This window comes from Loxodonta africana, chromosome 1 (genome assembly GCF_030014295.1).
Source record: "Loxodonta africana isolate mLoxAfr1 chromosome 1, mLoxAfr1.hap2, whole genome shotgun sequence".
Taxonomy (NCBI): Eukaryota; Metazoa; Chordata; class Mammalia; order Proboscidea; family Elephantidae; genus Loxodonta; species Loxodonta africana.
In genome coordinates this window covers 200,968,037-201,112,215 of record NC_087342.1, presented here as the reverse complement: position 1 = coordinate 201,112,215, position 144,179 = coordinate 200,968,037, and the positions used below count along the sequence as shown (strand labels likewise).

The 144,179-nt window shown below is 38.2% G+C and overlaps 1 protein-coding gene across 3 annotated transcripts; it reads right to left on the bottom strand.

Moving 5' to 3' along the window:
• Positions 1-56,610: 56,610 nt before the first annotated feature.
• On the bottom strand, positions 56,611-132,254 carry EYA4 (EYA transcriptional coactivator and phosphatase 4). Of its 3 annotated transcripts, none has more exons than XM_064291009.1 (15): positions 131,808-132,254; positions 126,683-126,749; positions 124,678-124,854; positions 124,399-124,526; positions 122,616-122,695; positions 107,187-107,370; positions 96,098-96,231; positions 94,626-94,709; positions 76,180-76,269; positions 70,673-70,731; positions 70,405-70,565; positions 67,157-67,271; positions 62,600-62,721; positions 60,319-60,419; positions 56,611-56,691 (listed from the first exon to the last, which is right to left on the bottom strand). In XM_064291009.1, the coding sequence occupies exons 1-15, from the start codon at positions 132,061-132,063 to the stop codon at positions 56,611-56,613; spliced, it is 1,839 nt and encodes a 612-aa protein (XP_064147079.1). In that variant the 5' UTR covers positions 132,064-132,254. The 3 variants fall into 3 exon arrangements, with proteins under 3 accessions (XP_064147079.1, XP_064147086.1, XP_064147093.1); XM_064291016.1 differs by having other exon boundaries at positions 124,399-124,521; positions 124,688-124,830; XM_064291023.1 differs by lacking the exon at positions 76,180-76,269 and having other exon boundaries at positions 124,399-124,521; positions 124,688-124,854.
• Between the last annotated feature and the right edge of the window lie 11,925 nt (positions 132,255-144,179).

The window sequence follows — 144,179 nt, the reverse complement described above, 5'->3', positions numbered from 1 at the left end:
TACATAAAAGTGTGGTCTCTACCATGATACCCCATTGTAATTAATTTTGAAACATCAGTTTTGACTAATTTAGCTGACAAGGTGTTGTATATTAATGTGAAACTCTCCAGGTATGATATTTCTGGCTTGGCTTCTGTATAATCTATGAATATACTGTTCTCAAATCCTAGATTTTTATAGAATTTAGCTGAACCTCTAATGATTTTGCTCATATTATTAATAACTACTTATCACTGATTACTTGAATTCAATAAATTATTTTCTGAGTTTTTAAAATGTCTTTAAATTACTTGAAATACTTTGGAGTTTGAGAAGGCTTTATTTACAGTTGGAATTCCTCCAACTACTTTCATATTTTGACCCAAATGTATTTTATACATTCCCTTAAATGTTATCATATGACAGGTCACAGCATAATTTCTGATTATTAAATGTAAATTCATAGAAAGTAAAGCACTGAGTTCTGAGAAAAAAGAAAATGATCTTAGCTTAGCTTTCAGAGAAGTTTCAAGGATATTAGGGCCCATACCTTACAGGGAAGAGTTTGCAAAAGATCTAGAACTGGAAAGAAAAAAAAGTAACTAATATTTTAGCTGTTATCCCAAAGCCACTTTTCTTTATCATTGTTAAAAAGGTATCAGGGGAAATTATACTGTCATTTACTGATTGGAAGTTGGCTTTGAAGTGTTTAATTTCTGTTACTTCTGACAAAGTTACATTTATGTGAAGCATATTTAAATCAGGGATGTGCTGGCTTTAGGGCAACACGGCCAGGTTTGGCTAGAGGGAAAGTGAGTTTACCTAGTCAATAGAAGTTGGTTTGAAACATGTGCTTCAAGATGGCAAGTTCCCCTGAGCCACGTACTATACACCATACACCCTGCAAGGACAGCAAGAGCTAAGGTTTTAGTTACTAAAGTTTTCACTCCCATTTCCCAGTGAAACGGCTGTAGGCTGATAGTCAAAGAATGATGAAATACCTGTAATGTTATAATGTTAATACTTAAAAGACTAATCACAGTTTTTGGAAGAGGTCATAATTTATACTAATTATATATATGGAAACCCTGGTGGAGTAGTGCTTAAGAGCTACGGCTGCTAACCAAAAGGTCAGCAGTTTCAATCCACCAGTTGCTCCTTGGAAACTCTATGGGGCAGTTCTGTTCTATTCTGTAGGGTCGCTATGAGTTGGAACCGATTAGACAGCAACAGGTTTTGGTATACATATACGTGTATATGGAAACCCTGGTGGCATGCTGGTTAAGTGCTACGGCTGCTAACCAAAGGGTCAGCAGTTCGAATCCTCCAGGCGCTCTTTGGAAACTCTATGGGGCAGTTCTACTCTGTCCTGTAGGGTCGCTATGAGTTGGAATCGACTCGAGGGCACTGGGTTTGGTTTTTGGTTTGGATACATGTATATATGCAAATATACATATATATCAATGGCAACTGTACACGCACATATATGTGTTGATTGCAAGTTATGGCGACCCCATGTGTGTCAGGGTAGATTTGTGTTTCGTAGGTTTTCAATGACTGATATTTCAGAAGTAGATCACCAGACTTTTCTTCCTCACCTCCACTGGGTGGATTTAAACTGTCAGTATTTTGGTTTAGTAATCAAGTACAAACCATTTGTACCACATGGGGACTCTCACTCTCTCTTTATGTGTGTGTATATATATGGTTTGTAGTTATACACATACACACAAACGTACATACATGTTCATCATACATATACATAGTCATGTTTTTATGCATGTAATGGAACATGGCAACATACCTGTTTCCTGTAATTTTTTCCCTGAGAACTAGTCTTTCTCCTGGATCTTTGTACCAACATCACATTTATCAAATCGGTAGCTGCAGAAATTCTGCAAAAGCTGCCTCAGTACAAAGCAAAATTAAATAGTTGCTCTTCATTCAGGATCTTGTAATTTGTACTTGCCCTCTTGTTTAAACTTGGAATAATCCTCAGCATTTATGCAGTTTGCACAAATTCTGTGTAAAATAAAATATTCGTACTGAAGTAAAATAAATTATACCCAAGCGTCTCCATTTATAACTTATTTTGTGGAATAATTCTTAGATGAATTGGTCAATTGAAATTTGGTACTCTGAAAACAAAGTGATTGAATTGTAGAGAGATTCTGAACCGTTAAAATCGATCGCCCTCTGGTGTTCCTCTGAAGTACTGCCAATGGGAAGACTTAAAACCTGAGCATTAAGGAAAAGAAGAAAGTTAAGGATCTGTGAAGTTTTCCCTTTTAACTGAATAAATTTTGATGGTAATTAGGTTACTTCTTGGAAAGTACTATGTGAGGCATTTTTGTGAACCCATCTAAGGGACTTCTTTATTCTTACTTTGCCTCTTAAGTTTCTTGAGTTTGTGTTACTGTTGTTTTTTCTCAGCCAGTTCTTTTTCCCTCAAAATTTTTGACCCTATCTCGTTTGGCCTCAAGAAGCAATAACTCTAACCAGTTAGTGAGTGAACAAATATTTACTAAGCTCCTCCAACATGCCAGGAACTGTGTGAAGCGCTAAAAGAAAGATGGAGGAGTTACTTTAAATTTTCTCATATGCTTTTGAATATTCTCTGACTATCCTGGTTTTGCTGATTATTTAGTGAAGCCTGATTTCACAGACACTAGCCTAAGGGTAAATATAAGGTCAGCTTCCTTCTGTTTTTAGGAAATCACATCCACACTCAAATTCTTCCCCCAAATTCCTGGGAGTCCTAAAGGGTGTGTCAAATGTACTGTAAACTAAGTTCTCTCTTGCTATTTCTATACAGGACCATCCCCAGAAGCCTCTGAAATGTATGAATCAAAAGTCACTTCAGGTAGGAACCATTCTCTTCAATTCCATGCGTGCTGCCCTCTGCCACACCATCGGACTGCTTTGAGTTCTTAGTAGTGAGATAGGGAAGAAACAGGGACTGAGTCCCTAGGCAAGAAGCCCTACAACACCTATAACTTGCAATTTACTTACAATACTATGTGCTTGGCTAATGATGCAAAAACCTCATCCTTGAATGTGTGATAAGGAAAGAACAAACAATGAGCTCCCTTGTAAGTTGTTTTTCAGAAGGACCTACCCGATCTGGGCCCTGAAGCATGTGAGGGCATCCACAAGGTGACCAATGGATGACTTCTGCCTGATGCAAGTACCCAAGACAGGAATTGAACCAGTACCACAGGAGGGACTGCGCAGCCATGACGCCCCATAATATGTCCTGCTACAAATCTTAGAAGTCTCCAGGACAGGAGCCATCTTAAAGCCATCTTAAAAATCTGCTGTATGCACAGTAGCTAACAAATCCCTGCCCAGATGGGCCACTTCCTGGAAAACTGCCTATAGCCATGAATAAACATAAAGCCCCTACAGCTCAAAAAACCTTTAAAAACTCATGCAAGTTCTTTGTTCTGGGAGATGGGGTAAGCATTGCCCAGGCCCTCCTTGTCTCTGCTTCCAAACCTCTTCAATAAAGCTTTGCTCAGTGTGGAAAATTCTCCGTGTGCCTTACCTGTTCATTTTTGACCATTGAAAGGCAAGAACCTCCTTCAATTAAAGGTGTAGAGGCACCAGCAACATTGGCACAGATGTAAGTCTACTGCTTTTAAATCTTATTTTATTTTTTATTTGCTCAGACATAGATACACAGATTAGCTGATCTTCCTTGGCAGAAACTAAGTCACGGGTAAAATGAGGCATCCATTCATAGGGACCTAAGAAATTTAAAAAAGAAGGTTGGAAAAGTCTGAAACATTGGGCACAGTTCAGAAAATGTTGGTTGGGGAGAATGATCAATGCCTGAACTTCGCAATAAGGCATAGTTGAAGTGGGTCACCCTAAGAGGCAATTACTAGAGGCAGTGTGCTATAATCCAGAATACAGGACTGGATTGTAAAATTCAAGTAGAGAAAAGCAAAAGGGGTTTGAGATCTGAAGCAAAGCAGGCTAAGCACTGAAGAGAACAGCTGCCTGAAGAAATGCCAAGTATGGGAAGAATTCATGGAGCCAATTTTTCAATTTTCTTGAGATGCAGTGGAGTATGAATACATTTTCATAATATTCTCTGAAGCCACTTCTTTTCATATCTGTACCATAGCACTTAACTTTTGGAGTTTTGTTAGTGGCTTTTCATACCTACTGATCCCATTTACATTAAAAAATAGGGCTCATTAAAAGCACAGACATGTCTTATTCATTTTGTATTCTTAGCACATAGCACAGTTTCTTATTACATAATAGCTGATTTATAAATATTTTCATGAATAAATGAATGAATTAGTAAATGATAGAGGTACATTCTTATATGGATTGTGGATAAACTGAGACCAGTTCAACCCATTTGTATTTGTGTAACCATGTGTCAGGGCCTTTAAAATTCTTTTCATATGGGATATTGGGAGCTTGAACAAATAAAAATAAGAAGCAAAAGCCAAATAACCATACAGTTGGTACATAAAATGGAGTTCAAAAGAGCCCATCTAAAATCTTATAAAATTTAAATCATACTATGTTTATTTTCTCCAAAAATCTTAAATGTGAAACATTTGGGAGGAAGTATATAGATTTTGTTATTAGCACTGAAATGATGACCTAGTTCTGATGGATCTTTTTTCAGGTATTAATGAGATAAGTTAAATAGAAAAATAATAGATCCCAACTTGTATCTTTTAGACGAAATTTTTTTTCTCGTCTTTATGATGAAAAAATCAATTGCCCTGAACTTTATCCCAGGACAGCTTTTTGACTGGGGGCAAGTAACCTTTCTACTTTAGCTTAACTGAGTGATGGCCTCTGATCTTGGTAAACCTGTTGACCCTGCTGACTCTATGGGTATGGCTATTTGAGAAAAAACAATTCTGTTTTTTTGAGTGGGCAATGTTTTACTTCAAAAATCATAGACCATTAGTTAATTGGCAATTTACTATGATTCTAAGTTGGTTTCCTTTTTGAAAAAAATTGTAATCCTGGGTTTCTGAGGCCAATGTTTTACATGTGGAATACAACAGATTTACATTCAGTTCCTCCCCAGTGATGGCTTTTATCTTCTTTGGAGAATATATGAGGAACTAACCAAGACTGCTCCTGTTATTGCTGTTCCAAAATGTCTGACTCTGTCGATAGAAACTGACTATGCATAAGATATAGGATGCAATACAGATTCTTGGTAACCTGGCTACTTGGTCATGGAAACCTTGATATTACCTCAGGAGTAATGATAGTAATGGTCAGGTGAAAAATCATCCTGAAAAATGAGATAACACTTTTCTGAAGTATAAAATGAACTGTATTTCCCCTACATTCTTTTTCTTAATTTTTTTTTACTATTTGTCCCATTTTTAAACATTATGTAATTCAGTAGATAATGAGGCTTGAGTACAATGACTAACTCTTTAAATTATTAATATCAATGAAAAATTGCAAACAGTTGGAGGTGGGGCCAAGATAGCAGAGTAGTCAAGACGCTTCCAGTGGTCCCTTTTACAACACAGACCTGAAAAAACAAGTGAATAGATTATATATATGACAAGTTAAGATCCCTGAATGTCAAAGGCAAAGTTAGGAAATCGGACAAAGCGGAAGGGGGAGGGAGAGATGGTTCAGAAGCAGTGAGGAGCTTCCAAACCTGACTCAGTGGGAATCGGCACCCCGCAGGCCCTATCCCCTGGCATGATGAGGCAGGGCTGGCAGTAGTGTTTGGGATGCATTTTCCACAGTAGGTGAAAGCGAATAGCACAGAATCTACTCATACATTCAGAATCAGTGAAGAACAGTGCTCCCAGCAAAAAATAAGTACTTGTGTCTAATTTACTGCATAAACCGAAAAGCACCCCTTTCAAAAGAACTCTCTCTCATTTATCTGATGCCTCCTCCCTCTGCTTCAGCCCCCAAGTTACCCTCAGTTGCAGTCACTTTCCCTGGGCCTGAGATAGGTTCTGCTGCATGTCCTGAGCCATTCTCCCAGCCTCAGATAAGGAACAAATTAACAAATGGGGAAAATATAATCTGCCAGCTCCCCTAAACTGGAAACTCAGGGCAGACGTGGCTCCTTTGCCTGGGCATAGGCACGAACAGCCCATGGACTTTGAATGCCTTTCTCCTCTGTGTGGACCTGTGTGGGCCCATTTCAGCAGCTTAGACCCTTCTTGGTACAGTGCAATGGTATGTGTGCATGAGGTTTGACTTCAACTGTTTCAGCTGTGTGGTGGAGAGGTGGGTTTTTATGTTTGACACTGCTCTGCCTATTAAGCAGGGTCCTCACCTACCCACATCAGGGCCCTGAGGACTGGTGGCTCCATCCACCACACCTAGCCACCAGCAAGAGTTGTCCGAGGATAAGTGGTGCTTCCCAATCCTTGCAGCTCATGGTGCTCATGGTCCAGATGCAGAGCCTGCCTACCTGTGCACTATAGGTGACAGGGATGTGCTTTCCTCACAGACACTCAGGAGACAGTTGTCAGCCCCCTGACTTGCTCAGAGCATGACCCCTGCTGCAGCTAGTTACCTGTGCCTGCACAAATCACCCCTGCTCCTCTAAGACTGTAGGTGATAGACTGCACCACCCACTTGGTGACCAACTACCTGGACACCTGAGGTGAATCCATACAAGAAAAGTGAGTGGACTCCTGAGCTCATATACCTGGTAACAGCTTTAGCCATATGGTGACAGGATGTTACAGCTTCAAAGGTGCCAATAACCAAACTAGTTCACTTGAGTAGCCTATTTGGGCATATCAAAACAAAACAAAGCAAGAAGCTAGGACACATTAAGCAAACATAAAATAGATTAATACAATAACTTATAGATGGCTCAGAGACAACAGTCAATATCAAATCACATCAAGAAGCAGACCATGATCACTTCAACAAGCTCCCAAAACAAACAATCAAGGAATCTTCTGGACAAAGAGATATTCCTGGAATTACCAGAAGTAGAATACAAAAGATTAATATTCTGAACCCTTCAAGAGATCAGGAAGGAGATCAGGCAAAATGCAGAACAAGCCAAGGAACACACAGATAAAGCAGTTGAGGAAATCAAGAAGATTATTCAAGAGCATAATAAAAATTTAATAGGTTGCAAGAATCCATAGAGAGACAGGAAACAGAAATTCAAATGTTTAACAATAAAATTTCAGAATTAGACAACTCAATAGGAAGTCAGAGGAGCAGAATTGAGGAGAGTGAAGTCAGAATTAGCAAGATTGAAGCTAAAACACTTGGCACCAATATATTCCAAGAAAAATCAGATAAAAGAATTAAAAAAAAAAAAAATGAAGAAACCCTAAGAATCATGTGGGACTCTATCAAGAGAAATAACCTACAAGTGATTGGAGTACCAGAAGAGGGAGGGAAAACAGAAAATACATAGAGAATTGTTAAAGATTTGTTGGCAGAAAACTTCCCTGATATTGTGAAAGATGCTCATCAAACCCCATACAAGGTAGATCCCAAAAGAAAGTCACCAAGACATATTATAATCAAACTTGCCAAAACTGAAGATAAAGAGAATTTTAAGAGCAGCTAGGGATAAATGGGAAACCCTGGTGGCATAATGGTTAAGAGCTACAGCTGCTAACCAAAGGGTCAGCAGTTTGGTTTTGTTTTAGGGATAAATGAAAATTCGCCTACAAAGGAGAGTCAATAAGAATAAGCTTGGACTACTTGGCAGAAACCATGCAGGCAAGAAGGCAATGGGATGGCATACATAAGGCCTTGAAGGAAAAAAAAAATTGCCAGCCAAGAATCACATATCCAGCAAAACTCCCTCTCGAATTAGGACATTTCTAGATAAACAGAAGTTTAGGGAATTTGCAAAAACTACAAGAAAACTAAAGGGAGTCTTCTGGTTAGAAAATCAATAACATCAGATAACAACCCAAGACTAGAACACAGGACAGAACAACCAGGTATCAGCCCAGATAGGGAAATCACAGAAATAAATCAAGACCAAAAAAAAAAAATTACGAACACTCATCAAAGTAGAGTGAACAATATAATAAACCCGAAAAACCAAATCTGTTGTAGTCTAGTCAATTCCAACTTATAGCGGACCTATAGGACAGAGTAGAACTGCCCTATAGGATTTCTAAAGAGCAGTTGGTGTATTTAAACTGCGGACCTTTCGGTTAGCAGCCAAGCTCTTAACCACTGCAACACCAGGGCTCCGAATAATACTGTAGAACCATTATATAACCATTGTTCAGATTCGACAATAATCTTTGCTTGCCTATTCACTTTTTTTCTTTCCTTTGTTTTCTTTGCTGCAATATTTAAAACTCTGCTATTGTTATTGGTTGTCATTGAGTCTGCTCTGACTCATGGAGGCTACGTTTACAACAAAATGAAATGTTGCCTGGTCCTGCACCATCTTCATGACCATTGGTATGCTGAAATCCATTTTTTTTTTAAATAACTTTTATTAAGCTTCAAGTGAACGTTTACAAATCCAATCAGTCTGTCACATATAAGTTTACATACATCTCACTCCCTACTCCCACTTGCTCTCCCCCTCTTGAGTCAGCCCTTTCAGTCTCTCCTTTCTTGACAATTTTGCTGGCTTCCCTCTCTCTCTATCCTCCCATCCCCCCTCCAGACAAGAGTTGCCAACACAATCTCGAGTGTCCACCTGATATCATTAGCTCACTCTTCATCAGCGTCTCTCTCCCACCCGCTAACCAGTCCCTTTCATTTCTGATGAGTTGTCTTCGGGGATGGTTCCTGTCCTGTGTCAACTGAAGCTCTGGGGAGCATGGCCGCCGGGATTCCTCCAGTCTCAGTCAGACCATTAAGTTTGGTCTTCTTATGAGAATTTGGGGTCTGTATCCCACTGATCTCCTGCTCCCTCAGGGGTCCTCTGCTGTGCTCCCTGTCAGGGCAGTCATCGATTGTGGCCAGGCACCAACTAGTTCTTCTGGTCTCAGAATGATGTAGGTCTCTGGTTCATGTGGCCCTTTCTGTCTCTTGGGCTCTTAGTTATCGTGTGGCCTTGGTGTTCTTCCTTTTCCTCTGCTCCAGGTGGGTTGAGACCAATTGCTGCATCTTAGATGGCCGCTTGTTAGCATTTAAGACCCCAGACGCCACATTTCAAAGTGGGATGCGGAATGATTTCATAATAGAATTATTTTGCCAATTGACTTAGAAGTCCCCGCAAACCGTGTTCCCCAGACCCCCGCACTTGCTCCGCTGACCTTTGAAGCATTCATTTTATCCCGGAAACTTCTTTGCTTTTGGTCCAGTCCAATTGAGCTGACTTTCCATGTATTGAGTGTTGTCTTTCCCTTCACCTAAAGCAGTTCTTATCTACTGATTAATCAATAAAAAACCCTCTCCCACCCTCCCTCCCTCCCCCCCTCGTAACCACAAAAGTATGTGTTCTTCTCAGGTTTACTATTTCTCACGATCTTATAATAGTGGTCTTGTACAATATTTGTCCTTTTGCCTCTGACTAATTTCGCTCAGCATAATGCCTTCCAGGTTCCTCCATGTTATGAAATGTTTCAGAGATTCGTCACTGTTCTTTATCGATGCGTAGTATTCCATTGTGTGGATATACCACAATTTATTTACCCATTCATCCGTAGATGGACACCTTGGTTGCTTCCAACTTTTTGCTATTGTAAACAGAGCTGCAATAAACATGGGTGTGCATATATCTGTTTGTATGAAGGCTCTTGTATCTCTAGGGTATATTCCTAGGAGTAGGATTTCTGAGTTGTATGGTAGTTCTATTTCTAACTGTTTAAGATAACGCCAGATGGATTTCCAAAGTGGTTGTACCATTTTACATTCCCACCAGCAGTGTATGAGAGTTCCAATCTCTCCGCAGCCTCTCCAACATTTATTATTTTGTGTTTTTTGGATTAATGCCAGCCTTGCTGGTGTGAGATGGAATCTCATCGTAGTTTTAATTTGCATTTCTCTAATGGCTAATGATCGAGAGCATTTTCTCATGTATCTGTTGGCTGCCTGAATATCTTCTTTAGTGAAATGTGTGTTCATATGCTTTGCCCACTTCTTGATTGGGTTGTTTGTCTTTTTGTGGTTGAGTTTTGACAGAATCATGTAGATTTTAGAGATCAGGCGCTGGTCGGAGATGTCATAGCTGAAAATTCTTTCCCAGTCTGTAGGTGGTCTTTTTACTCTTTTGGAGAAGTCTTTAGATGAGCATAGGTGTTTGATTTTTAGGAGCTCCCAGTTATCGGGTTTCTCTTCATCATTTTTGGTAATGTTTTGTATTCTGTTTATACCTTGTATTAGGGCTCCTAGGGTTGTCCCAATTTTTTCTTCCATGATCTTTATCGTTTTAGTCTTTATATTTAGGTCTTTGATCCACTTGGAGTTAGTTTTTGTGCATGGTGTGAGGTATGGGTCCTGTTTCATTTTTTTGCAAATGGATATCCAGTTATGCCAGCACCATTTGTTAAAAAGGCTATCTTTTCCCCAGTTAATTGACACTGGTCCTTTGTCAAATATCAGCTGCTCATACGTGGATGGATCTATGTCTGGGTTCTCAATTCTGTTCCATTGGTCTATGTGTCTGTTGTTGTACCAATACCAGGCTGTTTTGACTACTGTGGCTGTATAGTAGGTTCTGAAGTCAGGTAAGGTGAGGCCTCCCACTTTCTTCTTCTTTTTCAGTAGTGCTTTGCTTATCCGGGGCTTCTTTCCCTTCCATATGAAATTGGTGATTTGTTTCTCTATCCCCTTAAAATATGACATTGGAATTTGGATCGGAAGTGCGTTAAATGTATAGATGGCCTTTGGTAGAATAGACATTTTTACTATGTTAAGTCTTCCTATCCATGAGCAAGGTATGTTTTTCCACTTAAGTATGTCCTTTTGAATTTCTTGTAGTAGAGCTTTGTAGTTTTCTTTGTATAGGTCTTTTACATCCTTGGTAAGATTTATTCCTAAGTATCTTATCTTCTTGGGGGCTACTGTGAATGGTATTGATTTGGTGATTTCCTCTTCGGTGTTCTTTTTGTTGATGTAGAGGAATCCAAGTGATTTTTGTATGTTTATTTTATAACCTGAGACTCTTCCAAACTCTTCTATTAGTTTCAGTAGTTTTCTGGAGGATTCCTTAGGGTTTTCTGTGTATATAATCATGTCATCTGCAAATAGTAATAACTTTACTTCTTCCTTGCCAATCCGGATACCTTTTATTTCTTTGTCTAGCCTAATTGCCCTGGCTAGGACTTCTAGCACCATGTTGAATAAGAGCGGTGATAAAGGGCATCCTTGTCTGGTTCCCGTTCTCAAGGGAAATGCTTTCAGGTTCTCTCCATTTAGAGTGATATTGGCTGTTGGCTTTGCATAGATGCCCTTTATTATGTTGAGGAATTTACCTTCAATTCCTATTTTGGTAAGAGTTTTTATCATGAATGGGTGTTGGACTTTGTCAAATGCCTTTTCTGCATCAATTGGTAAGATCATGTGGTTTTTGTCTTTTGTTTTATTTATGTGATGGATTACATTAATGGTTTTTCTGATATTAAACCAGCCTTGCATACCTGGTGTAAATCCCACTTGATCAGGGTGAATTATTTTTTTGATGTGTTGTTGGATTCTATTGGCTAGAATTTTGTTGAGGATTTTTGCATCAATGTTCATGAGGGATATAGGTCTATAGTTTTCTTTTTTTGTAATGTCTTTACCTGGTTTTGGTATCAGGGAGATGGTGGCTTCATAGAATGAGTTGGGTAGTATTCCGTCATTTTCTATGCTTTGGAATACCTTTAGTAGTAGTGGTGTTAACTCTTCTCTGAAAGTTTGGTAGAACTCTGCAGTGAAGCCGTCCGGGCCAGGGCTTTTTTTTGTTGGGAGTTTTTTGATTACCGTTTCAATCTCTTTTTTTGTTATGGGTCTATTTAGTTGTTCTACTTCTGAATGTGTTAGTTTAGGTAGGTAGTGTTTTTCCAGGAATTCATTCATTTCTTCTAGGTTTTCAAATTTGTTAGAGTACAATTTTTCATAATAATCTGATATGATTCTTTTAATTTCATTTGGTTCTGTTGTGATGTGGTCCTTCTCATTTCTTATTCGGGTTATTTGTTTCCTTTCCTGTATTTCTTTAGTCAGTCTAGCCAATGGTTTATCAATTTTGTTAATTTTTTCAAAGAACCAGCTTTTGGCTTTGTTAATTCTTTCAATTGTTTTTCTGTTCTCTAATTCATTTAGTTCAGCTCTAATTTTTATTATTTGTTTTCTTCTGGTGCCTGATGGATTCTTTTGTTGCTCAGTTTCTATTTGTTCAAGTTATAGGGACAGTTCTCTGATTTTGGCTCTTTCTTCTTTTTGTATGTGTGCATTTATTGATATAAATTGGCCTCTGTGCACTGCTTTTGCTGTGTCCCAGAGGTTTTGATAGGAAGTATTTTCATTCTCGTTGCTTTCTATGAATTTCCTTATTCCCTTCTTGATGTCTTCTATAACCCAGTCTTTTTTCAGGAGGGTATTGTTCATTTTCCAAGTATTTGATTTCTTTTCCCTCGTTTTTCTGTTATTGATCTCTAGTTTTATTGCCTTGTGGTCTGAGAAGATGCTTTGTAATATTTCGATGTTTTGGACTCTGCAAAGGTTTGTTTTATGACCTAATATGTGGTCTATTCTAGAGAATGTTCCATGTGCGCTAGAAAAAAAAGTATATTTTGCAGCAGTTGGGTGGAGAGTTCTGTATAAGTCAATGAGGTCAAGTTGGTTGATTGTTGTAATTAGATCTTCCGTGTCTCTGTTGAGCTTCTTACTGGATGTCCTGTCCTTCTCCGAAAGTGGTGTGTTGAAGTCTCCTACTATAATTGTGGAGGTATCTATCTCGCTTTTCAATTCTGTTAAAATTTGATTTATGTATCTTGCAGCCCTGTCATTGGGTGCATAAATATTTAATATGGTTATGTCTTCCTGATCAATTGTCCCTTTTATCATTATATAGTGTCCTTCTTTATCCTTTGTGGTGGATTTAAGTCTAAAGTCTATTTTGTCAGAAATTAATATTGCTACTCCTCTTCTTTTTTGCTTATTGTTTGCTTGATATACTTTTTTCCATCCTTTGAGTTTTAGTTTGTTTGTGTCTCTAAGTCTAAGGTGTGTCTCTTGTAGGCAGCATATAGATGGATCGTGTTTCTTTATCCAGTCTGTGACTCTCTGTCTCTTTATTGGTGCATTTAGTCCATTTACATTCAGGGTAATTATAGATAAATAAGTTTTTAGTGCTGTCATTTTGATGCCTTTTTATGTGTGTTGTTGACAATTTCATTTTTCCACATACTTTTTTGTGCTGAGGCATTTTTCTTAGTAAATTGTGAGATCCTCATTTTCATAGTGCTTGACTTTATGTTAGTTGAGTCGTTACGTTTTTCTTGGTTTTTATCTTGAGTTATAGAGTTGTTATACCTTTTTGTGGTTACCTTATTATTTACCCCTATTTTTCTAAGTAAAAACCTAACTTGTATTGTTCTATATCGCTTTGTATCACTCTCCATATGGCAGTTCAATGCCTCCTGTATTTAGTCCCTCTTTTTGATTATTGTGATCTTTTACCTATTGACTTCCATGATTCCCTGTTATGTGTATTTATTTATTTTTTTAATTAATCTTAATTTGTTTGTTTTTGTGATTTCCCTATTTGAGTTGATATCAGGACGTTCTGTTTTGTGACCTTGTGTTGTGCTGATATCTGATATTATTGGTTCTGTGACCAAACAATATCCTTTAGTATTTCTTGTAGCTTTGGTTTGGTTTTTGCAAATTCTCTAAACTTGTGTTTGTCTGTAAATATCTTAATTTCGCCTTCATATTTCAGAGAGAGTTTTGTTGGATATATGATCCTTGGCTGGCAGTTTTTCTCCTTCAGTGTTCTGTATATGTCGTCCCATTCCCTTCTTGCCTGCATGGTTTCTGCTGAGTAGTCAGAACATATTCTTACTGATTCTCCCTTGAAGGAAACCTTTCTTTTCTCCCTGGCTGCTTTTAAAATTTTCTGTTTATCTTTGGTTTTGGTGAGTTTGATGATAATATGTCTAGGTGTTTTTCTTTTTGGATCGATCTTAAATGGGGTTCGATGAGCATCTTGGATAGATATCCTTTCGTCTTTCATGATGTCAGGGAAGTTTTGTGTCAGGAGTTCTTCAACTATTTTCTCTGTGTTTTCTGTCCCCCCTCCCTGTTCTGGGACTCCAATCATCCGCAGGTTGTCCTTCTTGATAGAGTCCCACATAATTCTTAGGGTTTCTTCATTTTTTTTAATTCTTTTGTCTGATTTTTTTTCAGCTATGTTGGTGTTGATTCCCTGGTCCTCCAGATGTCCCAGTCTGCATTCTAATTGCTCGAGTCTGCTCCTCTGTTGTGCATTGTCTAATTCTGTTATTTTATTGTTAATATTTTGGATTTCTACATGTTGTCTCTCTATGGATTCTTGCAACTTATTAATTTTTCCACTATGTTCTTGAATAATCTTTTTGAGTTCTTCAACAGTTTTATCAGTGTGTTCCTTGGCTTTTTCTGCAGTTATCCTAATTTCATTTGTGATATCATTAAGCATTCTGTAAATTAGTTTTTTATATTCTGTATCTGATAATTCCAAGATTGTATCTTCATTTGGGGAAGATTTTGATACTTTTGTTTGGGGGGTTGGAGAAGCTGTCATGGTCTGCTTCTTTAAGTGGTTTGATATGGATTGTTGTCTCCGAGCCATCACTGGGAAACTAGTTTTTCCAGAAAATCCGCTTAAAAAAAAAATGCAGTCAGATCCCTATCAGAGTTCTCCCTCTGGCTCAGGCTATTCAGATGTTAATGAAGCCGCCTGGGGAGGGTGGGGGAGGGAACAGAGAGATAGGAGAGTAGCACCTCAGAATATAGCCAGAGTTGCTTGTCTTGCTTGTAATGACTATTATATCTGAGATTCCCGCGGGCGCCTCACCTATGTGTGCTGGCTGTGTGGAGATTGCCCCCGGGGGGTCTGGCCCACTGGAGTCACGGTCAGATCCTCCGCTTCCAGCCCCACGCCCAGCGTCAAGTCTCCCCTACTGGGACGGTGCGCTCTCGACTCCAAAATCAGTTGCTGCCTCCCGGGGACTTCTCCTCCCTCCAGCTGCGTGGCCGTGCCGCCCCGAGAACCAGTTGAGCCTCCTTCCGGGGTTAGTTCAGATGGGTGGAGCAGGTCCCCGTGCTTGTGCCGTGACCGAGTGTCCCGGCTGGGACGCTGTTCTCCCCGCTCCAATACCAGTCGCTGCCTCCCGGGGACTTCTCCTACCGGCTGCGTCCCACGCCGCCCGCGCGACCCGGCTGGTCCCCTTCCCGGGGTTAGTTCAGGGGGGTGGAGCAACTCTCCGTGTTTATGGCATACCTGCGTCCAGTCCAAATCCCTGCGGGACGGTTCCCTGGCTCGGATGCTGCTCTTTCTGCTCCAAGACCAGTCACTGCCTCCCAGGGACTTCTCCTACCGGCTGCGTCCCACGCCGCCTGTGGAACCGGCTGGTCCCCCTCCCGGGCTTAGTTCAGGGGGGTGGAGCAGGTCTCTGTGCTTGTGCCGTACCTGACTGGTACGCTGGCTCCAGGCTCTGGAAACAATCGTTGCTTCCCCGTATTAGTTCGTTCTCCGTCTCTAAATCTGTGTTTGTTGTTCAGGGTTCGTAGATTGTTATGTATGTGATCGATTCACTTGTTTTTCCGTGTCTTTGTTGTAAGAGGGATCCGAGGTAGCATCTGCCTAGTCCGCCATCTTGGCTCCGCCTCTCGCTGAAATCCATTTTTGCAGCCACTGTGTATTTTCAGTGCCTTCCAACCTAGGGGGCTCATCTTCTAGCAGTATACTGGGTAATATTCTGTAGGGGTTTTATTGGCTAATTTTAGAAAGTATATCTCCAGGCCTTTCTTCTTACTATCTTAGTCTGGAAGCTCCACTGAAACCTGTCCACCATGGGTGACCCTGCTGGTATTCCAAATATAGGTGGCATAGCTTCCAGCATCAGAGCAACATCATGCCATTTCACCCCTACATATTTCATTGTTTGACTAAAAAAAAATTTTTTTGAAAGGTAGCCATATGCCATTATCATACCTAACAAAGTTAAAAATTTTGAATAATTCATATTTAGGGAATATATTAGCAATCAATAAACATAAAAATGTAATCAAGCAGAATCAAGTATAAAGAAGTTTGGATTTAACATGCCAAAAGGATCTAAAATTAACTCATTCATCAAGTACCACCATGCCATAAAACCTTAGAAAACCTCTAGAAGAATAATCCAGAGTTTCAATTAAAGTTCCAACAACAGAGATCAGGTTGTAATGCTTTGATAATAAGACCAACAATGAAATAAAATAAATATGATAAATGCAAAGATAAAATAAAAATCTCAGTCTAAATTAGAAATCTTTCCAACTATTTAACAAATGTTTTTTGGTGAGTAATCCAGATTAAAGACTGACGGCCTGGGGAAGGGTTGTAAAATTATTAAAAATGACTACTAATGCATATGTTTATCAAGCTCTGTCTGTAACCTGAATAGTGCTTCACGCACATGCACTATCATTTTCTAAATGTATGTAGGCCTATGGGAAAAAAATAAAATACGACCCCATTTAAAAGTGTCAACAAATTCATGAAGGTGATTTTTCATTATCTGTGTTCCTAACCAGTGGATATCATGTGGGAATTCAACTGCATTTGTACATCAAGTGTGTTTATTCTCAACAAACCAACAGCAAAATCATGTTATGACATAATCCAGGAAGTCGCTTATGAACTGAATATCATATGATGCCAAGAAACATTTAATAAATTTAAAAAGATTGAAATCATACAAAGTATTTTCTCTGACCACAAAGAAATGAAGCCAGGAATCAATAACAGAAAAAAAAAAAAAAGGTGCTTCCTTAGAAAGCTAGAAATACCATATGACCCAGCAATCCCACTTCTGGGAATATATCCTAGAGAAATAAGAACCATCATATGAATAGATATATGCACACTCATATTCATTTCAGCATTGTTCACAATAGCAAAAAGATGGAAACAACCTAGATGCCATCAACAGATAAATGGATAAACAAACTATGGTACATACACACAGTGGAGTACTATGCAATGATAAAGAAAAATGATGACTCTGTGAAGCATCTCATAACATGGAGGAATCTGGAAGGCATTATGCTGAGTGAAATAAGCCAATTGCAAAAGGACAAATATTGTGTGAGACCACTATTATAAAAACTCATGAACAGGTTCACACAAAAAAGAAACAATCTTTGATGGTTATGGGGGGGTTGGGGATGGAAAATCACTAAATAGGCAATAGATAAGGGGTAATTTTGGTGAAGGATAAGGCAATTCAGCTTAAAGTAAAAGTAAAAAAAAAAAAGGTGGGAAAGGATCTATAACTACCAAAAACTATTAAAAAAAAAATTCTTGCTCTTACAAGTCTAAGGTTTGGAAAAAAAAAAAAAACCCTGGAGAATACACAAATATATGGTAATTGAACAGCACACAATTAAACTACCAATGGGTCAAGGAAGAAATCACAAATTTCTTAGAGTCAAGTGAAAATGAAAGCAAAGCATATGAAAACTTATGGGATACAGTGAAGGCATTACTCAGAGGGAAACACAGCAATAAATGCCGACATAAAAAAAGAAGAAAGATCCTAAATTAACAGCCTAGCTCAACATTTTCGGGAACTAGAAAGAGAAGAGCAAACTAACCCTATACCTACCAGAAGAAAGGAAAAAATAAAGATCAGAGCAGAAATAAATAAAATTGAAAACACAAGAACAAAAGTGAGAATAAAATCAGAAGTTGATTCTTTGAGAAGATCAATAATATTGACAAACCTTTAGTTAAACTAACAACAAAAAGAAAAGATGCAAATAATCAAAATGAAAAAGGGGACATTACAACTGACCTATAGAAATAAAGAGAATTACGGCAGAATATTATGAACAACTGTATGGCAACAAACTAGATAACTTATATGAAATGGGCAAATTCTTAGAAGCACACAACCTACCCAAACTGACTCAAGAGGAAATAGAAAGTTTCAACAGACCCATAACAAGTGAAGAAATCAAATCAACGGTCAACCCTCTCCCCGCCGCCCCCCGCCCCCAACAACCACCACCAACAAAAAGCTATCTGGACCAGATAGTTTCACTGGAGTGTTCTACCAAACATTTAGAGAAGAACTGACACCAATACTGTTTGAACTCTTCCAAAAGATAGAGAAGGAAGGAATACTCCTTAATTTATTCTATGAAGTAAATATAACCCTGATACCCAAACCAGACAAAAACACCACAAGAAAACTACAGGCCAATATCTCATGAATATAGGTGTAAAAATCCTTGACAAAATGCTATCAAACAGAATCCAACAGCATATTAAAAGAGCCATACACCACAACTGAATGGAATTTATCCCAAGAACGCAGAGTTAGTTCGACATTAGAAAATCAATCAACGGAATGCACTACTTCCATAGAACAAAAGAAAAGAACCATATGATCATCTCTGTGGATGAAGAAAATGCATTTGATAAAATCCAATACCCTTTCTTGATGAAAGTCCTAAATAATACTGGAATAGAAGGGAAATTCCTCAATATGATTCAGGGCATATATGAAAAGCCAACAGTCAACATTGTACTTAAAGGGGAAAGACTGAGAGCTTTCTCCTTGAAATCAGGAACAACGGTGCTCACTCTCATCGTTTTTATTCAATATTGTATAAGATGTCCTAGCTAGAGGAATAAGACAAGGAAAATAAATAAAAGATGCTTAGGTAGGAAAAGAAGAAGTAAAATTATCTCTTTTTTTGGATGATATGATCCTGTATATAGAAAATTCTAAAGAGTCCACGAGAAAACTTCTAGAGCTAATAGAGGAATTTAAGGGTACAAGGTCAACAAAGAAAACTCAGTTGGGTTTCTATACACCAGCAATGAGAAATCTGAAAGGGAAATTAAGGAAACAATCCCATTTACAACACTGTCTAAGAGAATAAAATACCTAGGAATAAATCTAACCAGAGACATGAAGGACTTAAACAAGGAAAACTATAAAACACTGCTGAAAGAGATTAAAGAAGACTTAAATAAAATGGAAAGATGTTCCATTCATAGTTTGGGTAACTTAATATGGTTAAGATGGTAATACTACCCAAAGCGATCTATAGATCCAATGCAGTCCTGATCAAAATTCCAACAGCCTTCTTTAAAGAAATAGAAATACCAATCCCCAACTTTATATGGAATGGCAAGAGACCCTGGATAGCTTAAGCAATGTTGAAAGAGAAGAACAAAGTAGGAGGGCTCATGTTTCCTGATTTTAAAACATACAATAAAGCTACAGTAATACAAACAGCTTGATACTGGTATAACAATAGACACATAGATTAATGGAATACAATTGAGAGTCCAGAAATAAACCGACATATCTATGGTTAACTGTTTTTTGACAAGGGTGCTAAGTCTATTCTGTGGGGAAAGAAGAGTCTCTTCAATAAATGGTGCTGCAAAAACTGGATTTCCACATGCAGAAACAGGATCCATGCCTCACACCACACACAAAAACAAATTAAAAATGGAATAAGAACCTATATTCTTAGAAGAAGAAGGAGGGGCAACACTGTCAAGCCTAGACTTTAACAATGGATTATCTATTATAATTTTTAAAAAAGCACAAACAACAAAAGACAAAATAAATAAATGGAACCTCGTAAAAATAAAAAACTTCTGTTCATCAAAAGATTTTCTCAAAAGAGTGAAAAGACAAGCTACCAACTGGAGAATATCTTTGGAAACAATATATCCAACAAGAATCTAATAACCAAAAGACATGTAAAAGTTTGACAACTTAACAAAAAGACAAATAACCCAATCATAAAATGGGCAGAAGACTTGATGACATTTCATCAAAGAGAACATTCGAATGGCCACCGCACACATGAAAAGATGCTATTAGCCATCAGGAGAAGCAAATCAAAACCACAATGAGATACCATTTCACTTCCACTAAGATGGCTAAGATTTAAAAGCAAAAAAAAGGCAAATAAAAAATGTTTGTGAGGATGTGGCGAAATTGGAACTTTTATCCATTGCTGGTGGGAATGCAAAATGATACAGCCAGTTTGGAAAACAGTATGGCGATTCCTCAAAAAACTAAAAATAGAACTACCACATGACCCAGAAATTCCTCTCCTAGGTATATACCCAAAAGACTTGAAAGCAGAGACTCAAAAAGAGACTTGTACACCACTGTTCATTGCAGCACTATTCCCAAAAGTGAAAAGGTAGAAACAACCTAAATGCCCATCAACAGATGAATGGATAAGCAAAAAGTGATACATACATACAACGGACTACTACTCAACCTGAGGAGACATTAAGTCTCGATACATGCTACAACACAGATGGAGCCGGAAGACACTATGCTGAGCGAAATAAGCCAATCACAAAAGGACAAATATTGTATGACCTCGCATATATAAAAAGGCAAGAAAAGGCAAAAACACAGAAACCAAAGTTTATTAGTTGTTACCAGAAGCAGAGGGAGGGGGAAAAGGTAGGTTAATGGTGATGAACAAAACACATTGATTGGGAGTAGGGTTGTACAGCTGATTATTTTAATTGCTGTCAATAAGTTGTACACCTGTAAAAAGTTGGATTGGCAAAAGTTGTGGGACTTTTACAACAATGGCAAAATTAAAAAAACAAAAAGGAAGAGTAGCTGCTGAGGCTGCTTAACCTACAACCAAACATCTCATGGGATTTGGTTCCTTGATTTGGAGGTTAAGGGTCATAATTTCACAGGACAACTTAGTTAACTGGCCTAATAAAATGTTCAGTTCTTCTATCTTACCTCCTAGCTCCTTACGTCATGCCTAGAGTCTTAAAAGCTTGCAATCTGCCATCCAAGGCACAACAAATGGTTCCTATTCACCTGGAGCAACAGAGGAAGGAGAGTCAGCAATCGGAGGAGGATATAGAATGTGTGGCTAATTGCTTCCATGAACAACTGTTTCTTTTGCCATGAAACCAGAAGAACGGGATGGTGCTCAGCTGCCATTAGTGAACAATTTGACCAAAGATTCCATAGAAGAATCCTGATCAAAACGTGGAAAATGCAAAACAGAATTTTAAATTCTCATGGACTCTAGACTTCCTGGAGCCATGGGGGGTGAATGAATCCCTGAAACTATTGCCCTGAGATAATCTTTAAACCTTAAACCAAAAATATCCTCTGACATCATCTTAAAACTGAACAATGGTTTAGCTTAAATAGTATACAATGCCTGCCTTGAGCATTGTGCTCTTTCAAAAACTATCTATATGGGATCAAACTGACAATAGCAACTTGAAAGATTAGATAGGATCCTTAGGGGACAGTAAGTTTATGTTAATGAGGGAGCAGCAACTCAGAAAAGGAGGGTGAGAATGGTTGCACGACTCAAAAGAATCCAATTAATGTCACTGAATTGAACATATAGAAACTTGAACTGGCCTATGTTTTGCTGTCTATATTCTCAATAACAACAACGAAATAAATAAAATTTAGAGAAAAAAATAAAACATAAATTTCAAAGTTTGAAAACAAAAACAACAAAACAGAAAACCTTACGGGGCAGCTCTACTCTGTCACATGGAGTCACTGTTTCAGAAATTGACTGGATGGCTCCCAACGACAACAACCTGATAGGGCTATTTTGAGTATTAAATAAAGTAAGGCATGTTGGTACTTAACGCAATGCTTGACACTTGTTGTTAGGTGCTGTGGGTTTGGCTCTGACTCTAGCTACCTTATGTATAACAATAAAACGCTGCTGCTTGGCGCATACCAAGTCCTTAATGAAAGTTAACTATTGATGATGATGAGGATAGTGATAGACGAACCCCTTTTATGAACATACTGAGTTGAATCTTAAGAAAGTGCGTATTTGTAGGACAGTGGTACATAGAATTCTTTTCTGCATAAGGTGCTAATATACGCTTAACACGTTTTATAGACACTTCTGGGTTGGAGAAGTAAAATTTGTTTGAAAAAATATGCTCCTCTGTGAAAGCTCTGTGGATCATACTAATCATTCAACTACTAATAATTCAAGGAGCCCTGCCTGGTGGCGAAGTGGTTAAGTGCTTGGCTGCTAACCGAAAAGTCAATGGTTCAAACCCACCAGCTGCTCCTCAGGAAAAAGATGTGGCAGTCTGCTTTCATAAAGATATACAGCATTGGAAACCCTATAGGGGAGCTCTACTCTGCCCTACAGGGTCACTAGGATTTGGAATTGACTTGGTGGCAATAGATTTTTGGGTCTTAGTATTATATTTGTTTACTTTTTTTTAACTGCAAAACTGGAGTCTAGTATACACAGATCAGCCTTTTGTGGATAATTCGGAAAAAATAGGGGCTGGAGGGTTAAAATTTTAAAAAGCAAAAGTAAAATCAAAGGCAAAGGAGGAACAGAGATTAAAAAACAGAAGAAGGAACAGCAAAATAAACCAGCTCTTTCTTAGAATGACCATCTAGGAGCTTCGGAAGCAGCTAAAGGATTTAGCATAAAGTTTATCATAGGCTGAGCTAAGGCTACATACTTTATGTACTGGGGAGAAGAGTTGAGAAATGCCTATCGCCTATGCAGAATAATTTCAAGAAAGTTCACCCAACGCACATTCCTTCTGAAACATTCATATTGTTTGCATATCTTTAACCACAGCAGAATCTGAAGACATGTATCAATGGCTTCATGTCTTCGTAAAATTAAAAAAAAAAAATTGACTATTTCAATGGATACCCCTTGCTATTCAACAATCTGCATAAAAACAAATTAACCAAACCACAAAAAAAAAAAAAAATTGCCATTAAAACCTCAGGGGAAGAATAGCCTGAAAACTTTCTAGTAAGTAAAAGATGATAATCACATGCAATTAAATACTCTCTGTTACAGTAGTTCAATATGTGTAAAATGTAATTTGATAGGAGAGGATTTTAGGTTTGTTTTAAAGATTACAAACATATTTATAAGAGTTTTCACAAGTTCACTTATGATATCAGATATCCCTGGTTTTCTCCTAAAGTCTGAAATTTTAACTACAAATTGTCCTACCAAAGGTACTTTCAGCAGCTTAATCCTCTTGGTTGAACATTGTGCAAGTTAGCTCTTGTTAACAAACCCCCCCAAAACTCAATGGCTTTAAACAAAAACAATCAGTTAGCTCACAATTCTGCAGATTGGCAATTTGTGCTGGACACAGCTGGGCAATCCTTCTGGTCTGGGCCAGGCTTGGCTGGAATGATTGGAGCTCACTCCACATGGCCTCTTATTCTCCCACAGGCTAGCTTGGGCTTATTCACATCGCATCTTGGTTTCAAGAATATCAAGGTAGCAAACACCAGTCCACAAGTACTTTTTAACTTTCTGCTTGTGTAACATCTGCAACTGACCCACTGGCCAAAGTAAGTCATGAGGTCTGTCCAGATAAAAGGGATGGAGAAAAACTTTTGATGGTAGGAGCTACAAAGTTACTGTGGATCTAGGAAGGGGGTGATTTGGGGCCATTTTTTAAATCTACCACAGTGATGAACTACCACAGATCCACAGACTGCCTAATATGCCTACTATATGCTACATATGTTACTTTAATAAGCACATTTTAGAAATGAGAAACCGTTTCTCAACAACAAAATACTACTACTAATAAAAAACAAGTAAATAATAAACATACCCAAGATCACAAAGATGATAAATAATGACATGAAGAGTTGAACCCATTTCTATCTGACTTTGCAAGTCTTTCCATTAGGCTATACTGCTTCCCAGATACCCTGGAGGGTTAATGACATTGTTTTGGATTACTGAAATCCACAGGATGTAACAGTATGCAATGACTGAAATGCACGCCCAAGTATATTATGAATTGTAATCGCATGTCATTTGCAACTGTTTTCTCCAGTCTTAGATTAAATCCACATATGATTAATAACGATTTCCAATTGCAAAGTTTAATTCCATAGAATGAAACCTGATTAAAATTTGAAAAGTAATGATGGCTTAAATCTGTCCTAAAGCAAGAGGAGACTCTATACTAGCTAATATAGTACCGTAAATAATATTGCAATAATCAGAGCAATTATGGAACCAAAATAAACTTGAGTTTCCTAGTCCTCCAAAAAAAAAAGAGTGCGGGAGTCTGTGAGCCAATGTGTGAGAGAAAGCAAGAAACAGAGAAACCAAGGAGAAGGAGAGAGAAAAAGGCAAACAGAGAGAAGAACTCAGGGAAGAGAGAGGGGGCTACACATGCAATGAAAGGCGCTATTGTCTTCAGTTCCGTTAATTAAATTATTAGGAAGTAATTGTACTTCTCCTGACTTTGAAGGACAGCAATTTTTTTTTGACATCATAGGAACTCATTGGGTGTGTTTTGAATTTTGATACTATATACTTCAGGACATTTTTTGAAATATTTTGAGATAATTTTTGATCCACATGCAATTGTAAAAAAATAATACAGAAATATCCCATATACCCTTCACCGAGTTTTCCCGTCAGTAACTGCTTGTCAGGTCACCGTGAAGGGAAAGAACAACACAGAATCATTTTCGAAAAACGGCTGAAGCGCATCCCTTCTCGTCAGTTTCCTAAGTTCAAAAGCATGGTTCGCTACGTGAGTTATTTAATAGTTTTACTAAAAACATTGGTGATGACAAAAATGATAGGACTTAATACCACCGCAACTTCACACTTCTGGCCATCTGCTTTTCAGAATAAGTGAATCTTGAAGATAAATTAACATGTGGCATGTGAAAGAAAGGCAGTGAAATTGGGACGCTGCCCAGACCTTCAAAGACTAGCACTATCCATTCAGTTTGAAAGCAGTTCTCTTACATATGGGCAGATCCTTCGAGTTCCAGGCCAAGCTATTTCTTTACATAAACAATCTCCTGTAGTCCAATTCATCCCATGCTCTTCTGTGATCATCGGTCAGCTTCAGGCACAGCAGCCAGCATGCTTGATTGATTGCACCTCCGATCACACTCCTTTCGTATTTGGCTCGCGTGCCCCATTTATTCTTTCTGTGGGAGCTACAGGAACGGTTAGGATAAGCAATAAAATGTAATCCTTAAGAGAGTCACAGAAGTTGAGTACTTTGGTCAGCAAACTTTTATGCCAGTAACCAAGGGCATCCTTGGCATTTTTTAATAGATCAGTGGCCGGACCACCAGCATCAGCACCACCTGGGAACTTCTTAAAAATGCAAATTTTCCAGCCTGAGCCAGACCTACTGAGCCAGGAACCCTGAGGGTGGGACCCAACAGTCTGTGGCTTCCAGGTAATTCTGATTATGCCTGAAGTTTGCGGACTACTGCATTAGATCATCTCTGTGTAGGAGACAGAGACAAAATAAAACCTAATTCTCACATCCGATGTGAAAATAGTGACAGCAGGTGGCAGTGTTCAACTATTTCTGCCTTTTCTAGAAACCTGGAAACAACACAGCAAATTAAATCACCAAACCTGAGCATTCATCACTGGTTACTGGTCATGTAGTAAAAAATAAATTTCCTTACTATTTATGTTTCAAAAAAAGGAAAAAAATTTCACTTCTCTGAAAAATACAGACTGAAAATCTAAAAACAAAATATACATTTTTTGCCTTTTGAGAAATTGAACTTAGAGTTTTTTTTTTAATTGTATTAACTTGAAACATTGATAATAAAATGCTTTTACTGGAACCCTCTTAGGTATATTCACACAGACTCAAGGAGTTTACTTCTTTTCCCTACCCCCTGCCACCACGTACTTTTTTTTTTTTCTATGCTATAAAAAAAAAAAAATTTTTTTTTGTTTATACACCATGGGGAAACCCTGGTGGTGTAGTGGTTAAGTGCTACAGCTGCTAACCAAAGGGTCAGCAGTTCGAATCCGCCAGGCACTACTTGGAAACTCTATAGGGCAATTCCACTCTGTCCTATAGGGTCACTATGAGTCCGAATCGACTCGATGGCATTGGGTTTTGTGTTTATACACCATGACTCTTACCTGTCCAATCTACTTATGTGTCACTGGTTCCAACACTGAGCTTACAAATAGTTTATATTTTGCAAAGGGCTTATTGTGGTATAAGTCAGAGTTCTAATTACAAAAAGATGAATTTGCAAAAGAATCACCACTGTGTTACAAAGTCCCTTGGCATGTACATGATTTCACAGGAAGGGAATCAGCGTTTTCTAAACAAATGATTCCTTTTTCCACTGCTGGATACAACACCGGTTGCTCTCCACTCATCAGCAGTTTCAGGATTCAGCCCTGATCTATCTGGAGACTTCTAGAAGGTTGCCCTCCCAGTGACCCTTCGTAGATCACAGAGACTCAGCCCACAGCGCTGGGATTCTCAAATGAAAGATGAGCAGAAGACCCTACTGAGCCTGGCCATTCCCAGTCCCTTTCGTAACACTCAAGTACAGAGGGTGTTTGATTTTACCATTATCGTACCCTGAAAGGCTTTTCCTGGAAAATGGCCCCTTGAGTGACATGCATAATAGCAGCCAGTGCCTTCTCCGAGACAAGTGAACACTGCCAGTGACAGCAGTACTGTGAGGGCTGTTGCCACCTAGTGCTGAGACTTGGTTCTCTGATGTTCTTTTATCTATAGCATCAATTTGTCAGCAATCACGCGTTATCAAGGTAGCATTCCATGTACAGAGGCAGTGTTTGGTCTTCTCTGCTGGCACGTGAAGTATCTTTTCCTGATGCAATGCTACGTTCACTGTTGTGCCGCTGGGGGGAGGAATACATCAGGGCCTCTTCATATCATGAGCTTATCTTGTCTCTAGATCACGTTTCATTGTTACCCAAGCCAAGAATGCACGGGGTCTGACACATGGCCAAATGATGTGATTCTGAGCCAGAGATTGGGATTACTGAAGATAAAGGGGTCTGGCCACGGGGCATACTGTAAGAACACATGTGCTTATTCGATTGCATCCCATCTCTGCTGCTGCCGCCCTCCTGCCGAGACTGAATGCTACTAAGCACATACCTCCCCACAGCCCTCAAGTGAGTCACAAGTTTGCTTTCACTCCAAAAGCAAAACATAACAGTGAGCAAGGTCTAGGGCCGCTCAAGAGCTGCAGGCTGTCAGTTCGTTTGGGGACAGAGACGCCTTCTAGCTGATGCAGCACCCCAAATACCAAGTGGCACCTTCGTCATTCTCACAGGTGCAAGCTATTTCTTCCTGAATGAATCACAGATTCTCCTCCATGTTCTTTGTCCTACTCACTGTTGCTTACATCATAAACACACAGAGGCTGCAAAGCCTCACACTTGGTTCCAAACATCTAAAAGTAGCTTTTAGCCGAAGCATCGCCCTCCTTATATGGTAATAACCGAGCTCTGAACCACTCACAGCACAGGGCCCTATCTTTGAAAAGAACATGGAAGTCAAAGGCAGTATCAGTAGTCTGAGACCTAGAATAGATTTTTTACATACCTGATAAAGCTTTATTTAAGCAGGCATATGGTCAATCACTTTTCAAATGGAGGTGCATGTATGAGACCACAAGGAGGAACTCATGAGCCTTAGAAACACTTTGACACTCCTGACTGAAGCCCACTTCCGTCTTTGATCATCGTGTATAGTAAAAACGTCAGTCACTGTCGTTTTAAGCAACGCTCCTCCTGACCCTTTCCATCCTAAGTGAAAAATCAAGGAAGGCAGAAGTGGCCCTTCTGTAATTCTAACATCGCCGTTTGCAATGCTAAAGGACCCTAGGCATAAAGTGTAGTCTTTTAAAGTGTAGGGTGCAGGCTACGTGCGTCAAAATTATCAGGAGTACATGTGAAATGTTTATTCCCAGCCCCCATCATAGACCTGTTCAATCAAAATCACTGAGTTTGGGGGCCCAGGAATCTGCATTTGGACCAGGTTCTTGGATAACTTTTTTGAACACTAAATTTCGAGAACCATTTAGCCTGGGTTTTAAGAGACTACAGATTGCTAATAACAGTGGAATTCCCTGAAGGGTGTCATGGGATGGCAGGATGACAGGAGCTACTACAGTGGGCTACTTCAGTTAACCCTCATTCAGAATTATCCATACATGGCTGGTTGATCTTAATAGGTATATATCACCCACCAAGATACAAATCTCTCAGGGGCAGAAGTTTTTTAACTCCCTTTAAGTTTCCAGTAGTGACGGTGACATTACTAAGCATATAGTAAGTAAAACTAGACAGAAAAAAAAAAATTGGATTTACTGTATTGCATTTGAAGGAACATCCCACTGGTATTCAGTCGGCCTCCAGAATAAATCTTCTAATTCCACTGAAGCCTACAAGGACATGGCAAGGTTGATCAGAGGGCTTAGCTGGCTACTGGCAAAGTTCTGTTAAGAGGACACTCCTTAGGAACTAAAGTGCAGCCCAGAGTGACACAAAATAGGTCCAAGTGCTAGAACAGAGCCCAGCACATACGAGGTGTGCCATAATTGCTTTGGGCATGAAAATGAAAATTGTGATTCCATTGCTTCTCACATTTTGTTAACCCATAGCCTTCTCTACATGTCACATCCAATTCTTTTATTCTTACTACCTTACATATTTGTCCTAATGATCACAGCCTAACCAGGGTTTCCATTAATAAACAATAACCCCCCCCCAAAAAAAAATCAAACCTATTGCCGTCAAGTCGGTTCAATAAACAATACTTAATTTGAAAACATCCAGTGGTATTCATTAGAGAAAGGGTCACAGTAAATTCTAACGGACATTACTGAGGTTCCCAGAGAAAAAGCCTAGCTTGCTACCATTTAGACAACTTTCAAGCGTTAAATCCAATCTAGCATTAGATCTAAGCCGAAACTCTAAGGTGACTGCATAAGTTACAGAGAAAATTGAAAGGCCCAAGCTTCTCGGAAGGCTGCCCTGAGAAGTTTAACTATGTCTCCTTTCTGCTAATGGACATGGTCTCAAATATGGTGGCTGAAAAAGAACATTTCACATGGATTTTTAACACAAAGTGTTAATTACATTCAGTTCTAATGCCTCCCTCTTTGGAATGCAAACTCAGTGAAGACAGGAACTAAAAATATACTTAATACTCTTTGCAGGCACAAGTAGGTTACAGAGTTTATGCAACTTGCAGGCAGCTAATAAATACTTAAATACCAGGATGAATGACAGGCAGGACCCTGGCAGAAAAGGTATCCAGGAAAAAGTACTCATGTCAAGAGGGCAAAAGGGGGTTGCTGGATGGTAAGGAGGATGCCTGAGGGAGGCACCAGGGGAAAGTTTTTGCTCAAAAAAACATTGGAGCCAAACGCTTCCTTGCTCCCTAGGACCAGCCTGACTCTGGACACACTGTTCTTGAGGAAAAAGAGAGAGAGGGAAGGAGGGAGGGAGAGAGAGAGGCAGAAAGAGGAAGAAGAGGAAAAGGGAAGAAAAGGAAAAAAGTACCAAGTGGCAGCAAACAGATTTGAGGCAAAAGTATTTGCCCCCATTCGTCCAGCTTCTCAGCCTCCCTCCTGTGCCTGCTGCCAAGTGAATGACCCCTCCCCGTTGGGAAACAGGTGTCTCCTGCCAATTAGGATTTAAAAATCAACAGGGGCTTCTTGAGAGAATGATGACAAGTCTAATTGCGAGAAGCAGCTGTAGAGCCCTTGGCTACATTGGGGCGGGTTTTATTAATCCGCGTTTTGCTGGGTGCCTGGCACTGAGCTGGGGTCAGCTCCCCTGTCACAGGGTTGAAGCTGTAAAATGTAGGGCGAGTATTTAATGACCCGAGCTCAGCAGGAGGGATTAGGAAGCACCACGCTGATACAGATAGCTGGGCGTGTAAGAGTCAAGTGGAGACAAAGGCACCGTCAGCAAGCAACATCAGTTCAAAGGGTCACCACCACCAGAGAACATAACCAGTATGATTCAACAATGCTCTGGTTTATTAAATTTTCCCATTTTATGGGCTCCATCCCTTTTACAGGCTAATATATTGTCCTTGAGGATCTTACAAATGTGGTCTCAAAACGGTTAGTGATACTTGCTTTCGTAAACATGCTAATTTTAAAATACATAAACATTAGTTTGAAGAGACCAAAAAAGCGTGGCAGTATTGCACACTGTTGTTATTTTTGTTAGCTGCCATTGAGTCAGCCCCCAACTCGTGGAGATGCCATGCGCAACAGAACAAAATGTTGCCTGGTCAGTTGCGAATCGGACCTTTCTGATCCATAGGGTTTTCACTGGCTGCAGATTGCCAGGCCCTTCTTCCTAGTTCATCAGTGTGGAAGCTTTGTGGAAACCTGTTCGGTACCACGGCAACATGCAAGCCTTCACTGACAGAATGGTGGTAGCTGTGCAGGAAGGTCATTAACCAAGAATTGAACTCTGGTCTCCTGTGTGAAAGGCGAGAATTCCACCACTTAACCACGACTGTCCCCTTCAGGTATGGAATTGGCAAAGCAAACCAAGAAAAACAAATCGGTATATTTGAAATTTCTATGAAGACAGAGATTTTAAAAATAAAGGGAGCTTTTCTCCATCCTCTGTACTTCGGGAGCACATTCTTTATGCTTGCGCATCAGTGCTTCTTTGAGTACTCTTATTATTTGCTTATATACCTGGCTTGTTTGGTACTGGAGTGCAAATTTTTTGAGTGTCAGATGTGTTTTAACGACCTTTGTATCCTCATCTTCTCACACGGTACCTGACATATAGTAAGTGCTCAGTAAATGTTTCTTTAAACTCCCATTTCCCAGACCAGGGAGGTGGTTTTTGCCAAAGCCTTGCTAACAAATGCCAAGGCAAACATAATGTAATTATGAGGTTCTGCTGCCATCTAAGAAGTCATTCCTTTAAAATGCCAGTGAAGGCAGGAAAGTCCAAGAAACATTCCTCTGGAAACACATGCAAACATTCCTTCTGGAATGCCTTGGCATTCCCTCATAAGAATAGCTCAGTGAGAGTCCAGCAGAGAAGAAAACGAAACCAGAGACTAACATTTGCTCCTAGAAACTTAAAAAAAAACTTACAGGCCTTAATTTAGGCAGTGCTGAAAGGTAAGGGTCAAGTAGATTAACAAGAGAAGTTTTCAGTACGGAAATTCTGCAAGTCCTATAAATAGGTTAAGGTCTTTGGGAACTAGTACATAAACAAATGAAATCCCAATTAACCAACATTTTCTGGAACCATGATCTATATTACCTTTTAGTCAATAGAACCCAAAGAGGAACAACTTAAAGCTCCTCCCAGCAGGGGAGAACAACATTGTGCTATGAGCATTATTACTGAACTGAAATCCATGCTACACTAAAAAAAAAAACAAAACACTAGCTGAGCATAAATTAAGCATAGGGAGTAAGTGATGTTATAAGAGAGATTTCAGTATGAACACGATTTTACCAGCCTGAGATAGGACCATGGTTGTTTCGGAAGAGAAAAGGAGTTTTAGGAAGAGGAATTAGCATCAGCAGTTAAAGTACAAAGTGTTTAAGGAAGAGCAAATGAGATCTAGGAGTCCTTGCCTGGTGCAAACAGTAAGAATTCGGCTACTAAATAACAGGTTGGAGGTTCAAGTCCACCCAGAGGCACTTCAGGATAAAGACCTGGTGATCTACTTCTGAAAGGCCATAGCCACTGAAAACCCTATGGAGCACAGGACTACTCCAAAACATATGGGTTGTCCTGAGTCAGAACTGATTCAACAACAACTGGTGGTTTAAATGAGGTGCTCTGGTGGTTCAGTGGTTAAAGTTTTTGACTGCTGACCAAAAAGTGGATAGTTCAAAACCAACAGCAGCTCTGAAGGAAAAAGATGTGACAGTCTGCTTCCGTAGAGATTTACAGTCTTGGAAAACCCCTGGGGTCTCTATGACCCAGAAATGGCTTGACAGCAGTGGGTTTGGTTTTCGGTTTTTTATGTGAGACCCAGAGCTCAAATGGGATGAGGAAAGAAATGGACAAAATGGACAGAGGAGGGTGAATTCATTAGTGTTGGTCCCACATTTCCACAGTAAAGCATCTTCATCTGATGTCTCCAAGAGATCCTGGTGTCGTGCAAAATGACTTTTAAAGAGCGAAGAGATAAGATCTGCTCTGTATCACTCCAGTGACTCATGGGGGATGGATTAGAAGTGTGGGGAATGACTTAAGGTAACAAGTTTAGTACTATTCATCATCTAGGCAGAAAAAGTTTAGAATTTTTAAAGAGGTGAGGTGAGGGCAAAGATCTGAGAAGATTGCCAAGATGATATTGATAAACTTGGAAGAGAGGAGTAAGAGTCAATACCAAATTCAAGGTTAGTAGTTGGGGACCTGGGCGGATAGTTATAGCATAAACAAAGATAGGGAATGGAAGAGGAAGTGCTAGTTTGGGGCTTCAGATGAAAACCTAAATTTTGAAGAGATTAAGAGCAGAATTTCTAAGTGAATTTGTTAAAACCAGACAATTGGAGTTTACATAGCAATCTCAATCTGTACGTAAGAATGTTACCTAATTAGAATCATTCGACAAAATGGATCATTATGTAGAGAAGCAAGTCTCTTTTGCATAAATTGACAAAATAAAGATTCATCTTCTGTTTCTGACTAATGTGTATATAATGTAGAAGTAAGAGACTAACATACCTGACACCAAAAATACAAAGCTGAATTTATTGCTTACTTAAGTAAAGGGGGAGCCCTTGTGGTGCAGTGGTTAAGAGCTTGCCTGCTAACCAAAAGACTGGCAGTTCGAATCCACCAGCAGCTCTTTGGAAACTCTCTGGAGCTGTTCTACTCTGTCCGATAGGGTCACTATGAGTTGGAATCAACTTGCCAGTAACAGGTTTGGTTTATTTACTTATTTTTTCTAAGTAAAAGAGTGCTCTGCACAGTTGCATTGAGCAAACACAGATCTTACAAAGGGTTTTGGGAAAAACTTGTTTTCGGTTGTGTTGGTTAAAAAGGCAAGAAAGGGTTAACACAGTGTTGGAAGCCTGTTTTGTGTTGGTGTCAGAGGCAGGAGTGGGTTGATTTCAGCCTTAGAAGCATGTTCACTGGCGTGAGTACACCACCCAATGGTTGACTTTCTACATGTAAAGCTGCCGCTGATTGGCTGGCTGTCGTAATTATACTCACTGCAGCAAGTGGTCCCTGATGGATTAGCTAAATTTAAAATCAGCTCTGGGCTTTACTTATTATTATTGTTAGTTGTCACTGAGTTGGTTATGACTCATGGCGACCCCATGTGCGCAGAGTAGAACTGTTCCATAGGGTTTTCAAGGCTGGGACTTTTCAGAAGCAGATCACCGGGCCTGTCTTCTGCAGTGCCGCTAGGTGGGTTCAAACTGCCAATCTTTTGGCTAGTAGTCAGGTGTTCAACTGTTTGCACCACCCAGGGACTCCACACCATGGCCCTGAGACTGAAATTTATTAACTGTGTAATATAAAACAGGCTTTAGTTGCTTGTCTATACTGCTTAGCAAAGCTATAGATTTCTCAGTGTTTTCCTGGGAGTATGGGGAGATTTTTTTTCTTTAGTTATTCTCAATAGATACGAAATAAATGCCGTGAGGACCTTTTAGACCATGGAGGCTTCTTCCATTTCACCGCATTACTGCTATGAAAATCTAAAAAAAAAAAATCCAAAAACCAAAATTATCTCCAAATATGAATTAATAATAATAATGGAAAAATAATAAGCAATGAAAGATTTCTGATATTACCAAATGTTTTGATTTTGTGTGATCTGTGACAATGCTAAGTTTTATCTGAGCCCTGGGATCCTGGAAAATCCCCACCCTTTTATGCTCTGGAAAATGGTTTACTTCAATGAAAGAACCACTCTTCCCTGTAAGACTTAGATAAGACTTACAATGCCTTCCTCGTTTACCTATGCCAAGGCCAGACACAGACTCTCCAAATTCCCAGTCTTTGCCTCATAAACAATTCGCTGAGCTGCTTGTCCCTACTGATCAATGGAAACAAAATTTTAGTCCATCAAACTTTGGCTAAGCTTCTCTCCTTCCACCAGGCCCCTGAACTTTGGCCCACCCTCAGTTTGAGCCAGGGAACCAAATCAAACCTGTTGTTGTTGATGGTTCTGACTCCTAGCAATTCCATGTGTGGCTTAGTACAACCACTCTATAAGGTTTTCTTCGCTGTGATCTTTATGGAAAAAAATCACCAGGCCTTCATTCCAGGGTGCTACTGGGTGAGTTTGAACTGCCAACCTGTAGGTTAGTAGTCAAGAGCAAACTGTTTGCGCTACCTAGGCACTTCTGGGTGGGCATACAGCCTCTTCTTGAAAGTCCCTCTTGAGCATAGGCTGACTTCAGCATAAAACATTCTCTGATCTACTATCTAATCATGATTCTTTCATCTCACTTCTACACACCTAATTCTTTCTAACCTTGTTTAGTCCTTTACAAAAGGAAGACATTTTTTTGCCTACCCTTGAGACACTTGCTGATCCTACGGTCAAAGCGTTCTCCCTATTGCAATTGACCTCTCAACCTATTGCAATAGCCCCTTTCCCCCATTCCAATAATGCTTTTGAATAAAGACTCTCCTTATTAAGTCCCTCGTGCTACAAATGGTTAATGCTGCTAACCAAAAGGTTGGAAGTTGGAGTCTACCCAGAGGCACCTCGGAAGAAAGGACTGGTGATCTACTTCTGAAAAAAAAATCATTAAAAAACCCCATGGAGTACAATTCTACTCTGACAACGCACAGGGTCACCAGGAGTCAGAGTTGACTAGACAGCAACTTATTGGGTACTAAGTCCGAATTTGTTTTTTACTTGACCTTTAGGTTATCAGTTAATGAATTCATTTTTATTTGGCACATACCATGTCTTTTCATTTTGCTTTTTTTCATGGAGTTATGCATTTTCTTGCTCTATAGGGAAGATTTCAAATTCAGTACTGAAGTGAAAGAGTTAAAATTCAGAAAGAGTCCTTCCTGAACTTAGGGTCTATGTTGTGTGTGTGCTGTGGGTTGCCCTTTGTAAATTATTGGTTGTGCCTGTCAAACTGTTAGATACTTTGAATTCTAAGATAATTTTTGGTAAGACACCATTTGGTTCCCTTACAGCTGATGTCTGGCGCTGTATGTGCCTCAGCTGTGGCGCTGCTCCCGCCAGGCTGCCAGAACGCTTGCTAAGTGGATGTCTAAACACATATGTCTGAGTGCATATGCCTTCTCCAGGTCAACAGAAGGGCTGCGTTTTTTGGAATCCTCTACACTGTTTGTATTGGGATGTAAGGTTTGGAAGCCTTTTTAGTTTTTCTTTTAACACAGCTGGAAAGGGATCCCACCTCGAAAATGATTCAACTAGAAACAGCATTCCATTCCAGACACTATTCCACACAGTTCTTGTTATCGTGCTAATTGCAGGGCATTCTAGTTGTCTGTGCTCCTAACTGTATCCCTCCCCAGTTTCTAAATGTCCCTAGGGCACCAGGCCTCTGTCCTTTGCTGTTTTATTCCCAGTGCCTGATAGAGAGCTTGGTATGTAATAACAAACAAACAAACCAGTTGCCGTCAAGTCAATTCCAATTCATAGTGGGCCTATAGGGCAGACTAGAACTGCCCCGTAAGGTTTCCAGGGAGTGCCTGGTGGATTTGAACTGCCAACCCTGAGGTTAGCAGCCCAGCTCTTGACCACTGTGTCAGTAGGTGCTCAATAATTGTTTGTTGAATAAATGAATCAGGAAGTTTTCAATGTCAGAAGCCAACATATTTCTTAAATGGAAACAGAAGTAACATATTTCTTTTATCATACTTGTTTCCAAGTTCCAATCAATTATAAATACTTAGAATCCCCAAACAGGACAAAATATTGGAAGCAATCCTTTTCAACTCCTTATTTTACTTAGGGAGCCCTGATGGTACGGTGGTTAAGTGCTTGGCTGCTAACCAAAGGTCAGAAGCTTGACTCCATCAGCTGCTCCTTGGAAGCCCCATGGGACAATTTTACTCTGTCCTATGGGGTCACTATTAGTCAGAATAGACTTGATGGCAACCAGTTTTTTTTTTTTTTTTTTGGTATTTTACTTAGAAGAATTCCTGAAAAACAGTGTAGAATAATTTTTTGATGGTAAAATTAAGTTTTGGAAATAGGTCTCTTGATTCTAAAACTCCTGCTGTTTCTATTATTCCTTACTGATCTTCTTATATGTATTTTTTTTGCATCTTTCCAAAACAGTTTCTGAGCATAATTTTTGTACAAACTTAGTGAGACTGTTTAGTTTCCATATTTTCACTAAAATCAGATTTGGACGGTAACGTTCCTGTGATCAATTCTTTGCCAGTGCTAAAGCACTAAAACATTTTTCCTCTGATTGCCACGGGATATTTCAAGCTACTGCTTTCAGCTTCTTCCTTTGCACACATCAAACAAAAATGTCTCCAGAGAAAGAATTTTCTAATACCAAAGAAAAGTAAGGGAGAAATGATAAGTCATATAATTTAATGTAGATTTCAGGTTTAATTAAACATCCAAATATTCAGGAATCAGGGTCTCAATGTACTAAAAGGAAATCTCTTCTCTTTCCTTGACTTGTTAACAGTCTCCCACATTCAAACCATTCATTCCCTCCCTTCTCAGGCAGGAGAAAATATTCCAGTTCTTGACTTTAGAGGCATTCTTATTGAGGGGCAAAAAGAGAAGTTTCCTTGCATTGAGAAGCAAATATGAGCTTTTGGGTGGTGCAAATGGTTAATGGACTCACTGTTAACCAAAAGGTTGGAGATTCGAGTCCACCCAGAGGCACCTTGGAAGAAAGGCCTGGTGATCTAGTTCTGAAAAGCCAGTCGTTTAAAACCGTATAGAGCACAGTTCTGCTCTGACACACAAGGGGTTGCCATGAGCTGAAGATGGCTCAGTGGGAACTGGTTTTGGTTTAAGAAGCAAATAAGCTAGAATGTGTTGGGGTATATGGCTATATGGCTTTTAGAAGTTGTTTATGAATTGAATCACACTTTAAAGAAATTCAAGTGCTCCTGCTGCTCCAGAATACAAGATAAAATTTTTGTAAGTGAAAAATTTCGTAACTAAAGTCCAAATATAAAAGCATCCATAATGGCCCTCTCTCTGTCATAATCAGATACTTGGCCACTGATACGAATCCAAGTAATAGGCTCCTAGTCTCTTCTTTTTGGCTTAAAATGGAGCACCCATCTGATTGGAAAGCACAAGAAGACATCCTGTATTCCGTTGCCCTAAACAAACCAAATCACCAAACACTGGCAGTGGTACTTAGTTTTGGACACTAGAAGAAATTAAGGTGAGCTTAGTGAAAATCAGGAAGCTTGCCTGAAGGGTATGTAATGAACTGCACAGACATTTCAATATGTTTTCTCCAGCGATCTCAGTGTATTTACAGCAATCAGATGTCTGATATCTCTGGGCCAACTTCCTGGCAATGAAGGAGAAAGTGTTCATATACTTGGGTGTTTAGGTGGGGTCCAAATAAATCCTTTGAGAATGTTCTCCTACTTTTCAACTGCAGGAGGAGATTACATATTTGGAAAAGTGATGGATTAAAATAAAGAGGTTCTTAATGTTCCCGGGCAGGAGTAGTCTTTATTTTCCTTTAATTCCCTTGTGGCATGTGGAAATGACCAACTGTTGTTCTGTGAAGGAGGATGTGGCAAGCTCCTTTGTGATGACAACGTGCCCTTGCTCAGGTGTACTGTTTCTTTCAAGAAAACGGGACATTCCTTGGAAAAATAAAAAATGCTATCGTTTACTAAGGGTAGTCAATTCTGACTGAAGGTTTCAATATCTGAGAAATTAAAACAAAACAAAACAAAAACAAACAAACAAAAACAATGTCCAGGTCCCACCTCAAATCATTTAAAACAGAATTGATGAGAGTGAGGCTTCAGTATTTTTTAAAACCACTTTGATGGTTCTAATATCTAGTCAAGATTTTGAGCAATTTGTTTAAACCTTTAAAAGGAGTGTCCTACTGACTCATGCTCCTCAACATTTCCTGCCATAGAAATGATTTCTCCCACCTCACTTGTTCTACTGAAGTTGCTTTGTGTCAAGCCCTCTTAGCCTATGTCCTGGGCTATTGTGATAGTCTCCTAACCCCTCTCCCAGCCCCAGCTCCCACCACACATTCATTCTTCACACGGTCACCATTTTAGATCACACCTAAAATGAATCTGAATATGGCATTACCCAGCTGAAAACCCAGTGGCTTTTCAGTAAGTATTCAGTATGGGATTAATTTCAAATGCCTTCCTAATCTTTCTGGTGCCTTCCTTCCTGACCTCAGCTTCCATCGCTCACACCCTGCCTCTGCCACATGTGGCCATTCTCCTGTGACACAGAGTCAGGCTCGGCAGCTGCGGGGTGGCTGTCTCTGGTCTATCCAGACTCAAGTTGTCCAGAGAAGTCACTCAAACAAAGTGTGACAAGAATGGAGACTGAACTAGACACTTTGTAAGGGAGATGGATGAGTAGTTCATATTGCAGAAACCACAGCAAATTACTGAAAATCAACAACAGACAAAAGGCCATTGCCAGCAAGTCAATTCAGACTCATGTTGATCCCATGTGCTTCAAAATAGAAGTGCTTCACAGGGCTTTCTTGGCTGTAATCTTCTGGAAGCAGATTGCCAGGCCATTATTCCACAATTCCACTGGGTGGATTCAAACCTAGGTAGATTTAAACCACCAACATTTCGCTAAGGAGCAAATCATTTGTGTCACCCCTCACCACCTCCTGAAGGGTTTTCTTTTCTGACTTTTCCCTATACAATGACGAGCTTCCTTCTTCCTTCTGGATCTCCCCAAGGGCTTCAAAGTCCTCTGCCTTTTATTATGCAGATTGGCCTTTGCCCACTTTCCTGGTCCCAGATTTATTCCCCTACTTCTCATGGAATCCATTCAAACTAAATGTCCTCTCCCATTAAGCGGTCTTAGTCTCCTTGGGGTACAGCTTAGAAATAATTGTGGGTCTGTCACCAAGCAGTCTCATTAATAGATTTCTCCGAGACAAATTCAGTGTTTTCCCCAGGATAAGGTTGCCAGATAAAATGCAGGAAACTCAGCTAAATTTGAATTTCAGATAAACGACAAATAATGAAATATTTGGGACTTACTTATGCAAGATATTATTTGTACAGGCATACCTCGGAGATTTCGTGGGTTCAGTTCCAGACCACTGAAATAAATCGAATACTGCAATAAAGGGGGTCACATGAATTTTTTGGTTTCCCAGTGCACATAAGAGTTATGTTTATACTCTACTGTATTCTGTGTACAACAGCATATGTCTAAAAAAACAATGTACATACCTTAATTAAAATATACTTTATTACCAGAAAATGTTAACCATAATCTGAGCCTTCAGGGAGTCAATCTTTTTGCTGGTGAAGGCCCCTGACAGCTGCTGATTGCTCAGGATGGTGGTTGCTGAAAGTTGGGGTGGCTGTGGAAATTTCTTAAAATAAGACAACAATGAAATTCGGCACATCGATTGACTCTTCCTTTCATGAAAGATTTCTCTGTAGCACGCAATGCTGTTTGATAGAATTTTACACACAGTAGAACTTCTTTCAAAATTGGAGTCAGTCCTCTCAAATCCTACTGCTGTTTTTCAACTAGGTTTATGTAATATTCTAAATCCTTTGTTGTCATTTCCACAATGTTCATAGCATCTTCACCAGGAGTAGATTCCACCTCAAGAAACCACTTTCTTTGCTCATTCGTAAGAAGCAGCTCCTCATCCGTTCAAGTTTTATGATCAGATTGCAACAATTCAGTCACATCTTCAGGCTCCACTTCTAGTTCTCTTGCAATTTCCACCACACCTGCAGTGTCTTCTGAAACCTTGAACCCTTCTAAGTCATTCATGAGGGTTGGAATCAACTTCTTCCAAACTCCTGTTAATGCTGATATTTTGACCTCCTCCCATGAGTCATGAATGTTCTTATGGCATCTAGAATGGTGAATCCTTTCTGGAAGGTTTTCAATTGACTTTGCCCAGATCCATCAGAGGAATCACTATCTATGGTAGCAATAGCCTTACAAAATGTATTTCTTAAAATAATAAGACTCAAAAGTCAAAATCACTCCTTGATCCATGAGCTGCAGAATGGGTGTTGTGTTAGCAGGCGTGAGAACAACATTAATCTCCTTGTACATCGCCATGTAATCTCTTGGGTGACCAGGTGCATTGTCAAGGATCAGTAATATTTTGAAAGAAATCTTTTTTTTCTAAGCAGTAGGTCTCAATAGCAGACTTAAAATGCTCAGTAAACCATGTTATAAACAGATGTGCTGTCATCCAGGCTTTGTTGTTCCATTTATAGAGCACAGGCAGAGTAGATTTAGCATAATTCTTAAGGGCCCTAGGATTTTTGAAATAGTCTATGAGCACTGGATTCAACTTAAAGTCACCAACTGTATCAGCCCTGACAAAAGAATCAGCCTGTCTTTTGAAGCTTTAAAGCCAGGCATTCACTTCTCCTCTCTAGCTATGAAAATCTCAGATGGCATCTTCTTCCAATACAAGGCTGTTTCGTCTACATTGAAAATGTGTGGTTTAGAGTGGTCCCCTTCATCAGTTATCTTAGCCAGATCTGCTGGATCACTCGCTGCAGCTCCCACAGCAGCACTAGCCGCTTCACCTTGCACTTTTATGTTATGGAGACGGTTTCTTTCCTTAAACCTCATGAACCAACCTCTGCTAGTTTCAAACTTTTCTTCTGCAGCTTTCTTACCTCTCTCAGCCTTCATAGAATTGAAGAGAGTTAGGCTTTGCTCTGGATTAGGCTTTGGCTTAAGGGAATGTTGTGGCTGGTTTGAGCTTCTATCCAAATCACTAAAACTTTCTCCATATCAGCAGTAAGCCTGTTTTGCTTTCTTATCATTCTTGTGTTCACTGGAGTAATGTTTTCAATTTCCATCAAGAACTTCTCCTTTGCATTCATAACTTGGCTAACTGCTTGGTGCAAGAGGCTTAGCTTTTGGCCTATCTTGGCTTTTGACACACCTTCTTCAATAAGCTTAATCATTTTTAGCTTTTGATTTAAAGTGGGAGTGGTACAACTCTTCCTTTCACTTGAACACTTAGAGGTCATTGTAAGGTTATTAATTGGTCTAATTTCAATATTGTAGTGTCTCAGGGAATGGGGAGGCCCGAGGAGAAGGAGAGAGATGGAGGAACAGCTGGTTGGTGGAGCAATCAGAACACACGCAACATTTATTGACTAAGTTTGCCGTCTTATCCAGGTGCGGTTCGTGGTGCTCCAAAGTAATTTCGATAGTCCCATCAAAGGTCACTGATCACAGATCACCATTACAGAGATAATAATAATAATGAAAAAGTCTGAAACATTGTGTGAATTACCAAAATGTGACACAGAGACACAAAGTGAGCACATACTGTTGAAAAATGACACGGATGGACTTGCTTGATGAAGGGTTGCTGCAAACCTTTCATTTGTGAAAAGCGCAGTATCTGCGAAGCACAATAAAGCAAAGCGTGATAAAATGAGGCATGCCTATGATCTGAAATTCAAATTTAGATGAGTGTTCTGTATTTGGCAACCCACCAGGAGGTGTTCTGGGGAACAGGGTCACCCCTTCTCTTTCCTGCCCATGCTGCTGCTGCACCCTCAAGGGGACACTCCCTGGCTCACTGCCAAGAGTTGGTTGAGAGCTCACCTCTTCTCTCCCAGACAGCTAGACCCTTCCTCCTCTGTGCGAACACAGCACCCTTCTTTCTTCATACTTCTACCTAAGGTTAGAATTGTCTCCAGGCCTGCCTCCTCGCCCTCCCCTCCACTCCTGGGCAAGACTAGGAGCAATTTGATGTCAGAACTGAGTCTTACTAATCTTTGTAACTCTAACTCCTAGCAGGGCCTGGCACTGCTCAGTAAATGCTTGGGAAGTACTCAATAGCACTCAGGGAAGCCCCTGCCAACACAGTGATGGAGGGGAATTACCTTAGTTTTCAGTAATGAAAGCATTACCCTTTCTGGAAAGTTATCAATGTGCTGGAGTAACCTGTGGCAGCAAATGCCTGAGGACACTGTGCCTTGAAATACTGGGGCATACTATTATTTTGGGGTTTTTTTTTTCTACCTTATAAACAAACTTTTCATTCTTGGTGCTGATTTCCTTTAGAGGCACCTCCACAGAAGGAAAGCTTCTTAAATATTATCTAATTTACCCCCCACAACAACCCTAGGAAGAAAGCGCTATTATCATTCCTATTTTAGAGAAGGGAAGTTTAAGGCTCCAAGAGGTAAGTAACTACTGCAAGGTAATAAGAATCACTGCTAGAATTTGGAGCCCTGGCAGCAGAGTGGTAAAGCACTTGGCTGCTAACTGAAAAGTTGGCAGTTTGAATTCACCAGCTGCTCCACAGGAGGAAGATGTGGCAGCCTGATTCTGTAAAGATTACAGCCATGAGGAAAACCTATGGGGCAGCTCTACTCTGTCCAATAGGATCTCAGTGAGTTGGAGCCGAGTTGACGGTAACGGGATATCTTACTCTGAACTATGCTCTTTTTAACTGACTATGCTGATTCATTTCATTTATTAGTCTGTTCTCAAGCATCAATACCAGCTTCATTCAAGGAGAGGTAGCCACCACCAAGATGGTTCCCAATGATTCCCACTTTCTGGTATTCATACCGTTGTGTAGTCCCCTCCCACGTGGTACTAAGGTTGGTCTGTAGCATACACCAAATGGTATGTCATTTCTGAGATTAGGTATACAAACTACAGCTTCCATCTTAGGTACTCTCTCACTAGCCTGTTCTCTTTCTTCCTTTTGTTTTGCTCATCCTGAGGGAAGCAAGCTGCCATGTTGTGAGCAGTCCCATGGTGAGGTCCATGTAGCAAGGAACTGAAGGCTCCAGCCAGAAGACAGCATGGAACTGAGCCTTGTCAATAACCATTTAAATAAGCTGGGAACAAGATTCTCCAGCCCACTGAGCCTTGAGATGACTGTAGTCCCCATCTTTAGCTTGACTGCAATCTTGTGAGAGACTGTGCACCAGAACCACCCAACTAAGCAACTTCTGGGTTCTTGACCTTCAAACATTATGTGAGATAATAAATGCTGGGTGTTTTAAGCTGCTAAGTAACAAAGCAATAGATAAGTGACTCAAGTGGTTTGCAATCAGCTGCTAAGCTAAAGGTTGGTGGTTTGAACTCATCCAGTGGCTCCACTGAAGAAAGGCCTGACAAACTGCTTCTTTGAAGATTACAACCAAGAAAGGGCTATGGAGCAGTTCTACTCTGTGACACATGGGCTGCCATGATTCCAGGACGGCATAGCTGAGTAAAGGAAATGTTAGGTCTCCAAAATCACACCCTTTAGCCCACCGCCTGCTTCAGCTCCTCAGCTGATGATGGAGAAAGACCTTGTCTTAAGCTGGAGTGCTGGTGTCCAAGTCTTGCTTCTAGTGTATCAAACTGAAAGAGAAAATAGACTGATGACTCTTTTTTCACCATTTAGTAATTGGGGAGCAAACATTCCCTCTTAAGCCCTTGGCTCTTCCCAAGGCTCTGATGGGTGATTATTTATGGTTGGTTCTGAGTTATTATTGCATAAAATCCCTGCATGCAGTTTGCACAGTATTTATTGAGCAGCATTTAATGACGAATAGAGTGAGAAACACCAGGCAAAGTATAGGATAATAACAGTACATAAATTTTATTTTCATTTAGCATGAAAACACCTGATTTCCTTCAACATTGTAAACATGTCACATTATTAGGCAGTGGAGGGCTGATGAATTTAGATGTTTCTTTTGACATTATTTTGAATGGAAAATTGACTTAAATTCCACTTGCTTCCATTGTTACAGATCGTTTTGCTTTGATTACTTTTAATTAACTTTGGTGCACTTTAATTAATAAAAAAAATTTCAAGTTGAGAAAGCAACTGGGAGATTCATTTTTTCATTCTACTGAGAAACAGGAGGCAACCTCAGAATACTTTATGGCCACAGTTGGCAAATGCCTTGTGTTTTGTAGTTAATAAACATGACTAAAGCTAAGTGTTCAGAAGGAAATCATTAGGGCATTTCTTTTGGAACAAAACATGAAGAATGCACTCATTAATTATGTACAATTTTGTCATTATTTAAGGAAGGGAATTTCAACCTTGTAAGGCAACTTAGAGGGAGCCCTGGTGGTCCAGTGGTTAAGCGCTTTGCTGCTAACCAAAAGGTTGGCAGTTTGAATCCACCAGGCACTCCTTGGAATTCCTATGGGTTCTACTCTGCCCTATAGGGTCACTATGAGTTGGAATTAAATCGACAGTAACAGGTTTGGCTTGGTTGCAACTTATAGGGAGCCCTGGTGGTGCAATGGTTAAGCTCTAGGCTGCTAACCAAAAGGTCAGAGGTTTGAACCTACCAGCTGCTCCACAGGAGGAAAATGTAGTGGTCTGCTTCTGTAAAGATTTCAACCTTGGAAACCCTATGCGGCAGTTCTACTCTGTCCTACAGGGTCTGTATGAGTAGGAATTGACTCAATGACAACAGGTTTGGTTTTAGTTTTTTGGCAAGGCAACTTATTCCTAGACATGAGGTTAAAGAAGTCAGTCTCTTCAGGCTTGAATTACTGCCCTGTTTTTTTAAAAAAGACAAGTATATCAGCAACAGCCTTATTACTGCCAAGTTCATGTTTCGTTTTGTTAGCATGGTGTTTTCTAGCACTTAGGTTCTGTCAGTTGTTCCAGTAGAAACTTCTACTTTTAGAGTTCATCATTCAGCTGCAAAAAGAAAAGGAAGGAAGGAAGGAAGGAAGGAAGGAAGGAAGGAAGGAAGGAAGGAAGGAAGGAAGGAAGGAAGGAAGGAAGGAAGGGAGGGAGAAAGAGAGAGAGAAAGAGAGAGAGAGAGAAAGGAAGAAAGAGAGAGAGAGAAAGAAAAGAAAAGAAGAAAGAGAGAGAGACAAAGAGAGAGAGAGAGAGGGAAAGAGGGAAAAAGAGAGAGAGAGAAAGAGAGAGAGAGAGACAGAGAGAGAGAGAGAAAGAGAGAGAGAGAAAGAGAGAGAGAGAGAAAGAGAGAAAGGGAGAAAGAGAGAAAAGGAGAAAGAGAGAAAGAAAAAGAGAAAGAGAGAAAGAAAGAAAGAAAGAAAGAAAAAAAAGATATAAGAAAAGACAAAGAGAGAGGAGTTCTGGTCTGGAAGCCCTCAGCATGGTTGCCAGCATGGGTGTTTCAGCGTTACATGAGAAATGGGAAAAAAAGGAAAACCTATGCACTTCTAACAACCACACTGGTTCCAATTGTACAGAATGTTGAGGAGTTTATGTAACTGAGCAGAGTCCTTTTTAGTTAACACATTACATGCCTAGAGGTGGGACGGCAGTGAGTCAGTGTGATAGGCCAAATATTTTTCCAAGAAAGAAAAATTAAGCAGCTGTCATCCAACTGTCTGAATTCTTCTAAGCTGTACTTCAAAGGTGACTAGGTGATATGGTCATGGACTGTGGAGTGTAGGAATGTTGTTGATAGGTGCCATCGAGTCAGTTCTCACTCATAGCCACCCTACGTACAACAGCACCAAACACTGCCCTGTCCGGATGTTTGCATTGTTTCGTCTCATTTTGAATCATGCCACATCAGCAAATGACGACCCACATCATTAAGGTTGACTCTACTTTGAGGAGGCAGCTCTTGCTCAGTCGTATTTTGAGTGCCTTCCAACTTGAGAGGCTCACCTTTTAGCATTATATCAGACAATGTTCCGCTGCTATTCATAAGGTTCTAACTGGCCAACTTTTTAAGAAGTAGATCGCCATGTCCTTCTTTTAGGCTGTTTTAGTCTAGAAGTTCCACTGAAACCTGTCTACCATGGGTAACCCTACTGGTATTTGAAATACCAGTGGCATAGCTTCCAGCATCACAGCAACATTCAACCCACCACTGTATGATAAACTAACAGAGAAGTGTAGGAAGAAGAGAAAGAAAAGATGAGAGGTAGTGGATGAAGAACCTGGAAATTCCAATCCTGGGAATCTGTGCTCCAGAGATATGGACAAACTATAGAGTAACATAAAGTGCAGTGCCAGAAGTTATGCAGGGCACTGTGCTGTAGAGGAGGAAATATTTTCAAATAAAAATTTAAAGTATTATGAGATATCTTCCCCTTAAATAAGCAGTGCCGCCCTTCCATCTCCTCTGGCCCCTGATCCTTGGCCATTGTGTGTAAGTCAAACAGTAGAGCTTGAGGTGATCATAGACAAAAGTATGTATGCCACTTTATACACGTGACTGGTCGCCCCTAAGATTGAATAGAAGGCATGTTTTAGGCTGTTTGTTCCAGGATTCAACAGTTCTAGTTGGATATTCATACACACTTTCTTGACTACTAGTGACAGAAACCAAAATCAAGCAAGTTTTTTAAAAAAACAAACAAAACCAATCTTTTTTAGATTTATGAATCTGACAAATGCAAGTGTGATTATTAAGTAGAAGTTCTGGCTCCTGACATCCTGAAACTAAATACTCCAACAATATTATCAGGGCTCGGTTTCTGTCTGTTTTTCCCTATGTTGGCTTCATATTTAGGTTCCCTCTCAATGTGGTGGGCAAGATGGTCCTGACATTCTAGGTTGACATAGTTACTGGAGCTCATCATCCCAGGAAGACAGTGCACCTTGCACAAGAGCTTTGGAGGAAAGTCTTGGGGAGAGTTTGGAGAGGTTCAGCTTGGGTCTTGTGGCCACCCTTGGATGAAGAAATCATTGTGGCAAATACCATGGAGCGTGCTCATTGGTTAGCACTGATCCGTGTGCGCACTGAGATGATGGTTCTCTAAAAAGGGGATACTGAGTACACAGAAAAAGGCACATCCACTATAAGATTTCAGAAAGATATAAAGTGGGCCTCAACGTTTCTAAAAACTTTTGGGATTTACCCTTTAGGAATTTCCTTCTGAACATCTTCCATTCAAACACTCCTAAAATCATGCAGACCGTTCAATGTGACATCTTGATTTCTCTTCCCTATAGTAAGTAATTTCCAGAAACTTCCTAATTCGCTCTGCTCAGAAGCCTGTCCTGGGCCTTGTATTAAGTCAGGGAGCCTATAAATCCATTGTGCCAATAGGTCTGGGAACTTAGATGCATCCGTTGTGCTGACAGCATATGGATGTGAGTGGCACCCAGGAAACATGTTTTGAAAACGCCTGGAAAGGGGCATCTAGAAAATGTCCTATAACCTAAATTCAAATCAGTAGTTTTTATTTGGGTAGTTATCTTGGATCTTCATATAGGATGGAATGTATTCTTGATCTCCAAATCAAATCTTCAACTATGAGCCGTCTAGTCACTTGTCTGCAAAAGTAAGAGCTTTTTACTGCAGACAGGCCATTCTCACGTAGGCCTGGCTGTAAAGCAGGAGTTACTTGGATGATATTTATGTCTCTAAGGAAAGAAAAGAAATTGTGTTTAATTCCACTGCTCTTAATCTTACCCATTTTGATTATACTTTTCCTCAGGTCAGACTCCTCTGGAATAAATGGACAGATACAGTGCAATGAACATGACTTTGCAGTCCAGATGGAGTCCATCTGACAGAACTAAGATCCAACTCTATCTGTGCCACCCACAAAGTAGCATGACATTGGGAGGCCACTTAAACTATACAATGGAACTACTAATACTTACTCTCAGGGCTGTGATAGTTAAATGAGGCAACATATGCTAAGCTCCTGGCTCATTGTAAGTCTTCAGATGTTTGTTTCCTTCCTCTTCCTCTTTCCAGTATGCTCACTCTAGAGCTGGCTCCAAAGCTAGTGACTGTTTCCATTCTTCACCCAACTGAAATGTTACCTCCTGTCTCTGCCTAGCTGATACCGTTGAGGTTGGTTGATTAAAACAACAGCAGCAGCAGCAACAACAACAATAAAGCTTCATAGACATAGAAAACTAGCTGGTGTTAAGTAGATTCTGACTCTTGGTGACCCTATGCATGTTCAATGGCTGATTTTTTGGAAGATTGCCAGGCCTTTCTTCTGAGATGCCTCTGACTGGACTCGAACAGACAACTTTAGATTAGCAGCCACACGTGTTAAACTTGGCTCTACCCAGGGACTCCACAGACAAAGAAGTAGCATGAATAAATATTCTGTTTTTCAAGGCAGAAGAAAGGAACTGTTCCTTTTTTTCATAGGTAAAGCTAATTCTTGAGCCAAGCGTGCTAATCACATACATTGCCAAGAGTGGTCAGTTTGTGGCAGTAGGTTTTATTTAGGAATGCGGTGAGTGCTCAAAATTGGCAACGTGCACTTGCAATTTGTAAAATTCTAGAAGAAAGTTTAAAAAACGGTGCCTGTTATACCACTTTATTCAGAGCCCTCTCCAGTGTCTCCCTGGCCCACCTCCTGCTGTTCTCATAACTGATGTAGAAGTAATTCCATGAGCCAACCATGATGGTTTTACAGGTGTGTGTTTGGCACTAATTTTCCTTTCCATTCACGTACTAGATATTACTGCCACTGTCATGAAACAGTTTATTCCTCCATAATATATATTTTAATGAAAACCATATTTTTGGGGAATAAATCAATCTGTCTAAGACAAGTGATTAAATCATCTGTCATTCTGTTGTAGAGCTGTTTCTCTAACAGGTTTTCTTTCTCCGGCAAATAAATTAGAAATGTCATGTTTGTTTCCAAGTAGACAGAGCAGGCTATGACTTGTACAAAAGCCACTGACAAAAAGTTCAGAGAGGCATTTGAATTTCTTTAGGGTTGTAAATCCAGATATATTATTACTTTATCTTTACTGGAAATTGGGGTTAGGGGCTGGAGAAGCAGGGTGTTAAATCAACTGATGATCTCGAATAAGTTTCCATGGTGTTCACTGTACATATGCGTTCTAAGTTACTGACATCATTCCTAGCTTTTCAACCATGTTGCCTCCAGGTTTGGTGAGTAGAAAATACTTTGTAAATGACTGATGAGACTTTGTAACATTGTTTAGGGTTTTACTGACTGCAGCCAGAGTAAGTCAATTCTGACATGACAAGGTGTTTAACAAACCACCAGGAAGTTGCTGCAAATTCAACTTCCCACTGGACAACTCTGCTTTCAGATCCACCACCACCTCCAAATTAACCCTTCCAAAAACTGAACTCAGTACCTCTTCCCAACAACAAGCACCAGCATCAACAAGAAAAACAGCAACCCAAATCTTTGTGTGTGTGTTTCTAATCTCTGTGAACCGCGCTAACCAGTTGTCATTGAGTCGATTCTGACTCGTGGCCATCCTGTGTGCGTCAGAGTAGAACTGTGCTCCGTGGGGTTTTCAACGGCTGATTTTTTCAGAAGTAGATCGCCAAGCCTTGCTTCCCAGGTATTCTGAATGAACTCAAATTGTCATCCTTCTGGTTAGCAGTCGAGGGCATTAATTCTTTGTATCACCCAGGGACTCCTGTGAACTACACTAACCCAAAAATCAAACCCATTGCCGTCGAATCAATTTCAACTCCTAGCGACCCTATAGGACAGAGTTGAATTGTCTCATAAGGGTTCTAAGTCTGTAAATCTTTACAGAAGCAGACTGCCACAATCCTTCTCCAGAGGTGTGACGACTGAGCATTTAACCACTGTGCCACCAGGGCTCCTGTAATGGGAACTGCGCTACAAGCTCCCAAATTGCCCAAGCCAGAAACCTCGGGGTCAGACTGGTTTTGCCTGAGGGCATGAAGCAGTAGCAGCAACCACTGCGGAGCCCTGATTACTCTTAACACTTCCAATTTCTTTGAATTTGTACACCTCTCTCCATACTCATGGCCATCACCTAATTCAGGAATCTATCAATAACTCTCTCGGGGTTCCTGTGTCAGCCTCTTAGATCCCTCACTCTGTACCTTGTGGCCAGGGTAACCACCATAAAGTACAGAATAGAACATATAACTCCTCTGCTTATAAACTTTTCATTTGATACCCATTGATTCCAGGATAAAATCAAAACTTATTAATGTTGTATTAAAAACCCTGCTAGTGTTAACGTTTCTTCTCCAGTCTAATTTCTTACTATTCCCTCTCTCCACTCTGTATTCCAGAAACACTGCTTGCATACTGGACACTCTTCTTGCTCTGTCTGTATGCTTTCCATTTTGGCTAGATGCTTTCAACCTAATCCCCCTTTCCCTGGCCTTATCCATTTTTCCTTGGGGTTTCAACTTGGGGAAAATTTTTCCCCAGAATTCTTCCCCTTGAGGGACGGTTAGGTGCCTCTGTAAACTATTTGTCCTGCACCCTTTGCTTACCTCATTGTAACAGCCATCGCACTCTATGTTAAGAGTTATCCCCACTGAAGTGCAGTAAGTACCTTGAGGGCCATACTGGGGTGAGGTCAGGGTCAGCCCTACCCTGCTGTGGGGCTGTGGAGACTGAGCTACTTGATGGTGCACACACTCTCAATTCCGTGTATTTTCACTAGAGGTTTACCAGCGAACTAAACTGAGTATCATCCTAACAGCCTCTGCAACTACAAAGGGTAATACAATGCCTTTAAGTCTTAGAGACGATGTCCCTCCACATCCTAGACAAAGAGTATTTCATGTGGAATGAAGATAATCAGTTGGCTTTTCTACAGTTATCTGCTTTGTCAAAATTCCTTAGCATATTATGTTTGGACATTTTTCAACGTCTATGCTAACACCATCTTGAAAGTTCTCTGGAACAGAAAAAGGTCAAAGTGTAAGGGTTTCTCTTCCCACCTAAAGTGAAGACCTAGGCATCTTGAATGTTTCCCCTTGGTTCTCTGAGTGAGCTGCTTTGTTCACCTCAGAACATCCAGAGAACTGACTTTGAGACCCCTTTGAGCACTGACCTGTGCATGAGAATACATGTATCTTTATAGCATTGTATCCAACAACCGTGTTTTTTAAAAAATACAAAACCACACACAAATAACAAATAACGGCTATCTTTTGAAACCCTGGTGGCATGGTGGTTAAGAGCTATGGCTGCTAACCAAAAGGTCAGCAGTTCAAATCCACCACGCACTCCTTGGAAACTCTATGAGGCAGTTCTACTCTGTCCTTCAGGATTGCTATGAGTCAGAATCGACTTGATGGCAATGGGTTTTGGGTTTGCTAACTGAGGGAAATCATACACTTTTCTTTTTATTTCTGGGACTCAGAATCATAAACACAGTTTGCAGACAGATCTGATTTTTACATGATTTTTTATTGCTTAAGGAACTCAAAACAACTAAACCTCCTGATGCTGCCCACTTCGTTATAACAGAGAAAAACCACAGGTAAGGAAGCAATCACTGAGTTATGGGAAATGTGTTCTTTTCCAGCAGACCATTCTCATCTCTGTATTTTTCCAGATACATCTTCCACGTGGCCATCCTTGCTTTTTAGTTTCATAAATTATCAGGCCAGCAAACACTCCGGGTAAGTTGCAAAAAGTTACCGTGGTCCCATCCAAACTTACCTGTATGTTTTTTTCTTTTTTTAAAAAATCTAGCTCTACCATTTTAAATATCTTTACATGTAGACCATGATCATATAAGGGTCTTTCTTCCTACAGGCTGCATGTTCATTCAATAAATACTTTTTGAGCACTATTATGTGCTGGGCACTTTCCTAGATATTGTTTATAAAGATGTGAGCAAAACAAAATAAACAGCCCTGCCCTCACAGAGCTTATACTTCAGAGAGGGAGTCATAAAAAAAAAAAAAAAAAGGATAAATAAAAATATTTACCCTGTTGGATAATTACAAATCTAAGAGGAAGACCCTCAACAAGATGGACTGACACAGTGGCTGCAACAATGGGCTCAAGCATAACAATGATTGTGAGGATGGCACAGGGTAAGGCAGTGTTTGGTTCTGTTGTACACAGGGTCACAATGAGTTGGAACCACCTTGACGGCACCCAACAATGATGGCTAAAAAAATAAAGCAGGGAAGTGATAGGAGCGTTGGGAGAGTGTATGCAATTCTAGAGAGGGGTACATTCTCAATGAGAGGTGATTTTGAACTATGATCTCAAGAACCTGAGGGCAAAAGAGATCTTTGGGTATGGCCTTGTTGTTGTTAGGTGCCACTGAGTAGGGCCTGATCATAAGGACGCTGGTGTCTACTCTGAGTGACAACGGAGGCCAGCTACTGCAGGGCTCTGAGAAGAGGGTGGACATGCCCTGATTTATCACTCTGGCTACTGTGATGAGAATATACTGAAAAGGGTCAGGATCAAAGAAGAGAGACTAGGCTAGAGTCTAATATGGAAATGATGACGGTTGTGACTTGGGTAAGGAGTTCTTTGGTGGTGCAAATGGTTAAGTGCTTGCATACTGGTCAAAAGGTTGGTAGTTCAAACCCACCCAGAGATGCCTTGGAAGACAGGCCTGGCGATCAGCTTCTGAAAGGTCACAGCTTTGAAAACCCTATGGGGCAGTTCTACTCTGCACACATGGGGTCGCCATGAGATGAAATAGACTCAATGGCAACTAAGAACAACGTGACCTGGGTGGTAGTGCTGGGAGAGGTGAGAAGTGGTTGGGGTAGAAGGCTAGCTCAGTTTTGGACACGATGTGAGAGTTCCTCAGGGGTCTGAGTAGGTATATTGAATAGGTAAACAGGGTCTACTTGTCTGGAGCTCAGGGGACAGCTGTGGATGATACATACAGGTAAGCCTTTCTCTAAATCAATTTTCAATGGTGACTGGATATAAGGGAACAGAAAGGAAGCGCGCATATTCAATTTATTTTAAATCTATCCATTGTATTCCCTTAGGTCATAACTGATTCTTGTAAGGTATATATACGGTTCACCAGTGTGTTCTCACGTAATTCCATTTGAACCTCATTAATGAACGGTAACATTTTTAAAAACTGTGAATGAGTGGAGGTTGTCCTGAAATTTGCCTTTGGCTGCATATGAACAACAGATTTACAAATAAATCCATTTTTTTTCAGTTTTATATACCAGATAACAAAAGGCTGTTAAACCTTTTTCAGAAAAAACACTCCATCTTTTAGCCTCTTGGAAGTTATTTAGAAGCCAAACCCCATATTCACCTAAAGGGAACTACTTACATTAACTATTCAAATAGCCATTCCGTTACCAATAATGAATTGTGACCCTATATGTATTAAAAAACACAAACTATGCAACTCACACCTTTTCAGTAAACCAGCCCACTTTGGGGTCTTACTTAGTGACATTTTACTGTGTTATATCTCAGCTTTCCTAAACTGCAAATTATGCAATTTAGGCACAAAGAAGGAAAGGTAAGAATGTGCCAAGAAACCGAAATGCAAATTTCACATTGCTTAGGATCAAGCTAAATATATACAACAAAAACTCAACAACATGGGAGGGTGAAGAAAATGAAAACATTTCCAAAGGTATTTATTGAGAAATAGTAAAGATGTACATATTTTTACAAGCTTTTAATATTAATTTACATTTCTTTAAATTATGTCGGCCCCGATAAACTATACCTTACTAATATATGCCAGAAACCCTTGACCTTCACTGTGAGATTTCCATAATGCTACAACAGTTGGGAGTCAAAATGCAACTTTGGCTTATGATGCTTAAGTTTGTTTTTAAAAGAAATACTAAATGCCATATTCACCGAGAATGTAGGTTTCTCATAATCAAATGTGCTTTTAAAAAACAACTTCATACTGGAGCATGCGGTTGACACTATTTTGAATCTTAGCTCACCAGAGACTAAGGAAAAAAAAAAATTCTTAGAGATAGTTATTACCTACGTTTTGTGTGCAAGCTACTTGATTCTAATTTTTTTTTTTTTTTTTTTTTGCCTCTGAATTTGATTTACAAATTTTTGCAGGAGTATCCTGACTTCATCTCATATGGTATAGTATTGTAGCCATACCACCTATTTTGTTACTGAGATTATATGGTCCTGATATTCTTCAGGTGCAACACAAGGTAGTTATCCTTCCTAGTAATATACCAAGTTTGTACAGGAGCCAAAACCCCATTGTAGTTACATACCATTTTTCTAACTGGTTTGCACTAAGGCACAATATTCTATACGCAGACAGAGTGTGAGGATTGCCAAAGGTGGTGTTTTTGTTGTTGCTGTTATTTATGCTTTGTTTTCCAGAGCAGAAAGGAAGAGGACTTTCTGCTCCTCAGGTGAGAAGGAAGAGCTCTAGTTTGTGCATGCTCAAAGTCACAAGACCCAGCTGTGATGTCGGCTTGTGGGCCCGCACCTTTGTCCTGCCAGACACACTGTTCTCCGTCAACCTAGTAGTTAGGTCTCATGCTTGCAGCCTCTTCTGAGCACATAATCAGAAAAAAGACGTGTGGAGAAACAGCACAGAGTGATGCAGTCAGCAGCACTTCTCCTTGCTTTTTGAAGGGGTGTTCCTTTCGCACCTGGAGGTTTTGCAGCGTAAGAAACTTTGCTTGTTTCATACGACAAAGAATAGAAAATTTAGATGTCACGCCGCAATTCTATCTTTAAAGAAACTGGCTGTACGGTAAAGGTAATTTTGTTTTATTCACAGCAATCAATATTCAAGGTTTTAGTGCACAAAATAATTAAGTACTATCAATGCAACTCTTTAAATGTTTAAGCTGTTGTTTTCCAGCTAAAGGCCAACAGAAGTACCATACTTAAAAAAAAAAAAAAATTATTATTATTAAGAGTATCCCATCTTTAATTTGTCTGCAACTGTACTTAGGCCAAACGCTAAACGTAAAGGATAAAAGTTTACGGTTTTATGAAGAAATCACAGTCTTATGCAAAATTAGGAATCTCAGTTGCTTTCTACCCAGTGTAAACATGGCCTTAGCATTCAGTAAAGAAATATTAGTTGTAGAGCCTAGAAAAACAAAATCATATTTCTATATAGTGATGGTTGTGATTAGTGTGCAAACCTCACTGAAGTCACAAAAGCCGCAGATGATGAACTATTACGGACCACCCTCCGGTTAGAGGCACTGCCCGGTCGCTGGACTCCAGGTTCCACATCATGACATTTTAAACACAGAACTGCAGGTGCAGGTTCCACTAAAACGCTCTTAGATCTTGAAGCCTTAACTTTCCACAAGGGAAATCATTTCAGAAAAAAATGACAGGAGAACCTGTATCGTGTTCCTAACATGGGCTACACACCAAGAAAAAAAACCAAAAAAACATGCAAACCCACGATGACAAATTCTCCTTGCAATGAATGCAGTCAATTGTATAGTGTCTGTACAGGCAGAAACTAACATCTGCGAGTCTGTAATAGAGAAAAACTGGATTGATGTGTTCAAACAGAGAACCAGGTACTATTTGACGCTTGTGATTTTAATAACGCTCCCACTATCCGGCTCACTTGCTAATTTATCTGATGACGATATTCTAGGTAACATTTCCATATAGTCACTTTCTTTAGGAAGCCATCTGGGGCATCAGCCTTCAGCTATGGATGATATCTCATGTTCACAATGGTACTATGAAAAAAAAATGCACTTAGCTTTATTTTAAGCCATGTTACATTCAATACAAATTTCTGAGAAAGGTTGGGTGATAATTTTTTTTAAAATGATTTGTATGAAAATATTATCCTCTTTGCAACTTACACTTACCCAAAAGTCTCGAACTCAAAACAGTGCAAGTCATCAGGAATATGGCTCTCGGTTCTCTCCAGTAAAACTGTAGGTAGGCTACTCAAGACTTCAACACACATTTCTCTTTCTAAGTAAAGGTCCCACAGTCTTGCCCAAACCTTCTGCACAAATAGTTGCCTCATACAAATGATTGGAATTATTAAGAACCCAAATAAAAACACAAGCTTTCCTTTATTGTCATTATTATTTTTTTCTTATTGCAACAAATAGTTTCTTGCTGATGCAGTATTAAGCTTTGATCGCTTGAATTTAAAATTTGGTCATGTGAAGAATGATCACAAAGGTTTTTGTTTTTCATTATCTACAGAGATTTTAACCAAAGTTACATTGTAACACACAAACGCTGGCTTGTATTTCAGGCCCAGCACATCAGCCTGAGCATTCTGTTTGCCAAACTTAAAAAAAAAAGAAACAATATTATATCCCCATTCTCCCTCCCGCGCCCCTCCCCCACAGATGAAAGAAAAAATTGCATCCACTTTCAAAGTCAACTGCTAATAAAGTCACAGTAAATTATTTTCCTCAATAATTTACACAAATTACAGGTCTAGACAGGACTGTCCTTATACAGTCTGAGTGCATTCCAATTCAGATTTTCTGGGTTAGGTAGGCGAAAGTCAGATTCAAACCTCAGGGCTGAGAAGAGATCCCCTGTTGAGGAATGTTGTTGAACACCACCTTGTCAGACGGAGCCTGTGTGTTGGTGCTTTGCCAGGGTAAGAGTTCTTTGCTAAAGCTGTGAATTCCAGTTAGGACTCATTTGGTGTGTACCAGCAACCTCCACAGATTTTTTTTGTTAAAACCATTAAAGTGTTGTAAATGTAAGACCATAGAGCTTCCTTTCTGTAGCGCTAAAGTTTAACTCCATTCAGCAATCTGAATTCTTCATTCTGGAATTTTCATTCCAAATATGATTTCATCCTTTAAGACAATTTATATGTGTAAAGCCAGAGGCATTGAATCACACATAAAAATTCAGTGTACTTGAAATATAAAAAAGGAATCTCCAGCAGGAGAACACAGTTACAAATACTCTAATTCCAGTGCTTGATGGAGAGCCAAGAGATCCGAGTGACTTGATATCCTCCAAAAGGGCATGTTGTGCTGTGTGGTTAAGAGAAGGAGGGCGGAGGGGAGAGAAGAGGGAGGGATGGAGAGAGATCATAACTATTGTCTCAACAAGGCTGCAGTACACATAGGATGTGAAGTCCCCCAAGTTCAAGGGAGGCCATTTAAAGGAGAGACGGTGATATTCGACGGCTTGGACGCATCAGTAACAGCAGTGTCAAAATCATAAAGAAATAGATCTGAACTGGATTTTAACGATGATTAAAACAAATGTTGACATTTCTTAAGTAACTTATATTTATTCTAGAGAAGTGGCATTGCCAATATCAACGTCTGGGGAAGCAAATTGGGCATCGAAGTCCTACCAGGCTGATGGAAAGGAAGTTTTAATCACTACATCACTCCTAAAGGTCCAGCTGTCATGTGACAAAACAAAACAAAAAAAAACATCAACTCCCTAAGCCCAAGCCTTTTGTCCGCTTGAGAGGAAAAGAAAGTTCATTCCTTTCTACGTAAAAAATAATTTGAAGCTGGACTATATAAGGTAGAAAAAAAAAGCAAGTTGACCGACTTTGTCTGAGTTAACTAATAATTTAAGCTAGTAAAAAAGTAGAGTTGATCTATTTCACTGGTGTTGGGTTGAGGGCAGGCACTCTAACATGTGTGCTCCATGGGGGAGATATTACTCCCAAGAGGGCACAAATGGATTCTTGGGGAATGAAAAACCTTTACACATTACAATTGCCTGTGGCCCTTAAAGAAATACAAGTAAGTATACCACTATACAGCAGTTACCATCAAGTCCATTCTGACTCATGGCGACCCCTTGTGCATCAGAGTGTGTGTATTAAGAAAAAAAAAAAAAAACAGTTGTTGAGCCAATTCTGACTTATGGAAATCCCATTGTGTGTCAGGGTAGAACCACGTTCCACAGAATTTTCGATCGTTAATTTTTCAGAAGTAGATCACCCAGCCTTTCTTCTGAGGTGCCTATGGGCGGACTTGAACCTCAGGCCTTTCAGTTAGCAGCTGAGTGCATAAACTGTTTGCACCATCTAGGGTCTCCATACAACGGTATATATGTAGTATCGAAATTTCATTCAGGGGAGTGATTAGGAAAAAAAATTTAAAAAGCTCTTTGGGAAATAATAACAATGACAAAAAAAAAAAAAAAAAAGGAAATCCTGTGCTACAGCAACAGAAACAGCAAAAACATTATTTTAAGTTTGGGCCAATGACATCTTGTAAAATATATATGTGTGGAATATAAATTCATATACATAATGGGAATACATATACACACACACACATACACATACGTAATGGAAAACACATTGGGTATCATTTTAATCATTACTGTTATAAAATTCTGTGCTGTTTGGTATGGTAGCCACTAGACACATGTGGCTATTGAACACTTGCTATGTGGCTAATTCCGTGTAAAACACATACTGAATTTAAAGAGACTGAAAAAGTATTCAATGGCAATTAATAATTGCTTACCGATTAGCAATTAAGATGATAATATTTTGGATATATTGGGTTAATTAAAATATGTTATTAAAATTAATTCTACTTGTCTCTTTTTGCTTTTTTTGATACAGCTTCTAGAAAATTTAAAATTATGTGTGTAGCTTGCAGTATACATTTCTGTAGGAGAGCTGTTGTATATTATTACCCCTAAACTTGGAGATCTCTTCTTAAATTCCCAAAACAAAGTATGTTTTTAGGTCAAATTACAGCACAGAGTTCCACCTAGAGGTAACTTTTTTTTTTTTTTATTCAGATCAGATCTATTTGTAATAACAAAATAGTACTTAATATTTCCACACATGCAGTTACAACTATATCCAAAGAAAAGCATGCATCCTGGGTATTAGAGAAACCAACCACCTATGTTTCAAAACAGAATTATAAGCCTTCACCATCACCAAAACTGTACCTACATAAACAACCATTTGGAAGTAGCATTCTAACCAAAGTTTACACTCACTTGGAGTCACGGCTTTTTCTCCTAAAGTTCTAGGTGTAAAGCAGAAGGTATGACAATTGGTATACACCAAGTCTACCTTTCACAACATGGACCATTGGGGTAGACTTTATAAAAGTTTTAATTTTCAAAGGCATATACTGTTCTGGTTTGGAAAAGTGAATTTTATTACCCTTGACCTAGATATATGTGAATTTTGCATAGGCTAAAAGATATGTAAACTATTTCCTGCAGTGGTTGCATCATTAACTACTATTTGTTGGGCACAATTATGACGTCAATGTGAAAAATCAAAACAATATGGATGCAGGACACTGACAAACGCCAGGGAGATTTCAATGGTGTGTGACTGGGAGCATCTCACGTAGTCAGCAGCGGAAGTTGTATTCCTTGAAGCTGCAGCCTTGACCTCATACAGGACATCCTTGGGTCCAGTGTGCTGTCTTGGGTCATTGACATTGACACTGTTAATTAAGACCTAGGTGCTCTGTGGGAATTTCAGGTGTGGCTGCCAAGACTGTCACCAAGCCTTCTAAAGTGCAAATGGTTTCTCTTTCTCCATTTTGCATGATTTGAGTTGACTAGAAACATAAATCATTTCCTTTCTTTTTCTATTATGGCCATAAACTTCTCATAAAAAATGGATAACTTTTTTTGAGAAACAGAATTCAGGTAAACATTACTGCACCTCCAAGTGTTCAGTGCAGGCTTTATTAGATCATGATTTGAAATCTCCTCAGGAGAACATGGATAAATATCTTTCTGTGTAAAATATTATGGGGCAGATATATCATTGTTTAAAAAATTAATTATTTCTTTTTGCTCTATAAATTCTGTTGCTTTTATCTTGGCTACACAATGTTTTGCTATTATTCGGTGAAAGAAGCTACAGAGCTCAGTGTTATGCTGACTGATACTTTGGTGTCTGCGGTCAGTCCTGACATCATTCTTCCTGTGATCCTGAGCCAACCATTTAATGGCTTTTAATTGCCTTGGTTTCTTATTCAGAAATAAAGGCCAGATGAAAAGCCTTATTTAAATACCTAGGGCCTATGAGATCTTTCCAATGTGTTCAAAGCCATCTGCTTGGCTTCATTTAAGTATTGATGGCTCACCAAAACAGAAGACACTCTTCTAGAAGGTGTGAGGCACACTGCTCCTAAGTCTCTAGGACAAATTGGCCCACAAAATGATCTGAATAATTCCTAGTTCATGAACGTTTTCTTAAATTCTCTCACAACAGTTTTTACTTCAGCTATTACATTTACCCTCATTCTACCCTCATTAATACTTACTTTCATGCAGTCCCCAAGATGGATGGTATAAAGAGGGTGAATGAGGAAAAGGGTAAGAGCTGGGCCTTTCACATCATCTATGGATCACATATATCTGCATGTTATACACACACACACACACACACAACACACACATTTACACACACACACACAAATGTAATTCAATTTTCCTACATTTCCTATCAAATTTCAGGCCAAAAAAATGCTAGACTCCAAATGGTTTATTTGAATGTAAGTATTGACCGTCTCATGCGCTCACTGCTTTGGATCTATAAATTTAAAATCATTTGTCAAGCTGCAACTGGGCCAAACTACAGGAATGCAAACAAAACGGCTTGCATTAGAAGGAACACACCAACATGATTTGAGACAGGTTACCTTTTTTGCTGCCTGTTCTTCTTCTACACCATCCCCAATTACAACATATACTACTTTTCTGCCAAACCTTTGCATTATTCGTTCAAAGCAACTTTCTTTTCCTGGAAGATAAACGAGATAAGAGTTCAGAGCGAAGTTACCTGGTTAGCGGCATGCTCCTCATCCCGGCCATCTCCAATCACAACATAAGTTATGTTAGTGCCAAATCTGGACACTATACGCTCAAAACAGCTTTCCTTGCCTGAAAAACAATGCACTGCTTATTCTTCCAGCCATTGCATTCAGTCACCTAAAGATTTATAAAGTGTTAAGTTAATTCCTCTTGAACATCACTTGAACTAGCTTGCAACTTCTGGACTTATGAAATCAACAAACCTGTTCGAATAACATTAAATTTTCACTTAGGGCAGATGATTAAGCAAATGTGTTTTACACTCCGAAAAAGTCAGTAGGGTTAAGCATTTTGACCCAGAGAAAAATGTATATTTACTTCACCAAAAGAATATCTGAACAATTTTTCAAAGCAACCCCACAAGTTTTAATAGCATTTGTTTATTTAATGCTAAGGCTCAATTTTATCTGATTTATTTTCAGTAGTGTAGACAAACCAGCGGAACATAGGACTGTGAAAAACTGAAGGTTCACCTCTAAGGAAAAAGGAAATACTAAGAGGTGGAATTACCTTGATAAACAGCTCCTTTCTTCAAGTGGATAAGAGCTAGTCCGCTCAGATTAATTTTACTAAGGGTGCTGTCCGACTGGGCCACAGCATTAAAGACACTATTATCCTCTGACAGCACTATAGGAATGTTGTTAGCTCCTGTCAAGTTGCTTCCAGCTCATAGAGACCCTACAAGACAGAGTAGAACTGCTCCATAGGATCTCCAAGGAGCGGCTGGTGGAGCGGCTGGTGGATTTGAACTGCTGGCCTTTTGGTTAGTAGCCAAGCTCTTAACCACTGTGCCACCGGGGCTCCTCCACTACAGCAGTATCGCTGTGGAATTTCACCATGGTCTTCATTTTTAAACACTGGTTCTTTCTGAACTTCATTCCCAGAAAGTTCATGCAGTCATGGCTACTTTTGCATTTTTTCTTAATCTGATAGTTCACAACTGGAAAAAATACTAGTTTAAAGGGAAAAAATGAAAATACGTTTTCAGATGGTACATAAGGAATGATTTGGCCAATAAAAAAGAATATTGTCCTTATTAAAAGAAATGCTTATGCTGGTATAAAATTATTTGATTTGTCAAAAGGCAAAATCAAATTTTCCAGTATATAAATTCTGCTAGCATGAATACATACGTTTATGTAAAACATGCATGGGATTGGGATTGAGGCTCTGAGTTGCAGTGTTTGCGACAATGTGGAATTTATTTTATAAATGCTTGGCTCTCTTTAACTGTGCTCCTAAAACAGCTGCAACTTGGGGCTCCTTTTGCCACTGCCAACACCAGACCTTTGAAAGGCCCAGGGCAGGTTATTTTTGGTGGGGATTTTAGGATTTTGAGCTGCTGTTGTCAAGGTGCCAGAGCCAAAGTTTGCTGACCTTCAGGGCATATTACACAGCTCATCCATTTCCCCGGGCATGTCCTTGATAAACAGTGGAATACATGACATGTTTTCTTTTAACTCTTTCAAGATGGGCAAAGTTGATGAGGTTTTAGTTCTCAAAGTTTATTAGAAGTCTCAATCTGGGAAATGTACTTAAAGTCAAAGATGGCTACACAGATAGACATTATCCAAAAAACAAGGTTATCATTCTTTGATTTGACATTGTACCTTTTTAAAAAATGTGGATTTCGGGACATTCATGTAATAGGAAAATTCCAGTTATGTTTCCTGATTTACAAAACCTTTTTTTTTTTTTCCTGGAGTAAAGGACACTAGCCCAAACATGTAAAACTCTCCTGTAATGCCAAAATAGTATTTTATCTTAGATCTAGATTATTGCATATGTAAGGATGCAAAGTTATATACACAAAAATATTAAATAATGTAACTAGAGATCTTGTACATGATTTAGATACCATGTGCCTTACTACTCTATGATATCTGAAGAATGAGTCAGAACTATCCAGATATTGGGTTTAGGATATCATTGGCCAAAAGTTTTCATAAAATTTACACACGCACAGAGAGTTTCAAGGATCTTTGTTATTTGAGATCTCTTCAAATTTGCCCAACGCTCAAAGCACACATTTGATGAAATAGAGGATCCTACAGAGACACATGCTTAAAAAAATCCCCCCAAAGACAAAGTTTGACATGATTTTCTTACCTATTTTAGTTGCACTGTAAATATTCTCAATGGGGAAAGCACCTCCTAAACTATAGAGTAGAACCTTCGCAAGAGCTGGGATCAGTTGAGTGGTCGTTACCAAGACATTTACACAGTTACTCCTAAGACAGGGAGGAAATACTTTTATATTCATTTTCTAATAATAAGTTCTAGCAGAATAAATTTAAAATTGTCACTGTGATCTCTGGATTCATAGCATGTGGATCCATGATAATTTAACCTTTCGGTGTTGTTGCTGTGTGCCCTGGAGTCAATTCCAACTCGTAGCAAGCCTGTAGGACAGAGCAGAACTGCCCCCTAGGGTTTCCAAGGCTGTACATAGGGGAGCAGATGGCCAGGTCTTTTCTCACGCGGAGCCACTGGTGGGTTCGAACTGCCAACCTTTCAATATTCAACAGTTATTTATGGAGTACTTACTACCTAGATCTAGGATAAAGATGTGGTAGTTTGCTTCCGTAAAGATCACAACCTTGGAAGCCCTATGGGGCAGCTCTACCCTGCCCTATACGGTTGCTATGAATCAGAATCGACTTAATGGCAATGGGTTTGGTTTTTGGTACTACGTGGAAGGCACCGTGACTGTGAATACATCCGAAAAATGCAAGAAGTAGAAGAAAATGGGCAAAAAGAAGTCATGAATGAGTGACATTTTTTTTTTCCTTTCTAAATTTTAAGGTATATAGGGAGAGAGACAAGTATATATACAATTGCAATATGAAGTATGTTCTATAACATAGACATCCTCAGGTCCCTGTGGAACCCTGGAGGTGGGTGCCTACCAAAGCCAGTAGCAATCATGGGAGGCTTATTACAAGAGGAGATGGCTTAGCTCTCAGTTTACAAATGTCTTTTTTCTGGCGATAGGACTCCATGGCCCAGGGTTTACAGGGCCTGAGAAGTAGAAGATACGAGCAGAAAGGATGTGATGGGAGGGTAGGAGGAGTTTTTTGGTTTTGTGCAAAAGCTAGAAGTCCTAATCAAGAGGCTGACAGAAGATAGCTCCCGAGGAGGTAGAAACGGAGAGAATTTTTATTTATTACTGGACTCAATGAATCCCTGAATCTCCTCCTCCACAGCAACAACAACAAAAGGGCAAATGCATCTAATGAGCCCAGTTCCAATCGTGTCAAAGGTCTCGCTCTTTGAGGGCAAGAATCTCCTATTCTGTAATTTATTCTGTAATTTAGGGCTGTTTATTTCATGTTGGGATATTATGGGGGGGGGGTGTTGGGATAAAGTTAATACCAAGAGATTGGGGATTGTGAGGAGGAGATCCATAAAGAATGGACTGTGGCCCTTTCTGGATTATTGGAAAATCGAACCATTCTGCATTGAAGGGCCGAAGCTACACACATGAAACTGGGAATCAGACTCACATCGCTATGAAACCTTTCTCTATTACATATTTTGTATTCTTTGACATGTATTTGTGAGGACCTGTGAAATATTCTCTACAATTCTGTCTAGAATTCTCTAGAATCCTACTGACAGCAGGGAACTGACTGTCAGAAGCTTGGTCTCAGTGGCAACTTAGAGCAGCAAGGTGAATGCTACTTGTCATAGGCATGTATACACTTACCCCCAAACACACTTAATATCATGTTTTATTTTCTTTAAATATATCATTTGTAAGGAAAAACTATAATTTATTTAAAAACAATGATAAACTAGCCTCTGAAAACAAACATTTCTAAATCATGTCTTGTAGATATCTGGCTTTGAATAGGAGCTTTGACTCCTGGAAGCAAGTGATGAGGTTATCAGTTATATTCCTACCTCTACTTTTAGAGGTAGAAATATAATAAATATTACCAATACAATCCTTAATTTGAGTGATGAAGAAATGAAGACCTAGAAAGTGACTTGTCCATCAGCACAAAGAAACTTCCCAAATAATGGCAGAGAGATTATTAAGAATAACACACAAAGACATCACTATATTGTGGCACTAAAGGGCCTACACAGTATTTTGTTAAAATACAATGCTGTCTGAAATCATAGGGAGATAATATTATAGAATGAAAATATGGTGGAATACAATAAAGCATGGGCTTTTTAACTTTTGAGATTTGGTTTTGAAATTCAGTTTCATTGTTTACACTTCAAGTCTTCAGTTATGACATTTCCTTTTTTACTATAAATGAAGCATATATTTATAATAGAAAGTCTGTAAAATACAGACAACTACAAAGAAGAAAAAGAAAGCTTATTATCTAATCATACAGAAATAACTTCTCTCTCCATTTTGCATATTTACTTTCTGTGTTTCTGTCAGTGTATGTATTTTTTTCCCACTGAGGCCATGCTATATACACAATTTTATATTCCACGTGTTTCATTTATTTATATCATGAGACTATTAATTTATATCACATGGCCTATTATTTCCTCTCCCCAATTAAAACATAATGTGTGCAAACAACTCCACCATGTGGATGTACCATAATTTTTTAAATTTAAGTTTAGATACTTAACATTGTTTTCAATTTCTCAATATTATAAATAATGCCACTTTACATATAAATTTTTTCCTAGATCTCTGATTGTATTCTTTAACTATATTCATAGAAGAGGAATTAGGGTCAACAGACAAACTTTTCTAAAGGCTCTGATACAAAATTTCACAATGTTTTGTATAAGCATCTAGTTACGCTGACTTTGCAGGGATTTTGTGAAACTACCTAAAAGCAAACCCATTGCTGTCGAGTCGATTCAGACTCATAGAGACCCTATAGGAGGGAGTAGAACTGCCCCACAGGGTTTCCAATGCTGTAATCTTTATGGAAGCAGACTGCCACATCTTTCTTCCAAGGGGCAGCTGGTGGGTTTGAACCGCTGACCTTTTGGGCAGCAGCCGAACACTTGACCACTGTACCACCAGGACTCCCTCTGTGAAACTACCAGTGAGGTAATATAAGTGAATAACTTAGCAGGTTCCGTGACGCTTAAGTCTTTTAATGTGCATTGATTTCTTTATCTCCTTCCCTTCCTTGTTATACCTTTGTTTATTTCTTAAAATCACATACCTTTGTAGTTGATACATTAAGGTTATCTGTTTAAACCACCAATGCAATAACCTTCAGTTTTTAACAATTTGGGAAAGATCTTTCAGAAATAATGAAAGCTGTGGACCTCCTCCTCCAAGAAACACACATTCAGCTACATTTTGCCCACAGTTTCAGGGGTTCAGGAGTCCTCATGTCCAGTTCCCCTGATCTTTGGCCCCCATGTCATCAGTTACAGCGATCACAAGAGAGTACATCCTACTCTCAAACAGTTTTAATTGTTAGACAATCCTTCTTTATACAGAGTCAAGCTCCTTCCTAGACTTCCTACTCATTGGTCCCAATTCTCTCCTTTGCAGATAGGATGAGAAATCTAATTTATTTTCAGCCTAACTGCTCAAACAGTCAAAACTGGCCATCTTGCTCCACACCTGGTTCTTCTTTAGACTAAACTCCCTGGTTTCTCCCTACAACTGTTTCTTTAACCTGGTTTCCACATCTTAAAACCCCCTCTGGTCACTTCACTGGACATCAGATGCCTCAACTTTGTCATTGTCCCTGTTGGAATGTGGTACCCAGAACTGAGCAAAGTCCTTTGCTGTGGCCTCTCAAATCAGACACAGGGAAGCTATTGCCCCTTCCTCGCTCCATTAGACACTTTGCTATCAGTGCAGCTCCAGAGCTTGCCACATGGTTAGAAAACCACATTCAAGATGTAATACACACCGTTCACTTTCATGTTCTTAATACTGGACTCTCCTTTTGCCCTGCCAATGGCTGTCTGTATCCTGATTCAGTCAGTCCTAATTTTATCTCTTATTTCCAATTTTGCGTTATCCATGATTTTGCTAACCAGGCTTTTATTTATTCATCTAACTTGTAAATAAAACTATGGAATAGTCAGTACAAAGATTCATCTCCACCCTCACTAGCTATCACTTTTCAGATTTTTATTTCCTTATTAATTAGCACTTCTGGCACATGTCTGTTAACTAGTTACAAATCTCTTTGATTCTGTTACCTATACTGTAAGTCAGAATTTCACTGTTTAGTTCAAACAACGAAAGGTTAGAATTTTTTCAAGGGCCATCTCTTGCCTTTTTGTTGCATTTAAATGATGTATCTTTTCTATTATAACCTAAAAGGCCTAAAACATGCATTTACTGTATAGACAGTATTGTTTTGTTTTTGTCATCATTCCTTGTACTTTGCCACCAACGGAATGCTCTCTTTTCTATTGCATTAGAAGCAACTTGACCTGTCTGTGGGGATTACTGGTGGGTATAAGGAGATAAGGATGGAGAGATGGAATCCCCTGGTTATACTGAGAAGCAGCAACCCTCCCCCAACACACACACACACACACACACACACACATGCAAACACATTGAGATTGAAACTCATCACTGGAGTCAGTGAATTGTTACTCTTCTTCAAACTCTAAAATAGTCTAGGAATTTTTATATATGTTGTGCTATTAGAACTACATCTTCAATACAATAAATATAGAAACTTCAATGATACCACTCACCTCGTACTAATAATTGATAATGACTTAAGTGCATTTGTTAGCCAGGAGTCTGTCAGCCCTTCAATCTCTGCCCTCAGTTGCAACCACGCATCTCTTTTGGCAGGGCCAAGGAGTCCTGCAACACCAAAAGCAAAGCTGAGTTAATAGACATGCAGTTTTTTCTGGAATACCTAGTTTGGCCTCCCTAGTCTAGCAGAGAAGCCCTGGTGGTGGAGTGGTTAAAGCACTCAGCTGCTAACCAAAAGGTCAGCGGTTTGTACCTACCAGCAGCTCTGTGGGAGAAAGATGTGGTAGTCTGCTCGCATAAAGATTACAGCCTTGGAAACTCTATGGGGAAGCTCTATTCTCTCCTACAGGGTTGCTATGAGTCAGGATAGACTTGGCAGCAGTGGGTTTGGTTTGGATTTGGTATGTCTAGTATAAATAGTTTTTATTCCAGTCTATATCAGAAATGGAGAGAGATACTGATTATCCATTCACTCATTCAACAGACATTTATTGAGCAACTTCTGGGTACCAGGTTCTGGGCTAAAAACTGGGGATATAACAGTGAAAAAGAAGGCCACAGTCTCTATCCCACTGAACCTCATGTCTGGTGCAGCAGACACCAATCACCTGGAGAGCTTTGAAAACTCTCGGTTCCACTTCAGTGAACTGTGATACCACAGGTCTAGAGGGCAAATGGGGTCTACTAGATGAAGGAATTCAAACCTCAAATAATTTGGCTGCCTGAAAATGTTTAATTTCTTATTGCTCACAATCATTTCCACTTTGAAATAGTAGTAATGGTACCATTGAACATAGCTTGTGAACCTCTCTAATACTAGTGCAAAAATGATCACAAATACTTTACTTTGTAAAAAAGAAGGTAAGCACTGTGTTTATAATCCTGACGTGCATGGCACGGTTATAGACAATGCTGTTATAAGAAAAGAGCTAGGTACACTGATTTTTTATTTAAAATGATGCAGATCTTGTGTTTATGACAAAATAAAGAAACAAAAACCAAACCTGTTGCCACTGAGTCGATTCTGATTCATGGCAATCCCATGTGTTAAAGACAGAGTACAGCTGCCCCATAGGGTTTTCTTGGCTGTATGTCATCTTTATGCAAGCAGATAGCCAGGCCTTTCTTCTGCAGTGCTGTCGGGTGGGTTTGAACTACCAACCTTTAGTTTTGTAGTCAAGACAAATAAGATCATGCAAATCAATTAAAAATGAAGGTTTTCTAATTTAAATTAACATGGGAGCCCTGGTGGCACGTGGTTAAGAGCTATGGCTGCTAACCAAAAGGACAGCAGTTTGAATCCACCAGCTGCTCCTTGGAAATCGTGTGGGGCAGTTCTACTCTGTCCCATAGGGTCATTATGAGTTAGAATCGACTCAACGGCAACAGGTTTGATTTTTCAATTTGGGAGCACATAAAGAAATGGAAAATTTCTTACCAAAATTTATACTTTCTAGCAAGTCTCACCACATGTCCTTGTATCAAGAAAGCATGTTCACATATCATACAAAATCGACTCTCATATGGTTGCTTACACTTGTTAAGATACACAATTATTTCATAGTAATCTTATTAATTTTAAAATAATTCAAATAATACTCTGTAAGTATGAAGTTATTATGTTTCTGAGTGATAAAAATTAATTCATATTTCCCAAAGAGAGATTCATTTTAATGTTAAACATGTTACCCACTATCAATTTTTAATAGAATATTCATTTGATTTTATAAAAATGTCTTGAATAGAATATTGGAATAAATTAGGAAACCAGAGTTGGGCCCCTAGGACTCTGACAAGGCAGCAGCTTTTGGATGCCACTTCTCATTTGTAAATGAATGCCTTCCATCAGATAATATCTAAGCTGCCTTTTGGTTCTAACATTAATATTGTCTATGATTTTAGGCTTTTTAGGTTCTCTTCTATTATGTATCTCAGTGCTAGGTACTGGCAAACAGACACGAAGCCCTACTATCAAGATATGTGTGTGTAAAATACGTATATGTAAGTATATAAGGAATATATAAATATTTTATTATATTACACTGCATTCTGGGAGTTCATAGATGGTGCAAATGGTTAACACACTCAGCTGCTAACCAAAAGGTTGGAGGCTCGAATCCAGCCAGAAGTTCCTCAGAAGAAAGGCCTGGGGATCTACTTTCAAAAAATCAGCTATTGGTTCTTTTATACTGTATTCTATAACATATATGTGAATATACCTATGTATAGTATTCACCAAAAAAAAAAAAAAAATCCATTGCCATCAAGTCAATTCCAACTCATAGAGACCCTATAGGACAGAGTAGAACTGCCCCATAGGGCTTCCAAGGAGTGGCTGGTGGATTGGAACTGTCAGTCTTTTGATTAGCAGCCAAGCTCCTAACCTCTCAGAGGTATATTTAACTCTATCTTTCAGTTCTTTTTTTTTTTCAGTTCTGGATTCTGGTTTATGCTCCACAATCATTCTTCATTTTTTAAAAAGAGAAATAAACTTAAAATCCTGGAAGAAGAATCTTATGTGACTTAATCACTAATCTTAGGAACCCCATGACCTAAAACTGATCTTAACAACAGAGATCATTGAGGCTTCTTGTGTCAAGAAGCACATACAGGACCTGTTTTCATGTTACCTGTAATATACGTGGATAAGGATAAAATGGTTTAGATACAACCTAGAGAATATTCACATTTTTAAAATCATGATAATTACAGTTAACTCTAACATGGGAAACATATACTGATGGATAATATGCAATTTTTAAAAGGATAAAATAGGCTTGCTGAAAGTCTTTAAATGACCCTTATCACTCTTCATTTTTGAAAGGGTTCCAAAAAAGGATTGCTAACTCTGTTTCAATGATTGGGCCTCTTCTCTGGGATCAGTCTTCTTCCCACGGATCCAAACAGCTCCTCTGTCTGATTCTCACTGATAACATCCCAAACACCAGCTGAAGAAGGGCAAACCAATTCCCTACTGTAAATCTTGACCGCACATTTGGACACACAGAACTTCACACACACACACACACACAATTCCCGATTTCTTTAACAGAGCTGCACGTTTTCTTTTGTAGTTAATTTTTTTTTCCATCAATTCTAAGAAACTTAAAATTCCAGACCAATGGAGTTCAGTAAGTGCTCAAGGATTTACTTAACAGTAGGATAGTCTTTAACATGGAACTATAGTTGAATTGCACCTATGCCTAAAGCGTCTTTAGGAGATTTAAAAAGCTACACATACCTCCAACGTTGTTCTTGTAGGTGTTATACAATTCTTTTACTCTTCTGTAACGAAAAGCCAACTTCCTCATCCAGTCAACCCCTCCTCTCACACCTGTTGGCAAACAAAGGTTTGCACTACTTGCAGCTGCATGGAAGCCATCAGTTGCAAAACTGTAGGTACTGCGACACCCAAAATACATTAAAAAGAAATAAAAGAAATAATTACATGTGCAAAACTCCATTGTTGAATTTCTGTAGGAAACGGCATACTGAAAGGCATGGCTTACCTTAAGTCCTGCCCGTTGTCATCGGAGGAAACGTCATCTATGTGAACTTGATCACACTCCTGTTAAAAACAGTGGAAAAGTTATTTGTGTTGTAAATGTTTGTCACCTCAGTTAGCTTTCCATCGTCTGCTGACCAGGCGACGGCCAGAAGATGGCAGCATTTGCCCATCCACCCTACCATCTCACTTCTGTTTTCTGCTTGGTGGAAAATGGTACCGTTTCTACTCTGTCAGATCTAAATCCAGGAGCGTGCCATAAAAAGGGGCCCTGAAAGCATATGGCAAGGAGGTTTCTTTAGAACAATTTATAGATTTAATCTTGACATTACTGGTAAGAAATTCTCTTTTGAATCTTTGTAATCGCTTTCTACACTTTCAGGCACTGATCTTGCATACTTAAGTATTAAAGCAAAACTAATCTGAAAGTATAAAAAACTATTTTGATCTGAAGACCTCAAGTCGTTACCCTTATTTATTCTTTGTTGAACAGCAAGAGGGGGGCTTGACACATTATGGTGTCCTGTGAGATTTCCATGACTTCCTGCTTTCAGTGGGGCCAGAATACCATGAAAGAACCATGCTGGTCTTATTTTAAAAGTCCTGGTTGTCTACCATACAGTAAAAAGGTAATAACCACAGAGGCTGACTTACTCTCCTTTTCAGGTTTTTTGTTTTGTTCTGTTTTTAAACTAAAAAGAATACTTAAAGATAAAGGGGAGATAAAGACGATTTATCCTTTTAGAAGAAAACTAACTTCAGGTAAGTATACACACACGTGACCTGATTTTAGTTAGAGTGTGCTCAAGTTAAATGGCTACTTTTCTGTATAGATTCAATTATTTTTTGCTGTTCTAGTAGTGTCATGAAGCCCTGGTGGTGCAGTGGTTAAGAGCTTGGCTGCTAACCAAAAGGTTGGCAGTTCAAATCCACCAGCCGCTCCTTGGAAACCCTATTCGGCCATTCTACTCTGTCCTATTGGATCGCTATGAGTTGGAATCAACTTGACGGCAACAGGTTTAATAACCTTCAAATAATCTGCAAAGGTCCAGAAAAATATTATACCTGTTGGCAAACAAAGGATCTGGAGATGGAATTTGTATAGGGCATTTAAAATATGTATTTCTTACGCTAACCTCAGCTGAAGTATTGTTTAGCATTTTGGGCCTCTTTCCTGCCCTTTCTCCCACCCCCAAATTATTTCAATCATACTCACATATTCTGACATACATAGTGCTTACCAATCAGAATATTAAAAAAATCACTAAATTTGAAAATATAATGCCACACTAAAAAAAGACTTTTCAACTAGTATTTATATTATGATGGGACTTAGAAATATCTGGTTGTCGAATATTTACTATCTGGTCTCTAGCTTTCCACATATAGTGTATCAGATACTGCTGCGGTTTAAAGATGAACTGGTTGGCTCAGGGTTCCTTTAAAATATAAAACTCAATCAATACAATTTTGGTAAATAACCCCAAAATCCTGGTAAATTAACTTTAAAACTTCGTATGATTTACATAAATTATGAGTTTAGGAATTTCTGAATAAATCTCTACCTACAATCCTAGATAAGGAGACACAAAATTTAATCTGTCTGCAAGCTCCCCGAGGGTGATGTTTGGTTCACCAGGATATATCCTCACTTAAGGTACAATTGGAGCCGTGATGGCACAGTGGTTAAGAGCTTGGCTACCAACCAAAAGGCTGGTGGTTCAAATCCATCAGCTGCTCCTGGGAAACCCTATGGGGCAGTTCTACTCTGCCCTATAGGGTTGCTATGAGTTGGCATCAATTCATTGGCAGTGGGTTTGGTTTTTGGTGGGTTAAAGTAAAATCTGGTAGAGAGTAACCTTTCAACAATTATTTATTGAATGAATGGCATAAGCCTAAGCAAGTGATAATTCTTGACAGAACTACTGAATCACTTAAGTTTTCTAATATAGTGTTATGGTGATATAAAATAATGATATCCTAGACGGTGAGGACTTGTGAGAACATATTTATATCAAGAGTGGGGAGGAAGAATCCTTGCTAATTACCCTGGTAATTAAGTTATTTCTATATTTAATACCCTCTCATCCTAATTTGTAGAGAAATTCTCCTGACATTTCCAGTCTTAACTCGCATGATTAATTTGTACATAGTTCACCCCAAAGGTATTTTTTTTGTCCCTGAGGACAACAGTATATCAAACTTATTGGACCATGAGCTTCCATATTTGAAGTTATGTTTGAGGTTTTTCCAAATCTAACTTCTCTTTAAATTTATGCCTAGTTAACTCTGACTGTTTTCTCTGGATTGCCGCCTAGGGATTACAGTCCAGTGAAAGAAACCTGAACTTCAATCATTTACATTTTTAGAAAAATCTAAATAATTGTTCTTTCATTAGGTTTCACCCTAAGGAACTTTGCAAGAATCATTTTTTACCCAAATCTGAAGTACTAAAAACACCGCGATGTTGTGGTTTTAATTACACAATTTTCAGTAGAAGAGTTTAAACCTCTGCGATAATTCTGTTACTAATCCTAAATTCTTTAATTTTACCTTATTGGCATATAAGGTGACCGCAAAGTTGTCACTGATATTTATCAGCTGGAATTGACAGCCGTCTTTGCTCCCTTTGGTGATTCCATACTCCCTGGTGTCTTCTTTTGTGGAAGTTATTCTAACTGAACTAACATTTTATTTAAACAGAGTGTCCTCATTTTAGGAAAAATGGTGTACACATTTTGCTTCTCTGCAGTTGGGCAGGATGTAGTGAAGTGTCTATTAGTAGGATTTAAATTTGTATCTTTTAAGGAATTATGTGAGCAGCAGCTGCTACTACATATGTTACAATATCTATTGAAGGATTTAAGTCTCAAATTAGATTTTTAGGCTAAAAAATGGGCCCTGGAGAATAAATCTACAAGGAAAAACATATAATAAAAAATATAATCTCAAATTCTCCTTTTTGGCAATAGAGCACAAATAGCTTTACTTCCAGTTAGGGGCCTATGGCAATCTTTGCCTGCATGGGATTTACTGAAAGGGAAATTGTGTGAAATCAAAGTAACTTTCAAATTCAGATGCAGAAGGATGGCAGGCATCTATGTAACTATACTGAAAGATCTTGATAGCTATTTTTTAGACTTTATTACTTTTAGTGCTTATTTATCTTCCTGAAGTTAATAATAAACTTTTGAGTGTCCTTGGGCACTTCACGCAAGTGTATGAGTGTAATGGGAGTTCCTTTAACTTATATGCAGACAGTCAATAACTTCATGGATCAAGTGCAGTACTGGTGGATAGCTAAGTTTCAGAGTTTGAATCAAATGGGATTTTTATCACATTCTAAAACACAGCGACAAAAAAGATATGATCAGAGTATGGAAAAAACAATAACAATATTTTCTCAGTTTCGCTATTTCTACCAGAGATCCTGCCAGGTGTTTTTTAAATATACATTTACTATAATAGCTAACTCAAAATAAAAACTGTTAAAGCACCGTAGCTGACTATAACATGATATGCCAATATTCATTTCAAACGTGAAGGTATTTATACAGTGATCAAATGCTACTTTCAACTTCTCATTTTAGTGTTCTTCCAAAAGTTGAGTGATAAATTTATTCCATCTGGCTTCATATATGCCACTAAAAAAACTAAAGGGTCATTTGTTTCATTTATTTCTATTAAAAAAATAATCAAATGAAATAAAATTTATACAATTTGAAAAAAGAAAACATTTTACACTTCTTTTTTTTATTCTTTCTTTTTTACAGCTTTAAAAGGGCTAATAATCTTAGAATCCTCTTCAGAATGAAAATCATTCACTTCACCAACAGAAAGGCTAACTTAAAAAGCTATCACTGTCTATAAAAAAAATTCAAGTTCCAAATAAGGTTAAAATGTGTTTCCTATTATCATGTATATATAAAATCATTCTTCATACCAGGCAGATATAAGAAGTTAAAAAAAAAAAATTACTTTAATCCAGGTTTTAGAGAGGTGATTATTATTATTTTTTTTTAAAACGGGAAAACTTGCCTAAGAATACTAATGTTTCATATTGTCCATTAAATAAAAAAGACCCCTTTGAAATAGACAGTAATTTTATTATCCGGTGAAAACAATGGCTCACTGCAGAGAAAACAACAAAAAGTGTGATCACCCAGTAGATTTCTGCATGTACATTCATGGCATATACGGAAACACCCATCTCAGTCTCATATCTCTAATGGAACTAAAACTGGGTTTAAGACCTTGTCAATTTTAAGACTTATTTAATATAGTCACTCACTAACTTGGCTTTTTTTTTCTTTCTCACAAGCTCTTAATTCAGCATAGTGTGGAGGCAGAGGTATGTGTGGAGCCAGACAGACATGGGTTAAAATCTCAGCTATCTCATTAGCTAGGTAGTAACCTTGGACATGGTACCTATGCTTTTGGACCCTACAGTTTCTCTCCCGCAAAAACACTGTAATACATATATTTATTTCAAAAGGATGTCATTTAATTAACAGAAATATCAACATAACATCTGTAGGTCAAATTGGGGTCTCGGTAATAATAATAATTGCCCCCCTTCTTCATAGATAAATGCTTCTATTTCAACTATTTTTATTTAACTGTGAGATAAAAAATTAAATGTGTCATTTTAAAAAAAGGGAGAGAAGTCTCTGTTTCAGCATAGTTATGCTCAGTCAAGCAATACTTCTACCTAGTGCCCAAACTACACAATTATTTTAAACTCTGTCTTCTAAATGCCTAATAACTCAGGTCATTAGCACACATATTATACGCCTGACTGCAGTACATACTCAGTTATTCTGAGGCTATTTTTCTAAGACCCTTTGTTTTTGTCTTTTGGTTGTACTTTCCTTGCCTCTTGTTTGTCTTTTAAACGTTTGAGGTTGGAAATGGAAAAATAAATTAGAAAAAAGAGAAGACAAAGGCATTCAAACCAGTCAGAGGTGCTGTGTAATAGCTCTAGCATGGTTTTACCCAGAAGGAGATGAAACGAGGAATGATAATGTAGACTAACATCAGGTTTCTGATTATCCACAAGTGTTAATGAGTCATGTTATCACTATGAATAGTACCTGTGAATACTTGTCTAACATTTAACTTAATAGTATTTTGGTTAGTAACATGAAAAGGCTAACACTGATTCCAAAGGTACCAAATGGGCTGAGGTTAACACACTAAAAGAACCAAGAGTAGTGTACAGGGGATATATAGAATGGGACAGTAAAGTAGACCTTCTCTTCTGAGATATAGGAGATTAACAGATTTTTTGTTGTTGTTCTAAATAAGTTCCAGTAAATATGAATTATTCATTAAGACAACTTAGCTTTCTGCTTATCTTTGTACATACAATTTTTTCCCTTGACATGAACTTTATAGTTCTCTCGAGCTAAATTTCCAACTTTCTGTTTTCTCAAGGTTACCTGCATATATACAAACCATTGAGGAGTTTTAGATGTTGGAGACAACTATTCTCACCTTTTAAATGCTTACCTCTAAGTCATTAAAAAATAAATGTGTATCAGCAAGATTAAAAATCATTTCCTCCATTCGGAGTCCCAGGGTTACAGCCATGGGGGGATCCTGAAAAGAAAATGCACACATAATGAGGTAAAATTTCAGTAGCTACAGTTATTATTAAAAAGTTTTAAGTGCATCTTGTGCGTGGCAGGAGAAAAAGACTATGAATTTTTAGCTAACATTCAAAGGGCAGCCTAATTATCTGAAAAGGAGCATTTCCGAAGGGAGATTTAAGACATAACAAATGGACAGATACCTCTGTGAATTTACAGAAATTTATGCACACATAAAGATCACTCAGGAGACATTTTCATATAAAGTCATATGTTCATGATAGCAACAGGAAGGAAGGAAGTCATATCATATGACCCAGTTTACATTATTACCCCATGGGAAGCCCTTTGGAGAAAGGTATTTAAATAGGGTACAAATGAAGCAGGCTTTCAGAAAGAGGAAAGGATGTCCCTTAAGGATGAGGACAAACGATCACAGGTAGGAAGTGGAGAAAGTAGGTAGAGAATGTTATCTTGAGGTGGGATATGAAGAGATGGTAGAGAACGAAGCCACCAATTCATTATTAATTGCATTTTTATCAACAGGGCAATAGGCATATCCTCTTGAATATGTGTATAGTTTGGTTTAACCGGCATTTGACTAAGGTTGAAGAAGGAAGAACAGGGGATAACTAAAAAAAAAAAAAAAATAGTTGCGTTTAGTTGCATTTGAATTATGGTGTTGGTGAAGAATACTGAATATACCCTGGACTGCCAGAAGAATGAACAAGTCTGTCTTGGAAGAAGTACAACTTAAGAATTACAATCTAAGAAGAATTGGTGCATTTAAATAATGGTGTTGGTGAAGAATATTGAATATACCGTGAACTACCAGAATAATGAACAAATCTGACTTGAAAGAAGTACAGCCAGAATACTCCTTAGAAGTAAGGATGACGAGACTTCGCCTCACATATTTTGGACATGCTATCAGAAGGGACCAGTCCCTGGAGAAGAACATCATGCTTGGTAAAGTAGAGGGTCAGAGGAAAAGAGGAAGACTCTCAAGGAGATGGACTGACACAGTGGCTGCAAAAGCAGGCTCAAACATAGCAATGATTGTGAGGATGGCTCAGGACCAGGCAGTGTTTCATTCTGTTGTAGATAGGGTCATTACGAGTCCAAACCAATTCGATGGCACCTAACAAAAAAAAAAAAAAACAGTCTAGGAAGAAAATACATATTTTTAGAAGTTTGGTGAAAACTAAGGGATTGAGAGTCAAAATGACTCAATTTTTGTTTACAGAAACCAAGATATTAGACAAAGCAAGGAGTTGAGTGTCAAGACCAGATTTGTTACTTTACCAGGTTTAACTGAGGTTGAAGGTCTAAGAGAGCTAAAAACTAAAAGAGCATTGAGAGCTAAAGACAGAGGAGTAATTCACACAAACATTGTGCTTGCAATTATGAAAGCTGGAATGATCCCTAAAGGAGAACCGCTATAGGTGTGAGTCTGGAGATAAGGAAAATGGAAAACTGGAAGGAACAAATCCTCAGAATTTGAGACCAGAATGCGTATTAGAGGGGAGAAGAATGTGGTTTTGAATATAGCTGACAAGTCTAGAAGAATACTATTGGCTTTGGCTGAGAAGTTATTTTGGAAGACCTTAGAGGGTGATCTGGGTTGAGTGGCTGGGCCAGGAGCCAGACTGTAGGGATTTGAGGAGAAAGAACTGAAATTGTGTTTTCAACATTCTAAAAAAAAAGGGCATTTCAAGAAACATATTTAAACTTGGGGAAATACAATGTTAACTTTATTACAAGTTATGAAAAGAACATGAAACCTAGGTCAAGCCAAGAGATTCATCCACACACCTGAACTGATTCCGTTTGTGAATAAAATCCTCTCTTTATTCTTTAACTACGCTGCAAAAACCAACTTCTTCCTATACTTCCTGCCATAATGCTTTAAGAGGGAAGCCTTAGAGTGTAAACTTATTTATAGTAAGTGTAAATCATATATTCTGTAACCATTAAAACCTAGAGAATAGGGATTGGGTGCTAAGGAAAAAAGATGTTATTGAGGTGTGTTGATGAAACATAAATAGTTGATGTGGGGAAAGATGTGTAAGACACTAAGAATAAGCTGGACTTCAATGAAATTCTCTAATTGTTTACATTTCTTCACTAGAGATTTCTGTAGATTTCATAGCTGGAGATTCTCACTTCTCAAAAATGGATGCTTATTGTCCCCACACTCTATGGCATCCTGCTTTGTGTCCTCTGGTCAGCATTACTCTACTGCTAGGATTCATTTGTCTCCCCGCGGCAGGACCACTTGGGGGCAACATACCCAAAGGTCAAATAAATTCCATTTCATCCAACATATATTTATTCAAGACCAAGAACAAAAATATTCAAGAGCCTATTTTGTGTCACAAAAAGTTTTGGATCTCATAGAGGGCTCCCTTGCCGCTTCCTTCAAGAATAAAATCCATCTCCTTTTTCTTATTTCTTTTGTTGTTGTGGTGGTTCATGTTTCTATTGTTGAATTACAACTTCTGAAGGTTAAATACAATTTTTAAAGATATACATTTTTGTTGTTGAAATACAATTCCTGAAGGTTAAATACAATTTTTAAAAATATACATTTTGCCCTTTTTTTTCTTAAAAATGCTCATTGCAAGTCTTTTTTTGGGAGGGGGGATTGGATAGACAGAGAACATAGAAAACTTGTAAATATTCTGTCTAGTCAGGGAACCGTGAACAAAAAGTCTACAGAAATATCAGGAAAAATCAAATGTAATTATAGCATGAAAACATATAATTCCATTAGTGACGCTCTATGCTTTTGAGGAATGTTCACTGATGCAAGACAATAAAACTGAGCTCCACACTACTCCATTATGTTACTGATGATTACTGCCTTAAAGATATACATTTCAGACAGGGATTCAGAAATATTTAAAAGGTTTTCCTTCTGGAGACCAGGTTGCCTAAGTTCTTATCCTGTGACTGGCCAAATTTTCTTTGAAAAGTTATACTAAAATGATTGAATTCCTTATTTTTCATTCTCCACATTATTTGCATTTACAGAACAGATTTATGGGGATGGGAGAAAACATACTGTTCATCATTGATTGTTATTTTCATCAATTCCACGCTTCTGTAGTACGTAACTCTCTATGCTACCCAAACAGTGAGAGGAAAATCCATGAAGAGTGCATTTTGTGCATCTGATAAGCATGCAAACAAATATAATTTGAAAAAACTAACAAAACAAGAATGCTCTAGGAAGCAAGCATAGCGTATGGCATGATGAAAACTGTATTTGAGCACTCCATCGGAATGTAACCCCACAGCACTGGGAGGGCTGTTCATTTGTTTTTCAAGCTGTGGCGATTCCACATCACACACTCTACTAGAGCCAGGATTTAGTAAGCATTTTGGCAAAGTATCATTTGTTAACTGGGAAAGTTTAGGTTTGAGGTTTGCCTGAGTGTGAACTAGCTGTATTTTATGAAGGTTTCCAGAGAGCAAAGCCTGTTGAAAGGGGGGTGTTTCGTCAGCCATGCCAGAGGCTCAACACAGATGGACTTGGGTTGGTCATATCACAGGCCAAAGAAAACCATGCTTGTAAGAGGTAGTAAGCTTGTTTCTAAGAGAATATCTAGTGAGGGCTGACTTTCAAATATCTAATTGTACTTTCTTTTGGGGGGACGTCCGTCTTACTAAATCATTGAGACAGCTAATTCTAAGTAAGCACTTTATAGTACTAGACTTTTCTAGCTAAGGAACCCAGAGATCTAAGAATCCAAGAAAGATGGCAAGTTGCTTGACACTTGAGGGTGTAGCCTTAGCAATATCTCTGTAATACTGGGCAGACTTCTGTCTTGCCAGACTCCTGAGAAGGGTCTGCCATGCCTGCCATTCTACTGTTTTATCAGGCATTTGAGAGCGAAGCATACTTCTGGATTGTGTCCAAATTTTATACAGGCATGTTTGCTCATTTTCATTAGATATTTGTAGAAATATGGGGCACCTTATGAATCAAGAGTTACTGCCTCATTTCAGTTTAACTGTAGTAAGCTTTGAGTTTAGGGTCTAAAATGAAGTGACAAGGAAAACTTGTATAGAAGAAAAAAGTGGGGTAATAAAGGCATTAACAGGGTTTTGTGGAAGCTCTGATACATATTATACATATATAATGGTTCCAATAGGTTCACAGTGTCTACACCAGAATTTAATATGGGGCAAACTGAACTTCTGCCAATTTATTCTGTGTACTGCTCTGTTAAAACACTGAAACTTTTCCCAAGGCATTTTATTGAATACAGAGAAAAACAGTGACAGGAGGAAGAAGAAGAAAATGAAAAGGTCTTGGCCCTGCAATGTGTGATTCTAAGCCAGATATTACCAGTGATTAACCAAGTTGAAATCAAGCATGCGCTTTTCTATATCAAGATACTAATGCCTATTAGCTACAATAGCACAGAGCATAAATTGGAGCCAGACTGTCTGTCTATAAGCCTCTGCCCTGCATTGGGCCATCAGCTGGAATTCTTTCTCTAGAGACACAATGTAAAAATATCTCGGGAGAGACAGCAATTATATATTTTTAAAGAAATGGAAGGCTTCTTTTTTTAAAGAACTTGCAGTGCTCTAGCTCATGGAACAGTTAGTCCTTTGGGACTTGAAGCATATTTGGAAATTTAGGCACACAGAGACAGAACACGTGCAACCTCACTGCAGAAGAAGGAAGTCAAACCAGCTTCATGAACCATGGCGGAAAGACCTACCGGATCTTTTAAGAATATAGAAACTCTTCTCACCCAGTGATATAGAATAAAATTCAGCCATGAATCAAAAGGGAAATTTTACAATTGAGAAATGCTGCCTATGGTGGATAGACGGGGGACTTACGAGTTCTCAATGGGAAATGGAAGCTGGTTTCAGGACCTGAAAAAAGTGAAGGAGCTAGCCATGCACAGAGGAGGAGGTAGAGAACACACGCAAAGCCTGATGAGGCTAGTGTGTCTGAGGCACAATATGGGGAAAAGAGACTCAGGCCAGGGAAGCAAAGTGAAGCAAATATTTTAGGAAAGAGGGGGTCAAGTCCAGACAAGATGCTATGCAAGATAAAGCAAGAACAACCACTAGATCTGGCAAAAAGAAAAACCTGTTCCTCAAACTGGAGAAGAGTTTTTATAAGCTGAAGAACAGCAGAGAAAGAGGGTGGCAACTAGAGGTAAAAACGGGCTTCAGAGGAATATTACAGCACAAAAAACGTGCTGGAGATAATCCAGGAAGAGTGGGAAAACTGGTGATTCAGGAGCCAGAGAGGCCACTTCGGGAGTAAATTTCTCGGGTAACTGAAGAGGCTGGATCCAGGGCAAGTGAAGGGGCTAGATTCAGGGCACAGGGTGGTGGTGGTGGTGCAATGAGAAGGCAGAGAACGTGGCTATACGTGGTGGGGGGAGCACACACGTGGTAAATTTTTTTTTTTTTTTTCCCTCAATGAATGAAAAGGAGGTTTGTGAAGAAGTGGGAGGGGGCTCTGAAGGCTTGAGGGAAAAGAACTTGTACAACTTGGCTGGGAAGAGTTAATTAACCCAAGAGTAATGGGTTAAGATCTATAACCACGATCAGCTGTTGGGGGCGGGTAGAGTCTATATGGGTTTTCTGCAAGGTCAGTTTGGTGGAGAAACAGAGGGATAAGGCCTCTAAGGCTTTATACAAAAAAGGGAATATAGTGACATTTTGTTGTTGTTGTGTGTCATCAAGTTGGTTCCAGCTCAAAGAGCCTCTACATGACAAAGTAGAACTGTCCCATAGGGCTTCCTAAGCTGATTGCCAGGTCTTTTCTCCCATGGGTGATATACAAAGACTAATAGCTAGAATGAGGATATCTAAAACATAGGTTCTCAAACTTGGCCAAACATGAGAAACACCTGAGGAGCTTTTAAAATTCTTGATGCCCAGGCTACACTCTACACCAATTAAATCAGAATCTCCACAGTGGGACCCACTCCAGTAATCTTACAGCTCTCCAGGCTATTCCAGTGTACAAACAAAATTCAGATCAGTAATTAAGACCCTTCTACTCAAGGTGCGGTTACCTGGAAGCTCGCTAGAATGGTAAAATCGCAGACCCTATCCCTGATCTACCGGCTCAGAATCTGTGTTTTAAAAAGATCCTCAGATGAAGCATATGCAAACTAGTGCTTAAGAAGCACTGGTCTAGGAAATCTCATGAAGAACATCTGGGGTAGTCAGAGAAGACTAGACCTGGCATGAATTCCTGGCTTCCCAGGAGTTAAGTCCCTGTGGAACTTCCAAAAAACCCTAAAACTTGAGTTGGCCTGATCATTGAGTAGAATGGTGGCTCAGTGCTAGGCTTTCCTAGACCAAAGCCAAACCAAACTGAGTGCCGTCGAGTCGATTCTGACTCATAGAGACCCTATAGGACAGAGTAGAACTGCCCCATAGAGTTTCCAAGGAGTGCCTCGCGGATTTGAACTGCTGGCCACCAGGGTTTTGGGCTTTCCTAGAAAAAAAAAAAAATTTTTTTTTCCTAGAGTTGCTAAAAATTATGAGTAAGAGTGAATTTTCCTACCCTCATGCCCGTAAAGAGCATGTGGATTTAACTTCAGGTACTAAATAGCCCATAGTGCCTCTGTCTTAGTCATATAGTTGACTATCTGCTGAGAAGCTGGGAAAGGTGAAAAACTAGCTCTAATTTGTGCTCTGAATTAAAAGAAATTTGTTTAAAATACAAGTTTTCAGTGCAAACAACATATTTAAAATTGAACAGTCATCACTATTAAGTAATCACAAGTAATGAAAAGAGGGCATCACAGAATGGCCATAGCCTACCTAGAGTTACCAGCTTCTATTTTTTATAGTTATAGTTATAGTCAGAAGAAGAGCATCCAATGAATAAAACTCACTCAAATTTATTAAGCTAATCGTGGAATAAACATACATCAAGGGAAACTATAGCAATAGTATGAAGCAATAGTATAGCACTCAGATGGAAAGAAGTCAAGTTAGTGAGACTGACCATGGGAAGAGAAGCTTTAGAAAGGACAGAGCTGAAGAAGAAGTGGTATGGCAAAGACGGCAAGCTAACACACCCAACTGAGGCAGCCTCAGGACTCAGGAAGAAAGGTGATTGGTGTGCTAAAAGAAGACTGTAGAAAAGATAAGTGAACACATTAAAATTTAGAGAAAGGAGGGTTGATGATGATTCAAGGAAAATTAAGGGAAGTTGATGATCTAATCTCTCCCTCCCTTGTCCAGGGATTCGAGGGTGAATGATTACGAACATAATCATTATATAAATGAATATAAACATAATGGACATGAGAGGCTGTAACTTCAGGGAAAGTTATATTGGAGGCTCCTCTGGACGTTTATATTTTTAAAAGAGTAATCAACACCTATCTTTCTGGTATATTAGTTTCAAGCTAATGAAAGTGATTCCCTTTCAAGATCTTTTTTCTTTTAGAATATTCTGCCAGCAATAACTTGGTAAGGTTGAGTTAAACAAAAGTGAGTAAGATATGTGGCTATTTATGATATCACCTAGAGTCATTCAATCCAACTAGACACAAACAAGCAACAATTTCTCTAAAATAAACATATTGTCAAAAAAAAAAGAAACGGAGCTCTGAAAGAAGAGTCAATAGAGACCACTGTCTCCCAAACTCCTTGAGATAGAGTTTGAGAAATGTCATTGTCCTTGATTTGGCTTTGTTTTTACATATGCAATACTACTCACACATACACGTGTACACATGCTCACACCGTGAGCAACCATGAAAAAATTACACATTTTTTTGAGGCTCGAAAATTCTGCATTCATTATATACCAAAACCAGTCTTTAGTCACCCTTGTGCAGTGTTACTTCTCTACAGCATTGAGCGAAGAGTTATGAAATACAACCACATATACAAATACACAATATGAGATGGAAACACTTTTAGAAAACAGTTTCCCCAAATTCAGGTTTCCTTGAAAACCAAATAAAATAGGATGCTTACTCTGCAGTAGGCAATTGTCTACGAGTTTCAATGCATTAACTTATTTAATCCTCATGATCAAATTACCATCATATTATTCTCCCCATCTATATAGTAAGCAACTGAGGTTCAGAAAGGCTAAATAAACTACCCAAGATCATATGAGTAGTAGGACGTTGTTATGGATTGAACTATGTCCCCCCAAAATATGTATTAAAGTCTTGGCTCCTCTATGTGTTCCTGTTTGGAAATGTGTTTTTTTTTTTCTTCCTGTTATTGAGTAGGGTGGGTCCTAAACCTAATCACTATTGAGTTATAAAAAGAAGAGAACTGACAGAGAGAGGCACATAGGGGAAGGACAGATGCCAAGGAATGCCAAGGAACTTTCTGGACAACTGACAAGGAAGGACCTTCCCCTAGAACCATGCCCTGAGTTCAGAAACTTCTAGCCTCCTGAACTGTGAGAAAATAAATTTCTGTCTTTTAAAGGCACCCACATATGGTATTTTTTTGTAATGGCAGTACTAGGCAAAAACTAAGACAGAGGTGGAGCTAATTTAAATCTTGGTCCATTCTTCGTCCAAAGCCAAGGTCCTCTTACCATTGCACCCAAAGCCAGGATAATGGGCATGGTGCTAATGTGGTCATTAGGTCTGCCTCCTGACCTATGACTTTCAACACTTGATTAATTGTAAACTCTTCCTAAGAACTCATGTTGATTTTCTTTAGTCCATATGTATGTAAGTCAGTGTTTATCTTCATGATTATCTTATAATTTTGAATTCAGCTGGTACTATTGTAGAAGGCGTTTTCTATATGAGTGTGTGTAGTCTGTTTAATATAAAAGTGACCAACTGATAGGAGGAGCCCTGGGGGATGCAGTGGTTAAAACACTCGGCTGTTAACCAAAAGGTTTTGGGTTCGAGCCCATCAGCCACCCCATGGGAAAAAGATGTAGCAGTGGGCTTTCATAAAGATATACAGCCTTGGAAATCCTGTGGGGCAGTTCTATCCTGTCCTATAAGGTCACTATGAGTCAAAATCAACTTGATGACTGTGGGTTTGGTTTTCGGTTTTACCCAATCTATCTGTCCTGGTGAATATATTATTTCTCTACCACTGCAGTTATATAAGGTGTTGTACAAAAAAGCAAGTAGTTTTGAGAGCATGGATTTTGATTTTATAGTACAAGGCAGCTGTTCACTTTTCCTTCAGTGTTTTCCCTGACTTGGGCTATTTCCTTTGCATCCTTACTGTGGAAGTTCTTTAGAGAATCCTGGCTTCACTGCACATGAGACATTAATAGTCCTAAATAAATCAAATCACCAAAGCACAATTTATTTAGAACCTTTCACCCCTTCCCCCCAAAAAAGAGAGAAATTATTGCAACTTATCAGGTAAAATAATATATACTATTAATCAGAGAATAAGAATGATCTTCATAAACTCTTAACAGATGATGGATGATTCCTAGTCTATGTTATGTCAAATTTACAAACTCCTTTTTCAGAGCTTTGCAGTGCAGAAAACTGTACGTGCCAACTGGAGTTCAGCTGCAAAACCCATCATCAGCCTCGCAGGCAGCACAGCTCAAATACTGAAGTCCCTCATTTGCCGCCATGGTAAAAATCCAGGAATAGTACTGCTTAGGAAAAGAGTGGTTCACAACTGACTCTCACAACTGAACAGAGTCAAAGAGTGATAACGTATTGGAAGATTCTTGGAAAATTCACTGTATTAATTATGCATAAATGAAAGCAGGGTTTATAAAAAAATTTTTTTTAATTAAAATACGAAAGTGAGTCACACACACAATTTATACGGAAAATGTCATTCCTAAATTATTGTATTCTAGAAGTTTTATGTATATAGGCCTTAGGGAAAAACATGAGATCAGAAGACTGTAGAGATTAAAAGCATCTCAAAGAGATGTGGGTTTCCAGGCCTGGCCATGCTACTTACGAGCTGTGTAACATCGTGCCGGTCACACAGGGTGGCGGGGAAAGGCTAATGAGATAATGTATTTAATAGGACACTCAGGGAAGTGCTAGAGCATCCAAAATGGTGTTTATCATTACCTATTATTTGCAGGGAGTCCCTGTGTGGTACAAATGGTCAACATGTCTGGCTGTTAACCAAAAGATTAGAGGTTCGAGTCTACCCAGGGGGTCTCAGAAGAAAGGCTAGGTGATGTACTTCCGAAAAATCAGCCACTGGAAACTCTACGAAACATAGTTCTACTCTGACACACATGAGGTTTTCATGAGTCTAAGTCTACTCAACGAAAACTGTCCTTTATTTTTTTATTGTTTGGAGAGAGAGTAATTTCAGGGCATGATTTTACATCTCTGGTGCTTACATCCCCAGCTCCCACATCACTCTATTTTAGGCCACTGCCGTACCACTTAATGGATTTTAAGAGTCAACAACAACCTTCTGCATGTCTGAAAACTCCTGCCTTTAGTTATTTCTCAGTTAGGAAAAGAATGTGTATTTTACTTACATTCCTCTGATTTAGGAGGTAGATGATAGTTTTCATAACTGAGTGCTACTTTTATATTTCATATTATCTCATTTAATCCACCCAGTAACCCCAGGAAGGAAATGGACTATAAGCATTTTCAGATGAGGAAACAGGTGTAGGTTAAATGCCTTGCCCTCAGGCACACCCAGGCACTGGGTTTCTTCAGTCACATAAACTTTTAGATGAGTGCTATCTCAGCTAGATTACTGCTTTATGGACTGGGTTCTGAGCAACTCCTAGGTTTCAGGAAACCCTTTCAGAATGACTGAGAATGACGGAGAAGGGGACTGGCTGTGTGAGGGAAGTGGGATAGCTCCAGTCCCTCTCCCCTGCCCACCTCTGCATTTCACCTAGAGCAGCTCTGCCCTTATATCTGTTTTATACAAAGATGCTCTACGTGACATATTATGTGCATAAAAACTTCTCTGGCTAAAAGAACTGAAAAATCACCATACTATCCCATAATGTTATGCTCTAAAAATACACATTTTGGAAACAAGACTGATCTGTGAAATGAAAAGACTGAGGCAACATAACAATTTCAAGTTTAGTCATCCAGTATTATACACCTAAAGATTACAGGGAAGAAAACTCTATGGGGCAGTTCTTCTCTGGAACACATGGGGTTGCCATGAGTCAGGCTCTACAAAAACAGGATTGATGTTTTGGTTCTATTCTAAGCTGCTACCATTTCTACAATATATAGACCTTTGAACAGTCTACTTGCATCCACCCTTGTTCCTTTAAACTCCATTTTCCCCTTGGCAGGCGACTGTAAATCATTACATCACACCTTTGCTTAAAGCCCTCCAACAGTTTCCCACGACATCTAGAATAAAACCTAAATATTTCACCATGAAGTATAGGCCCTACCTGATCTGGCCCCTCCTACCTTTCTGTTCTTACCCTGTAATTTTGTCTCTCTTGTCTACAGCTTTCCAGCCACACTAGATTTCTTTATATCCCTGAAATACCAGAGGCTAGTTCCCGACTCAGGGCCCTTCTGTGCCCACTCCCCACCCCCAATCTCCGTGGATAGCTTCTTCTTGTAATTCAGGTCTCAGTATCAATACTATTTCCACAGTCACACACCCGAGTCACTCTCTACACAACTAGCTGAAATGATTGTTTGTATGGACCATGAGAGCAAGGGGCACGTCTGTTTAATAAATATTATTATTTTTAGATACATACAGTCTGTTAGGAGCTCTCATTCATCATTTTCACTAATGGTTTTTGTGAAGTTCAAGCTACCTAACCTCCTTTCTGTCCTCTGGGCTGCACATGGCCCCAGATTCACAAGATGGGTCTGATTCAACATCTCTTATTTACTTACTTCTCAACATGTCATGATATTAACATCTTACTGGCTAAAAGGGAGTCCCAATTTCCTTGCTGACATTAAGAAAAATGTCAATGAAAAAATAACTTTTATAAAAATGTACCATCACTCGTCTGTCAGTCTGTCATACTGTGGTGGCTTGCGTGTTGCTGTGATACTGGAAGCCATGCCACCAGTATTTCAAATACAACGAGGGTCACCCATGGTGGACAGGTTTCAGTGGCGCTTCCAGACAAAGACAGACTAGGAAGAAGGACCTAGTAGCCTACTACTGAAAAAATTAGGATGTGAGAACCTTAAGAATGGCAGCGGAACATTGTTTGATATAGTGCCAGAAGATGAGACCCTGAGGTTGGAAAGACCTCAAAATACTCCTAGGGAAGAGCTAGCTGCCTACTCAAAGCAGAATCAATCTTAATGATGTGGATGGATTCAAGCTTTCAGGACCTTCATTGGCTGATGTGGCGCTACTCAAAATGAGAAGAAACAGCTGCAAACATCCATTGATAATCAGAACGTGGAATGTATGAAGTCTGAATCTAAGAAAACTGGCAGTCATAAAAAATGAAATGGAATGCATTTCTCTGAAGAAAATAATTCAAGCCTCAAATTGCAAAATTGCAGGATTCTAATGGCAAAATATTGAAAGACACATGAAGCATCAAAAGATGATGGAAGCAATACATAGAAACACAGAACCAAAAAGAATTGGTGAACGTTCAAACATTTCAGGAGGTAGCGTATGATCAAGAACTGATGGCACTGAAAGAAAAAGTCAAGCTGTACTGAAAGCGCTGGTAAAAAACAATGCTCCAGGAACTGATGGAATACCAACTGAGATGTTTCAACAAACAGATGTAGCACTGCAGGTGCTCATTCATCTATGGCAAGAAATTTGGAAGATAGGTACCTGGCCAACTGGCTGGAAGAGATCCATACTTATGCCCATTCCAAAGAAAGGTAATCCAAGAGAATGTGGAAATTATCGAATAATATCATTAGTATCACAAGCAAGTAAAATTTTTCTGAAGATATTTAAAAAGCAGTTGCAGCAGTGCATGGACAGGGACCTGCCAGAAATTCAAGCTGGATTCAGAAGAGGACATGGAATGAAAGAAATTGCTGATGTCAGATGGATCTTGGTTGAAAGCAGAAAACACCAGAAAGATGTTTACCTGTGTTTTATTGACTATGCAGAGACATTCAACTGTGTGGACGATAACAAATTATGGACACATTGTGAAGAATGGGGATTCCAGAACACTTAGTTGTACTCATAGGGAACTTGTACTTAGACCAAGAGGTAGTCATTCAAACAGAACAAGGGATACTGCATGATTTTAAATCAGGAAAGGTGTGTGCAGGGTTGTATCCTTTCACCAAATTTATTCAATCTGTATGCTTTAGCAAATAATCCGAGAAGCTGGACTACATGAAGAAGAACATAGCATCAGGATTGGAGGAAGACTCATTAACAATCTGCGATACATAGATGACACAACCTTGCTTGCTGCAACTGAAGAGGACTCGAAACACTTACTGATGAAGATCAAAGACTACAGCCTTCAATATGCATTACACCTCGATATAAAGAAAACAAAAATTCTCAAAACTGGATCAATAAGCAACATCACGAAAAATGGAGAAAATATTGAAGTTGTCAAGGGTTTCATTTTACTTGGATCCACAATCAACGTTCATGGAAAGAGCGGTCAAGAAATGAAACGATGTATTGCATTGGGCAAATCTTCAAAAGACCTCTTCAAAGTGTTAAAAAACAAAGATTTTACTTTGAGAACTAAGGTGAGCCTGATCCAAGCCAAGGTATTTTCAATCACCTCATATGCATGTGAAAGCTGGACAATGAATAAGGAAGATTGAAGAAGAACTGATGCCTTTGAATTATGGTGTTGGTGAAGAATACTGGACTGGAAGGAGAATGAACAAATCTGTCTTAGAAGAAGTACAGCCAGAATGCTCCTTAGAAGGGAGGATGGTGAGACTTAGTCTCATGTACTTTGGACATGTTATCAGGACTGTCTAGTTCCTAAAGAAGAATGTCATGTTCGGTAAAGCAGACGATCGGAGAAAGAGAGGAAGGCCCTCAATGAGATGGAGGAAGACCCTCAATGAGATGGACTAACACAGTGGCTGCAACAATGGGCTCTAGTACAGCAAAGTTTGTGAGGACAGCACAGGACTGGACAGTGCTTTTTCTAGTGTACATACGGTACGTGAGTTGGAATCGACTTGAAGGCATCTAATAACAGCAACATAAAACTGTAAATAATATTTTAATAAATTAAGTGATCTAAGTTATTTTGCATGGAACCCAATAATGGTATTCTCACACTGAGTGGAAAAATATGATCTAAAAACATTTTTATTTTAATATTCTTAAATTGCTCCTGAGGAAATACATTGTTCACCATGGTTGATTTTAACAGGCCCCCTTCTAGCAACACAGAAAGAGTATAAAGAACTTACTAAACTGCCCTGGTTTCTAGTACACGTACCCGCATTTATCATTTTGTGACCTTGGCAAAATTATTTAAAACTATATACCCGGGTTTTATCACCCATAAAACTTAGATCACAAAATGTTACAGCAGAGAAACTGGGAGGATCAAAAGATATAATGTGTCTGAAAACGAAAAATAACGGCTAGCATTTTTTGAGTGATAATTTACACCAAACGTTCTGCTAAGCCCTTTAAATATGATATCTCTTTTTTATTCGCTATGGATAGTTTTATTCCCATTTTAAAGAAATTGAGACTGAAAGATTAAGAAATTTGCCCAAGGTGAGAAAACTTTAAGCTTCAGGACTGAGTTTTCAAACTTAAGTTTATCAGACTTAAAAGCTCTTATCCTTAACCACCCCATCCTACCTCTGAAATGCCAGTCGGAGGAGGCTGTACCACAGACTAGGTGATACAGAATTACATGTCTAAGTTTTCCTTCCTCATGCCCTTCTGAAAGTGTCCCTGAGCCTTTTCACATTCTGTACCACCACCAGTACTGGTTACTGCCTGTTAGCCACACTATTTCACTGAACATTTCTTAAATTTTACCACTTCATAGAAAAAATATACCAACTACCTGAGAAAAGACAGTTAAAATTACTCCAATCTAAAGAGGAGTTCACACAACTGCCTACGCAGTACCTCACTAAATGTCCTTACTCTTTTAGGAATTGTCATTTATTTGTCAGAAATAGTATATATATATATATATATATATATATATATATACACACACAGTTTTCATGGTAGATTAACTGTCTATGCTTTGCAGTGTGGTGTAGCAAAAAGAACATGGGCTCTGGGGTCAAATAGTCCAGGGCCCCGCTGACCTGTCGTGTGACTTTGCACACATTGTTATCTCTCTGAGATTCCATTCTTTTTGGATCAACAATAAAAGGCCATGGAAGCAGCAGTCAAGAAAGCAATGTATTGTATTGTATTGTATTGGGCAAATTTGCTTCAAAAGACCTTTTTAAAGTTTTAGAAAGCAAAGATATCTAAGGCCTTTGATGACTAAGGTACATCTGGCCCACACCATGGTCTTTTCAACCACCTCATCTGCATGCAAAAATTGGATAATAAAAAAAAGGAAGACAGAAGAAGAACTGGTGCAAACTGTGGTGTTGGCGAAGAATATGAAATATACTGTGGACTGCCAAACAAATCAATCTTAGAAGAAATACAGCCAGAATGTTCCTTAGAAGCAAAGATGGCAAGGCTTTGATTCACTTACTTTGGGCATATCATCAGGAAAGATGGATTTCTAGAAAAGAACATCGTGTGTGGCCAATGAAGATGAAAGAAACCCTTAACAGATGGGCTGACACAACAGCTGCAATGATATAGTTGAACACACTAGTGATCGTGAAGATGGTACAGTGCTGGACAACGTTTCATCCTGTTATACATGTCGCCGGGAGTCTGAGGTGACTAAAAGACAACTAACAATTGAGTATGTTTCCTCCTCTATGGATTGGTGAGAACAATCTACCCCTTAAAATTTTTCTAATGCATTAAATAAATGGTCATTAAATAAATATTTGTTCCCTTTTTCCCCTCAATTTGCCCCAGCCAGTAAAAACCAATTGATTTTGCTCATGGTAACCCAATGTATTTCAGAATAGAACTGTGTTCCGCAGGATTTTCAATGGCTGTGATGTTTTGGAGGTAGACTGGCAGGCCATTCTTCCGAGGTGCCTCTGGATAGATTCACACCATCAACCTCCCGATTAGTAACCAAGTGCTTAACCATTTGCAGCATCCAGGGACTCCATCACTTTGCCCTACTCTTTTGACATTCTCTGCTCTGTCTCAAGCTTCAGTGAGCATGGAGAACGTCTTTATTCTGTATTTGAATAAAGCATTGTAGATAATACTTTAATATAATGAACCTTCTATGTTGAAATAAGTGCTTCACGTCAGAATGGTCATTTGGGGAGACGATAGGTTTATTTCAGTGGTTCACCACTGCTGAGAGAAGTGTGAGAGCTCTACTTCTGAACTGTTCTTACAGCTAGTACATGAGGTGCTCAGGTAGCAGGGTCACTACTCTATGATTTTTTTGACGAAAAGAAAACAAAATGTATAAAACCAAAAAAAAAGAAACAAACAAACCCATTGCTGTCCAATCAATTCTGACTCATAGTGGCCCTATAGGACGGAAGAGAACTGCCCCATAGGGTTTCCAAGGAGAGGCTGGTAGATTTGAACTGCCCACCTTTTGGTAAGCAGCTGAGCTCTTGAACACTGTGCCACCAGGGCTCCACAAAATATATATAGTGACATTTTTACCATGCTCCTTACTCATTGTCATGGGTCCAAATGATCCTACTATTTACAAAAATCAAAATTACCACAAAAGGCTAAAAATTTGAAGCCCGGAAATGTGTCAGAAATCTAAAGGTAATTCCATATGATGAGTTCCACCACTAAGTTGGCACAATGGAAACAACATGGATGTTTAGGCATAGTCTCTAATGGTGATTCTTTTGAAGTGACATTTGTTTGGTTTCAAGTGTTCAAGTTAGATGGCTTATGTTAAGCATATATCTAATATAGAATTCAGCTACACAAAAATATTACAATCAGTTCAACAGAATTTACTGTGTACCCCTGATAAATCAATGTCATTCCAGAAAATGCTTAAGATAATTGTCTGGAAAGTTTCTGCATTGCATACGTCTTCGTTAATAGAATTTTGAGTGTACACTCCAAATTTACTGGAAGTTCATTTATAAATTATATATACACTTTAAATTATAATCATACACATGTATTTACAAATTTTGCACATTATAAAACAAATTTAAAATTATACGTATTTTATATATATATCTATATGTACACATATATGTATTCTAATATTTTCTTTCTTATCCCAATGGAGAATCTTGTGTATCTCTAGCAAATATGCATACATCCCACTTGGGTGACCACTGTTGCAGATGATAGTGATTGTGATAAAGGGGCTAAGAATCTTTCTTCAAAAGGGTTGTTAAAACTGTTATCTGTCATATCTATTTAGCAATATCCCTCACCAAAGCAAAATGACAACGCCGTTTCACCAAGAGTGCCATTTAGGAAGAAACACTTGATGCAATTCATCATTACAAATCGTCGTTTACTTTAAGGTAAACCTTAACACAATTGTTAAAAACTACATATTGAACTGACCTGAGATGCTATCAAATAATGTATAAATTCACACCCATAAAGACAGAGAAAAACACTTGTGTGTGATATGTAAAGGAACCAAAGTTAGAATACAGTAATACCAAATGTCGAATACAGTAATCGAAGGTAGGCCGACATGTTCTGAACTGACTCTGGTTAGATTATTAGTAATGGCCTTAGCAACTAGGCTATAGAGAATATGTATCCAGCAGAAACCCCTGTTTTAAGTGTATTGATATTTGCAAAAGCACACAACACAACTGTTGGAAGAAACTAACTATGAAAACAATGACAAAAGAGAAAAGACAAGGTGTAATGGTAACATCCGACTCTGAATTCATGTGTGTCGGGGGGTGTTATCCCTAGTTGCTGCTCATATACTTACTCAAGTTTCAGAAAAATATTTTTATTCATAAATCCGAAGGATCTATCAGATAAAAGATTTGCTTATTTCAAATGGCATCCTAGAACAACATTTGGTGCAAAAAATTAATTCAAACAATTTCTTTCAGTGTTCTTAGTAGGAGGTATATACGATTTTATAATGTTCATTTAAATTTATTTTTTTTTCCAAAATAATTATGTGGGAGTAAAAATCTTGGTCTTGATACAGAAAATTCAGTCTGTATAAAGAAAGAAAAAAGGATCCAATTCTAATTAGTTGTATAAAAGTTGCTAGTTCACATGAAAGAACAATGAGCCAATGGAAATAAATAATCACGAGAAGGTTTGACAAACTTTAATAAAAATGCTTAAATTTTTTTTTTAAATGACTATGGTTTTATTGGGAAAACAAAGTCCTAACAAGATTTTTGGGGCTAAAATCTGATGCCTTACCTTGCCATACTTCTGTGCGTAAGACCCTGTGAGCAGTGAGTGAAAAACAATGATGGTTTCATCCAAATCCCAGACAAACACACGCTGAAGATGTAAAAGATAAAAATCAAAAAATTATAAAGTTTTAAGGAAACAGAAATCTCTTTACAAGTAGAAAATATCATGCTTTATTGCTGGATATGATCTTGACGGCATTTTATAGAAAAAATATCCCATTACAGTGTTTTTTTTTTTCAAATTAAACACTTGTAAAACCTAAGAGGCAAGAGTGATAATAACAAGCTTCAAAGACTTACAGTTAATACCAAAAGTACATATTTAAACTTTATGATAGATATGTGCTTGAAACTCTGTATTATAAAGTTTTATGTCTCACGGATTCATGAAATTTAGGACTGCAAAGAATTAAATTATATAGAAAAAAAAGATTAAAAGAATCAATCAATGAAACAGAAATTGCAAAGTGTAGACGCTCCAAAGAGATTAGGCCAGCAGATGTGTTGTTCAGCCTGCACAAATGTTTTGAAAGATTCTGATTAACACTGATTAACATTTCATAATCAGGAGAGTTCACACATACCGCAGAGTTCTGACTGCAGCCGAGAACCCGGACGCTGTGGCAATGTGGGCCTGGGCCTGGGCCTGGGCCTGGGGTGGGTGGTCCCTTCGGACAGGCACATGCTCTCAGCCCTCTACAGACTCCCCACCTCCCTAGCCTGCTTTACTCATTTGTATCACCTGCCTGCTTCTTGAAGGCATTTGAGTTTACAACTGTTGTTCAGGTAAAGCATATTACCTCTTATGAAGAGGCAAAACATCTCTCACTTTAATAAATCTGGAAAATTATTATTATTATTTTACTTAACTGATGTATGCTGCTGTGTGAAAAATAACATATTACAGCTAAGAATAATTTCTCCTGATGTTTTGTAATAAAAATTAACCTGCTGAGTGTCGGTACGCCTCAGAAGACCTCACGACTGGAAAAAAATGACATATATTGAGGTATTTTCACATATATTGAAATTTCAAGATATAGATCAAATGAATTTTTTTCCCTCTGACTTTTCCATTTCATATAGATTAATTTTAACTTTTAAAATCTATTGACCCATTTTTTGTTTATTACTTTAGCACTACCAAATATAAATAGTGTTTCTTGGAAAATATTCCCACAATCAATGGCTTTATTTTTAAAATTTCTGTTTGTGACAATTTGGATAAAAAAAAATTAAAATTATCCCAGCCCTAGAATTTGGAAAGCAGCATCACTTTTGTTACTGTTTTTAATTTTGTCATATATAATGGAGGAAATACCAAACTTCAGAGTTGTAAAACGCCTACTACAAGCCTGATGCATTCAACATATGTATGTTTTAAGTTTGAAACTTTATGAAACTATACGGTATAGAAGACATTACTCAGTAAGATAAAAGGTCATGTTGCACTCTTTTAAGGATCAGCAGACATACCTCCAGGTCGCTGTCTGGAGGCGGGGAGGGGTTATTTTTCCGGCCTCTTCCTCGGGACTTGGACCCAGAACTTCTACATGTTCTCTCATCAAGGTCTTTGATGGGTGTGGAGGGGCTCTGAACAGCATCAAACTCTCCTATAAACAACCATAACTTGTGTCAAAAATAGTACTTTATTTTCAGATCAGGTATTATTCATTATTATTTATCTTAACAAATTCATATAAAATAGTCTATAATCACAAATACAAGAGATTCTAACTCAAGCAAAAAGTTTAAAATGAAAAACTCGTATCCTATTTGAGCTAGAGTGATTGGTGAGGTAATCTAGTTCGACTTCATAACTTTCAGATGCAGAAGAAGAAATCTCGAGGGCTGGAGTGACCCCTCTGAGGTCACACGAATCCCTCCTAGTTTTAATCTAGATAATGTATTAAACCTGGTGCTTTTCATACTCCATATGCCTTCAACTTCCTGTCTCTGCCCCGCCTACAAATTTATCTACATTTAGGTCTATCGTCAACTCCTTTTGTCAGGATTCAGAGGATGAGATACTTTCCCCCAGATCAATCTCATCCCTCCACCTGCAAACTTAACCCTCCAAACCCACATCCTGGGGACTGTGCCCCATTAGTCAAACCTTCCTTCATCTTTCCTTCAACTTCTTCCTTTCCAAGGGCCATACACAAGTTTAAAATTTCTACTCCTTGACCCTACATTTCTACCTAGCTACTATCTGCTTTCTATCTTCTCTTTTTAAATCAAACTTCTTAAAAGAATAATTCATGGTAGTGCTGTCCAGTGGAAGCATAACATGAGCCACAAATGTGACTACATATACAGTTTTAAATTTTCTATCCACCACGTTCAAAAAAGTAGACTTAATCTTATTCATATATTTTAATTGAGCCAATATAACCAAAATATTATCACTTCAACATGTAATCATAAAAATTATCATTGAGATGTTTTATATTCTCTTTTTTACATTACATCTTTGGAGACTCAGTGCGTATTTTACAACAGAGGAGGATCTCAATCTGCAGTAGCTACATCATAAGCGCCCAATAGCCACACATGGTCAGTGGGCATAATACTGAACAGCACATTTGTCTCCATTCCCTGGAACCTAATTTTTTGCAATCTAGCTTAAAAAAAAAAAAAAAAAACTCTAATGAAAATACTCTTATTAAGGGTCCCTGTCACAGATTGAGTTGTGTTCCCCCAAAATATGTGTCAACTTGGTTAGGCCATGATTCCCAGTATTGTGTGGTTGTCCTACATTTTGTGATTTTCCTATGTGTTATAAATCACAATCTCTGCCTGTGGTTAAAGAGGATTAGGGTGGGATGTAACACTCTTGCTCAAGTCACATCCTGATCCAATGTAATGGGTGTTTCCCTGGGGTGTGGCCTGCACTACCTTCATCTTACAAGAGATAAAAGAAAAGGGAAACAAGCAGAGAGATGGGGACCTCATACCACCAAGGAAGCAGTGCCGGGAGCATAGAGTGTCCTTTGGACCCAGGGTCCCTGCATGGAGAAGCTCCTAGTCCGGGGGAAGATTGATGAGAAGGCCAACATGGAGAGAAAGCCTTCCCCAGGAGCTAATACCCTGAATTTGGACTCTTAGACTACTTTACTGTGAAGAAATAAATTTCTCTTTGTTAAAGCCACCCACTTGTGGTATTTCTGTGGCACCAGATAACTAAGACTGTCTCTAACAACTATCTAATTTGTAAATGCAATAGACAGATTCAGCCCTTGTCTTCCTGGACCTCTATGCTGTTTGATCCTCTTAAACATCTCTTCCTTGGAACCATTATGTGGCAAAGACACTCTGCATTCTTCTACTTCTAGAATCTCTCTCACCCATCCTTTTCTGTCTAGGAGGCACAGATTCATTTTCTCCTCTCATTCCTTATGTGCTTGTATTTCACAGAGTTCTACCCTCTGATCACTCTCCTCACTTCACACAATCTTGGTGACCTACCGTTCTCACATGCTGATGACCCTGTATATGATGAGGCATACATCTACACCCCGCAACCAGGCCACATCCTAAATTTCTGACTTTTCATCCCACTGACTTCTGCATGTCCCACGGATATCTAAAATTTTGCTGTCTCAAGTTAATGACGCAGCACCTGCTAAGGTAGAGAGTACTGAGCAGTGCATACACCTGTCAGATGGGTCGTTAAGATAAACTGAGGCAATAGTAAAACACAAAATAACAAATGAAAGTTGGAGTCAGACTTGCTGTATGACTTTAAGTATTTTACGCACTCTCTCTCTGAATCTCAGTTTCTTTGTATATTAAAACATGGGTGATAGTAACTACCTTTTTGAATTATTGAGAGGAATAACTTTGATTTCTACTGATTTTATTTAAATCATACATATAAGGTAAAAAATTCTAGGAGAGTCAGATGACAAACTACATTAAATTCATATTGTACCATTTTTAAACATAAAAATGTTACGACTGTCATACTTTAGTATAAAATTAAAGTATATTAATCCTGAAGGTAGGCAAACAGTTATTAATTTAAATAAACAAATCTGAGCAAATTAGGCAACACTTGTTATCAGCTGCCATTGATTTGGTTCCAACTCGTAGCATCCCTATGTACAACAGAATGAAACACTTCCCAGTCCTGCATCTTCCTCACAATCCTTGCCATGGTATGACAAACTGACAGACACGTGGTGGAGCCGACACTTAGGTTATATTTTTTCTGAGATGTTCTAATAAATAGTTCCTTTTCCATAACTAACCTCTAACCAATTATAATGAAGTTCAGATTTTAACCTGCATCCACTCAGGATGGGCACTTTGGGGAGATCAGCTTTCTACTCTACTGGGAAGAATATGGACATCATCTTGGATTAATAAAAAGTTAGCCTGTATAATTCACCTGAAGTTATTTCTTTATTTATTGCTATTAATTCACAATTAATTTTAAAGTGAAATACATTCATTATATTTGATTCACTTAACTTTTGCAAAATGACAATTTCTAGTAAATATCTTCAGTCTATGAACCAACTTGTTCTCTAAGTAACTAGCCCTCATGTCAAAGCCAAAGAGCTATATGGTACAAAAGTACTGGAAGCTACTACATTTAACACATTGGCCTTTCCTATTAAAGAGAGAGAGAAAAAATTCACAGAGTCTGTTATTAGAAAATATCTAATATACATTTAAAAGTTGGTCCACAGCAATTGCTTAAGGATGATAATGACAAGGGATAAAAACAGTCAAAGCTAGCAACTATGAATCTAAGTCCTTTTCCATTTCTGTCCAAAACTGTTCTCAGAGCAAACAAAATATTCTCTTGACATTCATCTTTATAAACAGCTGTGCAACATATATAATAAAGTGATATGAATTTGTAATACATAAATGTTCAGTTGGATTTGTTAAAAAAGTCCAAGGTTATTTTAAGAAGCACATAGGACCTTTTCTTTCTATTGACTCTACTATTTTCTTTGGGAAATGCTGCTTGTCAGGACAGGATCAAAATAAATAAATAAAGTCTGTGCTCCAAATTTTATTTGCACTTAAAGCATTGCTAGCACAATTCATTACATGGGACTCAGCTATCAACTGTAGACAGCAGAATTATAAAGTCCTTTGGTTAAGGGTTGAATATAGCCCTGTCTCATAGCAAACCATGTTTTAGTTTACTTGCATATGTACTAAATAAGGCTTTGAGTATCTGAACACATATCAACTTAAACACACACACACACAAATTTTTCATTCTTAATGATTTTTTTTTTTTTTAACAATTTTCCTAAGGTTACCATATCCTGCAAACCAGGATATTTTATTTTTCTTGGAAAGAAAATATTAATTCAAACTTTCACTTAGTAATCAAGCTTTTAAAAAGTTTTTAGATGGCATTCCATAAAATCTGTCTTTATATCCATTATAGATCAATATTCAGGAGTTAACCAATGTAAGACAGCTTTGTTCCTCTTTGTACAAGCATAAAGGACAAAAACTTGCAAAATCCTAGTCCTTGGGATCAGTTATTGGTGGTTGATTGTAGACTGGTTCCACAAAGCAGGGGGTTAGTAGGAACTTAGTGATTCCAATGATCCGAGAGATGTAGCTATCACAGCACGGGGCTGAAAAAAGCCCAAGGGAAAGGGAAAAGGCTGTGGTCATAGGATGTGTCTGGCTTTGAATAAATTTAACACTTGATACCCATTGATTCTCTCCATGTTACCAAAGAATTTTAAAAAGGCTCTAAGAATTTGGTGCTTTGGACAACATATGGGCAGAAGGATTTTGGTAGATGTAAAAAACACTGCTTTTTAAGAAAACTACAAAGGGTAGCTCCACAGTCATTAAACCTTGTAAGTCATGCACTGTCTTCTTTTTTAAAACAAATTATTGAAATGTGTGTTTGGCTTCATCCATTGTTCGTTATGTCTGTGAGATTCATCCATGTCGAAGCCTGGAGCAGTTTGTTCTTCCCTTAATGTTGACTAGAACTTCATTGTATATGTACATACTTTATCCATTCTGTTGATGGACACTTGGGTTATTCACAGTTTGGAGCCATTATGAATGAAGCTGCCATAAACATTCTTTATATATGTCTTTGTGGACACATGTTCATTCCTCTTGGGTATATGTACTTTGCCACTGGAGTGCTTGCTCAGAGGGAAGGCATATGTTCATTCTTAGTGGACACTGGCTTTGTTCCAAAGTGGCTGCATCAATTTATTCTCCTATCAGCAATGAGAGGTCCAGCTGTATCCTTGAAAAAACTTAGTATTTTTCTTTTTTTAATGTTTAGTCATTGTGAGTGTGTGGCGCATGTGTGTGGTACTCCAGTATGGTTTTTACTCATTTTCTTGATGAGTAATAATGTAGAACATGTTTTTGTATGCTTCTTGCCCATTTGACAACCTGTTGTTATGAAATAACTGTTTAAATCTTCTGCTCATTTTAAAAGTTGCGTGTCTTTTTCTTATTGATTTGTCAGAGATCTTTATTATATCATATTATTTATATAAATATCTGCCTTAAGCCTTATTCAAACCCCCAAAATTAGGTCCTGCATTACCCCTGCTTAACAAAGAAACTGGAGACGTGTGGGACCCAATTAATTTCCTACGATTAAAATTGCTTATAAATGGCAATGGTAGTGTGATTCCAGAGCTTCGGCTTTAACTATCAGGCATCTGTCCTCCTGCAAACAGCAACAGTCCCTCCAGGTAACAAAGATGTCAAACCTGTATCTGCACCTACTGATCAAAAAAAAAAGTCACAGACACTTTATACAATTTCTGTTAGGGCAAGGGCCAAGGATTTGCAGAAAGAACTTCCCTGAAGTAAGACAGCTTGTCCTGTAAAGGACATGTGATTTATCTGGGCTCCTATAGCAAGAAGGTGGAATTGTAACTGACCCCTACACATTTTGGAGGTGCTATCCTTTCTTCTGAGAAAATGTAAAGACAGAAACTTGAGCTTGACCACTCATTAAACATTTGTTGACACTTCTTTTTTTTTAAGGAGAAAACTGTTAATTCCAGCCCCTTTGCCAAATTTCAACTCAGGTAATTGCCCTTGGGCGAATTAATGCTACAGGTAGAAAAAAAAAAGGGATAATGCAAATTGGCAAACGAGGGCCGTGTGCCCCTCCTATCTAAATCCTCTTATTAGGTTTCATGAGATGAGTTAGCACTTTGCTTCCCATCCTGTCTTTATGTGAAATGCCATGTGTTCTGAAAAGGCTATGTGTTCTGCCATGTGTTCTGAAAAGGCTATGTGTTCTGGCTGCTTTTCAGAGTCAAGTGGTCTCACTGTATCCTTTTCTCTTTTGGAGTACTGGCACAGTTCAACTGGCAAATGTAATGTTTACTGAGATCTCAGGGCAAAGGATAACATGGTTACAAATTACTATATTTAATTTTAAAGATGTTTAAGAGATTTGAAAGGGACGCGCTACGTTGTATCTCTGATCTAAATGTGCTAATCAGTCCTCAAACTTTCTGAAGGCAAATCAGAAATAGATACCTAAGATACACTTTATGTAAAAGGCAAAGAAAGATCTTTATAAAGATAACAAATGAAAATGTCTGTTCTTAATCAGCACGGTAGTGTTTCCTTAAATCCATTGTCAAACTACCTAGTAAGGAAAAGTAAATAACTGAATGTTATTTGCAATTTCCAAATAACATCATCATTACCAACTGCCTTAGGCTTTTTCTTGGGCCAACACTATGTATGATTAAATAACTATCCTTTAATCAGTACAGTAATGAATAACTGGACTTCATAAGTTTTAGATTTTTAGATCCAACTTTATTTCATTAGGTTTATCTCTAAATCAGAAAAACCAGCTGTCTCTTATTGAACATAAGGTATGTTTTTATTTAAAAAATGGGAGAAGTCAACAGTGAATGTTTTATGAAAAACTGTGGATTTAATTTTTAGGTCTCTGCTTTGAGTCTAAAATACAGAGCCGGTCAATGGGAAATACTTTTCCTGCCCTTGAACTAAATACATCAGATTTCATCAGTAATAAAGAAAAATCCCCCAGTTAACAAACTTGTTTGCTTTTTGGATGCACGCCAGATCTGAAAAGGGAAAATCAGACTTAAAAGTACCTGACTGAAGAGAGTCACAGAATTCCTTAAAAATCCAGACATGTTTGGTATTACAATTTTAGTTGAGAGAATAATGTAGTTATATGTAAAAATCATTTAATCTTTATATTCAATAGAAAGTATGATAAAATCTGAAAATTATGTCAAGTCATATTTGTTGGCATTAGCAAACAAAAGAAGCCTGAAGTGACTGCAGCGTTCTGATAGTGAACATGGAAGTGTCACACGTGAACGTGTCACATTCAAAGTCACATGCTCAGAATATCTGTATGACTGCATTTAGTATCTTTAATATAAATAACATAGCTATTCTGAGTATTGATTATTCTTTAACTAATGGAAAGTAACCACTCATGTCTTTCCTGCAGAGAAGTTACGTTCATATTGAAATTAGAGCAAAATCAGCCTTTTACTCAAAGCTCTACCCAGTATATACCATATCAGAGAATCCAAATGGTTTTCATTGATAGTAGCTCTATTCTGGAGGACCCTGGGTGGCACAAACTGTTCAGGGCTAGGCTGCTTAAACAAAAGGTTGGAGGTTTGAATCCTCCCAGAGGTGCCCTGGAAGAAAGGCCTGTCAATCTATTTCTGAAAAATCAGACATTGAAAAACCTATGAAGCACACTTTAGTCTGACACACCTAGGGTTGCCATGAGTCAAAATCGACTAGATGGCAACAGGTCAACTCTATTCCGGTAAAGTAAAAATGTCCTGCTAGTCCTGTCCATCATTCAGTCTCTGATATCTTGACCTCTGTGGTTTTGTTTTTGAAATCAGTCACCCTACCTTGTTTTCTCCATGAGCTCATCACTGAGAAAAACCGTTCTCAGTGTGGTAAGAGTATGTCAAGTATCTCCTTACTTACAGCATCTCCACTACTCGTTAGGCAAGGGTTCTGAAATCACTCACTCTTTAAATTTAGGTGGAGCCCTGGTGGTGCAGTGGTTAAGTGCTCAGCTACCAACCAGAAGGTCGGCTGTTTGAATCCACCAGCCCCTCCTTCGATATCCTCTGGAGCAGTTCTACTCTGTCCTACAGGGTTGCTATGAGATGAAGTGGCTCTATGGACAATGGATTTGTTTCTGGTTTTTAAACTAAGGTAAGAATCTTGATGAAATGCAAGTACTGACTCAAAGAGGATCAGGACAGATTTGGAACACAGAATCTAGGCTGGGACTAGAGTAAGGTGTCTAGGGCACAAAACTAAAGGACCCTGAGAATGACTGCCTTCTTAAATTTTGCATCTGATGCATCCCACTCATCTTACTCTAGCCCTGGCTTTGCACAGGATACACAGGCTCAGAAAGGCTGAGGACAGATGGCAAGCCTAAACAGGAAGCCTCAAGGAGACAAGGACCAGCAACTGAAAGGGGCTACATGCTGACAGGAGAATGTGTGCAAAAGGAAGATAACAGGGATAGATGCTGAATGGAGGGGCACCACAGACAAACTATATACTAGACTAATTTTCCTTAGGTCCATAGTTAGATTAGAAGTGGTATTCTGTACAGGTAACCAAAAAGAATGGATGCTACCAATTAATCAATTTATGATACAAGCATATCTTTTTTGCCCTTTAAAGTATTATTAGCTTCATTGTCACTTCTTTACCTCCAAATTAGTTTTACTGTTAATTTTTCCTAATACTATTATTCATTGTCCCTTCCTTAGCACTCATCAGCATTGCAATTATTTGCTTGCTCTTTTTCTTGCTTGTTGAATGGAGAGAGCTCATTCAGTCAATGCTGAAACATCAGTTTCTATACTAGGGCCTGGTACAGTAGGCATTCAGTAAATAACTGTCTAATGGGATTGAGTTTTCTTGGTCCTATTGGTCCAGTTAGAACAAATTTCCAGTATTGTGACCAAATTTTCTATTTTCTTTCCCTTCCAAAGCTGAACAAAAAAGAACTGAGATGAATTTGGATGTTGCAAATAACTAAAAGCAGAAAAATATGCTCAAATAGACTAACGATATTTATAAAATCTCAAACTCACTTTTCTTGTTATCGAGTTTTCAGTTCTTATACAAGTCCTTTATCACACATTTTGCAAATGTTTTCCCCCAATCTGTGGTTTATCTTTTCATTCTTGCAATACTGTCTTTCAAAGAGTGAAGACCTTAATTTCACGAAGTCTAATTTATCATTCATTTTCTTTTATGGGTTGTGTTTTTGGTGTCATATCTATAAAAACTTCGTGTAACACAAGATCACAAATATTTTTCTCCGTGTTTACTTCCAGAAGTTTTATAGTTTTAGTTTTTACATGTAGGTTTATGATCCATTTTGAGTTAATTTTTGTATATGGTGTGATTATGAGTCAAGATTCTTTTTTTTTTTTTTTGCATATTGATGTCTAACTGCTCCAACATCATTTGTTGAGAAGACTATTCTTTCTCCACTGAACTGCCTTTGTACTTTTATTGAAAATAAGTTGCTCAATACATGTATAGTCTAATTCTGAACTCTATTCTGTGCCATTGCTATCTGTAGCTGTCCTTTTGCCAATACCATACTTTTTTTTTTAATGTATTTATTGTGCTTTAAGTGAAAGTTTACAAACTAAGTCAGTTTCTTATACAAAAACTTATACACACCCTGCTATGTACTCCTAGGTGCTCTCTCCCTAATGAGGCAGCACAGTCCTCCTCTTCACCCTGTATTCCCCATGTCCATTCAGGACCATCTCCTGTCCCCCTCTGCCTTCTCATCTCGCCTCCAGACAGAAGCTGCCCACATAGTCTCATGTGTCTACTTGAGGCAAGATGCTCACTCCTCACCAGTATCATTTTCTGTCTTATAATCCAGTCCAATTCCTGTTTGAAGAGTTGGCTTTGAGAATGGTTCCAGTTTTGGGCTAACAGAGGGTCTGGGGACCATGACCTCTGGGGTCCCTCTAGTCTCAGTCAGACCATTAAGTCTGGTCTTTTTACAATAATTTGAGGTCTACATCCCACTATTCTCCTCCTCCCTCAGGGATTCTCTGTTGTGTTCCCTATCAGGGCAGTCATTGGTGGTAGCTGGGCACCAGCTAGTTCTTCTGGTATCAGGCTGATATAGTCTCAGGTTATGTGGTCCTTTCTGTCTCTTGGGCTCATATCTACCCTGTGTCTTTGGTGTTCTTCATTCTCCTTTGTTCCAGGTAGGTTGAGACCAACTGATGCATCTTAGATGACCGTTTGCTACTGTTTAAGACCTCAGACACCACTCTCCAAAGTGGGATGGAGAATGTTTTCTTAATACCTTTTGTTATGCCAATTGACCTAAATGTTCCCTGAAACCATGGTCCCTAGACCCCTGCCCCTGCTACTCTGGTCTTTGAAGCATTTGGTTGTATTCAGGAAACTTCTTAGCTTTTGGTTTAGTCCAGTTGTGCTGAACTCCCCTGTATTGTGTGTGTCTTTCGCTTCACCTAAAATGGTTCTTGTCTACTATCTAATTAGTGAATACCCCTCTCTCTCCCTCCATTCCCCCTCATAACCATCAAAGAATATTTTCCTCTGTGTTTAAACTGTTTCTTGAGTTCTTATGATAGTTGTCTATGATAGTTATCTCGTACAATATTTGTCCTTTTGCAACTGACTCATTTCATTCAGCATAATGCCTCCCAGATTCCTCCGTGTTATGAGACGTTTCATGGATTCATCATTATTCTTAATCATTGTGCAGTATTCCATTATGAAGGCCACACTCTCTTGAATGTGAATTCTAAGACTTTATTGAATGTCTTTCAATCAGCTAATGTGAGTCCTTGAAGTTAGTACTTCTTTTTCAAAATTGCTTTGACTGTTCTAGCTCCTTTGTCTTTCTTTGTAATTATAGAATCAGATTGATAATTTGTACAGAAAGTCTTGTTAGAATTATGATTGGGACTACACTGACTCTCTATTAAGCTTGCTTTTATCTTTAAATACTTCACCTGTGTCAAATATGCGCAAGAAATTTAAATTCCAAAAGATACAGACAAGCTTCAGACAATAACCAATACAATGGATTTTAAATACGTGCTCATTAGACAAAGATATTAAACTATCCACCACTGATCCCACAAATACTTCACTTCCTACTCACTGGCTGGAGCAACTGACAATTCATTAGGGTGAAGGAACTATATAGTCGCTCAGCCATTAAGGAAATACTATCATTTACATCCAAAGAAGAAAATACTACAATTTTTCAGTGAGTTTCAAGTTATTCACAAAATCGGTCCTGCAATAGGTACACTCACGTTTTTACATCTACATTTATACGTAATGCACGTTGTCATTTTGAGGTTAAGATCCCCTAATCTAAAAGAAAGATTTCCTGAAATGCCAGGATAGCCTCCTTTTATGCAGTGATGATAACTAACACAGTTAAACATGAGCAGGATTACCCGGGAGTTTTCAGCTATGTTTTTGAAACACCCATTTCTTCATATTATTAGACACAGCAAAACATGTAAAAGTATTTCACCTGGATGCAGATCTGTACCTGGTTGGCTAGTCAGTCCCGGGAGAGATTCCTGCAACTGATAGGTTGAGGCTGATGATGACGTGCCGTCAGCTGTGTTATTTGATGTCATGTACGCTCCATACGTTGATGCTGAGTAATACTGTGCATACTGGTTTTGGCCAAAGGCTGTGTAGGATGAATAATCCTGAAACAAAAATTGAGATGTGTGTGTTTGCAGACAAATTACCCTCTAGTGTGCTTCAAAGAAAACCAATGGCCATTGTAGCTGCAACACTACTATTTGGCTCCATTTGTTTCTGAGTCTCTAACTTGGAGGGGATCCTAATGGGCAGAGGCTATTTTGCAGGTATCTTCTACATGCTCATACTACTGAACACCTGATGGTTTGCAAACCAGCTGCACTACATGAATTATAATCCACCTAAAGTTTGCATATTCTTCACTTTGCCCCCTATAATTAGTCATCCAAGGATTTGCATCATCAGGTCCTATACACTTGAAGGGGAAAGAAGGAGATGAAATAAGTTCATATTCACGAAATCAGTTTTCATACATCTGCTAACATCACCAGCAAGAAGATGTGGCTGCCCCTCCCAGGTTCCACACTGACGTCAGGCTGTATTTTTGTGGTTTTTCTTCCCATTCAATAGTAGAAGGTAAAGAGTAAATAAAAAAGATGAATAAGAGATTTTTTTACCCAGCCTCTAAACAAGCTAAATGCCACCTGAGGTCTTGATCTGAAGTCTTCAGCGAGCTTTTTAAATATTTATATTGTTACATTTGCTTTCATAGACAAAACAAAGCAGTGTTTGTTTTCATAGAGAAAACAAAGCAGTGTTTGCTTTCATAGAGAAAACAAAGCAGATCCCCTGATCTGCTTTTTATTAAATTTTTAAGAGCCTTAAAATGATCTAATGATTCTTCAAAATCTTTTTACATATTACGATGACAAGAAAGGATTTGTTGCAACAATTGGTGTTTATATACCTAGCATGTTTTAGCCCAAATTGTCATGATGACAAATCCCTTGGCCAGGATTGAGGCCCTTAATATGACACTTCCTAAGGGAACAAAGATCTGCATTTTTATTTTTCAATTTTTTTTAACTTTTTGTTTTTGTTTTGTGCTTTATGGGAAGGTTTACAGAGCAGATTAGTTTCCCATTCAATAGTTTATAGACAAATTATTCCATGACATGGATTGCACTCCCTGTAAAGTGTCAACACTCTCCCGCATTACCACCCTGAGTTCCCCATTTCCATTCCTCTGGTTTTCCTGCCCCTTCCTACCTTCTCATCTGTGCTTTTGAGCATGTGTTGTCCTTTTGGTCTCATGCAGATGACTGTTCTAAAGAGCAGTTTTCTCACATGTGTTATTGTTTATTTATAGGCCTATTATTTGGCTGAAAGGTGATCTCCGGGAATGGCTTCAGTTCCAAGTTAGAAGGGTGTCTAAGGGTCATAGTCTTCCGGGTTCCTCCAGTCACTCTCGAGCCAGTAAATCCGGTCTTTTTTATGAATTTGAATTTTGTTCTACTTTTTTTCCCCCCATTCTAACCGGGACCTTCTATTGTGATCCTGGTTGGAGTAGCTGGGTAGAATCTAGTTCATCTGGTCTTAGGCTGGTGTAGGCTGCAGTTCCTGTGGTCAATTAGTCCTTTGGACTATTTGTTTCCTTGAGTCTTTGGTTCTCTTCACTCTCCTTTCCTCAAGATGGAAACAGACCAGTAGTTGCTTCTTAGACAGCCACTCATAAGCTTTTAAGACCCCAGACACTACTCACCAAAACAGGATATAGAACATATTTTTAAGAACTATGTTATGCCAATGTTATGCCAATTGACTTAGGTATCCCCCAGGACTATGGTCCTTAGCCTTCAAGTCCAGCAACTCAGTCCTGTGAGGTGTTTGGTCATGTCTGGGTTGTTTCCATGACTATGCTCCCTGTGTGTTCTATCATATATATGAGTATATATGCAGCACATACAAATATGTATGTAGAAATATCCACAGCCAACCTACATATGCATATGTGTGTACTCCCACTTGCCCTCCCGCACATATTCAGTATACATATCTGCCTATGAAACCACTCAAAAACTATCATTTGTTATTACTGTTGTTGCAGGATTGTGCGTGTTACAGTATTTACCTTTATTGCCTTTTATTCTTGTGTACCTCTCAGTGTCTTCTCTTGCCTTGGTTATGTTGTGCTGACCTCCCCCTTGTTGTGTACTGCCTTTCCCTTCACCAAAGTTAACACGTGTCTGCTCTCTAGTTAGTGATTTCCCCTCCCTTCCCTTCTCATTCCAGTAACCATTAAAAAATATTTATTTCTGTGTGTAAACCTTTTCTTCACTATTTATAATAGTGGTCTCATACAATATTTGTCCTTTGTGATTGACTTATTTCACTCAGCATAATGTCCTCCAAAGTTATACACGTTTTAAATGTTTCACGAATTCATCATTATTGAAGATCCACATTTTGATGTAGTTTCCAAAAAAGAACATCTCTCTATAAGTAAATTAATCATAAGCAGGATTTTTATGCATATTATCAAAAAAGAATTAATATGGCAGAAAACTAAAATTTTTTCTGGTTTATTAATTTTAGGAGCTGATCTTCCCCTACTACCGTCTATAAACCAAGAAGAATTTTCATCAATATTTGAACAACACTTTCTAACACACCTCTCTGAGAGTAAAATAGTGATAGCTAACATCTACATAGTGCTTACTTTGTATCAGAGCCCTGGTGATCCAGTGGTTAAGCACTTGGTTGCTAACTGAAAGGTCGGTGGTTTGGCAGAAAGATGTGGCAGTCTGCTTCTGTAAAGATTACAGCCTTGGGAACCCGATGGGGCAGCTCTACTTTGTCCTGTAGGGTCTCTATAAGTTGGAATTGACTCAATGGCAATGGGATTTTACTTTGTATCAGGCACTATTCTAAGGGATTAAATATATTCACTTAGTATTTACAACCTTTTATGTGGTATTATTATTATTCCCATTTTATATTGAAAGAGACTAAGGAACAGAGTGGTTAAGTGACTTACCCAATGTCACACGGCTAGTAAGTCTCAGTGCTGTACTTTGGACCCAGAGATAGTAGTGCCACCAGGGTTGGTGTCACCTGGTGTGGTAGCTCCCCTGCCCCCACAGACCTCCTCCTATACCAGATCATACAGAATCCTTATAATGTTTTTGTACTAATGTTACTCATAAATTGTAATTCCCATGTATCACTGAATGTAATGGCAATAATAGTGACATACACAACTAGCAAAATCAAAATTACACCTTTAAATTACAATATCATATGCACAGCCTAAATGTATTTATATTTACATAGTTTCATGCAGTTAAAGTGAAAATTCGGTAAGAAAACAACAGAATTCAAAGTGAAAAGGTTTAAGAACTACATCAAAATTATGTTCATTTTAACATTACATGAGGTTCAGTAATGGCCCAAATAACGTAGAAGTTGTGGACAAACGCATATGGAAATATAATCATAAACGAAATAATACCATAAAAATAAACAGGAATAAAAACACAAGCATTTCAGCACTTAGCGAATTATCTCGACTCAATCAGAGCTTTCCTTTCCTGGCCTTCAAAGCTGCAAACTTGTGAATGACTTCATCAAAATCAACGCCTTTCGCCAACTCACTTTTTAATGTGTTACTATTTTTTTAAACCATAATTCAAACTTAAACCCTGAAAATTTCATTAAAGTTAGATATATATTTGCAAGACAGTGATGTTTTTAAAGAAAATTTTAAAAAGACTAAAATTAAAAAAAAAAATTTACAGTTTAAGTCATATTTCTGACATGTATCAAGAAACATGGAAACCCTGGTGGAGTAGTAGTTAAATACTACGGTTGCTAACTGAGAGGTTGGCAGTTCGAATCTGTCAGGCGCTCCTTGGAAACTCTACTGGGCAGTTCTACTCTCTCCTATAGGGTCGCTATGAGTCAGAATCAACTCAACGGCAGTGGGTTTGGTTTTTTTGAGTTTTTTTTTTAATCAAGAAACATAGCATTTCCCCCACTTCATGCTTTAGACCGTCAATTTCTCTATTTAGTTATCAAAGTCATATAATCAATGTTATACATATAAGTTTATTATCAATTTTAATCACAGAATATGTGATACAGTTGTAAATTGAATGTAGTATTTCTTAGATTATATGACTATTAACAACAAAATTGTGCTTTTGTAAAATCTGTATTGAATTATAACATCATTAGTAAATGAGCGAACCTTTTTTTGATTTTTTTCCTTTTCCTTTAGTTACTACTTCATTCTCAAAGAAGTTATTGATATATGCTCACAAATACTAATTACCACAATATTGTAGCTAAAAACACCAGAAAATTCAACAAAATCTGCAACTATAAAAACACCAGCAGCGACAACGACAACGTTCCTGCTTGTAGTGCAAGCAGATGAAACCCCGTGATTCAAAGTATCATTGTAACTGAGCAATGATAACAATCCTGATCAGAGCCCATCAGAAGGTTCACAAAATAAATCAGCATAGAGTTTTGGCCTTGTAGGTATATTTATACATGTAAGCTGGTCTAACAAAAATATTCCTGTTGTTTAACTAACTACAGGGATATTTTTTAGAAAAAACAATAAATTTCTGCTGCAACACTGCACAAAAATTTTATAGACAGTCATTTGGGTGTCACACCTTCTGACAACGTCACCTGGTGCGGTCTGCACCCTCCACACCTCCTAGTGATGCCCTGCCCAGAGAGCCTGCTTCCGGGGCCTCTACGCTGAAGCTCTACACTAGGTTGTTAATGCCCTTAGAGGAAGATGAAGTTACTTACTGGAAAGGTCCAGAACACTGTTGTTGTTGTTACGTGCCGTCAAGTTGGTTCCAACTCATGGTGACTTTGTGTTCAACAGAATGAAACACTGCCTGGTCCTGAGCTTTCCTCACGGTCATTGTTATGCTTAAGACCACTGTTGCAGCCACTGACTCAATCCATGTCATTGAGAGCCTCCATTTTTTTGCTGACCCTCTACTTTACCAAGCATGATGTCCTTCTCCAGTGACTGATCCCTTCTGAGAACAGGTGCAAAGTATGTGAGACGGAGTCTCACAATCCATGCTTCCATAGAACATTCTGGTTGTACTTCTTCCAAGACAGATTTGTTTATTTCTTTGGCAGCCCATGGCATTTTCAATATTCTTCTCCAACACCACAATTCAAAGGCATCAATTCTTCTTGGGCCTTCCTTATTCAATTTCCAGCTTTCACATGCATATGAGGCAACTGAAAACACCACGGTTTGGGTAACGCACATCTTAGTCTTCAAGGCGACGATTTTGCTTGTCAACAGTTTAAAGAGATCTTTTGCATCAGATTTGCCCAACTCAATACGTCTTTTGATTTCCGTCTGCTGCTTCCATTGCTGTTGATTGTACATCCAAGTAAAATGAAATCCTTGATAACTTCAATCTTTCTCCATTTATCACAATGTTGCTTATTGGTCCAGTTTTGAGGATTTCTGTTTTCTTTAAGTTGAGGTGTAATCCATACTGAAGGCTGTGGTCTTTGATCTTCATCAGTAAGCGCTTCGAATCCTCTTCACTTTCAGCAAGTAAGGTTGTATCATCTGCATATCGAAGGTTGTTGGTGAGTCTTCCTCCAATCCTGATGCCCCGTCCTTCTTCATATAGGCAAGCTTCTCAGGTTATCTGCTCAGCAAACGGACTAAACAGATATGGTGAAAGGATACAACCCTGACACACACCTTTCCTGACCTTTAAGCCATGCACTATCCCCTTGTTCTGTTTGAACGACTGCCTCTTGATCTATGTACAGGTTCCTCAAGAGCACAATTAAGTGTTCTGGAATTCCCATTCTTCAAAATGTTATCCATAATTTGTTACGATCCACAGAGTTGAATGCCTTGTTGTTGTTAGGTGCCGTCGAGTCCGTTCCAACTCATAGCAACCCTACGCACAACAAAACGAAACACTGCCCGGTCCTGCGCCATCCTTACAATTGTTGTTATGCTTGAGCTCATTGTTGCAGTCACTGTGTCAATCCACCTCGTTGAGGGTCTTCCTCTTTTCTGCTGACCCTGTACTCTGCCAAGCATGATGTCCTTCTCCAGGGACTGACCCCTCTGGACAACATGTCCAGAGTATGTAAGACGCAGTCTCGCCATCCTTGCCTCTAAGGAGCATGTTGGCAGCACTTCTTCCAAGACAGATCTGTTCGTTCTTTTGGAAGTCCGTGGTATATTCAATATTCTTCGCCGATACCACAATTCAAAGGTGTCAACTCTTCTTCGGTCTTCCTTATTCATTGTCCAGCTTTCACATGCATATGATGTGATTGAAAATACCACGTCTTGGGTCAGGCGCACCTTAGTCTTCAGGGTGACATCTTTGCTCTTCAACACTTTGAAGAGGTCCTTTGCAGCAGATTTACCCAATGCAATGTGTCTTTTGATTTCTTGACTGCTCCTTCCATGGCTGTTGATTGTGGATCCAACTAAAATGAAACCCTTGACAACTTCAATCTTTTCTCCATTTATCATGATGTTGCTCATTGGTCCACTTGTGAGGATTTTTATTTTCTTTATGTTGAGGTGTAATCCATACTGAAGGCTGTGGTCTTTGATCTTCATTAGTAAGTGCTTCAAGTCCTCTTCACCTTCAGCAAGCAAGGTTGTGTCATCTGCATAATGTAGGTTGTTAATGAGTCTTCCTCCAATCCTTATGCTCTGTTCTTCTTCATATAGTCCAGCTTCTCGTATTATTTGCTCAGCATACAGATTAAATAGGTATGGTGAAAGAATACAACCCTGACGCACACCTTTCCTGACTTTAGACCAATCAGTATCCCCTTGTTCTGTCCGAACAACTGCCTCTTGATCTATGTAAATGTTCCTCATGAGCACAATTAAGTGTCCTGGAATTCCTATTCTTTGCAGTGTTATCCATAGTTTGTTATGATCCACACAGTCGAATGCCTTTGCATAGTCAATAAAACACAGGTAAACATCCTTCTGGTATTCTCTGCTTTCAGCCAGGATCCATCTGACATCAGCAATGATATCCCTGGCTCCACATCCTCTTCTGAAATCAGCCTGAATTTCTGGCAGTTCCCTGTCAATATACTGCTGTAGCCATTTTTGAATGATCTTCAGCAGAATTTTGCTTGCGTGTGATATTAATGATATTGTTCTATAATTTCCACATTCAGTTGGATCACCTTTCTTGGGAATAGGCATAAATATGGATGTCTTTCAGTCAGTTGGCCAGGAAGCTGTCTTCCATATTTCTTGGCATAGACAAGTGAGCATCTCCAGGGCTGCATCTGTTTGTTGAAACATTTCAATTGATATTCCATCAAATCCTGGAGCCTTGTTTTTTGCCAGTGCCTTCAGAGCAGCTTGGACTTCTTCCTTCAGTACCATCGGTTCCTGATCATATGCCACCACTTGAAATGGTTGAATATCGACTAATTCTTTTGGGTATAATGACTCTGTGTATTCCTTCCACCTTCTTTTTTTTTTTTTTAATAATTTTTATTGAGCTTTAAGTGAACGTTTACAAATCAAGTCAGTCTGTCACATATAAGCTTATATACACCTTACTCCATACTCCTACTTACTCTCCCCCTAATGAGTCAGCCCTTCCGGTCTCTCCTTTCGTGACAATTTTGCCAGTTTCTAACCCTCTCTACTTTCCTATTTCCCCTCCAGACAGGAGATGCCAACACAGTCTCAAGTGTCCACCTGATACAAGTAGCTCACTCTTCATCAACATCTCTCTCCAACCCACTGTCCAGTCCCTTCCATGTCTAATGAGTTGTCTTCGGGAATGGTTCCTGTCCTGGGCCAACAGAAGGTTTGGGGACCATGACCGCCGGGATTCCTCTAGTCTCAGTCAGACCATTAAGTCTGGTCTTTTTATGAGAATTTGGGGTCTGCATCCCACTGTTCTCCTGCTCCCTCAGGGGTTCTCTGTTGTGCTCCCTGTCAGGGCAGTCATCCGTTGCAGCCAGGCACCATCTAGTTCTTCTGGTCTCAGGATGATGTAAGTCTCTGGTTCCTGTGGCCCTTTCTGTCTCTTGGGCTCGTAGTTGTCGTGTGACCTTGGTGTTCTTCATTCTCCTTTGATCCAGGTGGGTTGAGACCAATTGATGCATCTTAGATGGCCGCTTGTTAGCATTTAAGACCCCAGACGCCACATTTCAAAGTAGGATGTAGAACGTTTTCTTAATAGTATTATTTTGCCAATTGACTTAGAAGTCCCCTTAAGCCATAGTCCCCAAACTCCCACCCTTGCTCCGCTGACCTTCAAAGCATTCAGTTTATCCAGGAAACTTCTTTGCTTTTGGTCCAGTCCATTTGAGCTGGCCTTCCGTGTATTGAGTATTGTCTTTCCCTTCACCTAAAGTAGTTCTTATCTACTATCTAATCAGTAAATAACCCTCTCCCACCCTCCTGCCCTCCCCCCCTCGTAACCACAATAGAATGTGTTCTTCTCAGTTTAAACTATTTCTCAAGATCTTATAATAGTGGTCTTATACAATATTTGTCTTTTTGCATCTGACTAATTTCACTCAGCATAATGCCTTCCAGGTTCTTCCATGTTATGAAATGTTTCACAGATTCGTCACTGTTCTTTAACAATGCATAGTATTCCGTTGTGTGAATATACCATAATTTATTTAACCATTCATCTGTTGAAGGACACCTTGGTTGCTTCCAGCTTTTTGCTATTGTAAACAGTGCTGCAATAAACATGGGTGTGCATATATCTGCTCGTGTGAAGGCTCTTATTTCTCTAGGATATATTCCGAGGAGTGGGATTTCTGAGTTGTGTGGTAGTTCTATTTCTAACTGTTTAAGAAAACGCCAGATAGATTTCCAAAGTGGTTGTACCATTTTACATTCCCACCAGCAGTGTATAAGAGTTCCAATCTCTCCGCAGCCTCTCCAACATTTATTATTTTGTGTTTTTTGGATTAATGCCAGCCTTGTTGGAGCGAGATTGAATCTCATCGTAGTTTTAATTTGCATTTCTCTATGGCTAATGATCGAGCGCATTTTCTCTTGTGTCTTTTAGCTACCTGAATATCTTCTTCAGTGAAGTGCGAGTTCATATCCTTTGCCCACTTTTTGATTGGGTTGTTTGTTTGTGGTTGAGTTTTAACAGAATCATATAGATTTTAGAGATCAGGCGCTGGTCGGAGATGTCACAGCTGAAATTTTTTTTCCCAATCTGTAGGTGGTCTTTTTACTCTTTTGGTGAAGTCTTTAGATGAGCATATCCCAAAAACGCATAGGTGTTTGATTTTTTAGGAGCTCCCAGTTATCTGGTTTCTCTTCATCATGTTTAGTAATGTTTTGTATTCTGTTTATGCCTTGTATTAGGGCTCCTAACGTTGTCCCTATTTTTTCTTCCATAATCTTTATCGTTTTAGTCTTTATGTTTAGGTCTTTGATCCACTTGGAGTTAGTTTTTGTGCTTGGTGTGAGGTATGGGTCCTGTTTCTTTTTTTTGCAAATGGATATCCAGTTATGCCAGCACCATTTGTTAAAAAGACTATCTTTTCCCCAATTAACTGACACTGGGCCTTTGTCAAATATCAGCTGCTCATATGTGGATGGATTTATATCTGGATTCTCAACTCTGTTCCATTGGTCTATGTGCCTGTTTTTGTGTCAGTACCAGGCTGTTTTGACTACCGTGGCTGTATAATATGTTCTAAAATCAGGTAGAGTGAGGCCTCCCACGTTCTTCTTCTTTTTCCGTAATGCTTTACTTATCCAGGGCTTCTTTCCCTTCCATATGAAGTAGGTGATTTGTTTCTCCATCACATTAAAAAATGTCACTGGAATTTGGATTGGAAGTGCATTGTATATATAGATGGCTTTTGGTAGAATAGACATTTTTACTATGTTAAGTCTTCCTATCCATGAGCAAGGTATGTTTTTCCACTTATGTAGGTCCCTTTTAGTTTCTTGCACTAGTACTTTGTAGTTTTCTTTGTATAGGTATTTTATATCTTTGGTAAGATTTATTCCTAAGTATTTTATCTTGTTGGGGGCTACTGTGAATGGTATTGATTTGGTGATTTCCTCTTCGATGTTCTTTTTGTTGATGTAGAGGAATCCAAGTGATTTTTGAATGTTTATCTTGTAACCTGAGACTCTGCCAAACTCTTCTATTAGTTTCAGTAGTTTTCTGGAGGATCCCCTAGGATTTTCTGTGTACGAGATCATGTCATCTGCAAATAGAGATAATTTTACTTCTTCCTTGCCAATCCAAATGCCCTTTATTTCTTTGTCTAGCCTAATTGCTCTGGCTAGGACCTCTTCCACTTCATTTTTGACAATTTCCAATTTTTCTAGATTCATACTTGGTACATTCCAGGTTCCGATTATTAATGGATGTTTGCAGCTGTTTCTTCTCATTTTGAGTCGTGCCACATCAGCAAATGAAGGTTCCAAAAGCTTTACTTCATCGACGTCATTAAGGTCGACTCTACTTTGAGGAGGCAGCTCTTCCCCAGTCATCTTTTGAGTGCCTTCCAACCTGGGGGGCTCATCTTCCAGCACTATATCAGACAATGTTCTGCTGCTATTCATAAGGTTTTTGCTGGCTAATGCTTTTCAGATGTAGACTGCCGGGTCCTTCTTCCTGGTCTGTCTTAGTGTGGAAGCTCAGCTGAAACCTGTCCTCTATGGGTGACCCTGCTGGTATCTGAATACTGGTGGCATAGCTTCCAGCATTACAGCAACACACAAGCCCCCACAGTAAGAAAAAGTGACAGACACATGGGGATGAATGCCTTAGCATAGTCAATAAAACACAGATAAACATCTTTCTGGTATTCTCCGCTTTCAGCCAAGATCCATCTGACATCAGCAATGGTATCCCTGGTTCCATATTCTCTTCTGAATCCAGCTTGAATTTCTGGAAGTTCCCTGTTGATATACTGCTGCAGCTGCTTCTGAATGATCAGCAAAATTTTACTTGCGTGTGATATTAATATTGTTCAATAATTTCCACATATGGTTGAATCACCTTTCTTGGAAATAGGCATAAATATGGATTCTTCCAGTCTGTTGGCCAGGTATCTATCTTCCAAATTTCTTGGCATAGACGAGTGAGCACTTCAAATACTGCATCTGTTTGTTGAAACATCTCAGCTGGTATTCTGTCAATTCCCGGAGCCTTGTTTTTCATCAATGCCTTCAGTGCAGCTTGGATTTCTTCATTTAGTACCGTCAATTTCTGATCATATGCTGCCCTCCTGAAATGTATGAACGTCGATCAATGCTTTTTGGTATAGTGACTCTGTATATTCCTTCCGTATTCTTTTGATGCTTCCTGCATCATTTAATATTTTCCCTGTAGAATCCTTCACTCTTGCAACTCAAGGCTTGAATTTTTTTTTCAGTTCTTTCAGCTTGAGAAATGTCGAGCGTGTTCTTCCCTTTTGGTCTTCTATCTCCAGCTCTTTGCACATGTCATTATAATACTTTATTTGTCTTCTTGAGTCATCCTTTGAAATCTTTTGTTCAGCTCTTTTACTTCCTCATTTCTTCCTTTTGCTCTAGCTGCTCAACATTCAAGAGCAAGTTTCAGAGTCTCTTCCGACACCTTTTTTGGTCTTTTCTTTCCTGTTTTTTTTTTTTTTTAATGATCTCTTGCTTTCTTCATGTATGATGCCCTTGATGTCGTTCCACGTGTCTGGTCTTTGGTCATCAGTGTTTAATGCATCAAATCTGTTCTTGAGATGGTCTCTAAATTCAGGTGTGATGTACTTAAGGTTGTACTTTGGCTCTTGTCGAATTGTTCTAACTTTCTTCAGTTTCAACTTGAACTTACATATGAGCAACTGATGGTCTGTTCTGCAGTGGGCCCCTGGTCTTGTCCTGACTGATGATATTGAGCTTTTCTATCGTCTCTTTCCACAGATGTAGTCGATTTGATTCCCGTGTATTCCATCTGGTGAGGTCCACATCTTTTACGTTGGTAAAAAAGGTATTTGCAATGAATTCATTCGTCATGCAAAATTCTATCATGGGATCTCCAGCATTGTTTCTATCACCAAGGCCATGTTTTCCAACTAGCGATGCTTTTTCTTCATTTCCAACTTTTGCATTCCAATCACCAGGGATTATCAATGCATTCTGATTGCACGTTTGATCAATTTCAGACTGCAGAAACGTAAAAATCTTCAATTTCTTCATCTTTGGCCTTAGTGGTTGGTGCATAAATTTGAATAATTGTTGTATTAACTGGACTTCCTTGTAGGCATATGGATACTATCCTACCACTGACAGCATTGCACTTCAGTATAGATCTTGAAATGTTCTTTTTGATGATGAATGCAACACCATTCCTCTTCATGTTGTCGTTCCTGGCATAGTAGACCATATGATCATCTGATTCAAAACGGCCAATACCAGTCCATTTCAGCTCACTAATGCGTAGGATATCGGTATGTATGTGTTGCATTTCAGAGTACTAGCTTCTGGAAATTATAAGGTTTTTTTTGTATTAAAAAAAAACTCTCCTCTTCATTTCCATTACTGTCACCCTTTATCCAAGCTACCTTTATTTCCTGTTGCAGCTAATGTTCCAGGTTTCTAATTTGGTTCCTGGCTTCCACTTTGGCTTTCTACAAAGTCCCTGAAGCCAGAGTAATATTTTCAAGATTTATATTATATTACGCTATATTCCTGCTCAAAACCTTTTAATAGCTTCCCACTGGCCTTGGAACAGAATCCAAATTCCTTCTTCTAAGCCACAGGCCTTGTATGCATTGAATGTTGTTATCGTTGAGTGCCAGTGAGTTGACTCCAATACCTAGTGATCCAATGTGATGGAGCAGAACTGCCCCATATGGGTTTCTTGGCTGTAACCTTTACAAAAGCAGATTGCCAGGGCTTTCCCTTACAGAGACTTTGCGTGGGTTTGAACTGCCAGTTTTTCTTTTAGCACCTTAGAGTTTAACCCTTGGGCCATGAGGGCTCCCTATGAGTTGAATAGCATCCCCCAAATTCATGTCCACCTGGAACCTATGACTGTAACCTCATTGGGAAATAGGATCTTGAAGATGTCTTCAACTTAAGACGATGTCATACTGGATTACTGTGTACCCTAAATCCATGACTGGTCTCTTTATTAGGAAATGGAGATTTAGAGAAGACAGTTATGCACAGAAGGAAGAAAGCCATGTGAAGACAGAGGTAGATATTTGACTGATATAGCTACAAACAAAGGAATGCCAAGGATTGCCAGAAACTGTCAGAGGACACACCAAGTCTTTTACCTCTCAGGGGGCTTGGTGCGTGCTGCTTTCTATACCTAAAAAATCCTTGCCGTCATTCCTCTCCCATTTCTTGGAAATCTTGGCCTAAATGTGGTTTCCACAGAGAAGCCTTCCATAAAGCCTTCTCTACTCAAAATTAGATTTCTAAGAATATTTATATTAGCATCCTGTTCTCTTCCTTCATGTTTTCTAGTTCTGTATTTATTTGTTTTTATTGATTTATTGTCTGCTTTTTTCTCCCTAAGCTGTAAGCTCCGTGAGGAAAGAATCAGGTCTGATCTACTATTGCTTACTCCATAGTGTCACAAGAATATAAATCAGTTTCTAATACATAATAAGCCAGTTGCCACTGAGTAAATTCTCACTCATGGCGTCCTCTTGTGTGTCAGAGTAGAACTGTGCTCTGTAAGATATTCAATGGCTGATTTTTTGGAAGTAAAATGCCAGGCCTTTCTTCCAAGGCACCTCTGGGTGGACTCAAACTTTCTTTCGGTTAGCAGCTGGGCAGGTTAATCATTTGCATCACCCAGGGACTCCCAACACACAATAGGTACTCATTAAGTATTTGTGAAAAGAATAAATTGCTATTCAGACTACAGTCTATTATATAGGTTACATTTTGTATTAAGGCAACTGCATTTAAATATTCAGATGGTATTGGATCCTTGTCATAATATAAATCCATCTTTGTCAATAAATTTTCTTCTCCTTTATGAAAAATTTTTTAATTCAACCAAGTAGAGCTGAAGAGCCTTTCTTTTTCACTACTTTTCTGCCTGGTGCATATTTCTACTGTTATACTCTTTAGAAACCACCCTCTGTTGGTATAATTTTCATGTTTATTTCTTCAGGAGATCTTATCCTTCTAGATAGTAGGGAACAATGCATTATTATTTTTATTATTAGTTTTGAATTCTCAATGCCTAGCCAAAAATTTATTGTATAGCAAGTGCTCAATACACATTCACTGTATTAATAAATAAGTGAAATTAGGCTATCTGGATTATCAAAAATTTTCAATTTTTTTTGATAAAGTATGTATACTGACTCTGACATGTAGTATTTAAAGAAATGATTTTTCTAGGTAATGCCAAATTGGAGTTTAATCCTACTAAAAACATTCTTATTCCATATTATTTTAATAACAAAAATTTCTTCTGGCCTTTTATTATGTTAATATAAACTATAAGAAGGCAATTAATGTAATTCCTTCCGTAAGTGGAAAGAGCGAATCCTTGTATAATAGCTTACGTTTTAGAGTATACGAAAGTCTGGCAATTATATCAAAGTGAAATAGTACACTGGCTACTCTTCGATCTCAACTATCCTGCAAGTGGTTGAGAATCAGAAAATAAGGACAAAAGATCTGACGTGTCAACATACTTCACAAACTCATCTCAGAGCCCATTCACTAATTCAAAGCCATCTGCTTTTGTTACACACATAATTGTAATAGCTCAGATTTTAAAACTCACAAAAATACTTAAAAAGCATAATTAAGAGGAAGACTAAGGGCTTCCAGAGGCAGGGGAAATGGAAAAAGCAAAAAATTACAGCTGTCAGAAAAGTTGGACTTAAATATTTATTAAAAGGAGTCAAAGAACAAAAACAAACAAAAAAAACCCTAGCCAACAGTAGTTTGGAAGGTATTTTGTTTAGTGATAAATGATACTTTCTAGGACTGATAATGTTGCGCAGTCTACATCACAATCCAACTATTAATTTTCATTCAATCTATTAATTAACATTTATAATGATAACTTTTATTAAGAAAAATATAATTACGTTCAGTCGATTTTAAGATGACAAGAGAGTCTGTAATATACTTTATAATTACAAAATAAATGATTAAAATAATCCCAGTTTAAATGATTAAAGGGCAAATCTTTAGCAAGCAGAAAATTTAAAATACCGAGAATAACACATATCTCAAGAATTCTGAATGGCTAATTTTTTTTACTATTCTGAAATATCACCTGAATTTAAAATAAAGAAATGTCATTTGGAAGAACATGCATTTATATGTCACCTTGAAACTACACTTCGAAGATCTGAAATAGATATAAAAAAGTGGAAATGCAAAAAGCTAGCGTACCTGCTGTGAGCCGCTGAAATTCGTTGAATTGGAAACTGAATTATTTGCATAAATAGTAGAGGATGGTGCAAAACTAGAACCTAGAGGAAAGGAACAAATTACATTTAAAAAGCGTTTCTTATACAATAACAAAAATACTTCCCTTGGCAGAATTCAATGAGAGAAATCAATTTTGAATTTTGTTGTAATTGTTAAGGCAGTGGAAATTGAAGTCAAGCAACTTATAAAGAAGATGTGCTTAGCTCTAGGCCTCTGGGAACAGCAGGTAAAGTCTATGCCATGGGAGTCTGGCTAAACAGGAGCACACTGGGACAGCTTTAGCAAGGACTGCAGCTAACATTCAAGGGTTAAGTGTCCAGAAGTAAAGGGGTATTCAAAAAATAAAATATTATATGGACTGAGACTACTTCCAGGAAACTACTGGAACTTCCAAATTATCGTATCGACTGCATTTACATACAAAGTCACATGAGTTAAACCTTTGGATGTGATTTGCCTTAGGAAATAAACATACAGAACCCATTTAGAATTGATGTTTGCATCTCCCTCTCTGTTTTTAAAGACCTTTTGCTAGAACAAAAAGCTGTGATCCAGGGTTCAGACTGGAGGGAAGCTATGTATTTTGCAGTGATTTAGGTCTGCAGGCTTTCTAAAACTTTACTAAAAGGTCTTGAATTTATTTACTTATTTATTTTTTAATTAGGGCAAAAATAAGTGAACAATCACAGGTTTAAAAAAAGGTCCTGATGCAATGTATTTGCCAAGGGTAAAATGAAAGACTACTGAGGCAGCTGATTACTTGTTTTATCAATGTTTTGAATAGCATTATGTAATCAACACAAATTAGTCTGGCCTGGCATATGCAATATGAAAGTATCTTGGGGAATAAAAGAAACTGTCTCCATGCCCACTTTCACGCTGCTAACTGAAGCTGTGTGTGGCTCATTGTGGCTGTAACATGTACACAAGTATGTGCCTATCCACACTCTAGAAAAACAGAGATCTGCCACTTCAGCCTAAAAGGTCTAAACAATTATTTTAGTCAATTGACTAACAGGTCAATTCTTATAGGTTCAAATGCATTAATACAGCTCAAAATTTATGACTACCAATATAGATAAAAGACAGGAAATAGCTTTTAATGTTTTTACTATGCCACTAAAATTTCTTCTGTAACTACTACATAAAAAGCAAACATAATTTTTATGGGAGTCAAAAATAAGAAGAAAAAGTAACGCTCATATACTGAGGTTTTTTGGGTAGAATAAAAATTAAATAAATATTTTTATTAGAAATTATAGTATCACTAGGGAATTGTTAGGGATGAACAAAAAATCTTCAATCATTCAAAGATAAGGGAGACTTAACAAAAGTGCTAATGTAATTTTAAATATAAACAAAACAGAGTTGAGCACTTAAGGAATGCTGCAAAAAATACTGGTTTGTGTTATGAATCTTTTAAATAGTTCAAGTAGACATCAAACATGCTGACTGAAGTTATGGCTTCGCAAACACTGGCTTGGAGTTGCTTTGCTTGGACTTGGTTTCCTGTCGATGTTACATAGTTTAAATATAAGTATTTAAGTTTGGTATGGATCATGCTTCTTCCTATGTGCTCAACCATTTTCATCATGTTTCTGCCTAGTTATTTGTCTTTTCTGATGAAACCGTGTGAGCCGTGGTAACGTTAAAAACTGTCGGCGTGATGTATATTCCTAGTCTGAAGCCAAGGAATCTCAAAGAATTAGTTCTCATATAACAGGTTTCATGTGTGGCTACTTACCTGGCATTTGGTAAGAATAAGGTGTCTGGCCTGGCTGTGGGGTGGAAAACCCGGGGCTGTAACTGAGGCACCCACTCTGTAATGGGGACTGGGTTTGTGAAAGTCCACTCTCTGTCTTGATGCCTGGCAACATCACGCCCAAATCTGTTTGAAAATGTATATGCAAAGCATTTCATTAGTAAAATGACCTTAACTTCTGAGCTGCAACTTTTATCAGGATATACAACTTCTAACCAGCAGGATTACCTGCTTATAACCAAAGAAGGAGAAGATAGAAGACACGAAATACCGTAAGTTGGCAGGCTGTAGGGCTGTCCTGTCTGCGAGTAGGCCGTGTAGACGGCTGGCTGCTGCATCCCCGAATACTGAGTCTGGCCTGCGTAGGCGGACATTGTTTGAGCTGCTGGTGTAGAAAGAATGTGTGGATAGGGCCTAAATATCAGAAAAATAGCATTACTGTGGCAAAAAAGACTGCATATTAATTCAGACAGCTTAGATTCAGTGAGACCTTATAATATCCAGGAAGTAATCCTCCTATTTATCCACAATTTAACTTTAACAATATAAAAACCAAAAAAAAAAAAACAAAGCCGTTGCTGTTAAGTCGATTCTGACTCATATCGACCCTATAGGACAGAGTAGAACTGCCCCATAGAGTTTCCAAGGAGTGCCTGGTAGATTTGAACTGCTGATCTTTTGTTTAGCAGCCGTAGGACTTAACCACTATACCACCAGGGTTTCCTTTAACAACATAGGAAAGAACAAAACAAGTTTGAATGTTGGAAGCCCAGGCTAGGCTATAAACCAGTCTAGTGACCTTGGGCCAAAAATTTAATCTCCCTACTTCTACATCACCTGTAAAATGAGAACCATGATTTATATATGTGAAGTCTCTTTCAGGTCTCCAATTCTTGTTTACTCCTGAAATAATTCTCTAATCAATATGTAAATGAGAAAAATAGAGCACAGGCCGGTTAATTAATATGTCCGTGAGCACATTTACACTCACCGTGAGTAAATTAATACTAGGCAATGACTACAAAAGTCTGTTTAAAAACCCTGGATTATATAGCTTTTAAATACTCTAAAACTTGTCAAGAACATCAGTAGTAATATTATATCATTCACATTGAATTATTCGAAGCTGAAATTAAATATACACCAGCCTTTGATAAAGTTTTAAATTATTAAACCAGGTTACTTAAATAAAGATAATTAAATTCTTGAAGCATCCCAATTTCGTGTAACAATTTAAGATTAATGGAAACCCTGCACACCAAGCATTTCAGGGGTACATGCGAGCATATGAAAACGTGTGGAGGTTTACTGAATGTCGTATTAGATAACAAGTAATTCTGAATGATGAGAGATCATCTCCTCTAAGAACTTGTCCAACTACTGCAGGGAGTAGACTCATGAGAATGTAGTTAACTGTCTATGCCCATGTCTCCAGCTCCATAGCAACTGCTGGTCTGCACTGCTCCTACCTTTTCCATTCCAGAGGCAAACAATCTACTTAGAATTGGAAATCTTTGAGAAAAACAAACAAAAACAGAAGTAGGAGGCTTCCTGAAAAGAAATGGAATGCCCTTCCCCTCATTATGCCACATTTTACGTATTCTCCCCAGTTGATCTCGAATTCCCAGCTGATACTTAAGGACAGACACTCTAGCGTCTGCAGAAAGTAACAAATTATATATAAATACACATGTATCACAACTCTAAAATTTCAGAACATTTGGATGCAGATATTTCAAGTCTAACAAAATTGGATGTATATCTGAATTTGTTTGCAATTATCTAGATGCTCCAAAATTTTAGATTTGTGATACATATATATGTGTATGTAATGTGTTAGGTTTATTAGAACGTGAAATCCAATAAAAATATCTCAGTCATAGAGCAAACTATGAAGTGTTGAGGTCTGGGTAAAATTTAATCCCTTTAGATTTTCTTAAAACTAACTGGCACTTTTGAATTTGCACTCAAAAACCAGTGTATTCTGCTTTGAGCTTGACGCTTTCCTCAAGAAATATAAATATCCAGAGTGAAGGGAAATGGCCAGAGAAAAATGGGTGTGTCTCTATTTCTAGATTTGTACAGAATACCTATATGTCTAATCTATCCAAGTATCTGTTTGTTCAACTATCTCTCTATAATATATTAATATACATAAAAAAAAGTGTATGCAATTTAAAGTTGTTATATTGTGTGAATACAGATTAATAAAGAAAACCCTGGAAAATTGTTCTAACAAATCTGAAAGACTCTACCGACCACTTACTTGGAAGGATATAGCTGTGGGGAATACTGGTGCGCTGATCTGGGGCTGTAGCCACTACTTGTTATTACTGTAAGACATAAGAACCAGTGCACAAAAGGTTGCTTCATAAGTATATTTCACTAGCATGTACAAAACCAATTTGAAGAAATTACCATGTTAAATTTGTATTTCTAAACATTCGTTTTCTAAAAAAGAACCTGAGTTCATCTTCTAAAATGTACTTTCTAAAAAGAAACAGCTGCCTAAACACATTCTCCTAATTAAGCGGCTTCACATTTTGTTCAGAGTATGAAATGAATATTCTTCTCACACAAGCCTCTATCGTACTTCTATTCTCTCAAGTCAATAGTATGCTCTCATGTATTAACATGCTATGAATGAAAAGCTTTGGTTATAGGGTAAGGAAATGTTTTTGATATGAAAGTAAGTTCTTAAATTTTGCAAACTATAAGTTTCATATTTCAAATATAAATGCAATATGTGTTGCTCTTCCTCCATATCTATTCTAAATGAAATACAAGGAAAAGTAACAAAAATTTGAAGTTCTAGCCTTGACTTTCAAGTTGTAAAAGGCTATTGTTTTCTATTTCCTTTCCTCTTGCCATATTCTAGTCATAAGTGGAATCCACATAGAAAGCATGGGCGATAATAGCAACACTTGCTTTTTTTTTTTTTTTTGGACATAATCACAAAACTTTCCAAATGCAGTAGCAGTCATATTTACAAATATATTTTAAACTACCAGATATAGTACTTTTCTAAGGAAACCTTAAAGGTGAAAGTCAGGTCCTATTAACATTTCATCCAAACATGCAGCCCCAAACTGGAATATTGCCAAAAGTTTGGACGTTTCTCTTTCCTTTAACCATCTGCCTTGACTAAGACAGATGGATGGCAAATATATGGACTCTAAAGTGTTGGGCCAGTCCCTTCAGAGCCAATCCGCACTGGGCAAGCACACAGAGTGTCTTTATTAGGCCATCTGCTGTTCATTCACTTTTCAAAAAGATTAAAGTAGTACACAATGCAGCCCTGGAATTAGTTTAGTCTAATCAATCATAGTTGTACTTCAAAGTACTATGTCCTTTCTAAGTTGTTCATAATAATTCTGCAGCTAAACTTCTAGAATTGTAAAAGTGACAAATAGGTTTAGGTTGCTAACTATTTTATGAAACATGATATATTTCTATATCCAAATGCTATTAAGTACCCTTGTGATCTATTGCTTCATAAACATGCAGAATTTAATGTGTTTAAAATGCTATTTTGCCTATATGCTCTGAGTATGGACAGGATAATTTAGTTTTCACAGAAAAAGTACAGAAGAGGATCTTTTCAAGAACATTTTTGAGTCAGTTTTGAAAATCATCCAAATTTTTAGAACGTAGGTGTATTTAAGTAAACTTGCTGCATAGCCAACAGTAAATTGGCTATTAAACTATTAACTGTCTACTTATTTATAAAAAAACTTAAAGAATATCCGCAGCTTTCAAATCAACTCAATGGGAATAAACTCCTTCTACCACACTATGGCCAAAAAATGTACTTTATATAATAACAACAGCATTATTTCACAGAAAATTCAGCCTGATTCATAAATTCATAATGGTGAATATTCTTTTTTTTTTTTTTTAATTCTATATCTTTTGTATCTATTTCTGGAACTTCACTTTGACACACTCAAAACCTGGGCTATCTTATCAGTTCTTTTCAACATTGTAAAACACAGGCTTTTCAAAAGAGACATTGAATAATAAAAATAAACATTTACTCTAGCAGCTTTTGGAGCCCTGGTGGCATAGTGGTTAAGAGCTCAGCTGCTAACCAAAAGGCCAGCAGTTCAAATCTACCAGCTGTTCCTTGGAAACCCTATGGGGCAGTTCTGCTCTGTCCTATACGGTCACTATGAGTCCGAACTGACTCAACGGCACCTAAAACAACAACATAGCAGTTTTTATTACGTGAACCAAATAGCAAAATTACATATTTCACAAAAACCCTACATATCTGCACGTAATTCTGAATACGTAGTATGCTTCATCCCTCTAATGAAGGAATATAGAGATAATTAGAATAATGTACCCACAACAATATAAAGGCTAAATAAACCTTTAAAATTTCATATTTAGTGTCTTTATGTTCATTATCTAAACAGAAGACAAAAACTTTGGTTCAGAAAACTAAGACATTCACTTAAGGGATAAAACTTGGAAGGTTTATGTTTCTTTACTAAATTTATGCTTTTTGTTCATACATATATGTATCTGCAGATAACTGAAAACAGCAAAATTGGTAAAGTGAATTGTGACTATGCCGATCAAAGTAAAAACTGTTTCTATACATGGTAGCCTAACCTCTAGAATGATTTCTGGAATGCCACAAGCAAATTTGGGAGATCTGCCAAATTGGGAGACCTGTCATTTAATTAATCATAGATATTACCCAAAGCACTCAGCTAATTACGCTTCAGCATTTCTGCTCATAAAAGTAAGCAAATGCTTATCTTAAATGCCCTGAAAATTAATTGAAACAAAAATTTTAAAATACATTACCAATTTCTCAGAGGACAGTTTCAAACAATTTTAAGGTTTTATCCTTATCAGTATCTTCACACCCTAGGTCAGTGACGTTCAGCTGGGAGGTGGGAGTTGGGGAGGAGAAGCGAATTTTGCCTGCTAGGGGATATTTGGAGGCCTGGTGGTGCAATGGTTAAGCACTCAGCTGCTAACCAAAAGGTGGGTAGTTCAAATCCACCAGCTGGTCCTTGGAAACCCTAAAGGGCAGTTCTACTCTGTTCTATAGGGTCGCTCTGAGTTGGAATCAAATCAACAGCAATGGATTTGGTTTAGGGGATATTCAGCAATGTCTGGAGACATTTTTGGTTGTCACAACTGGGTGGGGGGCTTGCTACTGGTATCTTGAAATAGATGCCTAGCATGTTGCTAAACATCCTACAATGCAGAGGAGAACTCTCCCACAACAAAGAACCAGCTCAAATTTATAATAGTGCTGCAGTTGAAAATCCCTGCCTTAGATCATTGCTGTCCAATAAAACTTTCTGTGGTACTGGAAATGTTCTATATCTGAGCTGTCCAATATGGTAGCCACTAACCACATATAGAACTACAGAGTCCCCAGGCGGTACAAAGAGTTAAGAGCTCAACTACTAAATGAAAGGTTGGCAGTTCAAATCTACCCAGAAGTGCCTTGGAAGACAAATCTGGTTATCTGCTTCCCAAAAGTTACAACACTGAAAACACTATGAAGCAATTCTACACTGCACACATGGAGTGCCATGAGTCCGAACTGAATCAACGGCAATTAACAACAACAACAAGCCATATATGTGGTTGGTGTGACTAGACTTAAATTTTGAATCTTATCCAATTTTAATTAAGTTAAATATAAATTTAAGTAGCCATATATGGCTAGTGGTTACTTTAGTCGACAGCACAGTCCTAGATTGTTGTTGCTGATGTTACGTGTCATCCAGCTGGCTCTAACTCATAGCGACCCCATGTACAGCAGAAGGAAACACTGCCCAGTCCTGTGCTACCCTCACAATCACTGCTCTGCTTGATAGCCCTAGATAATTTGGGGAATTATTTGGAAAGATGAGTGAATTTTAGACAGGATGACTTTTCATATCTGTTTGTTTTTCCATTTTTATATTTTCCAAGGGAGTATTATAGAAAGGGGTTGATTATCAGAACCTTATTCTTGACTAGTTTTTATCAAAGACCTTGACTGTGTGACCCTACCCACATTTTACTTCTTCGTGCCTCGGTACTCTTGCTTAAAAAATGGATCAGGAGATCTCTAAAATTGTTTCTAGAATTGTTAAATCCTATGATTTTGTCATTCGGCTTTCAAGTAACTTGTGGTATACTACTTAAGTATAACAGCAATTCCTTAATAATTTTATTTCTGTCCTTAAAAAACATGTTGGGAAAGTTTACAAGAGTTATGGAAAGTGAACAATAAAGAATGCTTAGAGTAAATCACTACCTATTTATGTCTCAGGAGGCAGGTGAATTGCTAGAAAGTGTGTAGATTAGTACACATGACCCTCTCTGCAAAGTTTATACATTAATTTCTCTTTCTGTTTGTAGTACTAATAATTATGTGACTACATGACAATTGCTTCCAATCGGTGTGAATTAATAAAATTGGATCATCTGTAGCTACAAAATTCAAATATATGCAATAATGACATTATGCTTAAAGATATTCCTCAATTCTTTTTACATAAAGCATATCCATATAAAATTCTTGTACACGTGATCCTGGATAAATGTAAAATATATTAAAGTATAGTAACAGAATTCAAGATTTTAACTACCATGAATACTCTTCTTGGCTGAATGTTCATCTTTTTTGATAGACAAACTCTTCTTTAGGTTAAAAAAATCTTTTCATCAGGTAATAAAGCAAAGAAAGTATTGCAACTTAAACAAAATCTTTAATTAAGTCAATTTAATTCATGCCCTTTGTGCCCAGCTGGGAGTTATCAGGTATTTTTATTTTAAAAGGATTGATGTTTAAAGACACGCTATTGTTCTCTTTGAAGCACTCTGAGTGAAAGTAGTGCTCTCAGAGGCTTGTTTTTAATGCAACCAGCATGTGCTCTCCTCCAGTCCATTAACCTTTAATACTTGTCACTCAGCTGCTTACACAGGAGGATTTTTTCAAACCCAGAGAGGAAACAAGGTTATTTAGAAGGAATCAAATGGATAGGTTTACGTCTCAAATGGTGGACAGAGGCAGTTTTTAATGTAATCGAAATGGGCAAGTTGAAGGAACAAAGTAGACTATTATAACCTAATTGCTAAAGTAATTAAATACTGTATAAAATAATATGCAGGAAATCAGCTCTGCTTATTTCTACTAAGAAAGTCAGGGAATTGTTTTTGCTGTCAACTAAAAATCCAGCAAAACGATTTCCAAATATAATTTCTAAAACTAGTACATAGTTTTATGATGAATAGTTCTCAAAAGGGTGGATTTATTGCTAAGTTTATAAAAATCAAATTTCTAGCAGCTTTGGTGTTTATGCTGATTATTCACAAGAAGGAGTCTGAGGACCCTAATGTGTATGTAACAACACACGAGCTTAAGGCTTTACCTGACCCAGTAAAGGTGTCAAGCGCTCCATCTCCAGTCGTGGTTGTGGTTTCACTGCTGTTCAAAGGCTCTGTTTTGACTGCAAGAAGAGACACTACGTAGGAAGAATAAGGACATGTGAGTTTTACTTCTAAATTTATATCAAAGACCCTGACTGCTCTACTAGTGATTTTTCTAGCTATCATGGGCATGCAAGAGAAAACTTGAGAACTTGACGAGGAGGGTTCTGTTAATTTAGCTTCTAAAGGGACATGCATTTATGGATGATTTAACCTAGAATCCTTTGGCTAAACTAGTTCTTTAGAATCTGTCTTTTGAATGCAGTCAACCTTCCAAAGTGAAAGAGCAATACGCATATTTGCATTTTTAACTCACCTAAGCACACTCTGATATTATTGTCAAAAGATGAGAAAAAAAAAAAAAGGAATTGTCAGTCTTCACTGCCTTGAATCCGAATCAGAGGAAAGAGATTTACTAGCTTATATTTTATTCTTCCCAAGAAGACATTAAAAAACGTCACTGTATAAAAGTATGATGGAGGCATATACAAATACAGAAACCATGGGCCTATTCATCTGATGGGTGGAAAATGAGACACTCAATAAATTTTTTGCTCTAAATGGGAATAAAGAGCCATAGATGTTGGTTTTCTTTTTTTTTTTTTTTTTACTTTAGTAGTATAACAATTTTTGATGCGTTATAGCAATAAGCATACAACATGAGTCCACTTCTACAGAGATAAGTACATCTTTTGAAAACTTTCTCACACGTGATTTCTACTTTGAGGTCATGTATTTTGGCAAAATCTTCACTTGACAGTGACACATGCTGGCACACATTTTTGTCCTGATTAGATGCAACTAGTGGTGGGGCGGGGAGGGGGGGGCAGTGGTAAAGCCTCTACCCATTTTGTCACACCATATTTTCCCTTTGGGGGCAAACTTTGCTACAAATGTCACAGCAGCAAGGAAGTAAACTAAATTATTTACTATTCAACACCTCTTGTGTCTCTTTGTTATCAACGGAATGAAACAATAATTTAGAAGCAAGCAGAAAACTAGAAAGATTAAAGCTGAAGACTAGCCAACCTTGAACAAATACGGCAAAAAGAAGAGTGAGGTCAGAATGTACCCACCAAGCAAGCAAGTCATCGACGCTACTCTGTTAGAAAAGCAATTAACTGATGGAGAAACATGCAGTAATGATTATGCCCTCTTTCCATATGAATAGAATTGACCAGCCCTTCAGTGAGCTTTAGGCTAGTTGAACCCAAAAAACCCCAGTGTCAGCTGAGTATCCGTAATTTAGTAATGACAGGAAGATTTGCTGGAAGATTCAGAGGAGAACGTTAAAGGTTAGAAAGAAGTAGAGAAACTTGGCTTACTTATTTATTGTAGCAAAAGGGAAATTTAAAGTTGATCTATTTTTCAATAGCAATAATCCGTGGAATAGACTCTATTTGTGTAATGATAAATAATGCATTAGAAGTTACATCTTTCAGTAGTAATTTGTGTGAAGCCTATTTCATGGCTCTATCTGATCAATAATTATATTTATCCCTACAAAACTACTTACTACTACGAAATTATTTGAGAGCTTACTATGTGCTAGACTACGTACGTCTAGTGAACCCTTAAGACAATCTAGATCAGTAGGAATCATTGTATTAGTTCATACAGGAGGAAACTGAAGTTTGAATAGGCTGAGGAGCTTGTACAAGTCCCACCGTTGGAGATGATGGAAGTAGTATCTGAACCCAGACCTTCTGTTCTAACGTCCACGATCATACCACCATAACAGGCTGCTCTGAGGTACGGAAATGGCTTTGGTACATGCAGCCACTTTTCACTAAGGTTCATAAAGTGATAGCAATGGAGTTATCATCTAGATAAAGTAATTAGTAAAAATAAATAATAAAGTAATTATTAAAAATGAAAAACTGCAAAATATTGGAATAGGCTACTAAAGTATGGTTTCCATTTCTTCCTCCCCCAAAATTTTAAAAGACAACAAGAAGTAGCAAATTTGAAAGCAGATAACAGTAACAGCACACACTTAAATACGTGGCAGGCATTGTTCTATGTGATTTACAGGCATTAAAATTTGCTCCTCACAACAACTGCATAAAGTAGATACTGCTATTATCTTCATTTTTCAGATGGGGAAACTAAGGCTGCAAGTGTTCAAACAACTTGTCCGTGGTCACATAGCTAGTAAGAGCAAGAATTTAAGACTTAGTGGAGTGGCTCCAGAATGCGAAATCTTAACCCCAGTGCCCCTCAGTCAGCACTAAATACTTAGTAATTACTGTCATCTGTGCAAAGATAATCCAGAGTGTGATCTAGATGGTTGTCAGATCCACTCTCTATGATCCAACGTCCACTTTTGTCTTCTGACATTTATGACAAATAGGCATAGTCCAAAGCCTTCAGCTAAACTAAGACATGAGACAGTTTCTTAAAATTTCCATATTCTAACTGTGGCTACGTTCCTATTTAAATATGTCTAAATCTATAATAATACTTGTAAAATAGATTTATTAACACACACACGCACATATATATCACTTGTGAATTGTATGGGGGGAGTACGTAGGGCAGCAATTGTGAGCTGTGTCTATATGTAACCAACTGATTTAGAAGCTAGACAGGAAAATCAGTTTTATTATCTTGGATTCCATCTTTGAGACTTGCTTTTTCTTTTATGCGTTGGTTCTGATTATAATCATTTCAATTTAAAATTTTTATATGGTCAAAATGAGAATGGAGAAGAGGGAGAAATGCAGTTTTTGGTCTCATCTGTTATACTGGAAACATATCTCATTAAATTTTAAAAGACGGTACTGAGCCAAAGACACACAAAGAAGGTTCATTTTACAGATGAGGAGCATCTTTAGAAAGTATATGAAGAGAGGTATAAATATTAAGGTGTGTTCAGAGTACTAAAATGCATAGATTCCGAATGGATGCTAACATTTAGGAGAAAACTCAACACATTAATGTAAATTTATTTTTCATATGCAGGTAAGGGTAGAGCCAAAGGGAAAAATGGGAATAAATCAATTATGCTGCTACAGAAAATAAACTATTGTCACGTTAGATGGGTATCAACAGACATCTCACGAGCTCAAGACATCTCAAGAGTGCCATTGAAATGGGCCCTCTTTGAATTATTAGTTGATTTACTAAAAAAGACATGAGAATAACAAGTGTGAGGTTAATATTTATAAAACAGATGACTAGTATAAAGCAAACAATACAAAATAACTGTAGACAGAGTTTTAAAAAATGAACGAAATTTCACTAAAACTCCAAACATATTTGAAATGTATTCCATTTTCTTTTGTATTGCTTTTGTTCTGCCACTTTAAATGAGATATACTAGATATGTTTTTTTGTGGCAGATATTGTTTTGTTTCATTAAACATGTGCCATGCGCTGTAGGAAAGATGTCTACCGATAAGTCTAGTCTTATGCTTCTTACTATTTTCTAAAACTTGCAATTCCAAATAATTGCCGCTGTATATTCATTGTGATGTTCAAATGTATATATACATTTTATGATATTTTTTCTTAAATATGCATGGAGGTTAAAACAAAATTTTTAATTTAATTTCATAATCATTATATGCCATAAAATTGCAACAATAACCTTACTTAGGTGAAAAGCATCATAATTTTCAACAAAATTCAACCTTACAAATCAATTTTGATTTTGAAAGCAACAATCATAGATGAATGTCATAGGTTGAAGAGTTTGGTGGTTTCATTCTTCTACACGCTCAAAACAAGCGATTCGGGTTCATCTTCTTAAAAGTGGGATGTAACAACTATACACAGGGCTTTGTACAGCACCATAACTTCAAGAAATACTTGCACTGTCATGACCCCACCACCCCACTCGTTACCCTCAGGCAATCTGGATCCTTTTCATAGTCAGATACTAAAAATAAAAGTGGTCAAAATAATTTAAATATATTGATATGATTGGGTTTTCCATTTTTTAGGTTTAAAAATTTTTGTAGTCTATGGACTAGGGCTGTCAGATGTCATTAAGACTACCAGATCATGACTTCCTCTTTTCACACTCCACCCTTTATCCCTGTTGTTGTTACTATTGTTAGGTGCCCTTGAGTTGTTTTCGGATCACAAGGACCCCCATGTAACAGAGGGTTTTCTGCACCATAGAGTTTTCTAAGTTCAAGAGCCCTGGTGGCACAGCGGTTAAAGGGCTTGGCTGCTAACTGGAGATTTGAACCCACCAGCTGCTCCATGGGAGAAAAATGTAGCAGTCTGCATCCCTAAAGACTTATAACCTTGAAAGCCCTGTGGGACATTTCTACTCTGTTCTCTAGCATCACTATGAGTCAGAATCAACTCAACAATGAATAATCTCTCTGAGAGCAGATCTCCAGGTCTTTTGCCCATGGAGCTGCTGGGTTCAAATCATCAATCTTTTGATTAGCAACTGAGTGCTTAACCATTGCACCACCAGGGCTCCTTACCCTCTATCCTCACTCCAATACAAATACTTTCAAAGTAAATTTAATCTTGTCATCTAAACGTGTTGTCTCCTTATCTTTATAATTTAAGTACAATGTTAATGTATTTTAATTATTCTTGGGGAAGGTCTATTCTATTTTTATAACTCAAAGTTCAGGTTCATTTGTTGCAGTATCTCATTTAATCCTCCAGTAGAATGGTGGCTCAAGAAATTTACATTTTCATCTTCAGAAATCTGTGTTTCAACTGGTATCTTGTTTAAAAACTATATACAAAATTCCAAAACCACTTTCTGAACCACAAAATCACACGCAGTGACTTCTGACAGCTTAGGCTCTACGAAGAATTTCAGAAGAGTTAGATAAGGAGAGTTACAATTTATAGCACTGCAAGGAAGCAGTAAGTATTGCCCACTGGTTTTAATAATTGGTATAGCTCATGATTTATGTTTTTCTGAATCAATAAATTCACTTGAAACCCAACAAGCACTAAGTGTCTTTCATTTCTAAATATCCATAAAATATTTAATTTTTAAAAATAACTTGATGAAGCAATTTATGACACTCATTCTAACAAGAGAATAAAAAAAAATGTTGAGACTACTCTTAGATCTTAGTAGGTGGCTCTGCTGTGCAAATACACAATATTCAGAAACATGTGAGTCAATCATTTATATATTAGAAATTCTGAAAAATTGTTTTATATGATATATAGTTTTCAAATAAAGAAAACATCATAAACTTGATCAGAATTTCTGATTTTGGTTCCCCCAGACCTTCTCTTTGAAGTCTTTTCTTAACCTTCACATAGAATCAACTATTCCCCCTTCCACTGTATACCCACCTTGAATATATTATGGCACTCATTATTTTTACGTCTGTTTCCCTCTGCTAAGCTTTTGGTCCTTAGATGGCCATCAATACCATGTTCTATAGATCTCTGGGTGCCCATTTTCTAGCCCAGAGCCCTAGCATATAACAGTCATTGATATATTTTCATTAGGTAAGTGAAAATTTACTATTTTATACCCAATCCTAAGCACTTACAGTATATCTAAGTATTTTTATATATATAGTTAACTATGAACTCTGATCCCATTAAGCATATTAAAATGTTACCGTTGTCTGTAAGTTTTCATATGACTGGCATGCATTCTTATATGTATAACATCCATCATGTATATGCATATATGTATGTCTACCAGGGGTTGGCAAAAGAAAGCCCACATGCCAAATTGGTTTTTGTGTGGCTCTCAAGCTAAGAATGCTTTTGACATTTTTTTAAATCATTGGAAAATATCAAACAAAGAATAATAAATTGTGACATGTAAAAATTATATTAAATTCAAATTGCAGTGTTGATAAATGAAGTTATACTTGAACACAGCTACTTTCAATTCTTTACATAATGTCAGTGGCTGTTCTTGTGCTACAATAGCAGAGTTGAATAGTTACAACAGAGACCATATGACCACAAAGCTTAAAATACTATCTGACCCTTTACAGAAAGCATTTGATGACTACGATCTATATCCAAACACATGACCCCATTTATTTTACTTTTATTGATAGTTTCACATTTTAACAATTTTACAAGTGACAAAAATTTGAAAGGAAAACCTAGGTTTCAATGTAAAATTTGAAGATATTATCATATAATTAAGATTAAGTGATAAAACATTCTAAGTTACTTTAAAGAATAACACAATCTATTTAGACATCACCAACACAGTATGGTAGGACCTTAAGGTTATACTTAAGGTTATAATCAATTTATCCACTAATTGTTGTTGTTAAAAAAAAGGTGCCATTAAATCGGTTCCGACTCAGAGTGATCCTACAGGACAGAGGAAAACTGCCCCAGAGGGTTTCCGAGGAGTGGCTGGTGGATTTGAACTTCCAACCTTTTGGTTAGCAGCCGAGCTCTTAACTACTATGCCACCAGGGCTCCTAATCCACTAATTATCCAATACTTATTTACTAATTATCCAAAGTCAGAATTCTTTGGCTTTCATCACTAAAAATTGAAAGTATGATGGGATTTTCAATGTTAATGTTACTCTATGCACTTGAATTGAAATATTTATTAAAGCTGGTGTAAAACAGCAACCATCTTTTTGCCATATTAACAATTTAGATTATGAAAATCTATAGGCTATAAGGAGCATTGCTGTCGCAGTGAAGAACTAGGCTGCTAACCAAAAGGTCGGCAGTTTGAATCCACCAGCTGCTCCTTGGAAACCCTATAAGACAGTTCTACTCTGTCCTATAGGGTTGCTATGAGTCAGAATCAACTGGACGGCAATGGGTTTATAGGCTATGAAGGTGATTAAGTTTGCCTGTATACGCAATTAACTTCAACTGCTCTGACTGACCTGACGGTTGTTTGGCTGAATTATCCACTCAATTAACTGATAAGTAGTTAGAAAACCAATATATTCCCCTCTTTGTATGAAATGATGAAAAATCTAAGAAAATAACAGTATGGGTCTAAAGAATCTAATGTTAGAATACTAACTGATAATAAAAATATAACCAATTGCTTTCAATAAATAACTAAAAGTCATGTTCATTTCCTGTGTCTTTCTAAGAACCCAACACAGAAAAGGAGTGCAAACATAGAATAGCAACAGAAAGCAAACCAGAGGGGCAAATCCACACAGCCAAACACATGCAGTGTACCATCATCTCTCATACTTGTTGCAGAAGAGGGGGTGTTGCAACTCAGCAACCAGTCTGCAGTATTTAAAACAGTCATGTTGTCCCCTGAGAACAGGAACAGTATAAGGGTTCATTGTCTGAATGCCTGCTGGGTGTACATGAATAATCTTCAAAGCTTGCACCAACTTTTGACCTTAATGCCAAAATTTTAACTGCACTGTATGCCTTATACATTTTAGTTTCTCAGGTCCGTTTTAGTTCAGTGAAATCCATGTACACGATGATTAGTGAACTTCAAGGTAGTGTAATTCTATAGTGCTTGGGTTTTGAAACTTATTTTCTGTACCCAATTTAAGGTTTAAATGTAAATGTTCTTACTCCAGAAGGCATCACTAAATAACCTTATAAATTTCCAATCTTATAATTAATTAGTTGAAATTATATATGTATGTTTAGAGACAAATAAACATTATAAACAAGGAAAATGTTAATCTACAAAGGGTTGGGTGTAAAACATTATTAAATACAGGCAACTTGCAATGCACATAACTTTACAAAGAAAATTTTAGATTGCACACTTATTCCATAATAAATGGGAAGAGGTGTATTTGTTTCATAGATCATTATTAAAAATTGTAAAGAAAATATGATGTGGCAAATTCTGGTATCTAGTAATATAAATAGTTCATAATTTAAAACAAATCTCATATAATTTTTAATGCATTCAATAAAACAACTACATCTACAAAACTTTTGAATAATCTGAAATGCAGCTTATATATAAAATATATAGTCTCTCTATACAGGTACATGTGCTGATACAAAAATAAAGTCCTATTTCCTTACAAGGTGGGGCAGAATATTTGAAATAATAACTCTTATTTATGGCATAAGTAGGGCTAATCAAATGAGAAAGTATCCGGTAAAAGGCCATTTTTTATTTTAAATACATGTTAGGTATTATTCTCTTTGAAAAGAAAATGCAGCAGATATGGATATTTTTGTATTCCCAAAATAATTTTTAAGAAAAACCCATCTTTAGAAAAAATTTGAGATAGTCTTTTCTGTTATAATTCAAAATAAAACAAAAAAGTGGTATACATTTTTTTTTTTGTCAGTTTGGGGTGCAAATTCTCTAAATTTTTTTGAATATTTCAAGGACAGATACAAAAGAGAAGCCTCGCTAAGGGCCCCCAAAATGTTGCTCAGGGCTAACTAGCTCCTTGAATGTTTCCAGCTATAGAGGAGGGGCAAAGGCTTCCAGAAAATCAACAGAACAATAAATAATACATTCACTATATATTTCTTGGCTTTAATGCTGATTATGCTATCAGTAATAAGATATTTATTTATTCACAGATACATAACATGTGAAATCAAAGCAAACATTGAAATATGATTCTGGGGCTCTTCTGGGTGACATTAACTATATCTTTTTGGGTTATAATGCCGATTATAGTATTGATAATAAGATATTTATTTATTAGAAAATCCTTAACGTGTGAAATTAAAGCAAACACTGAAATGTGGTTCTGCACATCCTCTGGGTGGGAGGCTTACCTCCTGTCCCATTTGTGGTGACTGATGTACTGCTGAGACTAGATTTATCCAGCTTGGAGCTACCGGGAGTTTCACCACCTCCAACGAGAGCATGAGGACTTGCTAGGTCCTGCATTTCCATAGACCTGTTGGAACAAGAAATAGCAGAGCAAATGTTGAAATCTCAGCAGTTATTTCTTAATAAACTACATATACTGTTCTACTGACTATATAGGTCATTTCACAATAATAAGAATAGAAACAAGTAGCTAATACTTTTTCCTTAACCAGGAGAAAATGCCAGCCCACTCTAAATAAACAAATAAATGCAAGCTTCTATACTCATTAAGCCTCATACTTTACTATTTGTAATCCTACAAGTATTTTATACAATAATGTAAAGAGCAAAGCAGTTTCTGTCTTCGTGGCAGTTTAAGTTGCCATGGAGACCCACCCTCCTACACTGATTACCTCTGCTATGAACATGTAGAAATTGTGAATAGCATTTAACTCAACATTTGACATTCCTGGGGCCAATAAGGAAGAAGTCAGTAGTCAAAAATAAAGTCTAAACACAAAAGCTGAGCAGAAGCTTCTAGCTGACCTGTCTGACCAAGGGGGCTGAAAAAAGCCCAAGGCCTGGGGGCTAGAGTTGTAACACCTGTAATAATCATTCAGGATAGGAGACATTGACTTATGTCTATTCAAGAGAATGTGCTGGAATTAAGACCCTAAATGAAGATGGGGCTGAGGAAAAACCGATCTTCTTTTCAAAAGGAAACTAGAAAAAAAGAGCTGCACAATGGTCCAAGGAAGCCAAACATGTTTCCATGAAAGAAGGAAAATAGAATAAAAACAATAATTAAGAATATATATTTTTTAATTTTTATTGTGCTTTAAGTGAAAGTTTACAAACCAAGTCAGTCTCTCATACAAAAATTTATACACACCTTGCTAAAACACCTTGCTATATACTCTTAATTGCTCTCCCCCTAATGAGATGGCACACTCCTTCCCCCTACTCTCTCTTTTCGTGTCCATTCCACCAGCTTCTGACCCCCTCTGCCCTCTCATCTCCCCTCCAGACAGAAGATGCCAACATAGTCTCATGTGTCTACTTGATCCAAGAAGCTCATTCTTCACCAGTATCATCTTCTATCCCATTGTCCAGTCCAATCCCTGTCTGAAGAGTTGGCTTTGGGAATGGCTCCTGTCTTGGGCTAACAGAAGGTCTGGGGACCATGACCACCGGGGTCCTTCTAGTCTCAGTCAGACCACTAAGTCTGGTCTTTCTATGAGAATTTGGGGTCTGCATCCCACTGCTCTCTGCTCCCTCGGGGGTTCTCTCTTGTGTTCCCTGTCAGGGCAGTCATCGGTTGTAGCCAGGCACCATCTAGTTCTTCTGGTCTCAGGCTGATGTAGTCTCTGGTTTATGTGGCCCTTTCTGTCTCTTGGGCTCATAATTACCTTGAGTCTTTGGTGTTCTTCATTTTCCTTTGCTACAGGTGAGTTGAGACCAATTGATGCATCTTTTAGATGGCCGCTTTCTAGTGTTTAAGACCCCAGATGCCACTCACCAAAGAGGGATGCAGAATGTTTTCTTAATAGATTTTATTATGCCAATTGATTTAGATGTCCCCTGAAACCATAGCCCTCAAACCTCCCTGCCCCTGCTATGCTGGCCTTCGAAGCATTCAGTTTATTCAGGAAACCTCTTTGCTTTTGGTTTAGTCCAGTTTTGCTGACCTCTCCTGTATTGTGTGTTGTCTTTCCCTTTGCCTAAAATAGTTCTTATCTACTATCTAATTAGTGAAAACCCCTCTCCCTCCCTTCACCCTCTTGTAACCACCAAAGAATATTTTCTTCTCTGTTTAAACTATTTCTCAAATTCTTATAATAGTGGTCTTATACAATATTTGTCCTTTTCCAACTGACTGATTTCACTCAGCATAATGCCTTCCAGATTCCTCCATGTTATGAAATGTTTCACGGATTCATCATTGTTCTTTACTGATGCATAGAATTCCATTGTGTGAATATACCATAATTTATTTACCCATTCATCCATTGATGGGCACCTTGGTTGCTTCCATCTTTTTGCTATTGTCAACAGTGCTGCAATGAACATGGGTGTGCACCTATCTTTTAGTGTAAAGGCTCTTATTTCTCTAGGATATATTCCAAGAAGTGGGATTGCTGGATTGTATGGTAGTTCTATTTCTAGCTTTTTAAGGAAGTACCAAATCGATTTCCAAAGTGGTTGTACCATTTTACATTCCTACCAGCAGTGTATGTATTCCAGTCTCTCCACAACCTCTCCAACATTTACTGTGTTTTTTGGATTAATGCCAGCTTTGTTGGAGTGAGATGGAATCTTATTGTCATTTTGATTTGCATTTCTCTAATGGTTAATGATCGTAAGCATTTCCTCATGTATCTGTTAGCTACCTGAATGTCTTCTTTAGTGATGTGCCTGTTCATCTCTTTTGCCCATTTTTTAATTAGGTTATTTGTCTTTTTGTAGCTGAGTTTTTGCAGTATCATGTAGATTTTAGAGATCAGGCGCTGATCGGAAATGTCATAGCTAAAAACTTTTTCCCAGTCTCACTCTTTTGGTGAAGTCTTTGGATAAGCATAGGTGTTTGATCTTTAGGAGCTCCCAGTTATCTAGTTTCTCTTCTGCATTGTTAGTAATGCTTGGTATACTGTTTATGCCATGCAAAAAATTGAGAAAATTTGTCAACAATGACTAGCATTTCAAAAAATACTAGAGGAAAAGCTTTGACTGAAAGAAACTACACCATATGGAAACTCAGATCTACATAAAGGCAGAAAGAGCACCAGAAATGTAAAAAAAAATTTTTTGGATATATATATATATATATATATATATATATATATGCCTTTTATTTTTGCCTTAATTTCATTAAAGACATCCAACTGAAACAAAAATAATAGCCTGTATGGTTGGATTTATAATACAGTACAAAAGTAAAGTATATAACAACAGCACGAAGGATGGTGGGAATGATATTATATTGCCTAAGACTTTCATTTGGTATGAAGTGGCATGATAACTTGGATAAGAGCTAAGTTTAGGGTTCATAAGTAATTTATACCATTAAATACTAAAGGGAAAAATGGAAACAGGTATAACAAAAAGCAAATCAAATACTTGAAATAAAAAAGATGTATTTGACTAATACCAAAGAATCCAGGAAAAGATAAAGGAGAAAACAAAGAATATATGGAAAAAATAGAAAACATTTAGCAAGATGGCCAATTCAAAACCAATCGTATCAATAATTACACTGGACATAAATGGACTAAACTCTGCAATGAAAAGGTGAGGATTGTCAGATTGCACTTAAAAAAGCAAGGGGTTTACAAGAAAACCACTTTAAATATAAGCATAGAGTGATACTATGGTGAGCTTCCCAACCCCCGCCCCCAGGATTAAAGAACTCATTTCAGCAGCTGAGGGAAGTGTTTCTGACTGGAAGCTTTCAACTGAGTCCTTTTCCAGGATTTACCATCAACTAAAATTTGTCTCTTTACCCAAGATTATACCCTTTTTGGGAACAGCTCTCATCTAATAATTGGTCAATGAAATGGTATAAAGACTATGCCCCCCTGTCACAAGGGCAACCTAGTCTAGAGCTCCCCATAAGA

Coding starts and splice junctions, on each gene's coding strand:
- EYA4 (XM_064291009.1), bottom strand. CDS start 132,063: ATGCATGTCCCTTTAGAAGCTAAATTAACAGAACCCTCCTCGTCAAGT. Junction 124,527..124,677: donor CCAACTTACGGTATTTCGTG/TCTTCTATCTTC, acceptor GGGCGTGATGTT/GCCAGGCATCAAGACAGAGA. Junction 67,272..70,404: donor CTACAAGAACAACGTTGGAG/GTATGTGTAGCT, acceptor TTGGTGTTGCAG/GACTCCTTGGCCCTGCCAAA.